We start from the raw sequence: 110,317 nt of genomic DNA, 5'->3' as shown, positions 1-110,317 counted from the left end.
ATGTACTGTAACTTGTTACAAAAAGTTTCAGCTGAATGCAGTGCGGAGTAAGAAAGCTAAAACATAACACATTTTTGGAATGGTCCTTTAAGAGTATCTCAGTGCTTGTGTAACTTTGACATGCTTTACCGTCTAAGTTTGTACTTGAACAACTCAAGTGTTTTAATAATTTACAAAGAAAATACATCAAACAACTTTAGATTAGTATTGAAAAATGTCTTATTTCTGTTTGATTGTTCACCCTTACAAGGTCAAACTAAAATGGGATAAAGGATTGGTTTTAATTTATAATGATGCTTTTCAAGAATTATCATAAGATGAATATGAATAAATAATGATAGTGTTGATCCCTGGAACAAAATCTCAAAAGGAATCCGACAGCTGAAGACACATTGGTAATTTCAGGCTGCACACACACTGGAAGTGTGTTTTCTGGTTCTCATGTCCGTCCATAACTCTTTGAGGTTTTCTTTCAGGCAGAATCCCTCTGATTATCCTCCAAACGCACAGATCAGACAGAGGCAGAACATTTCAGAGAGTGGAACAGAGGGAGAGGAAGAACAAAAGGAGTGAGCGCAAGCAAGCATGAAAATGAATTTATTTGTAATTACAAAGTAGAAGCTGAAGCCCAGCTTTGTTTGGTGTGTACCAAATTTTAATCTACATTTTAGATTTGTTAAAACTCGCTCAGCAGCAGAGCTCTGTGGAGTCAGACAGACTTTTAGGAGAAAGGTGATGATGAGTTTGTTCAAGGCAGCCTCAAATATTTACTAATTACATTTCCAATGAATTGTTCTGATTGCTGAATCGTATTTTACTCTGTAGAAAGTTAAAGTGCTCTGTAAAGGTCCACGGTCAGGGGGTTGAAACGTCTGCTTGAGAGTTTAGTGACCCTGTAGGATACAATATAGCCTGGGACACTGAAACCTCATTGCCACTGCATAGTGAGTTTTGGTATCAGGTACTTTCTTGAATGCCCTTTCCACTGCAAGTAGTACCTTCTTTATGTAATCAGCATTCCTATTCAGTAAAGTTACATACACTCAAACTGCTGTCACAACTTCTTCAACCTGATGCAAAAAGGGAAAAAGCCAGATCATATACACTCAAGGTGTAGTAGAACTTTATATCCCCCCTTTTAGTGGTCATAAGACTAGACAAAGTGTTATATAACAACAGAGCTGGACACACGTCTGTAAATCCATTAATCAGCATTACTTTTTTTAAATAACTACTAACACAGACGTTAATTTAAAAAAATATTCTTGAAATTTCCATTAAATTCAGTTTTATTAGCGGTGCTGGTGGCCTAGCGGTCTAAGCGCCCCACATACAGAGGCTAAAGTCCTTGTTACAGGGGTCGCTGGTTTGATTCCTGGCCGCGACCATTTCCTGCATGTCTTCCCCCACTCTCTACTCCCAACATTTCCTGTCTCTCTTCAGCTGTCCTATCAAATAAAGGTGAAAAAGCCCAAAAATATAACTTAAAATAAAAAACAGTTTTATTCAATTTCATTATTTTCACTTTAGCACTAGCACGGTGGCATCTACACTGAGGTGCTGAGCCCATTTGAGAGCTGAAAGAGCTGGCTCTTTCTCAGCTGGGTCCAATGATCTGGATCACTAAAAAGCGCAGTAATTCTCATCACAAGGAGCATAAATGCTGAGGTTGTTAACCTTAGAAACAAGAAGGATCCAAACCCTGAAGATGGATTGGAGATAACTTGAACAAGAGTGCATGGCCTTTAATCTGTGGATCTTTATGGATATAACATGTCTTGGATCGTGGTGACCCTCTCCATTGCAGCAGTAAGGGGTTGGACTGTCTGACTTTGATCAGGTTTTAATGTTTATGTTAATGCTAACTTAACTGTTCCCACTTCTGATAACTATAGTCCATTTATCATCTGTGTGTCTGAATCACATGTTAGAAAGATATTGTGCAAAATTACTCTCACATATAAACTGTAAACCTAAGTAATAGTTTACAAGTGTTGAAATAAGGGGTACATTTGGTACATTAACCAAATGGTAAAATGGAGTAAAAGCACTGTCTTCAAAAGGTGCTTTTGGTCCAGGAACAAGTTCTGCTCTGCAGAGAAAAGGGCGTCCAAGGAACAGCCTCACAATAAAAGCAAGGGCGAATATAAAGCATACAGCCTTCGTCGTAAATGACTGCTGAGAGAGTTCAAGTTTGTGGCAGGGCCACTGACAGTTTGAGAAAAAGTATGTATTGGCGCCAGAGTGGGTGAGAGAGTGAGAAAATGTTTCTTTAGTGCTTGTGAACTTTGTCATGTTTGAGTGTTTGGTTTGGCATCAGTGCTGTTGAGGTTGTCAAAGTGTTGATGCAAATTGTTGTTACAGTTGTGGATTAAGAGTGTCAAGTTGAATGAATGTGGTTATTGAGTATGTGAGCAGCTGTTGTTGAATTTGTATGTATTTTAATTTGAATCTATCAATGTATTCCTACTGATTAATAGTTTTAATCAGCGAGGGTGATAAAGAGTATCCTGGTTGCTGTTTTACACGTCTAGTTCGTGAGGGATGTCTCACTGTTGAGGATTCTCCCTGACCTGCAGTTTGATTTTTTTTGATTCCTTCTTTTCAAATCTGCTTGGTCTGCTTAAAATCTCCAACTGTTGTTAAAAAAGGCCAACTTTTGGTGAAGAAAAAGAGAAAAGGATCCCAAGCAGGTAAAGTGCAGCTCTTCAGTGAATATAATCGGTTGGTCAAGACTTTCCACAACCAGGGCACATTTTTAGTAGCAGGGCTGCTTTTTTGTAGCTTCAAGGACCCCTAAACAAGTGAGAACCCCGACCCTGGTCCACCATAAAAAATGAACCTTCCCTTTTTCATTTTTATAACAGGATTTGAAACCTGGTTAAAATAGTCTTACTTTCTAGTTTTTTGAATGGAGTTCGACAGAGAAGAGACTGCTCAAAATGCCTGAGCCCACTCCAGGGACTTTGTTCCCAATAGAGGAACCACTGCTCTAGGGGACTTGTTGGTAATGAAAGTTCTACTATCTACTATCTATCTATTTGAGCTTGCACGTACGGACTCTTGGTCTGTTGAATGTGGCAATAGTGTATGGGTTAGGGTCTTAAATTGGGGTGTTCTGTTAGTGGATATGATGGACAGCGGGAGCTGGCATGGAGGGGGGTTGCTCTGGAACGCCAGAGTTAACTGTTTAGCCTTTCCGAAGTGTTGTGGGCCTGACTAAACAAAACATCAGGGAAGGGAGGAGCCCACTTGATAACCCCAGTGATGTGCTGGCTCTTGCTCCCCATCTGTCCTTTATATGTCGGGCTTTGGGGGACATCAGGAGCCATGGGGTAGGCTACTAAATGTATCAGTTAAGGGCATAGTGGGGTGGGTTTCTCTACTGAGCACTCATCCTTTCTTTCAGCACAATTACCTTGTGTTCATCTCAAATTGCAACCTGCATTAACGTCTTTTTTTCATTGGTGACTGTTCTACTAACATGTTTCTTTTGATTAATCAGTTGATTAATGGGTTAATAATAAGTGAAAGTTAATAGAAAATTATCAGTTTAAGATTTCCAAGCCTGAATTGACATCTCTAAGTATCTTGATTTGTCTGACTTTCAAAAACTCACACATTTTTATTCCAGCCCTACGGTTATGAACAGATAATTTCATGACAGACAGGATATAAATAAACAGGAAACAAGGAAATTAATCTGTGTTCCATTTTACACCAAAAATGAGAAAACTGAAGTACAGAGCCTGTTTTTTGTTTTCTTGTTCGTAGTTTAAAACGAAAATATGATAAAAACCAACATTATATCTTTTAATTTACCATAAAAAATGAAATAAAGCAACCTAGGAAAAACAGAATGGAGCTATGAATGGATAGACAAATAGACAGATGAAAGATAGACGGACAGATAGATTGCCTTTCTCTCTGGTTTTACGCTCGTACCCTGACCTTTGGACACTTACTTTGATCAAAATTTGACTTAATGTTGTATTGATTATTTGAATTAGTGAAAAGTATTTTCTTGTTGATTGTTTTTTCGGCAGATTGATGCATCTGTAAAATTCTGACTCTTGTATCCACTCAACAAATTTAACATCTTCAGCCTTCATTATCTTTGTTTCTCTATGTTTATTGTTGTGCCCTGGAAGTTGACTGGACTTTCTGACAAGCTAATGATCAACACATTCACCGTCAGTCTGATTGTTTAGTAAGACTTGGTTCAGCTTGGTTTATGGCAGGCTCACTGCAGTCACAAGAATCCACCACTGGAGGGAGCTGCTGTATTACTTCAGTACTTCACATCACTGTATTGGGGTGTGAGACACCACAATATTTTTCTCTTAGTGCTTCAAATCAATAGAATCTCTCATTGCTGTTGAATATTTAACAAATCACAAAGTCAGATAGGATTGATTTTCGTTCTGCCAGACATATCTGAAGTATTTTGATACAAACTAACCAGACCTGAAGCTTACATCATTTTCATGAATCTGTAAGAACTTCAGCTAATCAAGCTGATGTACAGAGCAGCTGAGACTCTCTCCTACCAGGTGGAGAGCACATGAGAGGGTAAGTTAAAATTAGAAGAAGAGTCATCATTAAAAGTGTACACTGATGTAAAATTCACCTGAAAGACATCAGGTCCATCTGGTAGGCATTATTGCATCAAGATAGTCCATGGAGAGTACAGAATAAGCCCATCAGTTTTGTCTACTGTGATACCTGGGATCAGTCTTGGTCACAAACGCTGAAGTGAGGAATTTAAACTTTTAATTTGGCTGTTAAGGAAAGGGTTAGAAAACCAAGTCTGGATTCAGAATCTTAAACAAGTAATCACTACAAAACAGGAGACATGTGCCTGACCAATCTCCGTAAACACACATCACAAAGAGACACAAACTGGCTTCAAAGAGACCCAAAATGCCAGCTGACACCCAAAAACAACTTCAAAGATATGTCAAACAACCACAGTGAAACACAACACAGCCACAGAGACATAAAACAACCACAGAGAGACACAACACAATGTCAAAGAGACACATACTGGCTTCAAGGAGACAGAAAAAATCAACAGACACCCAAAACAACTTCGAAGATATGTCAAACAACCACAGTGAGACACAACACAATATCAAAGAAACATAAAACAACCACAGAGAGAAAAAACACAATGTCAAAGAAACATAAAACAACCACAGAGAGAAACAACACAATGTTAAAGAAACATAAAACAACCACAGAGAGAAACAACACAATGTCAAAGAGACACATATTGGCTTCAAAGAGACCCAAAATACCAACAGACACCCAAAATAACTTTAGAGAGATGAGACACAGCCACAGAGACACAACACAACCACAAAGACACAAATTATTGACACAGATTATTGTAACCACTGCCCTCCTGTATAGTGCTTACCTACAAATAGCTTTCCTATGTAATTACACACAGTATATGGGATATATTCAGTAAATTGATTACAGAGTTTAATCGATCACACTGTTTGTCTTGAGTTTATGTCTTCATATGTTCTTCATGTGTTATACGGTATAACTTATACTAGGGACTTCGACTGGCCTGCAACCATGACTCTTTCTCTCTGGTTATAATACGGTAACCTCCCTGACATGAAAACAACCTTTTTGTCCCGATCTGTTTCTCAGCTCTAACCTCATTTATCATCCATCCCCCCTTTTCCCGCTCAGCCGCCCCCCTCCACCACCACTCAGCCTTTTCATTGGACTGGTCAGGATCTGATTAAAACAGATTGTTTTCTATTGATCCCTGGGAGGGAAATTGAATTATATTCCCCTTCTTCTTCTCTCTCCATCGTGAGCTTCCCTTTCCGCAGAACCTTTTTTAAAAGACTTCAGACTTTAAATTTACATGAAACCAACATTCATTATTTGTACTTCATCAGTTCACTGTATCTTTAAAATTTAGAAATATCATAGCAGTTAATGCTAAACAAAGCAATGAGCTTCATGGATAGCTTTTTTTTTCTTTTTGTTTGTGTGTGAGTTTTAAAAATCACAATCAACATAATTCCCTAAATGATATATATGTATGGGTTGTAGAAGTATATCGAACCCTTTCGAGAGACAAATGGTCAGTGATGAGACAATGATTGATTGATTGATTGATTGATTGATTGATTGATTGATTGATTGATTGATTGATTGATTGATTGATTGATTGATTGATTGATTGATTGATTGATTGAAAAAAAATGTTTAGATATTGAGTCATATGTATTCCAAAAAAAATAACAGGTTGGCTGAGTGCAGTGCAGCCTTTCTGAGGAAACTGTGTTTTGTTCTGATTATCAGGGCCAGATTGTTCTGAAAAATGCATGCAGATATTAAAAGTAGAGTGTGTGTGACAATGCTTATTAGGGGTTACTGAACATGTCGAATCAGCAACTTATAAACACACATCAGTCGTGCTCTGTTTGAGGCGTGTGATTGTTTGTTTGTGTGAGTGCGTGTGGAGAAAGCTGCTTCTCTGATATGAATGGGATTATGTAGCAGCAGTGTTGTTTGTAATTAGATGAGAGCTCAAGCAGTGCTGTCTGAAGAAAGTGTGAATCGTAGAGGCTCAGCAGACATGATTTCCATAATTGGAGGTCTGTGTTTCAGCATCTTTATCCTCCGTGCTCTGTTCAACACACCTGATTTGTCTAAAGCTTTTATTCAGTTTGTGTGATTGTAATCTGTGCAGGAACAGAGTGCTCTGCAGTTTCAATCTGACCACCAAATCTAACATTATTGTCTCAGAGACGAAGTGATGCAGTGGCAGTTATCTTCATTACTAAGGTGACATTGAATAAGAGTGCAGAATGGGGGGAAACCAAACATTTTGTGTTTAAAAAAGTGATTCTATCAATTAAAATCTGGATTTTTAGGAGAATTAAATTAAAGTTAAGTGATATATCATGGGCTATTTTGGCAAGAGGTGACACCGTCTCTTTTCTGAATTGGTGTGTTGAAAGCAGGATAAATGGGCGAGTATAAGGATACGAGCAACTTTGACAAGGACCAAACGGTGATGGCTTTACATCTGGGTCGGAGCATCTCCAAAAAGTTCAGCTCTTGTGGGGTGTTCCTGGTCTGCAGTGGTCAGTACTTACCAAATGAGGTCCAAGGAAGTCAAACGAGTGACATTTTCATGGGGGGGGGGGGGGGGGGGGGGAGTGAAGGCTAGCCTGTGTGGTCAGATCCAAAAGAAGAGCTACTGGAGCTCAGAGTGCTGAAAAAGTTGTAACGCTGGTTCCGATAGAAAATGTGAGAACCAAGCGGCAACCTTCGGTCTTAAAATATGAAGCCCATGCAGAAGTGCTAGAAACTGCAGTTCATCAAGCGTCTGCTTGAGGCTGGCCGCAGAAACCACATACACACCCATTCAAAAAAGAAGACCTTTACAGCAATAATAAACATGTTTCCAGCCTGGTTCAAAAATGTCTGAATGGCTCATTTTTAGATTAGCACACACTGTACTGGAGATTCATTTTTTTCAATAAAAAAAAAAAAAAGAGAATCTGCTGCAAACGTCTCAGTATCAGATACCACAGCACACCTTCAGAGGTCTAGTGAGTCCATGTCATATCAGTTCAGGACTGTTTCGGCCCTGATCTGATGATAGGTGAGGCTACGTAATGGCAGACAAGAGGTATCACTTTTTCTACAGAAGGCACAAAAAATAGACAAAAAAAAAAAAAGCAGGAGCTTTCTTATTTTAACCCTCATAGAATAATTATATTTTCATTTCACACATCATACAATAGGCGTGGAATGTCTTTGAGTCAAGTTTGAAGTAAACTATGAGATGTGACCCAGTAAAAACACTATCATGTTCCTTAAAATCTCCAATTAGTATGACCTATGATCAGTAACTAAAGGCTACTGTGGGGAGCTTTCATCTGTGTCAGGCTCGGAGACCTTCTCAAACAAATTGGTGTTAGTCATCTCTTTATGCCGGTCCTGTCCGAATGTCTTGTTTACCTCTGTAAGTCATAGAATGATATCACAATTTATTAATTCAGTGTGTTTCATGACCAGTCAGAAACTCCTCTCCAGAGCTTTAATTAAACAATAAACTTTTCTTTAATGACCTTAATATTTCTGTGGTTCTGGCTGTGGCTTTATGGATATGATGTCAATAAATACAGAATAGGAAAGAGGCTCAAATCAAAGGAACTTTATGGACCATTAAATGAAGTATTACCATAAATAAATATGTCATTTGTATATTGTGTGTTTTGTATTTATTCTAAATATGAAATACAACACTCCAGCCTTCAAAGTATGATATTAAATATCTTTCTTTATTCCAGTGTAAAATATCATAACTGCAGGACATCATTGTCATTGAGGAACATGGTGTTTGTTTTCGTAGATGCATTTCCTTAAACTAACCAACAGAGGTCAGAGATTGATTACAAAATGCCGTCATTCCTTTCTCTGAGGCGTGTCATACATATAAAGAACCAAACTGGTACAGAGAGCAACACCAGAATATATATATGAGAGAAGAGGAAAATAGAATTAAAGGGAAGGCGAGAGGAGAGGAGAAGAGACTAGATAGATAGGTGAGCAGTTGAGAGACCATCTGGAGGATTTATTTGGACACATTTGTTCAGCTTGACATTGATGTGATTATATTTAACTGTATTATGATGGTACATATGGTGTGATTTATTTGGATCTATTCAAATGTTATGTATTTCTAAGGGTCAGTATAATAAAAACATTATTGTGAAGTTGTTAAATAGAAAACTGATTTGTATTCATCTGAGCAGAGCTAGCAAATTAAGCACAGCTTGATGTAATTTCCTGTTTCTATAACTACTACTCAGCTGAGTTCCTGCACAGATTTTAAACTGAGTTTGGAAATAATAACGGAATATTTTGACAAAGGATACACATGTAATGTAGCCTAATACTCTTTTGGTGTAGCCTGAGGGTGTCAGACCTCAGATGAAAAGCATCAGGTCTTTTTTCCACAGGGGAAAAAATTTCCTCACACTCTATTTTGAACTGGGCTTTTGAAGTACAACATCAAAATTGTGGAATAAAAAGCTCTGTGGTCTTGAGGATAGGCCTGCTACCTTTCAATTTGATGGTTCAAGGTTCAAATCCCACTAAGGGCTTCCAATGTTAGATGAAAATGAAACACTTTCCTAACAACGTGGTTGAGTTGTGCTTTTTAACAGCTACAACAAAGTGGTGAAATGAAAAGACACAAACAAGCATCAAGGCAGCACTGTGGTGTTGTGGATATGACCACTGCCTTTCAGCATGATGGTAATGGGTTCAAACCCCAATGCATTATGAAAAGGAAACACATTCCTCACGATGTGCTTATGTTGAGTTTTTAAAATATTACAAAAAATGGTGGAATGAAAAGACCCCCCAAAAACATACACTGGCAAGCAGCTCTTAGTCGTGATGTACAGGGCAGCTGCTTTTAAATCTGATGATTCTGGGTTCTAATCCCACTTAGGGCTTCCAATGTGAGTTAAAAATTAGACACTTTCCTCATAATGTCCATGAGCTATGCTTTTAAACTACTACACAAAATTGTGAAATGAAAAGACCTAAAGGGGCAAGCAGTGTGGTGGACAGGGTTGCTGCCCTTCAATCAAAGGGTCCTCGTTTTAAATCCTGGAGAGGGCGGTCCATGAGAGATGAATTTAAAACAATTTTGGCACACTGTAGTTTGAACAGTGCTTTTGAAATACAACATTAAAATGGTTGAATAAAAAAGACCTACAGAAGAAAGCTCATTGAAGAAGACCTGTGGTGTTGATGATACGCCCGCTACCTTTTTATCTGATGGTTCTGGTTTCAAATCCCACTAAGGGTTTCGAATATCGAACTGCAATACCAGTGACATGCAAGACAGCACCCCTGCTAATGTAAGTCATTCTCAAAGATTTTTATGATAATGATTTTTCAGTAGGCATCACCAAAGACATCGGTCCTCAGGGGCTCGGTGACTCATTCAGGGAGCAGAGGACAGTGTTGAGATTGAAACAAAATTCAACATAAAAAAGTGTATCCTTACATGATAGATCAGAGCCTCCATAGATACGCAGACCTCACAATAAGAGCCACTGTCAGAGGACAACACAATACCGCTCTGTTAATTCTGGTCTCATTGGTCATCTCAATGACCACAGGGCAGAGGTCCCCGACTTACTGCATAGCTTAGCAAGTGACCTACTTTCTGTCTGATTAATTCCAGTGTGTGGGTGGCCTTAAAAGCAGCAGTAGTAGTATATGTCCGGTTATGTCATCGTATGGATGACAGACTGCAGCTCATTCCTGCTAAAAAATCCTCCGTCCCGTCAATTGTGGAGGCGACAGAGCCGTTGCCAGGGTGATAATCTCAGCTGTCTCATCTACAAACGCTGTGATCAAAGCATCACAGCACACAGCACATACATGAGGCAGAGCTGCTGGGAAATTGGAGGAGTCAGCTGGGGTCAATGTTTGAATGCATTGAGACTTCATGACTTCATGTGAATGAATGCTTCGACATAAAAAAAACACATGTATTAGAAAGTTATACATAACATTTATATGCATATTGTATATAGATATGGTGTACTTCACTTTACTCCTAACTTTTTTCAGTACCAAATAAGAGATAAAATAACTGATTAATTACACCACAAACCTCCATACAAGAATGATTAAAATGAAAGTGAATGAAACCACGACTCAAAGTATCATATTCTGTCATTGCGGTACTCAAAGATAAAATTATTATAATGGAAATTAATGAATCCACTCAACATGGGGCCTCCTGTAATCTCCTTTACTGACCTGTGACAGTTCCTTGACTCAAATGTGGGAACCACTACAATAAACCTTAAACACACACATAACAAGATACATGACTCTCAAAGTTCACCTTATCGTGGATCTTTATTTCTCTTGAAAGCTTCCAGCAGTCTTTTTCGACAAATGTTGCTCCTTTATTGCTTCTTTGTGCTCCTCTGTCGCGGCATGCTGTGTTATAGGTCATGCTCATCTCCATGGCCTAATGAAAACGATGAAATTCAACATGAAGTGCTAAAGGCTTTTGTTGAGTAGGTGCTGTCTGGCCTTGCCTAATGTCTTCTTTGTTTCCTGTTGCGTGTTGTAGCTGCAACAACAAGAAGTATTTCCTTCTGTGCCAGTTAATCCATCTTATCTTCACTTGTGCACCACAAGCCAACCAAATAACGCCATCCATGAATGAAACTTGAATGAGGAGCAATGTCAATACACCGGACAAGGGCGACCCGATGGGGAACAAACCAGTTTATTTGTATCTCTTACCTACTTTACTGCTACTTTAGACATAAAAGGGGATCATAGCCCTCTTAGTCAGAGTGCAGAGAACAATAGCCACTTGTTGCTATTTAGCTGGAATTACATTGTGTGGCTCACTTCCTCCAAAACAGGCACGGACAGCTAGTGGACTGCAGGGGTGTATGATGAGAACTGCAAAAAGTGTGTTTGATTAGGAATGGACTTTTGGGGACTCACAGATGATGGATGGTAGATAAATGATATGAAGTTACCAAGCAACAACCTCCAGTCTTGAAATATGAAGCCCATGCGGAAGTGCTAAAAACTGCAGTTCATTGAGCGTCCACTTGTAGCTGGCTGCAGAAACTTCATACACTTGGTACTCTGTTCTTTTACACCACTGTATTTATGAAGATATTAAACTTACGAGTTTGGCTAAACAAGGGCATGCCTGAATTATTGACAGGCAGGCACCCTGTAGCTGTAAGTGAAAAGGCTAAAGGCCTGACTCTTTACCTCACACTAGCTTGGACAAAGTTACGTTGTGCTCAGCATTTCCAATATTGCACCTGCCGATGACTGGCTTCAAAACAGCACTTCAGGAACAGATGGGTGACAACACAGATACTACGTCCATTATTATACAGTCTATGACTGAAACTACACTAATTATATGCTGTTGTGGATCTTTTTCTTTACTCACCCAGTGTGAAGGTATATGAAAAGTAAAATGAAGAGGCTATGTTCGTGCTTTTTTTGTCCCTTTCAGCACACCATAGTTAAACTGCTGCTCCTGCTGCTGCCATAATGGTAAATATCACCACTGTGCTGGCACATTTCACTTTAAAATATTCCCAGAAAGCTCAGTTGAGAAGTCAAAAGTGAAACCACATCTAAAAAAAAGCACTATTTGGAGTGTACGAATTACCATAAACCTGTGGCTCAGATATAAGTGAAGTTCCCAGATAGGTATGTTGAAGCCAGTCATATGCCTTACCATGTGGGGAACATTCAAGCATACCAGACCTGTATGAAACAGAGAAAGAACCAAATTGTAGCTCCTGAAAAGCTCAAATGCTGTTGCATTAAACAGGGATCATTTGACTTCAGTGAGTCATCAACATTATTTCAGAATAGCTGCACATTATTGGCACTGATTGGACATTTTGGACTTACACTCCTGCATATTTCTTAATGTGTAACAGTGTTGTCTGTAGCACTTTGAAGCTGTCTCCTACCTCTGAGTCATGGTCTTGGATCACTCTGTTGTAGAAGTGCAGCTTTTATTTAAATAATAACTCTAGAAGCCAAGATCATAAAGTACATTTCATTGCATTCTTTTGTTTGCTAAATCAAGACTCTGGTAATAATTGCTTTCCAATGATGACTTAAAAACTGTTTTGAAAAGGAAAATAATGGAATTTTGAACCTATGATTATTAATGTGATTATCAAAAGATGAAAAGATCCTTTTGACAGCCCTGGGGAAATATAGTCTCAAAATTGTTGCCTTTGTGAGAACAGTAAATGTCAGCATCCCTTATTTCTGTTAAGCTTTTGTAACCCTCAGCACTCAATGCTGTCAAGTGCCTGTAACAATAAAACTGAGTCAAAGCACTTTGTTCTCAATGAAACAAAGTCCTTGAGGGACACAAATCAGACAGAAAAGCTGCTTAGAGAAAACCTTCTGACAACGTCCAGACTCTGTGGACAAGTTAAGTTTTTACAGTTTTTAAAAAGGCAAGAAGTGCAGGAGCTGGAGTTCCAATAAATTCATATTCTCTGGCACATGGACAATGTGATAAATCACGCAGGTGTTGGTCTTAAAAAATGCTGCATGAGCATACTGTACATTTTCAGCATAGAGTTCAAAAGGCTAAACTCTTAGATTTATGGGACTTCAATATCCAGAAATACTGTAAGGTGATGTCATCCTGTGTGGTGGGATGAATGCAGTGAAGGATTCAGTTCTATAGGTAAGTTGTACTTGTTCTCCTCTTAGAACCAAACTTGAACTAAATGATTTTCCCTCACTATGTGACTCAGAAAGACAAAGTGTGGTTAACTTTGACCAGCGCCTCAACCAAAAGAGCTTACAGTGCCAAGTAATCCCACTGTTTGAGGCATGAATGCTCTTCCATTAGAATCAAATATCTTGTCTGTCTTTGCACCAGGTACAATGAAATTGAATGTGCTACTCACCATCAATGCAACATTAAAAGAATAAGAAACTCACACGCAGCTTCTAAAATAATCAGTCTCCCCACAACAAACCTCACAGATTGAACAATGGTACTATTACAGGCATTGCAACCTCAATAGAACAGGACACCACACATCCACTAAACATCTACCTCATCCCACTCCCCTCAGGACTCAGATACAGGGCACCTAGGTGTAGAAGGGCTCACATTGGGAAAAGCCTGATGCCAAAAGTGGACTGTGGAAAAGAATTTCCCCAAGGAGGAAAAAAAGTCTTAAGTCTAAATATCAGCCATGAAAAAAAAAGGAATAGTGAAACGTAAGATCAACAAGGCAAAGAATAAAACTGACCAAGCAATAGAGGTAGTAGAGTCTATACAAATGTGCAGATGTGTGACCATGAAGGCTAATGTACAATGATTAAAGTCAGAGGGCAGAAACAGAAAATCATTCCATAAACAGTTCAATGGTTGTTTTTATGCAAAATGTCCACAATTTAAACAACACTACAAATCACCTGCTGTTTTAAGGAGCAAGAGGAGGACCAGGATGGTTGCTGGGCTATCAACTGCTTCAGACAGGGACAGCTCCACCATGTAAATTGGCTATTTTTTCTAAATAGAGCTTACACTTTCAACAACATGAGTGTTTCTTAAAATGAGTTAGAGTACGTGGCAGAACGTGGCAGAACTGATCTTCTGCAGATGGTTTCCTAACAAAGGGTCCAAGCTGACCGGGGTAATTCACTTACTATTGACAGGTAGGGCTGTGTATTGGCAATAATTTGTCTTTGTTATACATATCCTGATACAGGGATGATGATATGATATAATGGAATATGTTGGTATACTGTAAGCAAGGCAATCTATTGAGTTTGTTTTTCCAAAGTAACCTAAAACTCTCATAGTATAAAGAACACATCATGTCACATGTATATGAATTAAGGAAGAGCAGTTGGACCTGTATTTGGATTTCACAGTCCCCAACTCCGTCTTGAATTCTCTTTCAAAATAAGTAAGGCTACACTCACACCAGGGATCATCAGACCCAAACAACCCACTGTGACCATGACTGTTAGAGGCTTATATTTTCTAGCTCTTCCCCAGTCTGGTCAGAGCTGAAGAGGCCTTTTGAAGGAGAGGTGAAACGTTTTCAAGAATCCCACCAAGTCCAGTTGCCTTTTTGTATCAAAGCTTTGAGTCATTGATTATGGTGATTTTTAAATACACTGATGTCTTCGTACACCCCTTTTGACGAGTACCTTGTGCAACCCAACTTGGGAAAAAAAAGATAGAACTGCCCCTTTAAGATGTGCTATCATGACACCTAAAGTGTCCACCAACACTGCAAACCAAGCCAGAAATATTTGCTTATGCATTCAAAATTTTATTTTACACCACCTGTTCAGCGACAAGCAGCAGACTGATTAATTATGAGCTGGAGCCTTTAGTAGCTTAAAGTCATGAGATTTTCTGAGGCTCTGCCAGAGACCAAATTTGATCTAAAATTCAACTAAATTAGAATGCTACTTTACTGCTGAATGTGTATATTGGCAGCTGTTTAAATGAACAGAACAACTTCATAGGGTGATAATGTGGCAAGAGAAAGAGGTTAATTAACACAGATTTGAAAATCCATCAAAGATTTCATAATACTATCTACAGTATGAGCAAAACATACAAAAACATGTCCTTGCTTTTATCCGTAGTCAGTTAGACTTCAGAAATCTTCACAGGTCTGTCTGAGGATTGGATCAGACAGCTGCAGCTTATTAGAGCGCTCCAGCAGCTTTCTGCAGCTAGTCTGCCCTAAGAGGAAGAATAAAGAACTCGTTATTCTAGCTCACTGATCCTTACACTGGATTTTTGTGTTTCAGGAGATAGATTATTATAGATACTAACATTGGTTTCTAAATCACTTGTATAATCTGCTACATTGCGAAGCGTCCAGTCTTCTTAGATTTCAGGGAACTGGTCTACTTAATGTCCCCAGAGTCAAAACTAAACATAGCGAAGGAGCATTCAATTTTTAAACAGCAGATATCTGGAACAAACTCTAGGAAAAGTGAAGGCCTGCTGTGTTCAAATCTCACTTTAAATCCCTCTGTCTTTAAGATTCTGTCCTGATACCTGTCTTTATCTTATGTACAGCACTTTGAACTACCTTGTTGTTGAAAGGTGCTTCCCTCATACACTCTCCTGCAGTAATATTAGAATGCTACCTTTAGAGAGCTTATTGTTGTCAAGCTTTCTTAACACACCCCTCTCTCTTACAATGTGCATGCACATGATTGCTTCATTGCATTTGGAGGAAACGCTCTCAGACTCCTCTGAGAATCAGGAGATGAGATTTTCTTCCTCTTGTGGGGAGGGTAATGAAATGCTTTTGCTCTGTTTTTGGATCAATTCCAACGCGCCTGATGAATTAACACACACGTTTTTAAGAACACACACACAAAGCAAGAAATTTGTTTATGCAGTGCAGCTAAATGTGTGAGGGAGCCTTGGCTTGGTGTGTGTGTGTGTGTGTGTGTGTGTGTGTGTGTGTGTGTGTGTGTGTGTGTGGCTGCTGTGTGTGTCACGCCTGGCAACACAGGCTGACAAATTAGCCTTCAATAAGGCGAGGTAATGAGCAATTTGAAGCTCTGCCATGATTCTGCAACAGCTTCAGTTTTTCTTATTAGCAGCACATCTGTCTGATCTGCAAAGCAATGTTCTCCTGGATCTGAAATTCAAACAGCAAAATGAACACAGCTCACACAATTACTGCAGCAATGTCTCACCAATATTATATCTAGCCGAGAATAAGTAAACCCTCTGAAATTACAAAGGTAAGGCATCACTTCACTGCATGCACACTGCAGGAGAAATAGCAGAGTCTGCACTTCTGGCCCTGTAAGAGCCGGGTATTGTTATGGAAATGAGAAGCAAATGTGTGTCACTGGCAGAGCAGCAGAGATGAGAATGTATCTCCTTTCCCTCGGGGACAAGAGAGTAAAAGAACAAATGATAATGTAATAACTTATAATGCTGTAATCTGTCTCAAATTTCACTCTAAAACAGTCACAAAGTGTTCTAACATCTCCATAACATTTCTTCACGTCCCATGAGAGGTCCAAGTTGTGTTTGACTCAAATAGTTTCTGGGATCTTGCACGTGTCATACTTAAATGGTAATGCTTACTTATTAGTAGGATTTGTAACATTGTGATGTGAGGTTGATGTAGCTCAGACTATGGACTATTAAAAACGAATCGGACTATTAAAAGTGTAACCAAAGTGAACTTTGAGGTATTTGGGGCGAAGTCAATATAGAGGTGCATTAAACCAACAGGGGGCACCTCTACTGACTGCAAATCAAGATCAATCTTGGAACCCATGGTCAGTTTGACAACAACGTAGTCTCTGGATGTGACAACCAATGAGACAATGCTCTTTGTGTAATCATGAGTTACTCATACAAGAAATTAAAGACCAGGTCAAGACTTCCTTTATTTACTGGTTTGTCAGTGTTAACAGCCCAACCATCAACATGAGACAGAAGAATGATGTAAGAGGTAAGAGATGATGTTTATCCTAAAATCTGGAATAGAGGAAGTAATTTTTAGCCTGTGTACATGAGGTGCACCCCTAAACCGTTAAGCCCAATCCCATTGAATCACACACAGTCCATGTCGTGTCTTAACAGCCCGTGATGTGCAAATGCAGAATGAACTTCGTGTTACTGGCTTGCTCGTATCGTAATCAAGCAAGCCGGATCCTCCCCTGGTGGTGAAGCTTTCAGCAGTGTGTCTGCCCCCTGGTGGCTGGCTGCAGTATAGGTACAAAAATCTGTCTCCCCCATTCATTTGAATGGGGGAGCAGTCAAACTTTAAAAAATAAACACACTTCGTATGAATGTTTCTCACATCCGTATGCTGTGGTGATATGTAGTTAGTATTTGACTGTTTTGTGTCCAAGGCCTCTTTTTCCTGAAAATGTTCTTTGTCGTTAGTTATTAGTGTTTAAAAAACGGGGTTGTACTTCTGGGTTTCCTTCGATTCACAGCCGCTGTAGAGGGAAACTTCAAAAGACACACAGCGTCTTATGACGCTACGCTGTAGGGCGGAGCTTATTACAGTGGCTTCACAGGCTCTGGCTGCACAATGGCGGCGCCCAGGAGCGAGATTTTTTTGGCTTCAGAACCATACAACCGGAAAGGCGGAGCAACCCTGTCCATTTTTATTTACAGTCTATGATCGTAATATGTTTAATTACAACAAACAGTATCAGCATCAGTAACAAACATCGCGACTGCTTGGAGGACGACTGGGCCAGATGAAGTCGCCTCTCCTCTGTCTCCAAAGGCCGTCTTATAAAGGGTGTAGGTGTCGTCACAACACACACATACAGTATATGGACATCTCAAAACCAGTACACCAAAATTTTATTTTGGACTCCAACTCTGAAGGCCTTAAAATGACAACAGTCAAGTGACCATTGGTCAAAGATGCCAACTGTCACAGTCAATCACATTTATGGCGAGATGCTCTTTTCTTAGAAATTCCTGAAGCCTCCTGAAGTTATTTTAAACAACATGTACTAACAACATATACTCAATCTTATGTGGTTAAATATCAGATACTTCATCCACAATGTGCAATTACTGTGCAGCACGGTAGTAACATTAAGCACAATATCTTGGGGTTTCTAATGTAATCCTGCTAGCTACCAGTATGGTAGTTGACCTCTGCTTAAGGTAACATTGATAGTTGTGAGGCACAGACCCACTGCCCTGGACAGGAGCCGAACACTTCCATTGGTCACTTGTTGTTTTGAATCAAGGAATCTTTTCAATCAAATCAGTACTCCATAAGGTTTATCTGCTCAATAGTATAACAACATTTTCTTTAACTGTCATTAAACACATAGATATAGCAGACAAACATTAATGTTGGATTAGAGATGAGGAAGTTATTTTCCACTAATAAGGAATTTAAAATATGATGATAGGTTGTTACTATTCCTGGCTTTTCACATAAAATGACCTAGATGGGTTAGATGATTATTTATCATCATGTTATCCAAGTTATTCACACACATAGACTTCAAGATCATTAACACACTTAAGTCAGGAGAACGACTTCCTAATTCAGGAAATGAACCCATCTGGATGTGCACGCAAATGCACTAAAAGATGCAAGACGAGAAGTGAGGGCGGGGGAAATCCTTGGTTCTGTAACATCAGTCTTGGGCAACATGAGGAGGTAAGGTTTTTTTTATCTCACATGTTTCATTAGAAGACTCTGACAGGGGTACTTTTTGTCCTCTTGCTCTCAACTTCCCCATAAGCCTCCTCTCCTCTTGCTTTTCATCTGCTGGAGGTGCATTCCAGGGATTGAAAGATCTCCAGTAATGGAGGGAGAATAATTTTCAGGTCACTGGAGGCGAGATTATTTGAGGAAGCATTAGTTAGCATAATGAAAGGGGTCTTATGTACGTGTACTGATGTGCACCCACAGGTTCAGCCTCCTTCTACTGGCTGTGGGTGGATAGCTCACCTTCACTGTAGTGAGCAAGACGGCTTGAAGCTTTACTGTGATTAACTAAAGCATCAATACAGTAGTATTTTGTGATGTCAATGCAGTCCCTGTTACCTGCACAATAATTAGACTTTCCTTCTCTCAAACAGTGAGCATGATTTTTAAAATGTTTTGTCTCAAAATCTAAGATAGCCTCCTTTTTGCTTTTCTTGTATTTCCTTCATTTCCGTCTCTGTTTCCTGTAAAACCATTTCTCCTATCAAAGCAGTGACACACAGGGTATGTAATTGGCCTAATTTTGGATCAAAGAGGAAGAAAAATCAAGACTCACTGGTTTAATTCTCATGCCTGTCAGAAAAATGATCAAACAGAAAAGTTTCAAAATGCCTTCTCCTTTTTCGCAGCAAATGAGCTGCATGACTTGAAAGGTAAAAAGGTTTCTGATTAATACAAGAATCCAGTGAATGACACGCTAATTTAAAAGAATACAAATGAGGTGATTGCCCCTCTTAACCCCAGGGGTCACACTGCACTGTGCTGACCCTGGATGACTAACCTACCTGTCACCGGGTTATCAGCCTCCTGGGGACTGCAGGGCACCGGAGCTGCCAACTGCTCTCCAACCAACCACGCTTCTTACCCATTTTCTCATCCCCCATCTCTGCTGAAACTCTGGGAAATATTTAACATTGATTTTCTCTTGAAGGATAAGAGGGACTGGTTCCAGCGCTGCTACAAGGCACCACCTAAAAGACTGTTTCCAGTGATGAGACTCCCACAGAAACACTGCATTTTCACAGCATTTACATGTGTTTGCAGCTAGCCAACGAGGGATTAGAACACCATTACTGTGCTTAATGATTTCACCAGAAGCCTTTTTCTGAGCAAAGGATGGAGAGGGAGGAAACGCAGGACACAGTGATCAGGCAGTAACACTCTGTTTACAGGAGGATGTAGAGAGTACTGTATAAATTCAGCAAGTGAACCGTGTTAATTGTAATTGCTCAACCAGCACATGTTTCAGAGACGTGACACACTCTATAGTGCTCTTCCTCAATCTCCTTTGGCCAAATGCTATAGATTAGCCTACATTATTTTCTATAGCGTGAGCTGAGTTCTCAGGGAATGTACACAGCTATGAATCAGCAACTAACTCAGGCTCTTGGAGACTTTTCTCACACATAATGAAAATGTTACCAATGAAGCAGAACCAGAGTCTTTTTTTATTCCAAGCTATCATCAAGTTTTAAAACCTTGGAGCAAAAATGTAGTGAGTTATAGAAGCTGTCATAGGCTGCAATTCATGGTCACCAGAAAATGATACATTCAAGTGACCAAAATTAACTTACATAAATATTCCCAGGGCTTTATCACCTTTACTTAGACAGGAGAGGACAGGTGATAGAGCAAGGAACTGGGTGAGAGAGTGGGTGATGTCATGTAGCATTCCGCAGGCTGGAATTGAACCAGGGCCAGCAACTATGTGGGCATGCAACTTTGTCATTCGGCCAAACCTGCACCCATACCATGGACTTTCAAGACAGTGCTCATACTCACAAGGGGATAAACCTTTTTTTTTATGTTTACCAACCCAAAGGCTACCACTGGGATAGTCTATAGATTTAAAGGCTGCTTGAAATGGACAAGGGAATATATTCAATGCAAAACAGGAAGCATAATGTCCCAATGTAGGACTGTGGTAATAAATGAACAGGTAACCTCTTTATGCACATTTGTATGCCTCTGATAATTTGGACACTGCACTGCTACACATCATATAAACTTAGGCTGCATAGATTATATTGTGTCGTGAAAAATAAAACAGACTACTTTTAAAATCATATCATGCAGACGTTGAAACTCATTTGTCTTTCTGTTACAGTCTAGATGCTTCTGCCCAAATTAATGTACATCAGAGGGTATGTACAACATATAAGGATAAAGACAAGACGTAATAAGTGCAAAAAACAGCTTCAACTCTTACTAGACACAGCCACTGACTGGCAGTGCACAGAATCAGTGATGTATAAGCATTGCCTCTTTTTGTCTTCTAAATATTTGATGAATGACCACATGATTAACTGAATCAGAGAAACAATAAGGAAACCTTACTTCCATGAGAGTTTACACATCAGATGGTGGTAAATGTGCACAACGTTGCTATCATGCTTAAAATTAGAGTCTGTACGTGTGTGTTTTTATTCACAATAAAGTGTTAATTTGCAAAAACAGTTAACTCACTTTTAAAAAATGTAAAACATGTTTCAAAAAACATACTATTTCTATTACTAGCTTTTGGTATTATCAATCAGCTAAAGTTGGATGGCTTTGACCAAGTCAAAATGCCTTTACTTACTAGATGTATCTTAAAGATGTAATTTCATTAAGAATCTATATAAAAAAGAAATGTGTTTTTTTAACGCTTATAAAAACTAGTTATCTGTTTTTGCAAATGAACTATATATTCAGGGCTAAAGTTAGTGCAACAGGACTTGGGATGAGGAAAAGCCACCTTTAACCTATTTTTTTGTTGTCTTTATTAAATTTGATAGATTACAGCTACCACCAAGAGTATTCACTGCTGACATTTAAATTGATAGCTGCCTGACCTTTCATCATACCCATAGTTGTCACTTAAGTCAGTAGTTAATTATATTGTTGAATTTACCTGTTATATCTTGGCATGTAATGGTTTTGTTTGGTTCTTTCATATGTGCAATAAATAAAAGAATAAGTAATTAAATTAATTCATTAATAAATAAACAACAATCTCTTTTTTCTCAGGACTCTGAAAAAAGAAAAGAAAGAAACTTTTCTAATACAAGTTTTTTTGTCATAAACTTGGGCTGATCAGAGCGCCCCTCTGCTGGTTTTATTTATTTCTATTTGGGAAAATATTGTTGAATAATTTAAATCAATCAATTGTGTTTACAGATGAATGCAACTGTCACATTTTTAACAACACCGACTCCATTTTTGTTCAGAAATAAAAAGTCAGACAAACCAGAAGGGTTATCTATCTCACTATGTGTCTCTCTTATTCAGTGTATTCATTTAAAGCTTGTTCATTTCCTCTGATGGATGTTGGCGTGACAGAAAGAGACCAGATAAGGGACTAGACTGAAAGCTTCTCTGGAAAGCAAATCCCAGGTCAGGTTTCTGATGCTTTAAAGATTATGTCGTCTATTTGACTGGACTACTAAATATCTGCAGTTATAGCTGACTGTGAGGGCAGACAGGAAGTATTTCAATCATATGCCATTAGTGCTGTGATCTCACTAATTGTGGTCAGCCTGTATCAAAGGAGAATCAGAAAAGCATTCAAGTGCTCATGGAAATTATTATGAGATTCAGTCAAATGTGCATCTTCATAGCAACAATCTTTGAATCACATTAAAAGACTCAATCGATGGAGTCAGACATTTTGAGCTTCTAATACACTGAAAAATGTATTCCTGAAAAGTGACAATCACAAATGTGATGGCTTTTGAAGCTAGGGGAGAAAGTGACAAACAGGGAGAGGAGGGAGGATGAAAGAGACGACAGGGTGGAGGTGGTGTGTGTGAAAGAGGTGGGGGTGGTGAATTTGTTGTGTTTGCTTTTGCCTATTGCCTAATCCCGGGCAGCATCACACACCAACACCATCTGTCACCATTCACATTTGGTGTGAGCTACATGGACCTGACTGCTGGGTGTAATGGTGGTCTTCTTGTTAAACAGGCAGGTACTGGTTGGAGATGCTGGAGTGATGGGGGGTTAGGACACCTCCCACAGCCTGTGGTCTGACCAGAGCGTAAGGGGTCTGTCTTTTTCCAGCCTGGGAGGAGGATGAGGGGCGGGGAGGGGGGTTCTGATTTGCCGAGCAGCATCAGCAGCACTCTGATGGTTCGGTGCGCTCAGAGAGAAGGAGCGGGGAGGGCGCAGAGGGAGAGGGAGAGAAGGAGAGAAACACAGTGATGCGGTGACACATGGCTGACTGTACCGCCTGCATGCTCTGACTGCGGCTTCCCCTTTCCATTCATCGGAAAACAGGAGAGGCTGGACACAGGGGGGGATGCTGAGAGACACTTCTGGGAGGCTGGAGGCTGCTGCAACTACCGACCAGGATAAAGCACAGACAAACAAGCTCTGAAGACACCGGGGACAATTCAGACTGCTGCTTGGATAGCGTGCTGATCACACTACCTCTTGGTAAGACTGATTCTGGCTCCACCTGTTATTACCTGCAGTGTTTTAGCTCAGGCTGCTAATATCCAGCAATCATAGAGTAGCAACAATTGTTTCCATTGAGGTATTTCCATCTGCAAGTCACTGTGCTTACTCTACCTTTGTATTTTGTTATTTTAATACCACAGAAACGGAGGTCTCAACAATGAAGCATTTTCAGATGGAATTAAAAATGCTTTGCATATATTTTGATTTTAAAAATTGTGTCATTGTTGGGGCCTGTGTGGAAAGCTAGCATATTCAAGGTGACATTCATTGGTTAAAGTTTGTAACATTTTATATTAAACTTAATCTCTCAGTTAGGATAATAAGCTTTTGCTGTAGAAATTCATTAATAAATTGTTCAAAAGTATAATGAGAGTAAAGTTGTCCTTTTCTTTGATAAAGATTAATGAGGAGCCTACCTAACTCAGATTGTAGTCCAAATATGAGAACCACAATCTTAAAAGTTTAAAAATCATTTTTTTCTTAAATCAGAATTAAAAACATATGGATCAGCCTTGATCAGAAAACTGCAATTAACATATTTTTTTTGTAAATTAGGGTCACAAAATTTAACATGCATGGACTATTTGGCTTCAAAACTAAATCATACATTGTGAAGTCACTTTTTCAAATGACTCTCAGCAGCTATGCTTTACTTAAAGAAAAATTTATCATCCATGAATACTATTATGTAGCCTATTCCTGGAAATTCAGGCTATTTAAAAATATGTCCTGAAATTTCGTGCAAAGGATAATTGCTGAAAATACGCCTACGCATAACGATAGACTTTAAACACTTAAAATTATTGCATATTTATTTTGTTCTCTCCTCCTTTCTTCTAAAACTATTAATTTTTCTTATTTTGTTTTCTTTTGCTTGCTAATGTTGTATTTTCTCCAGTCTATTTTATACAGTCTATGATTTTCTCACACGCGATTTCTTCTCTCAATTGTGATGGCTGTAGACTGGTGCGCGTGAGGGTTTTTGTCCCTTCCGAGCCGCCGTAGCGATGGGAGATAACATGTCCAAGCGACTGAAGCTGATCTCGGCTACTGAGGCAGAGATGGAGGAGCGCACTTTTCCAAACCCGTACCCAGACTGGGACCCAGGAGTCCTCACCTCCAACTCTGGAGCTGATGTAGACTACAATGAGCCATTTGATGCCGACGGAAAGGTGAGCAGTTTCACTTTCACATCATTTTTTAAACTATTTGGGCTCGTGCTAATGAAAACTAGAGATAGCTTTAAACAGAAGTGCACTTTCTGTCGCAGTTACCTGTGGCTGCTTGACGTCTGTTCATCTGTGATGCATTTTACATGCATTCATGATATTTTGGTGGAATCAGTGTAAGTAGGAGAATCTAGCTGAGCCTCGCCGAGTTTAGCAGCGTGCATGCTAAATGTAAACATTGAGGAACTTGTTTTGAGTAATCTCATTAACTGCTGAGAAAGATGACATCATCTGTTCTGTGTGCAGATAAAGTTGCTGAACGTAACTACATATGACTGCACAAGTGTCTTCAACAAATACAAAAAGGCTCAGAGGCACTAGTTTGTGCGTCTAATAGACATGACACCTGTGCTCGTGACGACTTTGATATACACCTGAACGCAGCATTGTGAGGCAGAAACGATGGAAAAGTGCGCACTAGGTTGCCGGATTATACAAGCCAGCGAGCTGGTAAAAGGCACAAAGATGCATTTTGATAGCTGTTTTATTATTACAAAGCTTTGTGAAACTAACTCTGATCGGCAGTGGTGTACTCAGGCTGTTTGAGGGACAGGGGCGAAAAACAGGACACCTCCTCTCAATCCCCTTTCCTCACAGTTTAGGGTGAATTTAAATGTATTGATGCAGCAGTAACAAGATCTGGGGATCCGGGGGTCCCCCCTGCACATTTTGAGCACCTAACTCTTATCCAAAGAGTACTTTTTTATTTTTACAATTTGTAAATTTGAAGGGCATCCAATAAAACGGCACTATAGAAGGCAATTTGTAATGTTTTATCTAATCCAAGAGGGCACTTAAAGGTGCAGTTGGTAGGAATGGGGTAAAAAACGTTACTTTTTTTCTGCTGGGTTCGGGAAAAAAAATCATTATACGCATCGGTGCTCATCAGTAATTGAAGTAATTTGAGATTATGGTGAAATCTCTGTTTTCCAATTCCTTTGTATCAAGCAATGTTATAATTCCCCTCGTTCCCGGTATCATGGACCAATAAGAGCTACTCTCTGACCTTCTGTCCTGATTGGTCGAGCAGAGGCCCCACTACGTCGCCCTGATTGGCTGGGAAGCCGGCACAACATCCTCATAGAACGCGCACGAGAGGTAGGAGAAATCTGGTGGGGAGGAGTAATGGTGACATTCGAAATCTCTCTCCAAACTGATGTTTATGTCACGACTACCAACAGCAGCTTTAAGGGCAGTTTCTATCGGACACAAAGGCACAGTCGCCCCCCGTAAAGAAAAATACATTAGGTTATGCTTTAGGTTTTAGAACATGACTAATAATTATTACAGAAGCTATATTGAGCAGTATTGTTTTATATCAGAATCAGAATCAGAATCAGCTTTATTCGCCAAGTATGCTTGAACACACAAGGAATTTGACTTTAGTAAACTGTGCTCTCTTTGTACAAGGCATAAGAATAGGAATAAGAATAAGAACTACGATAAAAAATAAAATAAAAATATAGTAACAATAACCTTAGCTATAAATACAAGAAACAACAAATAGGCATGACTAATATGTACAGGCTAAAATAATATGATAAAGTGCAGTGGTGAGTTGCAGAGGTAGTTTTACATTATAAAATAGAAGTTAAATAATACAAAAAATAGAAATATGGAATTCTGCTTGAGAATTGTTGCATTGTGTATCTACATACATTTACAGAGAGTATTTATCTGACAGGTATGACACTGTTATGGTTTAGTGTTCATCAGAGTGACAGCCTGGGGGAAGAAGCTGTTCTTATGGCGGGTTGTTTTGGCGCACAGTGATCTGTAGCGCCTGCCGGAGGGGAGGAGTTTGAAGAATTTGTGTCCAGGGTGTGAGGGGTCAGCGGTGATGCTACCTGCCCGTTTCCTGGCCCAAGACAGGTACAAGTCCTGGATGGGGGGCAGGTCGACACCGATGATTTTTTCTGCAGTCCTTATAGTCCGCTGCAGTCTGTGTTTGTCTAGTTTGGTTGCAGATATATTTATATATCATAACATATATTTTTTCAATTTGACCTTTATTTAACCAGGAAATAAAACTATTTGAGATTAAAAATCTCTTTTTTTGAGAGCGTCTTGGCCAAGATAAGTATTAGCACAGTTTACAGAGTTTCTGACAGAGTAGCCACAAATACAAACATAACACAAGACTTTTTGAGGACATTTAAATACATGACAGAATCAGAATCAGAATCCTTATCATTTTTATTGTCACTAAAAAGACATCAAACAAGACAATACAAGCCACAGTTAGTTGGAGCTAAAAAGGTGCAGTAGTTAGTTTAAATAAATGTGCTGTGCTGTAAAATTGATTAAAAAAAAGTGTATTAAAAGAGTACAATAAATGATGGAAGGTGAGGGTGAAGGCAGGGTGGAGGGGCAGTGACCGTAGAGTGTTCAGAGTTCTTACGGCTTGGGGGAAGAAGCTGTTACTCAGTCTGTTTGTTGAAAATGTTTGTTGACTGATAGTATCAAGTATCAAGGGAAAAGCACTCAAAGCAATGGGGATAGGGTTTTTTACCTGTTAGGTCTGTAGAACAAAAATCCAACTAAAGGGCTGAGTTAAATTTTTAAGACATCTATGTAAACTTCATGAAGAAACCAAGCTTCTATAATAAAGACAAACTCAAGGCGTTACAATTTTGTGGTCCTTTCCAAGGCGTGGTTCTGTACGGGTGACGCACCAGTGTATTTGACCGGCTTTTAATCCAGTGGCTTTGTGTATGCTATGCCAACTTTGTAGTCATGCATTTGTACAGTTGTAGGCCAATTTTTTGCGACTTTAGTGACTCTGTTACTTTCTTGCGAACATAAGAGAGAAACAGATTTGTTAAAAAATCTTCTCTAGAGACATTTTATTTGTTTCTACCAAGCGGCAACCTTCGGCTGCATGAAATGAAGCCAATGCAGAAGTGCTAAAAATTGCAGTTCCTTGACTGTCCACTTGAGGCTAGTACTGGAAACCACATACACACCAATCCAAAAAAGTAGAGTTCAGCATTTTCAATATGGCACCCACGGACAATAGGCTTCAGAAACATAAGGGCGACGTCAAATATACAATGTCCATTTATTATACAGTATAGTTTATACCTGAATAAATCATTGTTTATTTTCAATAAATAACTGTCAAACCAAATGATCAATAAAGGTTGCATGGAGTTCATTCTGAATGGTGTTGCTGGCATCCCCAAAAATAACAAGAATAGATCTTTATTATGTTACACCTTTTGAATTTATTTTTTCCTTTCCTTCTTTAACAAAAAAACCCCAAAATAAAATAAATTACAAATGTCAAGAAAAGGACTCAAAACAACTTTTTTCTTTAACCCTTTGGCATATAACCCCTCTTGTGGTGGTCAGCGAAGTAAGGTGTTTAGAGGCAGACACTTTGCAGAGCCTAATCATCATTGATAAACTGCACAGTCAAACCCTATGGATGCATGATTCAACTGGACTGTATTTATGTTGTAGTTAGGGCTAGGTATCACCAGGTCCCTCGCGATATGATACTATCACGATATTTTGCCCACAATAACGATACTATCACAATACAGCAATTCTGCGATAATCGATATATTGCAAGAAATATCATCCACGATACATCACGATATCTGTGTCACTGAAGAAATTCAGAATTTATTGACTGCACTGAATCCATTTCACAGGAATTACAAAACATTGTAAATCAATTTCACATGAACGACAGCCAAGTAAAACAAAGTATCTACTGCACATATGGTCTAAGACAAAGGCCCTCAATAGGCGCCCCTGGGCCGCACCCGGCCCGGCGGCTGCCTGTTTGTGGCCCCCCGAACTGTTATTCCTTCACTATATGTTTTGGTCGGGTCAGCACGTGTATACCACGACTAGTCTCCATGCCAACGATACGCAGACAGCCTGTTACTGGGTCACTTAGAGTTCACTGCCGCTAGTGCAATTTTTAAAATGAAAAAGCATCATGTCTCCGCAAAACCGTCATCGTGTGTCTGAATTCAGATGAAATGGCCTCAGACCACATAGCCTCAGGCTAAATGGAGTCAGGCTAAAAGGAGTCGGACTCAATGGTAAAAGTGTGTCATCTTTTGTAAATGTGTTTTGTCCTTCAGGGCCACTGTAAGGATGGGTAATGTGTGTTGTCATTTAGAAAAGAGGTTGGTGACATTAGCCTTGTGAGCGCATTAATCAGCTGACCAATCAATTGGCCTTTCTCTATATTGGTCTATGTGTTGAATGTGATTGGATCTTATAAATTGATGGTACTTCGAAGCAACTACAACATTAACTCCAAAAGAGCATGGATGACATTGTCCAGCTAACAATTCTGTGGGCCTTTTTCTTCTTCTTCTTCTACTTGTTCTTAAACAACACAATGGTCTTTATGTTGGCAGGGCCTGATTTCCTCAGATACCAGTGAGATGATGGATATAAATGATCCATCATGGCTTGTTTGAGAACTGAATCTATGAAGACAAACTAGTGCTCACGGAAAACAGAATTGTACAAAATGCAGATCAGCTGTTAGCCTAAAGAAGTTCTTCTAAGACACTAAGAATAACAAGTATTAAAGTACTGCATGTATTGTGTGTGTGATCCACCTCTGTAGAGAATAACTGTTTGTCTAATGTATGAACCGTGTCTCTGTTCTGTGCCGCTTCAGGCAGTGCTTTCATTTTTGGTTGTACTCCCATTCTTCTCCTCGGCTTTCTGAATATACCATTGTTATGCTAAACACACACTCACATTCATTCTTGTGAAACAATTCTGTCTGTCACTTTGCTTCTGCTTTGTTCTCTTTCCTTCAATATTGATCCCTCCGTCCATGGATGACTGCAGCAGTGACTCAGAGCCCCGAGATCAGACTGGATTGGTAATAATCCTCTCTGTGTGAGGCTACAGGGCAGCCTCTGGTCATGCTGGCTTCGTTGGCTGTGTGTTCTGTTTGAACTGGACTGGTCTGGAAAATAGAAAGATTTCAAAAGATAACTTGAACAGTGTTACCCAGAGAAGGGGATACAAAAATGTCCCCACATCCCCTTCGATCCTTCAGTTGCTGTGGTTTACATGTTGACAAGACATGTTTTTGTCATAGTTGCACTCTTGCTTGATTAGACTATTTGTCAGTGTTAAAAAATGTTAGAGAATTGGATGCTTGCAGGGTTTTTGTGGACTTCCAATCTTCGTTGGTCGTAGATAAAGTAAAACTGAAGCTCCTCTTTGGATGCTAGCCTAACCAAGACAGCTGATTTTTCTAATCACTGCGTACAACCAGGATGCATAACACCAGAATAAAATCAATCGATCAATCAATCAATCAATCTTTATTCATATAGCATCAAATCATAGCAAACATGATCTCAAGACGCTTTTGCAAGTATAACAGGTATAGACCACTGTATGTTAAATTATTAACAAAGAACCAACATCATAGAACCTCTGTTCCATATTCAAAGTCAGCCAAAACACTGAAATGCACTTCCTCCATAACAAACTCTGAGATTGTATTTAGGTATTTAGTATTCAATGTTCAAAGGTGGAAACTTGAAATCTGAGGTGTTGTAGCCTGACGATTTTCTGGGCCGGTGTAATGACAGATTTTGCATCTGTGTCCAAGTGTGCTCTGTACACATACCACTAGAGACAAGATTAAAAAGTGCAAAAATGTCCCTCTAAACTGATACAGTTGGCCAAACGATTCATCCATTTATTGACCGTTTAAGCAGACCGCTTCACACATACACTCTGATGTTATTCAGTTACTACCCAGAGCAGCTGTTTGTAAGAAATAAGTGACAAAAGCTGCCCTGCTCTTTTTCAATCAGAGTCTGTCTATACTTATATATGTAATGCAAAAAGTTTCACGTTGCTTTTAGTTAATGATTCCTGTTGAAGACGAGGGGATAAAGAAACAGCATCGTTTAGGGTTGTAAGGCAGAGCTAATCAGTCCTTGTATCCTAAGGATTACCTTTTTTATTCCAGCTCAGGATTAGTGATCGGCATTTCAAGCAAAAAATACTATTTGATAGTCACTGCTAAATATTCGCAGATTATTCCAATAGTTCCTGACCCTCCCTGCAGACATAAGGAGAAAGAGACCCTTTCAATGACTGTGCTTAGTTGTTGTAGATATGCTGGTTAGATATTCTACTTTTACCTATAAAGTTTGCACTTCACCTAATTTTTCGTTTCTTTTTTCGTACGAATTCCTCCCAGAACTCTTTAGTGCTATAGAAGTCTGCATTTTTCTCCAGTTCTGTTGTACCCATTATACCAGCAACTGGTGGTGCAGTCATTATGTTATTATGTTGTTATAAAAGTTTATAGTCATTAAACGGCAAAAAGCGAACAGCTTTCAGATGAGATACAATCACAGTCTACCGGTTGTACCGCATTACAACCAGGGGCTAGTAAAATAAAAACAAGAGAAAATTTGAGGTAAACACAAGGTACTTGTGCTGAAAGAAAGGATGAGCACTCAGTGAAGAAACCCACCCCACTATGCCCGTTACTGATAGGTTTAGTAGCCTTCCTCATGGCTCCTGATGTCCCCTGAAGCAGGAGGTAGAAATGACAGATTGACAGCAAGCGCCAGCACATCACTGGGGTCATCAAGTGGGCTCCTCCCTTCACTGATATTTCGTTTAGTTAGGGCCATGACACCCCAAAAATCCCAACTCATCCCGACTCTGAATAGATACTTATCTAACACAGGGGACAAGAAGGCAAGACAAAACCTGCTTTTTATTATTGCTTTGTATTTTAAACATAATAAAAAAGAGACCAGATAATGGGTTTGGTGGTTTATCATTTGCCAGAGGCAAGAGTTGTCACTAAAAGCCCTTAACTAAACATCATGTTTGATCACTCACTAGTGATGGTTACTGTTAGTAACAAGCCTCAGCAGTATACCCAACCTTCAACATCTGTAACATGGAGTCAAATGGTGACTTTAGACAGACTGATTACAGAGTGTGAAAAACAGTCTCCACATGACTAGCTCTCACTAGCAGCAGCAGCACAGATTGGCCGGAGCTGAGAAAGCTATTCTCTAAGTGGTCCTTGTTAATTTATCAGACCAGTGGCTTCAAGTAAACGGGCCTCAAGTCCAACAAATAGCTCCTGCATTCCTTGTGAAATCCCAGACTCCCTTTGGTATTTGTTTGAAGAGATGGCTGGTGAGAGACTCCCAGTGAAATCGAGGCGGCTTTGAACCACAAAGCTCCCCACCTCTCCTTCTGTACAGTTCACACTGTAGGCTGAGTGTGAATGGAGCCCACAGAGAATTAATTAACTCCATATGCATGATCAAACCAGGCTTTGAAGTGCAGTCTGACCTATGCTGTTCCATCTTTAAAGGGTAAATAGAGCCTTGAGCCATGTGGATTAGTACTGCATTAACATATGGTGTTTCCTGAAATGAACCATAAATGACGGAGAGTCTGGGTCATAACCTACTGGCTCATATCGGGGAAATGATGAGGCGCACGGCTGCAACTATGTGACGAGAGGACACCCTTTAAAGGGGTTTTATGACCCCTTTATTTACCACTGCAAAGTCAGACCTGCAGCTCATGTGTTCATGAAAACAATTGAGATGGAACCAGTGTTTGTTGCATATCAGTTGAACTCCTTAGTATCACAATAGTACCAGTTCTGGGTAGCGGTAGTATAATATGGAGGTCAGAGATGTACCGATTGTGAAAATTAAGGTGTTTTTTTTAACAAATGATCTATCAGATTTGATGTGTTTAAACTGTTGCTTGTAGTCCCTCCTTTTGAGTCTCTCTTAAAATATCCCTCTAGAATATGTCTGACAAACAGCTTGCCGCTGATCTTTCCCAGAGACAGGTGCTGTTTTCGAGACAGCTTGCTACATACTACCTACTAATGTAGTATGCAGTATGTACTGCATTTGAAGGTAGTATGTAGTATGACTGTTCTGTTGGATGTGTTCTGCATGATGCTAGACCAGGCGTCGCTGGGTTTCGGGAAGCAGAAGTAATCAACGACCAAGCTGATAGTGAAACTGCTTCATTAGCATCACTTAAAATTTTAAAAGTTAGGAAGTGGTTTATATGGAATTTAATAACTTTTACAGTGCTTAAAAACTGAGTGCCCCTCATCATATACGGGAAAAAGAAAAAGTGGAGCGTTAGTGCTGGGCATTGTGGGAAACCGTACGTGAGGGAGGATTGTCCGCTTCATACTGAGAAATTTCCCCAAATCAGTACGACACCCGGGTAGTTTTGGTATACTGCATATTTTGCTCTTACTACATACTAAATTTTGGCCAAATCAGTACATGCTGCTAGTACAGTAGTAGTTTTTGAAAACAGCCAGAGTGATGCTTCTAGACTGTCAGCCTTTTCTTCCACGTTTGACCATGTAAACAAATCAGAGTTTGTCCAACAGGTGACTTTTTCTGGCCAATATAAAGCACTTTATCTGAATCTGCATTTAGATGTATTAGCTTGTCAACACACGACAGATCAGATACCTACAGCAGTGCATCATCTGTCAACGGGGCAAATATTGTGCAACATCAATGCTCAACGAATACATCAGGCATCCTGGCGCTGCGCATCCTGACTAAGAAAAGAAATGATGGGTTCTTTGTCTTTGTCTTATTTATAGATTTAAATGTCATATGTATTTATTGCACAGCTAGCTAACATACTTGATTCTGATTGGTCAGTGCCTGAAGTCTGCTATTTATCAATATTTGACCTCTGCTCTGCATAACCAACAAATCAAAATATTTTTGAAATCAATATTTTGTCATTAATTGATTCCTCTTAGTAGAATGCATCTAATAAGAAGGGTAATGTACAGCAAGTGGGTTGTTATTGCAGATATAAACCCTGAAAGTATAACGCAGGGTTGTAATATTGAGGTACTGATTCTACCTCGTCATTGGGTCGTTAATAATGGACCTGAGACCATCAGGGGCACATTTCTTACATGCTCTGGGACTTTTTTATTTTTTTTATTTTGGCAGCAGTAGTATGTGCATTCATAGGTGAATGTTTACAGTACACATCATTCCTGTTGATTTCATAATTAATAACGGTAGAAAAGGGTCTAAAAGCCCTGAGATTACTCATTTGTCAGAACTGAAGTTGCCTCCAAAAAAAACATTTCAAACTGTGAAGGTAGCTGACATTTTCAAAAATGCTGTCTCTCTCTCTCTCTCTCTCTCTCTCTCTTTCTCTTTCTCTTTCTCTTTCTCTTTCTCTCTCTCTCTCTCTCTCTCTCTTTCTCTTTCTCTTTCTCTTTCTCTTTCTCTCTCTCTCTCTCTCTCTCTCTCTCTCTCTCTCTCTCTCTTTCTCTTTCTCTTTCTCTTTCTCTTTCTCTTTCTCTCTCTCTCTCTCTCTCTCTCTCTCTCTCTCTCTCTCTCTCTCTCTCTTTCTCTCTCTCTCTCTCTCCCCCCTCAGGTGAGTGCAGCCTTCCAGAAGAAGGTCGAAAACAAAATTAAAGATCTCCTCACACAGATGGAGGAGGGCCTCAAGACAGCCGACCCCCATGACTTCTCCACCTACACAGGCTGGACGGGTCTGTCTCAGCACTATATAAACTAAACTACACCCACTACATGTTTCAGGCTCAGGGTAGGACCGATCCCTTTGTGCTGTCTTCACTACAGGCATCGCCTTGCTGTACCTGCAGCTGTACCGGGTGACACAGGAGGCCTCCCACCTGCAGAGGGCTCTGGACTACGTGAAGAGGACAATGAGGAGCCTGAATGGACGTAAAGTGACCTTCCTGTGTGGTGATGCAGGCCCGCTGGCTGTGGGAGCAGTGGTCCATCACAAGCTTAACAACTCTGCTGATAGCAAGGACTGTGTGTCCAGGTGAGAGGACGAATCGGTGGGTGTGTGGGTGAATGATTAGATACTGTCACTGAAAGCTAAGTGAGAATGGGCAGATCTATTAAAGTCTGTTCTGTGCTACTCTGTGTTTCATGTGCATGCACTGCAGCTTTAGATGTCATCAGCATGTTATTAGGCCTGTGCATTTTGATAGGAAGAGGGATTTTGGAAGGAGGGATCTTACTACATAGGCTCATCATTTTAGAGGTGTTTCATGCATGTTACACAAACAACTCTGGTGGTAACTTGTAATATGTGCAAACATAATATTTCAAGGGGTGGCAGTAGCACTGCAAAATGAAAAAACAACCAATTTTATATAGCATCTCAAGAATCATCATGCAAAAGAATACAACAAGCCCAACCAATCAAAAACTGACGCAGAAACTAAACACTCAATGTCGTCAGCTGTATTGCAAAGACGCCAGAATCTTCCCAGTGATGATTTGAAAGGGTGAAAAATAACACTGAAAGTTTCTTGGATTCTTCGCTTGGACGAGCAAACCCTGCATATAACTGATCACGATGTTACAGCAACAAGCTTCACCTCAGATTCCTGGAGATCTGACTTTATCCTAGTGTCACTGAGTCTTCAAGGACACTGGTAGGACACAAGTTACACACCACACAGTGCTGTGCTACTCGCTAAAGTCGTTCACACATCAGTGACTCAATTTTGACTACCAGTATCAGGACTTAAAAGTTGGATCAGTGTGTCCCTGTCAAAACACTTTGAGTGGTCTCAAGACTAGAAGAGCCCTGGATAAGAGCCGTCTCTTCACAATTTCACATTTCTGACATTTTTCTGTCACTGAGAGCACATTTTATAACACTGCTGAACTTCTTGCAAATGTCATACAAAGATTTCAGGCTGTGGTAGAGTTTGATGTTTATGTCAGTCCCAGTCAGTGACTCAAAATAGGAACACAATTAGGGAACGACCTGGAGATGGGCAAAATCACTCATCAGCATGCAAAAAAGTGGGAGACAGTTGATCGTTTTCTACAGCAGCATTATGTTTACATTTCACAGGTAATTTTTCTTGTAGTTTGTAGCCATTTATCAGAGTCTTAAGATATGATACTGTTAATCCTTTGACCCTGGTGTAGTATGCTTATGAGGTCTTCAAAGTATAAGGCTGACTTTATGCCAAAGTTTTATTGCTTATAAAAAATACGTGACTGTCTCTGGTAACACAAAGACTCTCCTACTTTCTGTATCTGCAAGTAGCTCATTGGTTTCTACTGAAACTGACTGCGGATTGATTTGACATGACGGGTGATCAGGTTGCTTCTGGTGTGGCTCATGTTAGTGAAAGTTAATAACCGTTGTCAAGAGGTTTCGACCAATCAGAATCAAGCATCTTACACAGCCAGAAGATCACGAAGAGAGCCAGGTAATAAACTGTGTTAATGGTAACCCCAGCCCCATCAGAGATCGTTGAACTGACACCAGGGTGTTTGTGTCCAACAGGCTCCTCCAGCTGCAGCGATCAGTCCTGAGTTCAGACGCCGAGATGCCAGACGAGCTGCTGTACGGCCGGGCCGGCTACCTTTATGCCCTGCTCTACATCAACAAAGAGATTGGACCTGACACTGTGGACGAAGAAACCATTACAAAGGTGAGACATTGAAAGAAGTTCTTCAACCTCATCCTCAATAGCTTTGTTTAGCTGTTGTAATCCCTCTGCTAGAGGATGACCACACTGTGAAGACGTGAGCAAATGTGTGCTACCACAGGGTTCGTTTTTGAGTCAGGTTAGGTCAACTTTTATCCTCAAACCACAGATCACATTTAGCTTCATGTGGCTCTACAATCTCTACAGCAGCATCTATCCTTAGACCTTCACTTCAGATATGAAGAGGAAGATATAAGAGAGCCTTAATAAGAATGACATGGTAACAAAGATATCAGTGTACACAGAGTAATGAAGAAAAAAAACTGATAAACCAGCCTCTTACAGGTTAATCATGAGACTAATATATGCTGGTACGGGAGTTTGTTGTGTCACTGGACTGAAAAATGAATGAACCAAAGGCAGAAGTTTGGTATGACCCTGTCTCTCTTTAATGTTCCTATCTGTTGTTGAAATTGAGTGGGGACAAAAGTGGCGCAGAGGACTCTAACACACCCACTCAACCCCCCCTCCACCCTCACACACAGAGAGGATAATAATCCCTCCACACTCTATTTTGATTATTTATTTAAGCACGCACACACTCACTGCAGAAACTACAGGACCAGCTGTCGCCTTTGGTATAGTGCCAGCCTAAAACACATTTACTGTACACACACACACACTCACACACACACACACACACACACTGGGACAGAAGGGCTGAGAGAGTAGGCAGCAGCAGTGGGCTCAGAGGCTCGGAAGTGTTGGATAGCCATATCATTCTGATTAAAGAAGGAATAAAAACATGATGCTTAAAGATCCAGTTTCCTGCAAAGCTGCTCTGCTGTTCATCTCGGCATCATTCGTGCCCGTATACCTGTCACCGCCGCACACAGCAGAGCAGCACTCTGCACTTTACCAAGCAGTGACGGTGCTCCAGGGTGCTGTTAAAAGAAGTTTTTCTCTATATCCTAACATAGTGTTGTTCTCACTGAAGCCCTCGGAGACGTTTCTCTTTCATAGCAAGATTTTCTCTGCAGCTTTTTTTTTGTTCTCCTACTCTCCAGGCTATTTTTGTGTTGGTGTGTGTGTTTGTGTGTAGAAACTTTTAAGGATAGTTTTCTGCTTGGTTTATTTTTGAGCTTCAGTTTTTCCACTGTGATTGACAGCTTGCATAATGGAGAATTGAGAGTCATGTTTTGAAGAGTTTGTGTTATAACACCTAAATGGTCAAGATAATTGGTCTTAACCATAGAATGTAAAAAAAAAATGGACAGCGTTGCTCTGCCTTTTCCCATTGTACGGTTTTAAAGCCAAATAACCCTGTTCGAATGTGCAGCCATTTCGCAGCCAAAGTCTGCGCAGTGGAGAATTTTTGTGTTGCCACCATGGTTGCAACGGTAATTTATGTTTCCATGGTAACAAGCTCTGCCCTACAGCGTACCGTCACAAGATCCTATGGAGTTTCTCTCTACGGCAGCTGTCAATCAAAGTGAATCTGGAAGTAAAAACCCCGTTTTTTAAACTCTAATAACAAACGGAAAAGAAACTTTTCAGAAAAAAGAGGCCTTGAACACAAAACAGTCAAATAGTAACTACATATCACCACAGCATACGGATGTGAGAAACATTCGTATGACGTGTATTTATTTTTAAAAGTTTGACGCAACCCCATTCAAATGAATGGGGGAGACAGTTTTTGACCTATACTGCAGCCAGCCACTAGGGGGAGCAGTTTTTGTGGAAACCGAGCAAGCTGCACCCCTGGTCTTAACACCCATTCACCTGTTCGATTAGCTCACCATGATTATTTGTGGGACTATCAAGAAGCTTGGGCCTTTTTTAAAAACATATGGGTCCGAGTCCTATTGTATCATGCAATATCGTATTGTGCTGTATCGTGATGTAGTGTATTATATCCAACCGCATCATGACATATCATATCGTGTATTGTATCTTAAGGTATCATGCAATATTGTTTCGTGACAAATCGTATTGTGCTGTATCGTATTGTGCTGTATCGTATTGTGCTGTATCGCATTGTGCGTTTTCACATTGTGCCGTACTGCATCATGCCCAAGCGGCAACCTCCGGTCTAAAAATATGAATCAATGCGAAAGTGTTATAAATTGCAATACATCGAGAATCCGCTAGAGGCTGGCTCCAGAAGTCACATACACATGAATGGCGATCTTTGCAGCAGAAATAAACATGTTTACAGCCTGGTTCAAAAGACGAGTGTAGTCTGAATAGCTCATTTCTAGATTTTCTAGAATTTTTTTCTAATGAGTTTCGAAGATATTGAGATTACCAGTCTTCCAATGAGAGGCACAGCTGCCTGCAGAAACGCTGCAGCTGTTGGCTAGGAGGCTCAAACTCCGCCCCTTTACGTCACACTGGCTCAACAGAAGCAATATGGCTGCCGCTGCCGATTGACTTCAAAACAGTGCTTCAGAAACAGATGGGTGACGTCACGGATACTACGTCCATATTTTATACAGTCTATGATCATGCCGTATCGCTTAATGTTGCACCATGCCGTATTTTATCATATTGTATACAATACGTATCGTATCAAGCCATATCGTATTGCATCATGCAGTATTATATGGTATCATGCCATATCGCATCATGCCGTATCGTATGGTATCTTATGGTATGGTTTCATACCATGGAACATTGATCACATGGTATTGTCCTTGCCGACACCCAGCCCTTAGGGTTAGTGTATATGTCATCACATATCAGCAGGCCGCTTTGTAGGCACCATTGACTGCTTATGTCAGTGTAAACTGTCACAGTCTCTCTTTCTCTGTCAGCCTTGTCTTTGCTCTCACATTTTGCCTTGAAGCTGCATCCTCCTCCACATACAAATGTATACGTTTAACACTTAGGATGGTTTAAGGACTGGACAGTGTTTTCCAGAGTGCTTGAATTAGATTTTGCTCTTTCAATCTTCTCTGTGAGGAATCCCACGGGTTCAGTTTGTTTGCAGTGATTAATTCATGCTCCAAATAGATTAATTCCCCCTAAATTACATTTTCTCCCTTCTACAGAGAGGCTTGATTGCTTATTGGATTGCTTATTTAGACTTCTGTGTGCGCCTGTGTGTTTGTGTGTGTGCGCCTGTGTGTGAGTAAGAGAGAAGGAACTATATAGAGGTTTGGTAGGTAGTCCCTGCCTCAACTAACTTTAGGAATGATGCCAATTGAAGATGTTCCCATGTACTGTATCTTCATGTGTGATGAGATTAAAATGCTGTATCATTGATACCACACAAAATAAGCTTAATTCCTTCACATTAAAGTGTACACTGAGAAAAAAAAAACGGGTCAATCAAGGTAAAGCGAGGCATGGGTGGCAGCATATTTAAGTATAGATGTGTAGGAGTTAAGGGACGTGTAAATGAATAAGCTGACTGTAAATCTGCTCTGTCATGAGAGAGGTATTGCTGCTGTTGCAGAACTGGTTTTCTTTCTTTTTCACTCACTCTGTCTTGCAAGGGGACTGAATAAACTGCTGACTCAGAACCTCCAGTTCCTAGATGTACACACTCCCACACACACTTATATGCATGCATACACTGAATATAATCTTACCTATCCAGCTTTTTAGCAGTGGGGACAAAAACTCACAGCTTGTAAAATCATCCTCAGCAGGACACTGAAATGTGATCACAGGACGTACCACCAAACAAAAACATCTTTCATTATGATTTAAATATAAACTCTGAACCGCATTCAGATATATCTTGGTATAACCATTTTATTTTTGAGCTGTGTAGATGTGATTCTTCTCTTTTCCTTTAAAATGTCTTTATTTCATTTATTTTCCTGCAATCCTGGATGACAAACATCTCTGAACAGCTTAACTAAAAGTTAACAGTTACATATTTAAGCATATAATTATCATTCCTGGCACAAACATAATCCACACAAAGTGCAGGGCTTTAACCGTGGTCTCCAGTGGTGTAGCCTTCTGCGTGTAACACCCACAATTACCTGATTACTAACACTGAGCTGCCGTAGACGTCCTCTTGCTGCGGACGATCTGGACTCCAGCTGATACGGACGTGCTGGACTCCAGCGGCAACAACTTCTACTACTCGTCTCTTCACTATCACCTCTCTCTCTTACTCCCCTCTATCTGTCTTTCCAGACCCAACTCAGTCGAGGCATCATGGCTGTCTAACATGAGTCTGGTTCTGCCTGAGGTTTCTGCCTGTTAAAAGGAAGTTTTTCCTCGCCACTGTAACTAGCTAAATACTGCGATGTGCAATGCTCATGATGGATTAAGGTGGGGTCAGACTGAGTCTTACCCTGTCTTGAAGTTGGGTCTCTGTTCATAATTTGACATAGAGTGGTCTAGACCTTATATGTTTGTAAAAGCGTCTTGAGATAACGTTTGTTGTGATTTGGCGATATACAAATAAAGAGTGATTGATTGATTGATTGATTGATTGATTGATTGATTGATTGATTGATTGATTGATTGATTGATTGACTGTGCAACTACAACAATGTGAGTTATAAGAAAACCTCTCCCAAATTACCAGGAGACGGATTGTTATTAATGTGGCATTTTTACTGGGATAGGTGAAGTCAGTATTTCACTGTCATCATCCAGTGGTGATAATGTCAAAGCTCCTCAGCTTTGCTCATTAACCTCCTAATGTTACTATAAATATAAACTTTAAAGCTTTCCTCAAGCGGCAAAACTTCGTACACGAGAAATGAAGCCAATGCAGAAGTGCTGAAAACTACAGTTCCTTGAGTGTCCACTTGAGGCTGGCTCTGGAAGTACTGGAAACCATATACACACAAATTCAAAAAAGTAGATCTTTACAAAAAAAATTAAACATGTTTACAGTTTGATACAAAAAAATTATTTTAGTCTGTATAGCTCAGAGTCTTATAAGGGAACACTGTAGCTGTTGTTGAGGAGGCTCAAAGCCCGCCTCTTTACCTCACACTAGCTGGACAGAAGTTTGGTTGAGTTCAACATTTCCAATTTGGCACCCGCCAATGATCAGCTTCAAAACAGTGCTTCAGAAACAGATGGGTGACATCACGGATACTACGTCCATTAATTAAACAGTCTATGGTGTTACTATGTCAAAAACGAAAAAAAAATCTTTCTTTTCCATAAATCTTATTTTATCCACAGCAACACAAAAAATATACCTAACGGTATTGAATAGCTATGGACCGGGCGCTGGTGGCCTAGCGGTCTAAGCGACCCACGTATAGAGGCTATAGTCCTTGTCGCAGAAGTGTCCGGTTCGACTTCCGGCCGGTCGACCATTTACTGCATGTCTTCCCCCTCTCTTTGCTCCCCATATTTCCTTTCTCTTCAGCTGTCCTATCCAATAAAGGCAAAAAAGCCCCAAAATATAACTATACATTTCTGCAGACATATATAGTCATATAAGGCTCAAACTTATACATGTGGATTTGCTGCAACAAGAGATCTCTCATTGTCCAGTTTCCTGCCTACTCGTTCTTGTTGAGACAAATAAGCAGGTCCATGTGGTCAGGTGTAAGTCGGGAGTGCAACCGAGTCACAATCAGTCCACAACCAAGCCCTAAAATAAAGTAACAGTTAAGCTTGTGACAGATAGATCAATATTCCACATTCTAATCTTCCATCCATGTCATCTCTATAAATCCTCACAAGCACTCATCTTGCTTGTTCTATGCTTGATCTTACATAAGAATGTGTCCACACGGTGTAGTGAGATAAGCCACGAATCTCCTCCAAAATGCTGTCAGAGCTTTCATTTAATATCCAACCCAGCCTCAATAGTTAATCAGGAAAGGAAAAATCACTGATGCTTGTTCTTGATTCAATTGGAAGGTATTTTTTCAGTGGGATTGAAAGTTGTTGTTACAAATTGAGGATATTGCAGATTTGAAGAGGATTCAGGCCACAGACAGCCTCCCAACAATAGTTACGAATTATTAGAGCTTGTTCTGCTTCAGATCTCAAGCATTGTATTAAACCCAGGACAAACTAAATAGAAACCATGTCCATACCTATATCTTTTAGGTCAAACTGGATAAATCTAGCTGGTACAGTCTGAACTAAACCAGACTAAAAGTTTTACTTATGCTAAAGCTAACACTGGGCATTCACTATGTACTTGCTAAAGATGTCACTACCAGTCAGAAAAGGCAACCGTTCTTTAAACTGGACATATAATTTATCAAACCTGAAGCTGAACTCAACATAAAGGCTCAGACTAAACCTTTTACCTGATACTCCACAGCTCTAAGTCTCAGAACTCAGTGAGTTAAAGAAAATACATTGATATATTGATAGAGAACTTTAGTTTGTCCAGAGAACAATTGGATTTCAAACTTCACTGTTATTGAGTTTATCTGTTGACCTTCTGATATTAGTTGCTCCTCTCAGCCTCTCAGGGCTTACTTGACCTTCTGTTATTTTCCTTCCTATCGGCCTTCACACTATATGAGACAGTGATGTATGTTTGCAGGGCTCAGATAGCCTTAAACGGATCTCAAAGGTCAGTAGAGGCAACCGTGTCCTGTGGAAGCCTTTATATCACCGAGCTAAAGGATGAGAAAAAAACGCAGTGGAATGTCATATGTCCAGAAAATCTCCCCTGATATGAAGCTTCAAATGTTTCAGGGGCGGTTGTATGTCATCGTCATCCTGTTTAAGTTACATAAGGCTTTGGTTTATCATGGCAAGTCTGGAAGCTTTAGTTGTATAGTGAGAAGAAACAGACACAAAGCAGTCTTAAGATGCTGATCCTCGACTCATCACAAGGTATTTTGTCTTTTTATGATTTTTTCTTTTAATGCTGTGCTTCTAAGGATTAAAGTTCTTACGATGCCAAAAAAGACGAGTGCAAAAATGACAAAAATACAAGAGTGAGAGGGAGCAAAGGAGAGAACAGTGTTGAAAACTGAACACAGATCCAGAGAAGTTCCAGGACTTGTAGTTGGTGCCAGAATATGAGCTGAAAGGAGATTATTTCAAACTCGTGGAACAAACGTTCACGCACGATACAAGACCTTTAAACCCTCTCAAGGAGGAGAAGTTTCATTTCTGCACAGTTAGACATACAGAGAGGGTATTATGCTACTGTCAGTTTAAAAACATATTTATAAGTCAGTAATTTAATTTCAGGATTAAATAAACATCACCATCTAAAATCTCTTTGGTGTGATGATTGAAGGTATACTGAAGGGAATATTTAGAGGTGTTAAAATGTTACATAATCATGCCTAAAGGAAAAAATGAATGAATACTTTTATTTTAGGATATAAGGACATTGTAAAGTATGATTAGGATGTTAAGTCATTTGTTCGTACTGCCTGTCAGATGATAAAATGTGGCTCATTGGTGTATTTAATGAGAAAACTGCCGATGGTCCCTAAAAGGACATTTTTTACAATACATTTTATTTCCTCATTTATGGCGAGATAAAGGATTAATTCACTGTTTTTTTCAAGATCGCCACTTACTTTTCTTGTTATCTCAAGAAAACAAGCCTTTTTTTGCTTGAGATAACGAGAAAAATAAGACGAGAAAACGGATAAATCAAAATGTACTTAATCCTGTTCTTTAAGGGCTTCCGTACTTAACATAACAAGAGCACATTTATACACATGGTAACCACTTCAGGTAATAAGAAGGGCCTGTTATGAGTTTCTTTTATTATTTTATTTATTTATTTATTTTCACAAACATTGTTCAGAACATTTTTCCTCAGTAAAGGATAAAAAGACATTTTGTTATGAGACATTTATCTTACAGGTTGAACATCAAAAACTAAAAAAAAGGGTCTTTGTTCTGTGGATAAATGAGATGCAGTATCTCACAAAAGTGAGTACACCCTTCACAATTCTGCAAATATTTAATCGTATCTTTTCATGGGGTAACACTGAAGAAATGACACTATGATACAATGTAAAGTAGTCAGTGTACAGCTTGTATAACAGTGTAAATTTACTGTCCGCTCAAAATAACTCAACACACAGCTATTAATATCTAAACCATCGGCAACAAAAGTGAGTACACCCCTAAGTGAAAATGTTCAAATTGGGCCCAAAGTGTCAATATTTTGTGTAGCCACCATTATTTCCCAGCGCTGCCTTAACCCTCTTGGGCATGGAGTTCACCAGAGCTTCACAGGTTGCCACTGGAGTCCTCTTCCACTCCTCCATGACTTCATCAAGTAGGTGATGGATGTTAGAGACCTTGCACTCCTCCACCTTCCGTTTGAGGATGCCCCACAGATGCTCAATAGGGTTTAGATCTGGAGACATGCTTGGCCACTCCATCACCTTCACCCTCAGCTTCTTTAGCAAGGCAGTGGCCGTCTTGGAGGTGTGTTTGGGGTCGTTATCATGTTGGAGTACTGCCCTGTGGCCCAGTTTCTGAGGGGAGGGGATCATGCTCTGCTTCAGTATGTCACAGTACATGTTGGCATTCATGGTTCCCTCAATGAACTGTAGCTCCCCAGTGCCGGCAGGACCCATGCAGCCCCAGACATGACACTCCCACCACCATGCTTGACTGTAGGCAAGACACACTTGTCTTTGTACTCCTCATCTGGTTGCCGCCACACACGCTTGACACCATCTGAACCAAACAAGTTTATCTTGGTCTCATCAGACCGTCTCATCAGAAGTCATGGTTCCAGTAATCCATGTCCTTAGTCTGCTGTCTTTAGCAAATTGTTTACGGACTTTCTTGTGCATCATCTTTAGAAGAAATGTGAGGGGTGTACTCACTTTTGTGAGATACTGTAAATAATCCCATTATCATGAGAAAAATTATTTGAGGTCTCAAGATAAAAAGCTTCATTTTGTAATGACAAAATCATCTTGTTATCTTGAGAAAAAGGAGAAAATAAAATGTGTTAAAATCATGTCCTTTTAGGGCTTCCATAGCTGGCAGATTTCCTGTTCTAAAGTTTTCTCATCATCAAGACTGGTGTGTGTTAGAAATTACAAACATTTTATCCACACAGCTCTTAAAAATAAAATCCATTGCTGAAGTCTGCCATGCTAATATTTACTTCCAAGGTGAGAAGCAGAGAATAGTAGTCATCTTGTAACTGTGGTGTTGTCCACAGTGTGAAGTTGTCATGTTGCATCATTACAGAAGCAAAGCTAGGTGAGACGCAGCATGTTGGTTCTCTTTCTGCCTCAGCAGCGTTTACTCATCATGAACTGTTCTGTGAAGGGAGATGGCAGTTTAATGCACACGCTTAAATGTTTCAGAACAGCTACGGTATCATCTTTTCTTCTTCTGAACGCACTCACCACACTAACACAAGACAATAAAGATGAAACCAAAGGAGGGGTCTGTGTTCTCTATTTTAGGAACTATGAAGTAACACTACTAAGATTCAGCCCTATGGTACAGATGTAAGTCTGGAAAATGTAGTATTTCTAAAGACTCCTACTTGCCAAGGTGATGTCTAACAGCCAGGTAGCAGCAGCAGCCTTTCGTTGAAGGTGTCCACATCTTTTTTTGCATCACATTAAGCACTAATGTAATAAGTGTGTTTTTAATTCTCTCACCGCATAGTTGTCATGAATATAGAAAGTAATTACACAGACAGAAACTGATTTACAGAAGCCTGTCCACATGATGTAATGTCTGGGCTCTGCAGGTGACTCACTCTTGGTTGCAGCCTCTAGTGGCCTTTAGAGGAGCTGCAGATTTTTTTGCCACTTAAAGAAAAAAAAAATATATATATATATATATATGATTTATTTATAGAGGGACCATATACAATGTTGAACATAATTGTTACCATCTGATGCATTGCACCAGAGTTAGCTTTAAGCTAATTTACACCTGCAGTCCCTTAAATTTTAGCTTTATTTAAAACCCCAGGATGTTGTTGCATAGCTTGTTTTCAAGCTGTCATTTTAGGTTATCATTATTTATCAGACCACTGCCATACATTATGTTCTTTATACTTCCTCTTTTTGGAAACAACTTTTTAATTTGTTTTTTAAAGATAAACAGAAACAGCACTCTGACAAGTGTAAAGGCACAATGCAATCAAAAATAGAGAAAAAGAAAAGGGACAGAGAGAAAAAATAAAACAAAACAAACAAACAAATAAAACTCTTTCAGGACATGAAAGACCATGTTTTAATAAGAAATGCAAATGAAAATAATGATTACAGCAATTCCTTGATCTTATCTGCCATCGTTTGCCAAGCTAGAATAGTATCAGCTCCAGCACTGTGTATTCTTGCCACTGAATTCATTATGTTCTTTATACTTCCTCACTGAAATATAGCAACAACAACAAAAGCATAATCAAAAAGTTTTTATCTCTTATTATAAGCAAATGTCAAAATCCAAACCCAGTTACATTTGAAAAGTTAAACCTAACAATTAGGTGTAAAAAAAATACCGATTTGTTTCAAAGATATGATTCTGGCAAGAGATGTTTCCCACATGTGGACAAATTATTTTATTCAATAATTAAAATACTTCCAGGGTTCAGGCCAACCACTCCTTTACCTTCTCCATCTCATCCTCTCTTTTTAATCTTCAGGTGGTGACAGTCATCCTGGAGTCGGGGAAAAACATGTCAGCAGAACAGAAGAAGACGGATCGCTGTCCTCTGCTCTATGAATGGCACAAGAAGCAGTACATCGGTGCTGCACATGGCCTGGCTGGTATATATTACATGCTCATGCAGGTAAGAAGCTGAACAATCCACTGGGCACCTGTTTGACTCGAGATGTAATATTGTGATCTTATATTTGAATGTGGTCATTTTTAACACAGTTTGAGTTCTATTTATGTCACACAATAAGCTGATAATCAATAAGCTGTATGCTTCTTATTCCCTCCTTCCAATAAAACAGAGTCAGACACAAAACTCACTGTATGCTATCTCACAAATCCCAACCTGACCTGTGCTGTGTCAACAGTGGCATTTCAGAGTATATCCGTATTAGTAAGACTCCACGGTCTGTTTCTCTTTTCTATGAGCAGCTACCCGATAATAGCCTGTTCAGGACTTTTTCCCCCTCTGTAATTACTTGCGGCACATGTATTGCAAATTGCATTTGTGTTATCCTCCCTGACGGGTGATGATGTTTTTACTTGTCAGCATGTTGCGGCTGCACTTGTTGTGGTTCTGTTCTTTAAGACATGGGAGATAGCAAGCTGCTGACTGCTGTTTCAGAATGTGTGGTGCTTGTGAGTAAGTGAAAGCAATGTTTCTATTGGATAAAATTATATCATCCGACAAATGAGAAATTATATAATATCCCCATTATGATCCATCAGCTTAACACACATCAAACACCCCTGCTTATAAGGATAATTCAAAACCAGACTCTCTGAAGTAGGAAAACACCAAAGACAGATATATTGTGTCTTAAAGACAGGATGCATCCAGATGTCCAGTCCCTCCTGCTCTTGCAGACTTGCGTACTTAACTAGTCTCTGCTTCACAAGTCAGCAAGTGCTAAGGTCTCTTCAGACCCACAATTCCCTTAGCCTTCAAGTGAAATCCCTTAGGCTGAAAAATAAAACAGGGACTTACTGTGAATGTATCAAAATGCACTTAAATACAACTTTACTAATATGATGCAGGTCAGAAATAAAGGGGACAGGATGATAACTGTAGCCTTCATGTCTTTTCATCAGAGTCATGCAGTCTTCCTCCCTCGTAGACTTGATATTACAGTCAACACGTCTGCATTGAAGCTCTTATCTTGAAGCCTTCTTGTCTGACCTGCCATGCTTGTTCTGTGTTTGTCACCCCTGAAGCCTCAACAAACACCCGATGGGTCCCAAATGTACATCTTACAATTCGGAGATAACTACTCATAGATTCAATAAACCAACATGCAGTACAATTAAAACAATGCTTAAGACGTTTAAGATTTATAGATGCTTAAAAGTAACACCCCTTCAATCATGAGCTCTGCAGTGACTCAGTAAAAGACACATTTTTTCATTCGTGGACTCATGCCAGTACACAGTGCAGCAGGAAACATTCATCAGCAGATCAGTGCTTGGATGTCGGTCTGCTGTCTGATGTAGAGTTTCACTGTCCCAGGGCGAGAGCCAGCGGAGGAGCTGATAACTCCTACATCCACACATCACATTAGTGTTGCTGGCAGAGTGACTAAATCAGTTCTTTGGTGAGATTTGATCAAACTGTGGCGTGCAAATCAGCGTGATGTGGATATATCAGTGTGCTGCAGACTGTGAGGCAGCTGCAAAGTCAAGTGAAGCTGTGTTACGTCTTTAAATGTGAGCTCAGATGAGCAGCCAAACGTGACGCAGCATCTTTGTTTTTTTAGAGAAGTAAATATACTCCCAGTTTTTTTTCTTTTGAATTTAAGCGTTTATGTTTTCTCTTTTTAAAGTATTTTAGAGTTGTAGATGAAGAGTAGTAGATTGTTTAAAGTGCGGGTTTGAATGCTCTGCGTCTCTGTGTTTGTTCACAGATGTTCTCATTAACACACTGAACATCTTGCTAGAAATAAATAATTCAGTCCTACATCAGTCGAGTGTGTGTGTGTATGCGTGTGTGCGTGTGGAGTCCATTAAGACCAGTAGCAAAATCTGAGTTGTTTTTGTAAGGTCTTCCCCCAACTTAAAGGGATAGCTCAAGGTTATTGAATTGGAGTCGTATGAGGTACTAATCAATAGTGAGTGAGTTCACCATGCACAGGACATTACTGTCTGCACTATGAAGGCTGTCAGTTCCTACTCAGGAGCAAAGCTGTGAACCTCTGTGGGCAGGGTATACATGTAAAATACATCAGCTACATTTTAAACAGTTCTGAACTGTATGTATGTATGTATTTGGTGTGACCAGCACACACTGATATCACATCTCTTTTCCCTGATGTTATAACAGATGGTGCTTACTTGTGTTTTTACAGCCTTTTCAGAGCAAAGTGTGCCCTGCTCACGTTCTAGATGTTGAGTGATAAAGGCCTCAGAAAGCCATGGCTCGCTCTAATGAGTGTAGACACCAACGCTGGACTCCCAGGACTCTTCCACATCAGCAATGATTATTTTTCTGGAGAGGATTTGCGAAACCAATCCCAACTAATCCAGCCAGACTCTTGCTAAAGTTCCCTGTTGTACAACATCCAATGTTGAAATGAAGCAGAGGCAGAAACGCTTAAAACTTGAATAGCCCATGTCTGTATTCAAACACTCTGTAGTGGGATGAATTTTGTCTTATAACTCATGCATTTTGAAGATATTAAGGGTATGGATTTTACTGAACTCTGCATAATTAGAGGCTCCTAAATCCCTCTTTCCAACACCAGCTTGGTCGAGGCAGATTGCTGTCAACTATGAGTCTGGTTCTGCTCAAGGTTTTTGCCTGTTAAAGGAAGTCTTTCCTTGCCACTGTAACTTGCTAAATAAGTGCTCTACTCATGGTCGATAACGTTGCCCCCCCCAATCACTTACTTTAACCCCTCCTGTCCCAAAGTTAATAACCATATACATTTCTGGAGTCCCTGAGCTCTCTTGTCTCGTAGGTTTGCTCTGGCCTCCTGCTGTGGACGTGCCAGACTCCAGAGGCAACAGCTACTATTATCTGTCTCATCACCATCATCTCTCTCTCTCTCCTATTCTACTCTATCCCTCTTTCCAACCCAAACTTGGTCGAGGCAGATGGCTGTCTGTAATGAGTCTGGTTCTGCTCGAGGTTTCTGCCTGTTAAAGGAAGTTTGTCCTTGCCGCTGTAACTAGCTAAGTACTGCAAAGTGCTCTACTCATGGTGGATTAAGATGAAAATCAGACTGAGTCCTGTCTGTAAGATAGGACTGGATCGTATCCTGTCTTGATGTTGGGTCTTTGTTAATAACACAACATGGAGTACAGTCTAGACCTACTCTGTCTGTAAAAGCGTCTTTAGATAACTTTGTTGTGATTTGGCGCTATATAAATAAAGATTGATTGATTGATTGATTGATTGATTGATTGACAGGTGTGCAATTTGTAGCTGTTAGCGATGAGCCTAAAGGCCGGGCTAAACGCCGCCCCTTTACCTCTTGCTAGGTTGACTTAAATTTAGGTTGTCAGTATTTGGAGACCTCCATCAGAACTCTGCTTCACTGAGACTACATCTAGGTTTTATACTGTCTTATGTACCCAACCCTTAGAAAGTGAGCGTAATTGCAACTTGTCGGTTGTTGATAAATAGTAAATACACATTTTTGGGGTATTTGCTGAAGGCATATTTTAGTTTTGTTTACTAAGACCGTGCAAGAGGCTTGGTATGATTTTTTTATTCCTGGGAGTTGAAGAGTTCACTCTGTGCTCAATACAGCCCCCCGGCTCCTCACTGACACACACCGTAACTGATCACAGGTAACCACTGTATGAGTTCAACGCACAAAACTGATCACAGATTTTTTTAAATGATCAATAAATACAACTTTAAAAATTTTATCTCAGTATATTTTGAGGTGATTTGTTGTTGTGACACTGTCCTGAAACCAAGTTTCAGTAACCGACATGAAGGGCTACCTATGCTGTGTGTGTTGCACTCCTGTTTTTGTGTGGACCTTGGGTTTACACTATCTTTAATTCTGTGCTGAACTGGTTCAGTACCCTCCTGGACTGAACCCAAAGTGCTGCACAGTTCAGTACAAATACATGTACCTTTACACCCCTACTCTCTGTGTGTCCGCTGTAAATCCCCACACTTTATTAATCCACACACTGAGAGAGAGAGACTCTCCAACACAGATAATTAATCTCTAGCCAGAAAGGTGTGCTGGTTATTGGTTTATTAATGAAATGTTCTTCCTCGGAGTTAGCACCTAAAGTTCAGCTCATTAATACGTTTCTGCACTCAGAGGCAAAAGTGCATTCATTATGTCTGTGCTCCTTTTATGTATTGTTTTTCTTCTGTGCTAATTAGCAACAGAAAGGACTGATAGTTGCTTTGATTCAGAATCACTCCTGCTGCTCACTTTTTAGTCTCTAGAAAAAAGTTGAACTGATCCAGTAATAATGTTTCTGCAGGAAGTTTCTGCATCACCTTCTACACTCCTCCTTAATTCATTTGTATGTCTTCCAGCATTAAATGGACAACACATGCAGAGACAGCTTTTTACCTGTAAGAAATGTCATTAAACTCTGTCTCTGTTTCTCTGCAGCCTGCAGCGAAGGTGAATCCAGACATGCTGTCAGAGCTGATCCGTCCCTGCATCGACTACGTTCGCCACAAGAAGTTTCGCTCTGGGAACTTCCCATCATCTCTGAGCAACGAGAGCGACCGGTTGGTTCACTGGTGCCACGGATCCCCCGGTGTCATCCACATGCTCATCATGGCTCATAAGGTGAGATCAGCTTAGTCTGAGTGACAGCAGTCAGACATCAGTGACTGACGGGGGGTGGTTGCATAAAGGAACAGCCTTAACGTCTGGTCAGTTCAGTCACAGAACAAACACATGAACAACACTGGCACCTTGTGGCATGACTCTGGACTGCATGGACTGCACTGTGTATGTTGTGTCACATACTGCAGTGTACATTATGTTGCCATATTCAAGAAAGGTGGATCCCCTTTTCTGACTACCCTCGTCATGTTTGTACTTGTTAAAAGGTCGTGACAAAGACAGGAAAAGTCGACTTCCCTCCAGATGAAACACCAGCTGGTAAAAAAGCCTGGCTGTACACACACACACACACATACATACGCATACGCACACGCGCACACACACACACACACACACACACACACACACACACACACACACACACACACACACACACACACACACATACTGCAGTAATGCATTGGAGGCTAATTTTTTCTTTTCTTGGCCCATTAGGGAGCCACTTGGCAGCTAATGTGCTGTTATTCTGGCATTCACATTCCTCTCTGTAATGCGGAGCCTCTTTGGCACCACACAGAGAACAAAGCACAATGGGACACATGATTGCTTATCTCTGTCTCACTATTAACAGAGCAGACAAACACATCTTCCATTTGTTGTCGCAGTCGGAGCGTTTCAGTGGCTGGCTGTTTTTTGTAATGGATCATTTCAGGTCTGCTGTTGCAGCTGTAATGTCTGTATGCTCCATTAAAAAACTGCTGCACACCAAACATTGATTTACTGTAAGCTGGAGGCTGTGGAGGATTTCAAAGGATGATTAATATTAACATGCTTTAATTGATCAGTAAGTATTTTATTTTGGAGATAAGTTGCAAAGTGTTAAAGCAGGTTATTGCCTTCATCACTCTTAGAGATCATCAAAATACCAGTTATGTGAAGACTTCAAATGTTTCATGAAATGTTGATAGAGGTCAGTGAGGAGTCATTCTTTTTCTTCTCATCTTCCCACCAGTTATGATATTTATTCATGGAGTCAAACTAAGACCATGTTTTTCATAAAATAACCTTATCAAGGCGCAGCGGTATCCCATGACATCACTGCATGCAGACAACCCAAAACATTCACATACATTACAGAGTGACATTATTACACATTATTACAAGACATCTTGAGTCTCAGTGCTTTTTAAATTGTTCTTATAGGAGAGAGTTTTTTATGCAGCAGATGAAAACCTCTGAACCTTTTAAAAATAGCTGGTGTCTATCATTTTTTGTGTATACATAAAGTTTGGGTGGGGTTAGTTGCCTAGAAAAAGCAGGTGTAGCTTGCTGTGGATGTTGTCAACTGTGTCTACCTATGATGGAATTAGAATAGCGAAAAACGTACAACACCAGAAACCACATACACACCAATTCAAAAAAGATGAACTTTGCAAATTGCAGTAATAATAAACATGTTTACAACCTGGTTTAGGTCTGAAAAGCTCATTTCTCCATCGGCACACATTGTACAGGGGTGGATTTTTTTATAACTTGTTATTTTTGAAGATATTAAACCCAACCTATGCATAGGTCTATTACCCCTGCCAATTTCATAGTGCGTTTTGAAACTTGTTCCTGTGAGCCACCTGTTCTCGGCACTTACTGTATATTTGAAAAAAACTAATTTAAAAAAAGTAGCACAAATAAGGACATGGCTGACTTGATTGACAGGCAGGCGCCCTGTAGCTGTTAGCGAAAAGGCTAAAGGTCCTCCTCTTTACCTCACACTAGCTGGGATGAAGGTTGGTTGAGTACAGCATTTCAATATGGCACCCGCTGACAATTGGCTTCAAAACAGCCCCTCTGAACAGATTGGTGACGTCATGGATACTACGTCCATTTTTTATACAGTCTATGGCTAGCATTTGTCAGATGGAGTGGTGAAAACAGGGGCGCCTTTAAGTTAATATGTACAAAGTCAAAGCGCCCACCTCTGTTGGTGCTCGTAATGAAAGAACAATGTGAGGATAGAAGTCTAGATCAGTGGTTCCCAAAGTGGGGGTTGATATCCCCTGGGGGGTCGCAATGCCAAAAAAGTGGTTCCTTTAAAGACAGATTTTCTTATACATTCAAAGTGGTTAAAATTGATACAAAACCATTACAATCAGAGTCCTAGATTTTCTACTATGAAACCAACAGGAATATAACTTGCATGCTGCTTTTAACCCTGTTAAATTTACAATAAGATCAAATTGAGGTTTTTCAGCTGTTGTTTTTTTTGTGTGTTTTCTTTTGTGTTTTCTAACGTCTGTTTTTAGATTGGCCTTTCAGTGCTTACCCACGGCTGTCAGCACCATTTAACCACCCCAAGTAAAGGTGTTGTTCGCAAGTCTCTGGTATCGTTATTTTGGAGCTCGAGGGCTCATAAGTTTTCGAACCCCTGGTCTAGATCAGGGGTTCCCAAAGTCGGGGACGAGACCCCCTGGGGTGGTCGCGAGACACAAATGGGGGGTCGTGAGATGGCTTTCAGAACGTATTTTCCCGAAGTTATCTAAAAATAGTACATTTTACAAGTTATAGTAAAAACATGGACAAAAATAGCAGCTTAACTTTAAATAAAACCTTAAACATAGAAAATGTAATGAGTTTTCTGCCTTTCTTTTTGCCAGATGACTCCTAAGTTTAGGGTTAGTGAAGAGTTAATGATGAAAAGCATCAGTAGCAGTACAGGAAACACAGCCACATGCTCATGTAGGTAGGCAAATGTTTTGCAGACCAGCCAAATGAAGCCACATTAAATCACTTCAAGGGACAGTGGGGGTCACAAGTCTTTGGCATCTATATTTTGGGGGTCGAGGGCTCAAAAGTTTTCAAACCCCTGCTCTAGGTGATAGAATCAAGGGGATGGTCCTCATTCATACAATTGAGTTCAGGATTTTGTCATATTAAAAGCAATACAACATTGCATATAAAGAAGGACTCAGTGTTCCAGTAGTTACAACAAATCCAGAGTGGATCGATTTGTGTCGAGCTCTCTCATTTAAACGTACCTTTAATAACTCATCAATGATCCAAGCTAGAAGTAACAGCTGTTCTTCATTTTTATTTACTCATCACATCAAGCACTGTAACACAGTCAACAGTCAATATGTCAATCCTCCTGGTCTGGTCTTTAAGACCATTACTAAAATTCCAAATTGATAAATGTTGAACATGTTTGGTATTTTTTGTGCTAATAAACATATTAAAAGATAATGATTCATTATAGAATAGCTGAGATTGAAGTAATTAAAGTGATGGTAAGGACTGTTAAAAGTGCGACACAGTGTAACAAGTTGGACACAGCAGGTCAGTCATTTCGCTGCAACAAATGAGCTTTTAATAACTGAATTAAAAGCTCAGGCACAATCAGACAGACTTAATTTAATCACTACATTGACATGCACAAGCTACACTACACAGCAGCTCCATAACCTGCTTCTACTCCCGCCAGCGCTTCCTTCCTCTCCCCATCTGGGAGCTGGTTCTGCAGAGGGAGGCTGGCTCTTCTAATCTCACCTAATCAGACGAACTGTCAGAGTTCCACTTTGTTCACACTCCGTCTCAGTTTGTGTTGTTGGCTTCATGTGTGTCTGACAGGTCATCCGTCAGCTGGTATGAAATGTAGTAGCATGGCTCTACTCTGGATAGGATTCATTACCTACTAATGAGGTCTGGGCATGTGGGAACGTCTCATCCTTTATGTGGGCGCTACTCTTATCCCGTCTCCAGGGAAAGACAGAACACAGCTACCAGCCTGTCAGGAGGATGATTTTACGAGTTGTGGCTCTTGCTGGTTGTTTTGGGTCAGAGCTGATGTTTTATATGTGGCATTTTCTGCTGACATTTAGTACTTTGAAGTTTTCAGATTTATGCCAAAATATAGAAGTCATTATTGTCACCCTGAGATCTTTTTTTTTCTTCATGCCGAGAATATAAAGAAACAACCTTGTCAGCAGATGAAGCAAATACTTATTCCAAGATTGACACAATAATAAAACATAAAAGTTAAGTTATTCCGCAGCAGTGAAGGTTTTCAGAATGCAGACGTCTGACAGGAATTTTAACTGCAAAGGTGTCAAGTTTGAATAATGTTTTGAGCTCCTCCTTTGTCTTAAGTTTTATATTTTACATGTCTTCATCCCTCTGCAGGTGTTCAAAGAGGACAAGTATCTGAAGGACGCTGTGGAATGTTCTGAGGTGATATGGCAGCGAGGCCTGCTCAGAAAAGGCTACGGTATCTGCCACGGTACTGCTGGGAACGGTTACGCCTTCCTGTCCCTTTACAAGGTCACCAAGGAGAAGAAATACCTGTACCGTGCATGCAAGGTAAGAGTCAAAAATCAATCTTATTAATACTATCCAGACACTGTGAAATCACCATTGCATTGTGGGATACTGTTTGTAAGCCTGAATCTCACATTTGGGGTGGCGGTCTTAGTTTCTTTGGTTACTTTAAAGGCTGATTTATACTTCTGCGTCGTATCGCTGACATAGCCTACGCCGGGGGTCAGCCTAGCTCCTGTACCTACGCAGAGGCCTACGTATGTAGCTGATGTGCACCTCCTCCAAAATGTAACTACCTGTAGAATCGACGCAGACCGCAAGCCCATTGATTGGTTCACTCGTCTGCTTGTATTTCACGCATTTTACGGGATCCCGCACATTGGCCGTGTATTTAATCTCCTCCTCTCTATTCTTCTCTGTAATCATGTCTGTATGATAAACAGCAACATGTATCAGCTGTAGATTAACATAACACGCTCTGAATCTCTGTGGAAAAGTAAACAGAGATCGTAGCGGGGCCAGAAGCAGGCGGCCAGCTATCAGAGAGACCACACTGTCAAGTGTTTCAGCGAGGAATTGCTGCGCTACAAGGACAGATCGACGCACAAGTATGTGGTGCTCATGTCCGCGTCAGCCCCTGCTGCGTAGGGGAGACGCAGAAGTATAAATCAGCCTTAAGCCGTAAGGGGGAGGGTCCAAAGAGTAGATCCACATTAGAGAAAGGGGTGAGCAAATTCTGATAATTATGATGCTAGTTTTGGTTAGCAAATACCAAGCTTAAACAAACACATTTAGTCTTCATATGACTCAGGGACTTCAAGTGAAACCAAGTGTTGACCAAGACTTTTATTCTGTCACCATGGTTTCCACTTGTCTTTCAACATATCCTGCTTTTTTCATCCATTTACCTAAAAATAGGATCATAATTTAAAAAATAAAGATCATGCAAAATAAAAAAAAAAGGCTCTAAACTCATTATTGAGGCCATGACTTCTTTAGGATTTATTTTCTAAGAGGTATGATTATTTTTACATATATTCTTGTATAATTGGGCTCTCTGGGTATCTGTTGGCGTCACTTCGTGTGGGAAAACAAATCTTTAAGAGTTTATTTTTGAGGCCTGAAGGCTACTTCCACTTCTTATATACAGTCTACAGTGAGGAACAAAACAACCATGGTAATACAGAGGACAGAAACATGAAAAGGAAATAAAAAAAGTCATAAAAAGAGAATGATAAACTTGGTTCATGAGTCACTGTGATGACTGGTGCTCATTAGGCGCTTCGGGTACTGTGACATCTGTATGCTGTTGAGTGGAACAAGCCTGGAACAAATCTTTTCCTGTCTTCAAGGAATATTGTCTTATGAATGAATCATATTTGTCTTTTTATCCTCTGTAAAGAAAATATTGAAAGTTCCATATGATGCTTTAATCAGGTGATTAATTAAATGTGTTTTATAATGTCATCGTCTTCCACCAGTTTGCCGAGTGGTGTTTGGCCTACGGAACCCACGGCTGTCGCATCCCAGATCGACCTTACTCTCTTTTTGAAGGTACCAAATATTCGTCATTCACAAGTTTAACTAATTACTGCTTTGACATTTTCTTCCATTACTGGAGTAACCATCTTTTGCAGCAGTGAAATAGCCGGCCCTTTATTTTGCATTGCAGACAACACGCCTCCTTCCATCAATATCCAATTAAACTGCCTCCTGTGTAATTCTGTACAGAAAGTTCTACTTGTACCTTTTAAAATAATGCTTAATAAAAACAGACTTTTTGGACAAATTAAAAGGTACTAGTTTTCAGAAAATTAATGATGTTCCAGCAGACTGGATACAACTGCTTTTTTACCCTGGCTTATGTTGATTCAACTCCACTCAGTTCTACACAAGAAAATATGTGTCTTTAGAAACAACCCTCTCAACAGTTGGTCAAGTATGAGAGTATGTGCTGGTCTCATTTCATATCAACATATGAAACTGGAGTAACTTTTTTCTTCTACACCCTATTAATATTATAGTCATTATCAGAATAACACTTAGTACAAAGATATGAAAAGTTTCAGAATTTCTGTATTTTAATTATTTTTTTGTGAAATCTGAGCTGGCCTACAAGCCTGAACTGTGGATACTGCACTTAAGACAATGTATAAAAAATCAGTAAGTTCCTATTAGAGGAAAATACATTTTATATGTTCTGTTTGTTCCTTTATTGTGCAGAAAATGTACCAAACTGAGACTTCAGAACCGAGAACCGTACTAAAACTTAACTTACAATTTTGCTACTGATTAACCCCCTCTGGCTAGCTAGCTGGTTACTGAGTCTTCTTCTGCTGCTTCCTTTTCGTCTCCACCCGTTTTATGGTAACTAGCTTAAAGAACCACTACCGCCCCCTACTATGAACCAATTAGTTACACGGTAGTACCTCATTTTTAGCATAATATCCATATTTAGTTTATTTTAAAAGACGATTAAAGCTGCTGTTGGTAGTCGAGATATCAGAGATATCAGTTCAAAGAGAGATTTCAAATGTCAACACTACCCCTCCCCTCTCTGCTGTCGTAACCCCGCCCATAAAAGATTGTTGTGCGTGTTTTATGAGGAAGTAGCGGCTACCCAGCCAATCAGGGCGACGTAGTGGGGCCGCCACTCAACCCAAACAGGACAGAGGGTTGGGGAGTAGCTCTGATTGGTCCGTGATAACGGGAACGAGTGGAATAATACCATTGCTTGATACAAAGGCCTTGGAAACACAGAGATTTCGACATAATCTCAAATTACTTCACTTACCGATGAGTACCAATGGGTATTATGACCTTTTCTCCAAACCCAGCAGAAAAAAAAGTAACGTTTTTTACACCATTCCTACCACCACCAGCTTTAATCTTTGATACCAGCATATTGCGACAGTCCTTGTTAGATCAGCAGGTTTGATGATCCAACAACAGCTGTTAATCTGATATAAAAAAATAATAATAACTGAGCAGTCACTGGTAGAATATTTACGTCAGTGTTTCTATTGGGTTATAATGGTGATATTAGCTGTTGTTTAGCAATAGCTAATTGGTGATCATAAATCTAGTTTGACCTTCAAACACTACTCTATGTCTCTCTGTGTCCCTGTATTTTGTATTTTAAGAAATTGCCTACAATTTGTCAGATATCCTATGTATATATTGCACCCTGCTGTATCACATCGTTCTTTGGATAACAACACTTCAGAGGAAAACAACCTTGAAGTGGGGATTGAAATGTTTAAAAGCGGGTAGTAACGAATGTGTTTCTCCTCTCAGGTATGGCAGGGGCCATCTACTACTTATCGGAGATAGCGCAGCCTGAAGCTTGCTGCTTCCCTGCATTTGAACTTTGACCTGCCAGCTGATGGGACTGAGGATGATGAAGGGAAAGGATGCATTTTTGTTGCAGCGTTCAGCCTTGGTTTTCAGGATCAGTCCAAATACGGCTTATACAGAGGAATGAGTGCAATTGTGTTTTGAGGTAATCACACATGTTGTTTGGTTGTATAAAATTTAGAATATGTACAAAAATAAAAGGGGGGTTATTTTAAGACCGGTTGAATGTTATGAATCTGGAGGAAAGAAGTCTAATTGAAGAAGATGGTGTGAATGGATGTTTCTCCTCTTGAATATGGACACTTACATCCTGTAGTACATGTCAGAGGAATAATGTCAAATGTTATTAAACCTTCACCTCTGAGGTCCCTCCTCATCCTCTACGTGTGTTGGGCTGAAGACTTGGACCCTGGTTCTTCTTTTTGCTTACACAAGTGATAGCCTGCTGGCTTGGACACAGAAGAACACACTCACCACCCTCAGCCTTACCGTAGCACCTAGGCCAAGAAAGAGGGTGTGTGCGTGTGGATGTTTGTGAGTGTATGTGCGTTTGTATAAGTGAACTAAAGCTGTTTTGGTATTTCAATACCTCTGCATGCTCACTCTAACGGCTCTCGGTGCCTCATATCCTGTCAATGTAGTGATTTCCTCTTCCTGTATTTGTAAGTGTGGCAGTTCAGTTCTCCGGGTATTTATCACATTGTGGGGAAAGATTCTCTGTGGTCCTCATTTAACCAGATTTTAGTATTGTTTATTTGATCGCCAGACTATTTTAAAGCTTATGTTTGATTTCTTTATTTCTTGTGTTAACTAAAAACTATAAGATGCTATGTTGCACTTCTTTCTAAAGAGGAGAAGGTTAGATTGGAAAGCCTTGGAAGGCTAAATAAGAGCGTTTGAGTCCTCTTTTTAAAAAAAGTCTGCTTAGTGTTATTGAAGCTAATGTACCAACTATGTTTTATCGAAGCCCTTTGCTCTCTGTAGCTCAATATTTGGCTTTTTGGAGGGCCTTTATGCTTTTTTATGCTTTTTTAAAATAGCTTTGCTAACTAATATTCTAACGGATTTCTGCTTAATTGAAGAGATACTTTTTCTTTTTCTTATTTAGTTATTTTGTAATAATTTTTGACTAGTTAGGTGCACAAGTCAGAACTAATGCTAAAGATTGTATGTATTCTTAGCAAAAAACATGTGCAGTGTTTAGTGTTTTACTGTAAAAAAAAATAAGTTGCATTTTAAAATATACTTTTTAATACATTTTTTTTTTAGGCTCCTTGTTTGAAACAAAATCAAAAAAAGTTAGCGTGGCGATTAGCTTCTTTAGCTAGTCAGCAACGTTTTATCCTGGTTAAAAAAAAAAAGACAATTTTCCCCACAATGTGTCAAGTGTCAAATCATTTGGAGTAAAAGTGTATTGTGCTGAAGAGGTTTAAAAATTTGGTCTTTTTGTTTCAAGCTACAAAAGCTAATTTTGTATTTATAGCATTTCTGCTAAAGTCACACCAAGCTAGCTTGTTAGCTTGCATCTAACAGCATGTATTGGCCTTCAGCTCAATAGTAAAACATTTTAAAATATATATTTAATTTGGATATGGCCTCAAATTGATTCGGGTACACTACATATGTGGCACATGATGCTTTGAATAACGTGGGTGATGGTTGGAGAAGGCCAAGGAATCTGTTTTTTTACTTAACTGTCTGAACTTGTTAACTTAATATCACAGGTGTTTGTACTGGCCTTAACTTTGCCCTCCAGAGATACTACTCATGCTCACCTCCCAGTTCTCACTTTGTTTACTCACTTTACCTTTAATGTACTGATATACAAACAGCCATGAACTTAGACATCTCTCTTGTGTGCATTCATGAGGTTTTGAGAAATGGAACCAAACATGTCAGCCTCTGTATCATTTCATGTAGACTCACAGGTTTGTGGATCAGACACCTGACAGTGAGAGTGATTCATAACTGATCATCTCATAAGGTCACATACTTGTATTCTGGATGTATTATGTCTACGATGCTTTGTGGAAATTGAAGCCCATAGCTCAATAAAATATGTCTGAAATCATGCCAAATGGATCAAGGTTTGCAGCATCTAATCCTTATTAAACAATATTTTAAGTTTTTATTTTAAGCTTCTGTGAGGAGCCAACTATTGAATTGAATTTAGTGCCCCTAGTGGACAATGCGGTTGTCTTATCTCTCTGCTGATGGTCTCCTGTAAATGCATAGGTCCTATCTTCTAAGAGGAAATCTCTTCCTCCCGTCTTAACCATCAGTTGTATCACTCATCAAATCTCTGCCTTAGAAAAGGTCAACAAAGTCTGTTTCTACACAAGCTGTAACTCACTCTGCCTGGCGGCAGTGGAATCAAGCCTAAAAATTGACCATGTTAGACCATGTCCAATGATCTCGCTAGATTTTGTAGCTCACATAGATGCATCAATTTTTGTTTCAGTCTGTTTCACAACTAGCTAAAATCTCCACTATGTCCATGAATTCAGACGGCCCATGAATGCACATAAAATGCCTAATTCTCTTGCAGAGGTCTGTTATGAATGTCTTTGCATGAGGATGATTTCACAGAAAGAAATGTGTGTGTTAAGAGTGTCTTCCTGACTGGTCCTAATGTGTTCGGTGGTGATTTGTATTGGAGTGTTTGACCTTTGTCCCAGTCTGTGTATTTGATTTGCTGTCGGCCTAATTGATGTCAAATATGAATGTTTGTGTGTTTATTTTCCACATTAAACTCCTGAGCTTCAGTGACAGCAGCAGCAGTGAAAATCTAGATTTCTTTATTGTTTTTTTTACGTTGTTTTTTTGTATAGTCAGTGATGACGAATTACAATAAGCTATAGTGCCAAAAGTATTCACGCACCCATCCAAATAACTGAAATCAGGTGTTCCAATAACTTCCATGGCCAAGCAGCTGCATCCAAGCCATACATCACTAAGTGCAACGCAAAGCATCGGATGCAGTGGTCTAAAGTCTGCCGCCACTGGACTCTAGAGCAGTGGAGACACGTTCTCTGGAGTGATGAATCGCACTTCACCATCTGGCGATCTGATGGAACAGTCTGGGTCAAGCGGCAACCTCCAGTCTCAAACTATGAAGCCCATGCGGAAGTGTTATAAACTGCAATACATAGCTTGAGGCTTGCTGCAGAAACACCAAAACCACGTAGACATGAATGGGAAAAAGATGATCTTTGCAGCATTAATAAACATGTTTACAGCCTGGTTTAAAAAACGTCTTGGCCCTACGTAGCTAATCTCTCTATCGGCACACACTGTACGGGGGGTGAATTTTTTTTTCTAACGTGGCGGGTGTGGGTTTTTCAGGATCTGGGCTTGGCCCCTTAGTTCCCGGGAAGCTGGTCCGTGGGGGATGCTCCAAATATTCTGGCTTCACAGTCCATCAACACTTGTGGCATTTATATTAATATACAGTCAATGCAGATAACCCACAGACTAAATGAGTCATGGGTTGACTTGGAGCAGTGGGGAGGTCAAGTGCTTCATTGACATTTAGGCAGATGATCAGATTAATCAAAGGTTTGACACCGCTCACAAAAATACAGGAGTTTATGCTAACTACCTCATCTACTACTTCTTCTGGTTCTTGTACAGCGCATTTGAGTGGTCTGGCCAGTCAAGTTTATAGTTCAAGTGAACACCCAGGTACTTCACAATCTAAATGTCCGTTCTCTGGATGTTCAATGGTGTGGGAGGAGGGGGCTTGCGTCTTCTGAAATCCACCACCAGCTCTTTGGTCTTTCCTGCGTTGAGCTGGATATGGTTTCTCTGGCACAAGACTGCAGAATCCTGCATCAGTTCTCTGTACTCCCTGTCGTCCACATTGGTGATTAGGCCAACAATGGCGGAGTTGTCCGAGACTAATCTACAAGATATAAGACCACTCCTTTGGTCCCTACTTTGTGTCAAGTGCCATTAAGCAAATGTTATCATGCTTGCATATAAAACTGTATGGTGTCTGTGTAAAACATTTCTTAATGTCTGCCTTCAGCACATAGCCGTCAATGTAGGAGCTTAAATTAAGGTTTATAATGTGACGTTTTTATTTAAAATAGATATTGATTCACATTTATGTTTATTTCTAAGGTCTAAGTGGCGGTATTGAACTGGACAGCACACTGTTTAGGTCTTTCCAATATTCTGCTCTACTCAAGCTGTGTTTAAATGGCGAGGTAAAAACAAATATTTATGCCTCTCGGTGTATTGCACTTCACTGCTTTCCCCTGCATTAAGTCTGTGAAACAAGTCTATTGATTCTGTAGTCCAATATCCCTGTGAACAAAAAACAATGAACCCATTAGTCAGTTTCTCATTTTCTCAGAAGTGAAGTTTATTTACATATATACATCATATAATAGTACTTTTTCTTGAGGAGAGGAGGAGAGGTAAACAATGACAGGATGAAACAGCAGAGAGAACACAGGGTTAAGATGCTCAAACATTTCCAGTGGTTGCATAGTTTGATATGATTTAACAGAAAAGCTTCTCTAATATATTGTGCTGTGTGTTTTTTAATATCCACCATCCTGAGACCGAGAGACTTAGTTGCTGCACGGAGATCTGTGCTTGGTTTAAAACCTGCATCTGGCTTCCTGGAGGAGACCAGTGATCAGATCAGGGCTTAGATGATTGCCAAAGTAGCCTTTTAGTAAGTCTTCAGAGGTGTGTATTGTATCTCAAGAGCATGATGGACAAGAACAGGAGTCTGAAACTGCTAAAATGTGAAAACCAGCTATAAACCACTGTATCTTAAAAAAAGAGAAAGAGCAGATATAAACTAGTGAGCTTAGTTTATCATCAGGAAACTGGGCGCTGGGTAAAAACAGCCAGCCTGGCATTATCTGAAGGTACGACAACGCACTAACAGCACATCTAAAGATCAATACTAAACAGCTGTGCATGTTTATTTATTTTTTCTGGACAGAGACCAAGTTTAAATATGTCACAGGATTTGATCAGGGGTTGTGCCAGGTATATTCTAGAGCAGGGGTTCCCAAAGTGTGGGTCAAGACCTCCTAGGGGGTCACGTGACACTAATAGGGGGGTTCCGAGATGTCTTCCAAAATGTTTTTCCTGTAATCTAAAATTGCATATTTTAGCCATAATTGTAAAAATATCCACAAAAATAGTAGTTAAATTTGCAAATACATTTTTTCTTTTGTTACCAAATGACTCCGAATGTTAGGGTTAGCGTTAGTTAACAGTTAATTAAAAACAGCATTAGCAGCAGCAGGTTAATTCATGAAAGCACAGGAAACAGCCACATGTGCATACAGATAGGCTAATTTTCTGCAGACCAGCTAAATGAAGTATGAAGTAACAACAATATGAGGGACAGTGGGGGTCGCGGGTCTTTGGCACCTTTACTTTGGGGATCGAGGGACGAAAAGTTTGGGAAACCCTGCTCTAGAGAGGCCAAGATGTTACCAATTATTGCCAGGACACAGAAAGCAAATACAAAATATTGTAGTTACCTTTTGGCATAATTCATGACTGCTCCCTGTCTTGTCAGTCTGTATTTCATTGTCTCTAAAACACATTTTGGGAACAGGTTGGGCAAATAAAATAAAGAAAGTCAGAGAGATCGCTGTAACATGTAGGCCTGTTTATTGTGCTGGATCTACTGAAGCAATATCACATGAGAGGGAGTGATGTTGTTCTAAACGCCAGCACTGCCATGATTCAATCACAGGCTGAGGCCACAGATTGAGTGTCAAATACAGTAACAGCCTGTAAACTCAACATGTTGACCTCAGGTGTGATATCTCTCATACAAAAGTCCCAAGAGCTGCATGATGTGTTACAAAAAGAACAAGAAGTAACACGAGTAAGTTTTGTTAATTATTCATTTTCCTCCACCAAGAGAACTAGTTCCAGAATTCAATTTGAACTGAACCAAGCAACATAAACATTTTTCTACACCTTTAACAGCCACTCTTCTTTCATTAACTAGATGTTTCTGCATGTTTCTATTTATCGCTTTAGAGTCCTACAGTTACTTAAGTGTCCTGTGATCCTGAGGCACCAAGTTGATCAATCTAGACAAGCAGTCTGCTGTACTGTAGATCAACTGTGTTCAATCAATTATTCAATCAATCAAGCAATCAATCAATCAATCTTTATTTATACAGCGCCATTTCATAACAAATCTTATCTCAAGATGCTTTACAAAAAGAGCAGGTCTTGAAGGAGAGCACCTGGCTGAGGCGGAGTGATACAGAGTGAAAAGTCCCAATGATGTTATTCCAAGTATCAGTACTCATAGAATGCCTCGTCCAATCAGATTACACGGTCAGAACTCACTGTCAAATAATCGAAGCTTGCAGAACACTTGTTTGTTCATCACAAGCATAAAACATGTCCAGTGCAGAGGTTTATATCAAATCTGTGATGACTACAGCTTCTGTACCTGCTGCCTTGGCCAACCTCCTGCTGAGAGCACCGTCTGAGAAACATAACTACATATTTCTCCCTCTGATGCAATCACACCCAGCAGACTGAGATACTGAATTATTCAAAGCGAAGGTGTGTGCAGTTTATTTCAACCATTAAGTAGAGGTAAGAGTATGTTCATAGTACATGCACAACAGCAGGGGGAAGGATGTAAATAAATAACCTGGACATAAATATAGAAAAAGGTCTGTATCTGTGTGTTTACTGAAGTCTTGGGTGTATGTGCTTGCAGAGAGTTAGACAAGAGTCAATCAAATGTCTTTGCAATACAGAGCTGACATCAGGAAACAGCTTGGTTTTGGCATGACTGCTTTAAATAAGTAAACAAATACAGCTTCAACAACCACAGTTAATATGTTGTATCTCTTTTGCTTGATCTGAACACCATAAGACATTTTTCATGGCCCAATTTTTTCCCTCACAGATGTTCGCTCTTTTTCAAGACTACACTATACTTTGCTTCCTGCTCAATTTCAGCTTGTTATCAGAAGTGTGAAAAAGCATATTTCCCAAAATGTTAAACCTGAGAAATTGAAATGAGAAGCACTTCGTCTCCAATCTCAGAGATGCAATGAAAAGCTGCAGGGACACTATGTACTTCTATTATCACCACATTTGCTGCTAAAATGTGGATGGCTGTTTTCTCTCTGGCATATTGAGTTAAAAACAGATTTCTCAGTCAGTCCAGTTTGGCTTTTTATTATTTATCTTAAAGCTCCTGTGAAGAACTTTGTTTGTCAAAGTATTTTGAATAATCTCATAATTATCTCAGAGGTTACAGACATCAAACCATAGACTGTATGAATAATGGATGTAGTATCCGTGATGTCATCCATCTGTTTCTGAAGCGCTGTTTTGAATCCAATCGTCGGCGGGAGCCATATTGGAAATGCTGAACTCAACCTAACTGCTGTCCAGCTAGTGTGAGGTAAAGAGGCGGGCTTTGAGCCTTCTAGCCAACCGCTACAATGTTCCCGCCTGTCAATCAAGTCAGCTGTGCCTCTTATTAATAAAAACTTGTAATCTCTGCGTTATGAAAAAATTCACCCTCCGCACAGTGTGTTCCGATCGAGAAATGAGCTATCTGAACTACACTTGTTTTTTCAGGCTGTAAACATGTTTATTTCTGCTGTAAAGATCTGCTGTTTTGAATTAGTGTGTAAGTGGTTTACGGTATTTCCGTAGCCAGCCTCAAGTGGATACTTGAGAAACTGCAGGTTTTAACACTTGCGCAGTGGCTCAATTCTCGTGGCCGGATGTTGCTGCTTGCATCAAACATTTAAATATAGACCTTATCAGTCTTGTTGCAGATTCTCTTGTTTGCTCTTTTCCGTCATAAAGAGACATCATTGTTTATATCAGTCTCTTTTATAATTCTCACAGGAGCTTTAACCAGATATGTATAAACAGCTGCATCCAAAAAAACTGCTTTCATTGTAGTTTCCTTAAAAATGCAAACACTTTCACTCTGATAACTACTTATTTCTCCTGGGCAGTGACAAATAACCTCATTCAATTTGTTTGCTGCAGCAACCTTAAATTGCAAGGAGTAAAATATAAGGTTTAATCCAGTCAGATGAACGACTACACATACGCATCAATTCTCCAGAAGCTGTTTTTTTTTCCCTTGGTTTCCAATTCACTTGATTCTCTCTGGAGAGAGGATGTATGTCATGATTTCCTAAAGTTGCTCTGAGCTGTAGGAGAAGCAGCTCGATGCATGAGGCTGATGGCGCAGAGTGATAAAGCAGGAATGTCAGGTGAATGACATCCCTGCTGCAGCTCCTACACAGCACAATAACCCAACCAGAACATCGTCAGTCAGAGAGCAGAACTTATTTTCTTCCATCAACTATACTAATTAAAAACTGGCATGGAAATATGATCTTTCAACTACGTTGGCATTAACTGAGATTAAACCAACATTTTTTTTTCCATACAGTGAGCCTACAGTGCAATGTCACATGTCAGTATTCATGCAGCAATGAAACTGATATTTCGGTCAGACAACTCAAGTTAACTTAAGATAAAGTTTTTTGCTGCATACTGTATTGTGTTTGGCGTATGGGCTCCGAACCTCTTTACTCCTCGTAGATTATTTAAATGCAGACATTTAGATGACGTGTCAGTATGAATCAGCGCAGCTCGAGTTGTCTGCCTGAATTAGCTTGCAGGCGGCGCTCCATTAGATACAGTAAAATGCTGAGTTGTCATGTTTTTTTTTTAACTTGGTTAGCATGTCACCTCTGTAACCTGGCTCCTTTTAAACTCATGTGTATGGGCTAATGTCAGATAATACTCTCCATCTGCATTTTCAGGCTCTCCCTTTCATGTACATATAAGAACCATAGTAGCTAATTTAGCCAGATCCTCCCAGGCCAACTTGTCGTTAGCTAAGTTGACTTAGTACAACTGTCTTTTACAACATTGTGGTTCTATAAGAAAGGCTGCATCATGACAACACAAGAAGACAACACTAGTCAGCTAACTAGAGCTATAATAGCTCCTGTACTTTGTCTCTATTTTCTTCCCAACTGGTCCATCAATACTCCTCCGCTGGTAGTTTTTATACAGCTTCACACTTTTTTGTTTGATCAATTTGAAGAGTAAAATTACAGCGTTTAAAAATAATGCTAATGGGAAACTAGCAAACTTGTGAGAACTACTCCTCTTTGCTAGAGGACTTTTCTCAAAGGGTTGATATGCAGAGCTAAAATGAATGAAGCTAACAAGCTGAGCTTGGGTCCTATCACTTGAGTTGATTATGTACCTAAACCCTGTAAGCAAATCTAGTATTTCTCATTAGCCTATTTTGCATTTCTTCATGGAATGAACTGCATTAGCTTCAACATTTGAAGACTTTAAATGAAGGTCTGACCACGCCTATTGATATATCACATGTTTATCATGTATTGTCTTGTGCTGTTTGTTGTTTTGATGTTAAAAGGAGGCTGACTCACTGCAAACAAAATCTACCTACGGGTACAAATAAAAGTAACCTTGAACCTTGATATCATGCACCACATGCACAAAGGCCATAGTCCTCAAAACAGGTGACTTGGGTTCAAATCCAGGCTGCGCTGCATGTAATTCCCAAAGCTCTCTTCCCAGTTTCCTGTTAATATATCCACTGTCTTTTCCTACAAGGCATCAAAAGCCCAAATCCAGTGTTTTTATAAAAGGTTTGTATATTGCTGGCATCAATTATAAAACGTTCTCAAAGGCTAAATTTGCCATGCTGGCTGACCAGGACGAAGAAGACGAAGACAATGAGGCCATTCACTGAGTTACCCACCAGGAAACATCATTGAGGTGAGGCTACCCTCCTGTATAAGATAAAAGCTTTAACTACCTGTTCCACAGAATCTAAAATATGAAAAGTAGCACAAGTCAGCAGGACGGCAAGCTATTTTCACATCCATTAAGTCACTTTGAAAGCAGCAGCACACCAATCATCAAATGAAGCACCACTAAGACTCGGCATGTTTTATTAAAACTTGATTGGCATAGAATCAGCCTCGGCTCCATCTCTGCGTCACTCAGTTCATCAGTTCTGACTCATCTTGTGGCGAACATTGCTCCTAACAGGAGAACAAGCCTGTGACTACTGGTACAGCTCATTTTGCCATTACATAACTGGACTACACATACTGTCGTAAAAAATTCATCAAGAACTCATCATTTAGTTAAGAGCTCATCTTGCAGTAAAATGCTGGATAGAAAAGAAGTCAGTGTTATCCTTACTATTACTTTTGCGAACTATTATTACGTAGAATGATCTATTCCAAATCTATCTTCATCATGATGTTTTTCACTTCTTTCAGCCATGTGGTTAATAATTATTGAAAAACTGTCCTAAGACAATCAATGCCCAGCATTTTATTCCATGATGACTTTGAGTTCCTGTTCTGTTCTGCACATTTACAGTCTTAGTTACATTGGGAGGGGTGGAGGAAACAGGTGACAGTGCGTGAATCTGAATCCTCCAACTGAACAGGTCCATTCTCTCAAGTTAGATCAACACTGATCACTGGCACAGTCACTGTACATATGAATCCACATAAATGAAGAGTAAAGAAACACTTTAGATGAAGCAGTGTGTGAGTGAATGAGGGGTATTTCTGTGCATCTTGATTCTGGTTACTGTGTCTTTTGGTCTTTTCCACAGGATAAGGAATTGTGTTTTGAAAGTCTTATATCCACAAACAGTTTACTCGTAAAGACCCGCCAGGTTTTCCTCCTCCTTGTCTTCATCTGAGCTTTCTGACAATTCACCCTCCATTTGCCTTCTTTCTTCCCTTCTTTCCACATCAAGTTCCATTTTGTAAGTTTCCTGCATATATTACTTCTTGTCACTGTTTTGAAATATTTGTTCATAGGATGGAGGTGGATAGTTGCAGTATGACGGAGGCGGAGGATAGGATGCCATCATCATATGTGCAGAGCCAGGCTGTGCTGGGTATGCAGGGTGTGTCATGGTGACTCCTGGGTCCCCTGTCATGCCATTGACCCCGAAGCCCTGCATACTTCCTGGCTGCTGGGAAACTGGAGAGAAAAGAACAAATTCAATTTAGTATCAACTTATTTTCGCTTCATCCTTCCCTCACAACTCATGTTTAAGTTGGGGTATCAGTTCTTATGCAGATGATACTCAACTCTACATAACAGCTTCATCTTATGACTATATTTCCCAACATTTTCTCAATAAGTGCTTTAACAAATGAATGAATGAATGACTACCCCTGAAGGCACAAAGAGGAACTTTCATGTTGTGTTGATTGTGGTGACCCCTTTGTATGAAATAATGAGTGTTTTTCTGGGATGTACGACTGCAATTCCCATGAACACCATCATCCACTATGGTAAAGATGTGGCTTTTGTCGAAGCAAATGCATGGAATACAGGTCTTCCCCTTAAGACTTTTTGCAAGCAAAGAGACCGACAACACTTTGTAAACTCAGATGTATTACTGTTACATTACAAAAGGTGATGCACCAGTTTAAAGTTACCTGTCACAGCCCTGGGGCCTCATGTACAAAGGGTGCGTACGCACAAAAACGTGGCATACGCTCTTTTTCAAGGCAAAGTTCAGATGTATCAAGAGTAAAATGACCGTGGAAATGTGCGGTGCCTCATGCCAACTTCATGGCTGGCGTACACAAGTTTCTACAGCTGTTGATCCTTGGGCACAGATTCATACATCTGGATATTTTTGTGCGTACAACGTTTTCTGGATTTGAGCGTACGCCATGTTTCAGTAGGAAATTCATGCAAGTCTTTGTACATGAGGCCCCTGGTGTCTTGATGTGTGCTCCAGTGTCCAAATAATGTGCATTATCAGCCATAAGTATGAAACATCATGTAGAAAGAAAAATATCTAAAGAATAAAACTTCTCCTGTTTATGAACATACATCTCACCAGCTGAGTTCTAAACATAGTCCCCTCCATGAGAAGGAATCAGTGTAAGAGTGTGACTATTTCAAAATCAGTTAAATACTCCCCTCAGTGCCTTGAAAACACCCCTTAAAAAACATACAAGTCTAGAATCCCTGCAAGAAATCTCACTGTTATCATAAAGTCTGACCAACACTTCAGATTTTTTATCAAGTTAGTCTACTACCCTCCTTAGATCATAGTGAGACTGTTGTAATGAGATCTTCTCAGATCTCATTAAGAATTTAATCAAACAGCTGCAGCTCATCCAGAACACTGCTGCCAGAGTCCTCACAGACACCGACAAGGTAGAGAACATTGATGGTTTTAGAATATGTTTTAAAAGGATAGATTTAAAAATACTTTCAATTATCTATAAAGCCTTTTTTGGTCTTGATCCTAAAAACGTGTCTGATTTACTGATGACTGGAAACCATTCAGGTCAACCCGGTCAGGTTTAAGTAGTATTAAGATTGTACAGTTGGTGTATTTGTGTGTCCTTGTAAAGCCCTTTTCTTTGCAATGTGTCTGAATGACGCAATGAAGTGAGCTTCCCTTGCCTTGACAAGTTATTTGAAGCTGTAAACTTTAATATTTTGGTCCTACTCCAATTCCCCACCAAATGTATTCTTTTTTATAAATATATCTAATTCATACTGTATATGTATATAATTATTCTGGCCAGTCCTCAAGAACTGCAACAGAAGAATAACATGAGTATCTAACTGTGCCCCTTAACCCTAATTCAGTAGGGACATGACAAATCCATGTCAACATGACAAATTGAAAACTATTGATTTTCTCTCAAAGACTTAGCTTTACTGAAATTCCAGATCTGCTTGAGGTCAAGGCTTTGTTGGGCCTGTAATGTGTGTGTGGGATCATTGTCTTGTTAGAAAACCAAAATCTGTCCAAGATCTTATGTCAAGCTGATAGTTAGATGTTGCACAAGTTTCATCACTTTCATTTCTTGTTAAGCTATCTCTGTAAGGGTTAGTTTTTTGGCAACAACCCAAGCCCAAAAAGAACTCTAATAAAACCCTTTCATATTCTCAGAGCAAACTCTCAGCAATGATTACAGCCAGCAGCCTTTGAAAGGGACTTTATTTTGGAGTGTAACAGAGAGAGAAAGCAGTCAGACCTCCTCTGAGGCACCTCTCTGGTATTCAGTCTTCCTGCAGAATTTAGTCTCACATGGCGGTTATTATTGGAGCGCTTCATTTTCTGCTTGGCTGACCCACAGAATAAAATCCCATTCATTTTATATTATCAGCTGCTCTACTTTTCTACAGAGTCCCAAGATTTAAATGAAGCATCCCATATACAATGTGGATCACAATGAGCAGGATGAGATTAGTGTGGGGAATTACTCTGTTCCAAAAAATAGAGTTTAACTCTGACTAGATTCACCCAGTGTGTTTAATATTCCATACCTAGAGGTAATGTCTTTTCAGTAACTCAGCATAATCACTTGTATTCATAAACACATCATATATTTCATCATGAGAAATTCTACATTACTATAAGTAGCCTCTGCCCAAAAAAGTCTAGCTCCACCCCAATAAACCCAAAGGCTTATACATGGTGTTAAAACTGGTCTAACCCATAAAACCTAAATCTACTTCATGCGTCATTCTGTTTGCCACCTTTTCAAACGTCTATTTTCTGTGAGCTACTGTACCCGGTGAGGTGGCAGGGTGCCTAGTGAAGGAGACGTTGAAGGCTGGCTCGTCTCTCAGAGGGGACGGATACATCCTTCTGCGGATTAAGAAGCCAGCACCGCAGCAGAACAACACTCCCATCATCAGCAGCACCCTGAGTGAAAAACAGAGGACATGTCAGACCTTCTACTATGTTGTTTTGAGATCAGTTCCACAGCAGTGTGGGTTTGATGTGTGAATGTAGAAACTTTTAAAGCTGTATTATTATGTAAGTTTTTCCCAATAAACATGAACTTTTCCCAACAAGGACCCCTAAACTGAAAAATGACTGTCACAGAACTACATCTGAGAATCATGTCAGGTACTTTTATTACAGAAAATGAATGAAAACATGACCAATAGATATTGTTTGCACTTTTTGTGGGCATGGCCTTCTGATGCATCCAGATGGTGAAAGCAAGGGGCTTCTGTTGGGTCACCAATGACCGGCTTAACCCACGTCTACTTTGCTTCCCATTGCTTGTTGTTGCTGCAAAGTTTTTTTCTTTTCTGCTGGTTTATCCATATTTTTTCCACACTTGTGCGCCAGAAGCCAACAGAACACCATCCACAGGGAAAGCTTATTTCAGCTGTGTTTGGCTATTTTGATAGGTTTATCTGACGTCCTGGCTAATACAAGACAGTTGGCAGTGCTACGACATTATCATGACACCTGTTTAGGTCCAGCAGGAAAAGAAAGACCCAAATGAAGACAGGGAATAGGGCTCTGTCTTGGATTTTGACTCCATTTCAGGGTCTAATGCTAATCTTAACACATTGTAAGTGTTATCTGTAACACGGCAGGCAGACGCAGAGGTACCACCATGACCTGTCACAACACAGTCACACCTGGTTGCACACAGCGGCAAGGCAGGAGACTATTAGGTCAGATATACTATAAATCCCTCATTCCTGCAGCTCAATGACAACTGTGTTCCCTGAGGTGTCAACGCACAGTTCCATTTTATTATCTTTTAAAAACGGGATTGGCTCCAATTTTCTTGCACATTTTTGTTTATCTGCTCTTCTTTTTTTTGTTTCAATACAACACAGCACAGTTGCCACATTGATTCATTTTCATAATGTTGGTGGAGGTTTTCAGTCATTCAGTTCATGGTAATTCAAAGCTTAATGAGGAGGGCAATTAAAAAACTTAAACCAAATCCATGCAGGTACTTGTGAGAGCAACTGCTGCTGCAGTTTGGTGTTCATACCAAAAGAAGGAATAATACCCCTGAGTTACTTGCACATGTTTAGCTGCAGGATCATCCCTGTTTATTTCAATTGACTTTTGCTGTCTGGGTTAATAATATCAATTGGAGGAGGGCACAGCTTGATGAATAACACTGCCTCCTCTAGGACCAGGTTACAACCAACTCTTCCTGTTGCATTAAAGTTACTAACCATGGACCTTTCTTGAGTCTCTGAGCTCCCTTGTCTCGTAGGTTCGTCTGAGCCACTGCCGTAGACGGCCTGCTGCATGGATGTTACAGACTTCAGCTGCTACAACTACCACTATCATTCTCACCACTATCATCTTTCTCTCTTTTCATCTCCTCTGTCCCTCTTTCCAAACCCAACTCGGTCCAGGCAGATGTGTGTCTAACATGAGTCTGGTTCTGCTCGAGGTTTCTGCCTGTTAAAAGGACACAAAAAGGGCTCTACTCATGGTGGATTAAGATGAGATGGGACAGGATCTTATCCTGTCTTGATGTTGGGTCATTGTTAATAATTTGGTATAGAGTATGGTCTAGACCTGCTATGTTTTTAAAGAGACTTGAGATAGCAATTGTTGTGGTGCAGCGCTATGTAAATAAAGATTGAATACTGATTAAATGTCTTGTTCAATGGCCTGTTTGTTAAGGTAGATGCCAAATGTCTCAGATGGGCATCAACTCCTGATATGCACGCACCTGTCCATTTCTCTCTGATGAATGAGATTTAACCATCTTGTGTAGTGGTTCCCAAACATTTTCTGCAGCACCCCCTTTTGGTAGTTAATCATTTCCAAGCCCCCCTTCTATCCCTCACCATTCAAACTGACAGGCAAACAGTATATATATATACGTATTAACTATAACACGCTACTGGATATGTTCTTTGCTAACAAATCTGTTTGTCTCCAGAGCTAATTAGACACATCCTCTGCAAAATAATCCAGAATTGCAACTTCAATGTGTGACTTCATCCTAAAAATTAAACCCAATCAGCCATTTTTTCAAAGAAAGCAATTAAATGTGACACTCCAACATGAAACTTCCACATTTTTAATGTGTGAGTGGATCTCTGTTGGTGGAGGTGAAGCTGAGGGTGAGATATAACTCTTGGCTCTTCTTGGATTTCTTGTACTTTTGCAGTCATTCATTGTCAGCCTTAAATCCTCTTCAGCCACAGAGATACTTGCTGTGAAGCCTTGACTTCATGTACGCTTCTGGCCGGGTCATGAGCTTTATTGTACCATTACATTAATGTGCACTACGTGTGTTATATGAGGAGACCTCCAGAGGGCAAGCCATAAAGCTCGGGCCTTACACAGCTATTTTTAGTTTGATGTCACACATTGTGGGATGTAGACAACAGACTTGACATCACTAGGAGGTTCTACTGCTGAGATCAAGGCAACAACAGCAGTGGCAACATAGGTTGTACATATAAGTATTTTACTGTTATCTTCAAGCTTTTCACCATTTTGCTGCTGCTGTTTACCCTGTCACATCTACTCTGCCTCTACACTGCCCCTGCTGTTAATAACCATACTGTACCTAGCATCCCTGTTTCATGAATTGTTGAGGACATGCACAGTGCATGCACCAAAACAACGCTGGGGAAGTGTGGCAGCAATCATGCGTTTGCATCAAGCAACAACCTCCTGTCTTAAAATATGAACCCCATGCGTAAGTGCTAAAAGGTGATGTTCATCCTGCATCCACTTTAGGCTGGCTGCAGAAACCACATACACACCCATTCAAAAAAGACGATCTTTGCAGCAATAATAAACATGTTTACACCTGTAAGCATGTAATTGTTTTGTTGCTCTACCTCTTGGGAAAAATAGTTTTGGGAAAGGGACACAAAAATGACAAAAAGAAAAAGTTGCTCAAAAGAAATATAGGTAAATGAATAACTGGGTAGCGGCATCTCTATATACTGTAGTGGATAATCTATTAAAGAAAAAACTTTCACTTCTTCCAAAGATGATTTTTTTCTTTCTCCATTCTTAGTTTATATTTCAGAGGATTATAAATTTGAATCTTAAAGTGGGAGACAAAAACTTACCACCTGTATTTATTTTTTTCTTTAAAAACCCAAGATAAATGCGATTTCTTTATACAATTTGCATTTTTCTTTGTGTTCATTTCATTCAACTTACAGTTAGTAACTTCAAAACTTTTCTTCATGTTTGATTTTGGGTGAATTTTTTTATAACTCGATATATTCGAAGACATTAAACTTACGTGTTTTGTTTAAATAAGGACATGGCTGACTTGATTGACAGGCAAGCACCCTGTAGCTGTTAGTGGAAAGGCTAAAGGCCTGCCTCTTTACCTCACACTAGCTTGGACGAAGTTTGGTTGAGTTCAGCATTTCCAATATGGCACCCGCTGACGACTGGCTTCAAAAAAGGGCTTCAGGAACAGATGGGTGATGTCACGGGTACTACGTCCATTTATTATACAGTCTTTTGTTGCATACATGTAGTTAAAAGCAAGTACCTCTCCAGCCTAACATGTTTGTACTACACTTTATAGCTTTATATTTCCTCCATGTTTTGGTCATGTGATGTCATGTACTTTGTATTATTGCATGATCAACACAGGTCTAGTGAAAGTGAGTTATTCAAGTTATCTGTTTACACATGGTGGTTACCAATGATGAGGTATATTTACTTGAATATTTCCAAAAGTTTTGGGGTTGTTTTCGGGGTTTGAAGCACTCTATGAAAGTCTCTTTGGATGAAAGGATTACCAAAGTAAAGGTAATTTTATGTAAATCACCCAAGAGAAATGCAGCAAAGTTGTCATAGCTTACTTAGCTATATGTATATTAAGCAAATGTGTAGCTGAAACACACGCCATGTGGCTTAAAAGATAATGAATTCTGTGACCGTGTCTGTTAAGAAACAAAGTATAATGCTGTTTTATCCAAGACCAACAGTCTACAGATGGAAATTTCTCCCACAATCATATCAAACCTCATCTCTCTGGTTGTGAAATTGAAAGCTAATTAATGCAATCTCTGCTAACCAGTAGGGATTCTGCTTCAAGTGTTATGATTCCTGCTGATTGCACAGCTGAAGGCACCAAATTCATTTTAAGTTCCAAATCTGCTAAGAGCCAATCCGATTTGATTAATACCACCACACATGTGCCTGACTCTCACGATAACGTCTATTGTCCATTCACAGACCAAGCTAATTTGCTGGCAATGCGACATGCAGCAAGCAACTGAAAAGTTCTTGAGCAAGGAAAGGTTTTTTTTCATCTCTGAGCACAAATTGGTTATAGGAGGAGACAGCACAGTAGAGATAACGCATTAATAACTCAGAGACCTGCTCAGGGATCACGGAGAATAGCGTTAGCATGTCCCCGCTGAGTACTGTCTTCGTGCGTTGCTCACCAACTACATAAGATTTCATTCATTTTTTGGAGAAGCAACTGCGTCATCTAACTCCCTGAACTACAAAGTTAACAAGGTCTGGTCTGTATGGACTGTCAGTAGAGCGGTTTGGTCTGTCCATTTCAGTAAGAGGGGACAAGAGACAAAGCCCTGACTGTGACTCACCAGAAGTACCATAGTCTCTGAATGGACAGGGCTCTCACACAGCAGCGAGTCCCACAGCAGTCCTCATAGGAGCGACATCTGCAATAAAAAGTCACACAACAAGGCACCAACACAATAAGACAGAAAAATACATAGCTTAACACATCGTGCTGTTAGCTGAGCACTTAAGACTTCATCCAGCCTTGTCTCGGCTGTACCTCTTCTGTTTTCATTAAGCAAGTTTGTGAGTTTCGCTTTCAATGGTTTTTTTACGCACAGAGAAATAGTGCTCACAGTTTCTCCAAGGACAAATGTGGAGGCACCTGCAGTTGTCAGCCTCCTTTTCATATGTATGGTAGCACTTAACAGAAGTGTCAGAGTGAAAAAAAATACAAGACAAACAAATGTACCAAAAATAGACTTGGAAAAAGTCACAAAGGTATGTAAGGAAGGTGATGAAAATACAACATTAAGACCACTGTTATCTATTCACACAGACTCATGCAAAGACTCTCAACTAATTCCACTAAAATGAACCATTGCTATATTCCCACCCTAATCTTAACTACTTACTTAAATTGTAATTTTATGTTTTTGACAGCACATTTGACCTAATGTTTCCATTTTGACATTAAAGTGTCATAGAGTTGCTTTAAACATGCTTTAGGGTAGTTGAACAAGGCATTCTCTTGTCCAAAAAAACCCAACACAATTTCATCTTATTACCAGTCTTTCTTACTAATCACCTGGCTATGTTAAATACTTGATTCTTATTGGTCATAACTCCATAACAATGGCAATTATATCTGAATAGCAAGCGTGACAACAGGGACATCCAAATCACACACGTCACATATAATAAAGTTGCAGAAAGGAGTCTGGCACATTCATATAGTTTATGATTTCAACTCTTCCTGTTGAAAATGTGGCAAAAACACAAGTGTCTGATAGCATCGTCAGACAACATGGAGGACATTTTCAATACTACTCTCAATTTATTTGAGGAGCACAAAACTTTAGATTAGTGGTTAATGGCTAACAAGTCACCTTAATCCTAACAGTGGAAAAACAGCACAGAAACTAGCGATGGATGTGAAAACAAAAGATGGAGTAATGTATAGTGAGCAGGTGATTATGCTTTGCTTGCTTTTATGCTGCTTTGGTACTTGAACCCCTTTTTGGTTCACCAAATGTATCAACACTTTGGCTGCTTTTAAGTGCTGAGACAGAGGTAGACATTGGGCCCTATCGCACAGCCTGCTAACAGTGCAAGAATTAATGTTATTTTATACCCAACGCATTGTCTTTACACCCTGCACCAACAAAGTATAAATAGAAAATTAACCTGAACAGTCAGTGGCACAATGAGTTGTGTTTGAGGATCTTAAAAATAGCTTGTGTGAGTGTTAGACTGTTTCTGCATGTATTCAAGAGAGCCCACATCAAAGGGAGCGTGCATGATGGAGAGCTTGATGACGGTCTTGGTCGGGAGTTTTTGGACCGTGCAGGGCTGAGGTGAAGCAAGTATGTGAGGAGATAATGGGAACGTTGTCACTGTCTTCTGCATCTTAAGATCTGCCCCATATGAAGAGCAGTATCATGATCCACTGAGAAGAGGGCAAAAAAATACTCTTGATTCCCTCTCTCCCAATAAAAAGTGAATTTCATCGTATCAGCAGAAACACTGCTATTTCATTAGGAATGGGGGTGCTGCTGAGTGTCTCTGTTTGTGTGTAAAAAGCAGAGGACTGCATGTTGTGAACTCTTATGCCCATCTTGCTGTCTCACTAATGAGCCCTCTCAGAAGCAAGAAAGTACTGCACCACTGAGTTAAGACTTTAGACCAGGTTTTTGTTGGTCTGAGGGGCAGACGCTTTCTTTTTTGCGCCTAACAACAACCCATCTTAAGAGCAACACACCCACTGCCGCAAGTTAACACTCTGCTTGCACAATGTGGATGCTGGGTGTTAAAGTGATGAGTGCATTGGGTATAAAATAACACTGACACTTTGACACTTTGTGGTGAGTGTATAATAAGGCCCAATGTCAACCCCAGGTGTTAGACAGGTCCTTAAAACTCGGTGCAGAGCTGCAGATGAACTGCCCATTAGTGATGACTTTTGGTGGGTCACTTTTATTGACTCCTTTCACATAGTACACAACAGTTTGATCCTTTGTATATATTAATATTATCAAGCTTTTAGCCATCCAGAAATGAACAGTTTCCTCACCAGTTGCAAAGCATTGTGGTTTTTTTTTTTACTGTTTACAATTTTATTGCAGGACAGAGAGCCTCATTATAGTGCTCTGACATTTCTTTCACTATAACAAGCCTGGAGGCAGCACCAGGTGTATTGTAATGCTGCCATTAATCCTGATTTCTGCTACGTAAACAAAAAATTTGTTTAAATGGCAGCCTGAGAGCCAGGTGCTCAGAAAAGAGGCCAACTGTGATTGATCAGTCCATGGAGAGCGGCAGGAAGCTGCATTAATACAGAGGAAATAATAACAGGGTGCGAGTGTGTGTGTGTGTGTGTGTGTGTGTGTCTGTGTTGTGTGATAGATGACTGTGGAGAGCCAGCATGACAGTGCATACCTCAGACTCCCAGTCCTGCCTGGCATTTCAAAACCAAATCAGGGATGAGCAAGCATTGTCTCTGGAGGCCCAGGGGTGTGCTGTATGAAAACCAGGAGAGGCTCTTCACTGTTCCACACTGTGCCAATCCCAGCAGTCATCCCAGTCTGCTTGCATTCATTAATAGTCTCTATACTGAAGGCATGGCAGGGAATATAATATACATTAAGAACAGTCTGATTTGTGGGCCTCATAACTTTGCAATAGGGAAGTCAAGCTTCTAAGATACTGCCTAAATTTTTGTTCTGTTCTTGTGAACACAACTTGCCCCTATTCTGAGCCTCCGACCTGTCAAGCCAAATAAAACATTGTTTATAACATGAAGAAAACATTTCTTATCTATCATAAAACTCTTCTTTGTCTCACTCAGATTGGAGAGGGATCAGCCTCAAGTTTTAGAACAACTGTTCATGCTGCTCTTGGCAATGTTTGAATCAAAGCATTATATTTGTGTGAAGTTAGTTACACTGAGGGTTAGGACTTAAGCCATCCAGCCTGCTGCCACAGCTATATGCAAGTCCTCTTTATAGTACGCATGCCAAGTCCACGCATGGAGATACATGGAGACAAGCAGTTCAATATTGAATTGAGTCGATCTTTTGTTTCACAACAGAAGTAACTTTCTTTGGTTTGCTTAGTTTGGCTTCAATTGCCAAAACAACCAGGATACATAACTGTCCTCTCCTAGAGCAAGAACTGCTAAATGTGCAGTTTCTCTTTTTTTAAAAACGAAAGAAGATGCTACTGTAAGTTATTCAATCAGTCATAAGAATTACTAAGTGAACAGTTAATCCATTGATTCTGTTCAAAATGAACGGATGGTTTGGCGTTGTTGGACTGGCGGTTTAAGCATGCGCCCAATGTACAGAGGCTATAGTCTTTGGCAGGTGCAGTGGTCACTGGTTCAACTCCCCAACCCTTTGCTGCATGTCTTCCCCTTTTTAGAATAAAAAAATGCAACCCATCACATGATAACGATAAAGATCCATAAATTACTTCAAATCTACAGTTTGTTTTCAGGTTGTTTGCTCTTGCTTAAGTTGTCTGCAAAACATTGTACATGTAAGAGCAGTCCCAGGTGAACTTCTCAGCATTGATGTTCCTAGTGACGGGAATTCCTGCTATGATCCAGCAGCCTGTTGCACCAGCAGTGCGCAAGTTGTGTCCTAAGTTAAAGTGTAAATTCATCACTAAACCAAACGTTGAAACTAGTTAGTTTGTAACTTAAGTTGTGTCATTGTTGTTGTTAACTAGTAGGCCGTAACGTCCAAACTAACCAGAACATTGTCGCAGATATGACGTTGACACTTCCAGCAGCCAATCACAGGAAAGCACCAATTTTGATGCAGGGATTATATGTGTTATTTTTCATGCCTAATCTTCTCGGAACTGACCGACAGCTGAATCAAACTAAAGCTAAGTGATAACTATACCTCTGTACCGACTTTACACCTACTAGGAGCCAAGGGTAAGAATTAAGTTGTAACTTAGGTTTATGTTGGAACTATCTCAGTTGGTGCAATGCCCAAAACGTTAGTAGAGTGTAAACTCCATCCTAAATGAGAAATTACATTCAAACTAGGCTACATCTGAGTTTACGCACAGCTGGTGCAACAGGCTGCTGATCATGTGGCTCAGAAAAAAAACACTCTTGACTCCGTCTCCTGCCGCAGTGTTTCCTTCCTGCAGTGATGTCAGGCAAAATGACAACGGTCAAGAAATTGAATAAAGTCAAAGGTTTTGATAATAGTTTTTCCAATCAACGTCCATGATAGAAGTTAATTTTTAAAAAAGCAACACAGATGATTAACAATTACTGAATTAATGGACATGTTCCCAGCTCTGGTACAGACAGACTGTTCAGTCTATACTAGAAACTGGTATGTTAATTAAAAGGGCAGATTGGACATTACTCTGTGAACAGCCCACCTATTCTTCAGAATGAGTGCTGAATTGTAGCGCTGCTCATTGTTTAGATTAGGGTTCATAGGTTATTTTCTCTGGAGATACTCGCCAGTAACCTCCAGAGAATCTACCTGCCTAAAAGTCTCTCAGAAGACTCGATGAAGGATGATGCCTTTGTCTATTTTATGACAGGATCTGAAAGAACAAGGTCAGTATCACACACAATCCGGGCGTTGATTGAACGCTTCAGAAGGTCAGTCTTGTATTTGTTGGTTGTATTTGGGTCTCTTGATTCTGAAATGATCCTCTAGCAAAATATGTTGTTTAGAAGGCCAAGGGGGTTTCAAGTCTGCTACAGCCAATTGAATGATTCTTTGTACAGAGAAGCGCAAGTATAAATCAAAGTCATCATAAACTTTAAAGGATTTAATTAGTCACATGCTCCCTGCTCTTGTGTGTTTCCCTCCACATTGATTACCCTAATTAGTTTCACCTGTGTCCTCTGCCCACACCTGTGGCTTGTTAAATAGAGTGTATAAGTCTCTGTGTTCCCCCCTTGTGTTGTTGGATCATTATGTAGTCTCTTATGGTTTCTGTTGGACAGTTTAAGTACGTTTTTGTTTGTACATTTTGCCCTTGAATTAATTAAGTGAAATTTTTTTGTTGTCCGCACGTGGGTCTTCTCGTTTCCATGACACGCGACAGAGAGCTGAACCAGCAATCGCTGCAACATGGACTAACACCTCTGCAGACAGGGCACACGCTTTGACCACCAAGCTGAATCTGAGCCCTGCTTTGTCACTCTTAAGACTGTTACACCATCAAAGAGGTTTCTTACAGGTTTATGCATTATGGTTTTACCCCAGATATAAGGTTAGTGTCTCTCATCCTGTCAAATCTGAGTTTTGACCCAGTATTGTCCATTCGTTTGTCCATAGTTATGAAGGTATTTTGTCCTCATAAGGGCAGATAAACAGGCCCATAAAAGTAGACACACTGGGAGAAAAAGACGGAGGAATGAGGGGGCTGAGGAGTTTTCTCTCTTGAGACGTAAACATGAAGGCCTTAAATCCTCCATTCCGCTGCAGGCAAATAAACGCAGCTCCATGGAAGAGACCGAGGTTGAGGAGGCGATACGTTAAGAGTCTTACTGTGTGAACCCAGCGAAAAGCCTGTGGATAAATGTGTCTACTGTTTGAAATTGAGATGAGCCCAGGTCCTTTCAGTGTCACTTTTTAGTGGAAAATATGACTGCTACAGTTTAAAGAGTCAAGTTCAGGGCAATGGAGGGGGATCAAAGTGTTTATGCATTGGTGATGTGTTTTATAATTTCTCTGTAATTATCACACTAAATTTCATGACACTTTTCCAAGTCTTACTACCACATAAAATATTTTGTCATTTTCAGCACCACATTTTAGCATTACTCCAGGGGGAGTAACAGCTGCGTGCGATCCTTTCCCGGCGTGAAACCACCACAAACAAAAAGGATAAACAAAGAGGCAGGACACGATCAAGAAGAGGAAAAGACAGCTAAACGGAGTAATGTCAATATATGACGTTTCAAAGAAAACTGGAAACTTGACAACACTGTTACTAATTCAAATCTAATAAGGAAAGATTTTTTTAATTGGGCCGGTGAAAAATATTTTTGGCCAATAAATTTTTGGAGGTCACTAGCCAATGGCAGATGAGGTAAAAAGCAAATTTTACGCCCTGCATGCAACAGTGGATTCAACTGACCCTCTCCAACTGAAGCTGCCATCTTCATTGTTTATGAAAAGGCTGACACTCCTGTAACATCATCTTATAGAACCTGTCCCATTTCTAAAGAAAGGAGTACGATTGGTCCGGTGGATCTGAGATTGGTGGAGTATGGTTTACAAAGATATGAAATGCCAGACCCACCTGCCAGTGAAAATGAATAAGAGCTGGCTGATGGGTCTGGTGAAGCCAGGGTAACTGTATGTAGTAAGCAGTGCTGATCAGCTCACATTTTAAATTTTGTTTGTTTTATTATGTGCTGTATGCTTGTTTTGTATAAGTCAGGGTAAGGCATAAAGGACGGTGGCTATATACAGACACCACGCAACTCTCTGAATAGATCATCAAACCTCTCTGAAATAAGCCTGGTGATTAGACATGTCTGGAAAACATGACAATACAAAACAAAATTAAAAAAGTATAACCGTCTAATGTCCATCAATCCTCCATCTTCCATCTGTCATCTGTCATCCAGCTTTTCTCTCTGTTCAGTCGTTGTTTTTTTAACAGCACACAGCGTTAATATAGAGAACAAAGACTGTCAGCTGATGAACAACACTTAAGCTTTTATTCCAGGGTTCTTTTAAGCTGTAAAAGTGAGTTGTTTTGCTCTAGACTTTATTATAACGCTTAAAGCTGCTGTTGGTAGTAATGGAGTAAACATCTTTTCAGAGAAGGACTTTGAATGTCAACACTACCCCTCCCAACCAGATTTCCTCCTGGCCCCCCCACACAAATCGGCATGCGCAATCATGATAGTGCCGGACTCATAACCAATCAGGGGACGTAGTAGGGGCTGCCCCTTAACCAACCAGAACTAAGGATTGAAGATTAGCTATGATTCGTCCATCATAACGGGAACGAGGGGAATAATAACATTGCTTGATACAAAGGCATTGGAAAATGCAGAGATTTCGCAATAGTCTCAAATTACTTCACTTACTGATAAGTACAGATGGGTATTATGACCAATTATGAAAAAGTAACTTTTTTACACCATTTCTACCAACAGCAGTTTTAAACATTGTTCAACATAAATACACATCTGCCCTTTATTGAGTTCATTCTGATGTCTTCATGGGACAGAAAGGCAGACAGCAAACCTCATCATTTCAGTAAAACCGTTTACATTCAGTTTCACTTTGTGAAAAAAACAGCTGCTTTGGTATTTTTGATTCACTCTTTTCAATTGTGTTCAATTGTTGTATGCAGAGGGAAAAAAAATCTGTAAAGTAACTGCATTTTGTAATAAACCAGAAACTAAGAGGGGGAAAACAACCATTGCACACAGGTGGGTGTTCTGATGAGGATACTGGACTGAAAGCATTATAGACTGAGGGATAAGAGGATGAGTAGAAAGGAAAAAAGACAGATAGATGGATAGACAGACATGGAGACAGTTCTTTTTCCCTGAGTTGTTCTACATTCACTATTGCTCTGTCTTCCTTACATCCTCCCACTCATCACCACTTTAAAACTCAATGGACAGAAGAGGAGACCGTGGGAGAAGCCTCTCCTCTCTCTGACTCACTCCAACAAAACTCCACCTTCCCAAAGCTGAGAGAGGAAGCATACAAAACTGTTTGGGTATTTGAAGAAGTCTTCTTTCGACTTCAAATTTTAATATGAATTTTAGGAAATTTCTACAGACATAAAGTGCCCTGCAGTGTATAATATCATTGTGGTACTTACATGAAGTAGATGGGGTATCCACCTTCAAAATACCAGCAGTACTTTTTAGCCTCTACACACTGTAAAAGAGAGAGAGAGAGAGAGAGAGAGAGAGAGAGAGAGAGAGAGAGAGAGAGAGAGATTGAGGTCATTATTTAAAACTGCAATCATTCACACATACACCCCACAAAAAAATATTTAAAAAAAGCTAAGTATGGATGTCAGTACTGGTCATATACACATCATATACAATATAATGTACCAACCCATCTTGTTGTTTTTTCAAACCTTACTTTCGCTTCTGAAACCTGATCAAAAATCCGCCTCACACAAGTCTTTATTGTGATCATGGCTGTTTTTGGATCAGTTCAGGATTCTCAAAGAATAAAAAAACACCCTGGCCCTACGGTAGACCAGATGACAGATAATAGACACAACTGTTCATGATCAAGTATGGAAGCAAGATCCACCCAGAAAAGTAATAAGTGAATTTTACTCTCTTCGTGGATTTATTTTGGGGGTAAAGAAACCGTCAGCCTACACTATCTGCTTCTACTTGCAGAGGTGTGTCCAGAGGGGTGGCATGGGCCCCTACTTGAAACCTGAATAAACACTCCTAGTTTCACAAAAATATCCTAAACTTTGATTGGCTATTTGTCTTCTCAGAGGCGGGACTTGTGTTAAAATTCGCTATTTGAGCTCTGCTGCAAAAGGCTGCTGAAAGCTCTCTTTCCAATACTGCGGTATTTTAAATCGTGACTTTGGACAAAAAATTACTTTTTGAGTCCTTGAAGAATTAAGCTGAGATTTATGTATCAAAACTTTGTTGTGTTACTTTATAAAGCTAAAATATATATATATATATATAGGAATATATTAAATGAAACGTTAATGTTAGCCGTAAATGTAGATATAAATTAATGGAAACACTGCATAAAAACCTCCAATCTTACCAAGAGTATTTGTTTAATTAGTCACAGTATTTCAGCACACTTAAAGCTCCAGTAAGAAACTTTCTGTTTGTGTCTATTTAGGCGTCCACTGTGGACAAACTGTCCTGTGTAGTTTGCTTAAGGACCACAAAACCTCTCTGGCAGTTTTGTGTCTTTATAATAAAGTAGTTTTGCTGTAGTTGGGCATGTCTTTACCCCAGTCTTTTTTTTGTTCTCTTGTCTCTGTAGTGGTTTAGGTCCTGCCTTATCTTTGTAAAGCTTTGTTTTGTGAAAGGAGTCTCTTTATGTTGACCTTTTTTTGTTTTGTTTTTTTCCCTCCAGTTGATCATTTGCGGTTCTAGTGATTATTCCAAGAAATAACTTTGAGAACCTCTGTGGTCTGTATCTGTGTCCCACACCACCTCATCCTGACACTTTATTGCTTTTGCAGGTAAAAGGGAGGTGTCACTGTTAACTTCAGTCTGTTTAATAATTAGCTGAAAACTTGAATATTAACCTGACAAGTCCAGATATGAATCATATTTCAAGATATTACAGACCATAACTTAGGACAAAAAAATGTCTTTAAAAGCTTTTGGAAAAAAGCTACACATCTTGTTTTAAAAATATAATGCAGGAAACTTTACTGATATTATAATCGCTTGTATTGAGTGTAATTCGATAAATACACTTGGTTAGACTTTAATTTTTGTAGTGGAAAGAAAAGGGTAACTAAATGCTTTCATTTACTTGTGTGCTTAAGTTCTTAATGCCCCCCTGCACACTTCAAAGCCACCCCAAAGTCTGGACACACCCCTGCTCACTTGGAGCAGCTGCTACTACAGCTGAGTAAATAAATCAACCTCAAAACCCTTTGCATTGCACCACCAAAACAAGTTTTTTATTAATTTAAAAGTCCAATTAACATACTTTTCACAGTAGTTAAATAAAGCACACTGTGATTTCATGATTTATTAGTTTTAATTGGCACAACTTATTATGGATGAATTCCACAGTGTAACTCAAAAACTGACTAAAGAATGAGACTTGATATATTCAGATGTCCTCCAATCAAGGAAGAAACTCTCCACACATGCAGAGCAGCACACTCGAGGAGGATCCCCTGTATCCTTCTTTTACATTTCTTTCTTCAGCTCTCAATGCACAGAGCACTGACGCTGGGGCACTGGCGACTGAAGAGCGCCTTTAATTAACTGCCTTTGAAATGATCTCCTTCTGTGAAAATACAGCTCGCTTTGTAGTGCCACACAGAGGATTTTTCAGCTTTATCACTCCGCGCCCTGCAAAGCAGCAGTACGGGATGGGCTGGGCTTGTTGAGAAGACAGTGAGAGGGAAGGTGAGATAGCAGAGAAATGAAGGCGGATAGAGGAGAGCGTGTTAAATGAAGTGTATCATACTGCAGGGACATGCCTTGCCTCAGGGTGGCAGGCAGCATACATAGCATCACTTTCTATTGAAGTGGGGACATTTTCTGAAAGATTAGTTGAGCTGGAGACTCAATGCAAATGAAAACATGCAGCTCTTAGATATGGTTCTGAAATGGATACGGCATCCACTCATGCCATGTTGGTGCTAACTGAACTCTATTAACTCCTGCTGGATTCAAAAGAAAAGACTCACTACTTTAATTAAAAGAAGTGAAGTGAAATCGTCGCACTTTTCAAGGGCACATTTCATCTGCAGCAGTCAGTTGTTCCTCTATTTCATGATCAAACACCTGGGATGAAAGAAAAAACGTAACACCAGGTTAGTTAGTCAGTCATATGAGATTTGTTTACCTTACTTTCTTTCACTCTGACTGGTGCAGTGCAGGTTGCCTAGTTGGCTTATCAAAGCTACTTTTGGCATGTTCTCCAATAAAGTTGCTTTGAGAAATAGTTTTTGGCAGCTTATTTTATTTTAAAGCCAAAAGGTGGTGAATCTTATTACCACACTTTCCTTACTCCCTATACGATGTCTCCTGTCTCCCTCTCTTCTGTGCTCAGCTGCAAAAGTGCCTTAAAAATCCCTTATTAAGGGCTCCTTCTTAACCTGGTTGTTCATCTCTCCTGGCCACAGTGGTGCTGTGAATCTGATCACAACAATAAGCATAAGCTACATGTCTCATTAGTTTACAAAAAAGGTAGAAAAGTTAGGTAGCATACAGACCAGCATCAGACATGTTTCAGCAAATAAGAGCCTTCCTCAGCATTGCAAAAAAATCTGCCATGTTTTTTGTATTAATAATGACGTCCTGATTACACTGTATTTGATCCCTACACTTTAATGACAGGGGCTTTATTCAGAGGGTGTGGGAGTGAGTAAGGGCCTGTACTCTGACTCCTTCTCTAACACTGCTGGTTAAATCTTTCATCCAGTTAAATATGTCAGCATTCATCACAGAAATTGGATGACTTGGCCATAATTCCAGTAAAGATAAAACCTCTTTTGATTTTTATGTCACTTTAATACTTTGTTGATTTCAATATGCATCCCAATTACTGATCATTGTATACATTTTATACATCTGTATACACAAGCCTTCATATAACTTCCTGGCTAACCTCTACTGTTGTCTGTTTATTGCTTTGTTTGTCTGATTATTTCCGCACATGTATTTTGATTTTATTTTGTTTGTTTTTCTTGTTTTCTTGTTTTGTGCCTGTAAAGCACTTTGTAACTGAGCGTTTCAAAAGTGCTATATAAATAAACTTTGACTTTCTTTCTTACTTAGTTACATTTTATCTGCATGCAAGCAAGTTAACATGCTAATCTTAACATTTAGCTCAAAGCAGCTCTGTCCCTGGGTACAGACTGTATAATTAATGGACTTAATATCTGTTACTTCACCAATCTGTTTCTGAAGCGCTGTTTTGAAGCCAATTTTTAACCTAAGTCAACCTAACTGCTGTTGAGCTAGTGTGAGGTAAAGAGGCGGGCTTTGAGCCTCCTCGCCAACAGCTAGTGTTCCCACCTGTCATTCAAGTCAGCTGTGCCTCTCATAATGGAAAACTCTTAATCATAATATCTTTGAAACTGCCGCCTTATGATAAATTTCACCCCCGTACAGTGTGTGATGAAAGAGAAATAAGCTATTCAGACTGCACTAGTTTTTTCTATCAGGCTGTAAACATGTTTATTTCTGCTGTAAAGATAGGCTTTTTTCAATTGGTGTGTATGTGGTTTCTGGGACTATCGGAGCCAGCCTCAAGTGGACACTTGAGGAACTGCAGTTTTTAACACTTCCGCATTGGCTTCAATTCTCGCGGCTGGAGGTTGCTGCTTGGAACAGACTCACAGATCTACTGTGGGTTTGCATTTTCATATTACTGTGTTAGGCTCTTCTTGTATTTTCTCATTACATTATATCTTTATATAAACATGATTGACTCAATGCTGTTAAGCAGCTGGGCCAGCTGTCTTCTTATTTCAGTTTTTACTTGGTGCTGCAGTTTTGTGTTAATGTGTTCTTTCACGATGTCTGCTGAGACCACAGTGATTAGTGCCTCTTAGTTTTACTTAACTTTGTCATTTTAAATGAGAAAACTTTGGTAATAAGCATGACCTCAAGCTGTCTATGGCTACCATCCAATAATCTAAGAGCATGAGGATGCACACAAACACAATGCATCCTTGACTGCTTGATGGCTGATATGTTAGCCGTCACAGAACAGCATAATGAACTGATGATGATTTTGACAGCAGCCTTTTCTTTACATGCTCTTAAACGGTGATTTATCACAAAGATCCTGTCACATTTGAGTACTGCACAATAATTCACTGTAGGTGGACTGAAGCGCTGAGAGATAATATAAAGCCACGACAAAAGTGGGAACTGAAGACCAGAAACTCACGAAAGAAAGAGATCTGGAGGCAAGGAAAAAAGGAGAGATGACATAAGAAAAGCTGACAGCAAGGCATGAAGGGCTGAGTGAAAAAGAGGGAAAGAGTCTGAAAGAGGGACTGAAATAGAAACAGATGGAGGGAGTGATAGAAGGGGAAGAACACTTTTACTCTAAATAACATATTTTTTGTCAATTTCTTTTGTCTAGCTCTGATAGCATCGGGGTCACAGTAGGACTGTCTTTTATTCTGTCTCACTCCATAAAAGCTCTGTCAGATTCACAGGCAGGTGTGGTGGAGGTAAAGCCAGTGTAGTCACGCTACAAATGAATCTCAAAGTGTACAAAGAAAGGTGAAGGGGTCAATATTCTTGATTAATTCTGAAAAGAAAATACATATTTCTAATTTTTTTAACTTCTTAATTAACCCTGATGTACGCTTGATGTTTAAATTATTCATAACCCTCATTAGTGTTTTAATCCCTGAGAAATAAAAGTGCTAATTTGATAAACTTCTCAGTCCCTACACAGCGAAATGGCCTTTGTTCCCACTATGTGTTGCACTCTGATCCCAGCTCATTGCTCTCTTTGATTAAAAGAAACACAGCTAGTTTGGTCAAATGATATAGTGGGTTTTGTTTAAACGCTACATGAAAACCTTTTAAATTGATTATGTAGATTCAAGGTTCACTTTACTGTCATTCAATAATGTTAAAAACTTGATGGAACGTAAAAACTTTACTCATGTCCAGCAGCGTATAAAATAGAGCTAAAGATAGACCCTAGAAATAAATAAATACATAACTTAAAGCTAATCATAAATGTGAAAAACTGTAGAAGTAAATGTGAATGCCACTTTTTTTTTAATGACAAATAGGAAATTATTTCTAGTTGTTTAAGATTACATAGTACATAAAATGTTTTTGAACAAGTTGATCAATATATGGACAAGACCTTATCCGATGATTTTATATTATTGTAGATTTTAAAGCTACTGTCAGGATTTTTTCGTGGGAAATGAAACAGGCTGAAATTACTCATGACTGGATACTACTTTCAAAAGCAAAAGAGGTCATCAACAAAAACTGTTCTTAATTCAATGTACTATTTCAACTGCGTCTAAATACTGCTAGGGGGTAGGTGTCAGGCCATGCCAAAGAATCTTTAATTTACATTTTCCAAAGCAAAGATTCTTTGGCATGGGTGATAGGTCTGATAGTTTAAAAAAGGACAAGATCAAAAAAGGGATAAATCTTCCCTCTTTTTTTTCCACAGGGAGTGCCAAAGTCAACACGACCCAAAATTCCCTTACTGGAGCTTTAATTAAGTTTATTTAAGTTCACCAGGGTTTCTATTCTACAGTATTTCAACCAAAGAGCCCTTCAAGTGTTGCATTGTCATATGTGTTGTATTATCAGACTGGTTTCAAACTTGTATATTAATAGTGGCTTTCAAATAATGTAATATAGTTCTATTTCCGTCCTTATCTCAGCCCAGCTCACAGCAGCAGCCCGGATTAGTCTCACAGAAACGTTGGTGCAGCCTCTCTTAAGTGTAGTTAGGGTTGTGTGAGGTGATGCTTTACAGAGAAAGTGCAGCTCATGGCCTGAATTATTCAAAATTCTATGATTTAGACCGTACGCTGTAATGCTACAATTTAGACTTGTTCCAGCCCAGACTGAGCAGTGTGTGTGTCTTTGACACAGACTATAAAGCAGCTCCATCTTCCTGTCCTCACAGAGAAGAGTGTTCTCTGAGATCTGCCCTATAAGGATCATGCTATTATCAAAGCATGAGGATCCGATCTGATCTAGACTAACACAGATATTTCACATAGCAGCACTGTTAGCATACAAACCCCCAGTCGCCAGCCCCCAGGCCAGTATGGTCCAACTGGAAAACATGACAGGCAGCTGTTTGATAGTCACTTCGTCTTGAGACTACTGGTTAATGTTTTGAAACTGAAGTTGTGTAACAGAGATCTGTCTTGAGAACTTTGGAGAGGTCCTATCACATGCCAAGGACAGAGGGCTGGTCATGTTTGGCAGGAAGATAGGACAGGTCTGAGACGAACTATGACATACAGCCATAAAGGTATAAATGACACTTTATATGTACCTCTTGTTTTCTGCTGTTCTGTTGTTACTCAGTGAACCTAGAGGCCTCTGTGTTGGGGAGCATCAAGTTCTGGAGATATTTCAGATATGTTTGTATTTTGAAAACTAAATAAATAACTTGACACAGAGGAAGAAAGAATACCCTCTACTCGTGTTTCTTCAAAGCCATAAAACCACTGGAAGTTGTTGGAAAAAATAGTCCGCTCATCTTCAGAAGTAGAAGTAGTATTTTCCTCAGACAACTTCATTTTTAATAAATCTAAGCATATTAGTCACTCATACGATATTGACTTATGGTGGTTTTAATACTGGAGTTGATTAACCTTGTTTTGATGTAAGTAATGTCTTATTCATCTATTGACTATTAATAAAGGTAAGGGTTGCTTACTTGAAAACAAAGCTTTTATTTTTTAAATATTTATTCACGTATAAAGTTGTCATGGGTAGAATAAGGTTTGTGGATAAAAAAAAACCTGTAGACTATTTGGACTTGTGAAAATAGCCTATTGGTAGGGGGAACATGAACCTTTTTGTAGCCTGCAGACAGACAACACTTATATGACTTTACAATAGTCTTAATTTCAGGCATCCAGTAACCATCCAACCCACTTATTATCCCATCATTGTCACAAGAAGTCCTGAGGATTTGTCTCCGTTCTGTGCCCCTTTTTCTCGGCGCCGTTACATGTTGCAGGGACACCCTAAAGCTCCCTGCTGGAGTAATCTTTTACCAGAAAGAATTTCAAAAATAGTTTCTCGGTAGGGGCTAGGAGTATCCTCTATCATATTATATTTGTAGCATTATGAGAAATACAGGCCCAAAAGGACTCAACAATATCAGACCCCATCTGTGTGCTGTGTGTAGAGAGCAGAGCAGCAGGGTGGCATGCCAGGTCGAGCTGTTTCGCTGGTTCACAACATGGCAACACAATAGGTTATTTGTCAGGCTTCTGGGGGAGGATGGGGCCATACTGTGACACTTGGGCAGGGAGGAAATGCCAGGAACACTCACACAGGGAGAAGGACAGAGAGAAAGATGGCAGGGGAGATGTTCAAGTAGAACCGCAGGATAGCATACACAATCCCCCTCTCAAAAAAGACAAATGGAGTACAACCACTCCACATTTGTTTCTGCCATCACTGTGGTCACTAGTGGGAAATCGTATCCTCACAGCAAGTGTATAATCAAGATAAACTGTCTTTGGACGGAGTCAATCTTTTTTTCTTACTTATTATTTTTTCAGAAAACAGATTTATTTCCCAATTATTGTATCACTGACTCAAGGTCCATAAAAATCACTAGGGCTCCTCCTCTTCTGAGGAACATTTACACACAAAATGACACACATTAATGAGCTCTTGTTTGTTGCAAACTAAAACGTTTAAGATCCTCTGAGGTTTTCTCTGGCAACAAAGAGGGTTTCAGAGTCTTCACTACTCATCCTCTGGAGTCCATGAACATCTGTACAGAGTTTCTTGAAAATGGGGCGCTGGTGGCCTAGTGGTCTAAGCGCCCCACATACAAAGGCGACAGTCCTCGTCGCAGGGGTCGCCAGTTCGATTCCCAGCCAGTTAACCATTTCCTGCATGTCTTCCCCCGCTCTCTACTCCCCACATTTCCTGTCTCTCTTCAGCTGAACTATAAAAAATAAAGGCAAAAAGGCAAAAAAATATAACTTAAAAAAAAAAAAGAATTTCTTGAAAATTGATTGAGTTATTTTCAAAATGTTAAAAATCTAAAATGTTAATGTTGTGGTGAAGCATAAGGACATGTTAGGAGATTTTTTACAATCTTCTGGGGGCCTTGAATATATGTACTAATTATAATAATAATCATTGGACAGCTATTGGGAAATTTCATTTAGGCCCAATATGGCGAACAAACCAAACAGCACCCATTAAAATAACAATGGTTAATCTTCAGGGAAACATGTTAACTATATTTTCTAATTTTTCTTTGTCACAAGTATCTTTTGATATCATTAAAATCTACTTAAAACATACTTTGTGTCAGTCTAATATAGGGATGTAATGTTGTCAGACTCTGCCAGAGGAATAAGATGTAGCACTGAATATATTACCAGCTCAAACAAGCAGAGTACATCTCAATCACCATGGGAAGGTGGACTTCACGAGATACTCAGAGCTGTATTACTATCACAGAACATTATGACAGTTGAAAGGGAAATGAAAGGGTCTTTCCTACAAACATGGACTCTCTTTTAGTCACTCACCCAATCCAACATAGGCGAGGTGTTACAATCCACTGTTAAATAGGTGTGATATTGTGAGTATGACATGTTTTGTTTACAAGATACAGCTAATGTAATTATATCGTTATTTAAAAGGGACTTTGAACATTGAGACAGGGTCCAACAACCTAAATCATTATTTAAAGCCTTCTTTTTTCTTCTTCTATGTCGTGGTTCTGGTTCTGTTCGAGGTTTCTGCCTGTTAAAAGGACGTTTTTTCCTTGCCGCTGTAACTTGCTAAATACTGCAAGGTGCAATGCTCATGGTGGATTAAGATCAGAGATCAGACGGAGTCCTGTCTTAAGACGGGACTAGATCTTATCCTGTCTTGATGTTGGGTCTTTGTTAATAATTTAACAGAATACGGTCTAGACCTGCTCTGTTTGTAAAAGCATCTTGAGATAACATTTGCTGTGATTTGGCGCTATACAAATAAAGATTGATTGATGATAAATATCGCATCTTGGACATGTTACCATGATATTATTGTACCATGAGGTGTAGATATTGTTAAATTCCTAGTTGAGTATGATTAAATAAGGGAAGATCATCAGGGTTCATCTTCAGGAGACCATGAATATCAACAGAAAATGTATAAATGAGCACTCTTAGTTGGACATATTCACTACCACCACAACTGGGTCTCTTCTGGACCATGAATTTATATCAAGCTGGTGCTACAAACAAAGCTTGAGAGAGGATGCACCACCAACCTCATGCAAGTACCATCCACGTACTTGTCTCCCTCTCTGCATCAGTGTGTCCCCTCTTCTGGCTGCAGTTCCTGGCCTCAGTGCTGCTGAAGCAGATCCTATGAACAGTGCCGCCTCTTGGTTTTCCCATCCTTGATCTTCCCTCTCAATCCTCCTCAAAATCTAATAGCTTTTGCCCTCTTATCACACAATAGTCAAGCCGGCATTAGCCTTTATATGACTCAGTTAACAATGTCACCTCTGGCAGAATGGATTTGAGTGTGGGTGAGATAAATGGAGACTTTTTCATGTGCATGCCTTTTACAGAAACGGTGTAAAACTTCAATGCTGATATAGAATTTCAATAACGTACTTCTGATGTATAAAAACTATCGACAGAGCTTTAATTTGAAAATCCAGTTCCTCTCCATCTACATTTGTTGGACCTAATCGTTATCAAGTTTCAGACCCTCTCCCTGCTATGGTCACCATCCAGCTCTGTTCATTGTCTTTCTCTAATTGGAACTCAGTGAAAGCGCTGACAGCAGAGTAAAATGTCCCTCTGTGCTCCTGCGGGACAAAAATGACCGTTACGTAACCAGAGAATTGTGTTTTCCCTGCTTTAAAAGCAGCTCACATGGGTTTTGGCTAGAGGACATTCAGGGGGATGAATAGTTCAAAAGGTTTTACATCACCCATTAAAGCTTTTAAAGCAGGAGTAAATGTGTGTGTGTGTGGTGATCAGTATGTGTTTGAAGCTGCTGGATGCTGTAGATGAGAATATGAAAGTAGATGGGTCAATAAAGAAGCTGCCTGTGAGAAGTCAGACAAAACTGAACACAACTTCACTCCAATTTGAGCCTTCATATTAACTCAGATTGATGATTTTCAATTTACTGCACAAGGAGGGTGAACAATTCCAGTATATTACCCTTGATATTAAAGCAGTCTCAGGTCTAGTTATGGTCTAAGTTGTGTCAAACTTAAATTTGACACATTTCTATCAACCACTTCCTGTATGTTTTCTTTTATCCACTTGATTTCAACACTGTTTCACTTCCTCTCCTCCTCTATAATTCATTCCTTTCTTCCTTTCCTCCCAATTCCCATCGAACGTCCTCCCCCTCTGCTTCCTGTCTTATTGATCTCTGCTGACCGCACAGCTACCTCTGCCATTAGTAAGCAGTAACCGACCCACAAGCATCATTTGATTGTCAGTGTGTGTTAGGCCTGAGGTGGAGAAAGCAATTAGGAGGCAGACGAGCTTGAGGATGCCTGTACTTCTCTTGTCATGTAAAGCAAGTACATGTGTTAATCTACTGCTCTGCTTTTGTGTATTAGGGGACTGTTCTTAGTGTTTCTCCTCTGGTAGCATGGGTAATATTATCAACTAGATATTGTTTACAGTGCGTTAAAGTTACACTAAGTTATGACTCCATATGGAAATGGTGAAATTAATATTAAATGAAATTAAATGGGATTTTTTAGCTCAGAACCGTACAACAGGAAGAGGCGGAGTAACGCTGTCCATTTTTATTTACAGTCTATGGTTAAAAACAACTCGATAGAAATAGCAACTCTCCTTGTTGAAGCTCATGTTTGCTTCTTTAGGTCATACAGAGACATCAATATTAGTTTCAGTCTGTGTCGCAACCGGCTAAAATTTCTCACTGGAGCTTTAACCTCTGTGTTCAAGTTTTAGGCATAGACTTGTATAAACTGCTTCCTTGTCACTCCACAGCCAGTAGCCCCAACCTTACAGTCTTATCTTTCTCAAAATACTAGTAACAGGCTTGCAGTCTACAAACCAATGAGTGACATCATGGTGGCTACCTCCATATTTCCAGTGCACCTGACATATCAACCCTCTCAACACAAAGCCTCCTATAAATAATAAATACATTTAACTACAAAATATTTGTAGTGTAAAATAAAATAACACAAAAAATAATAAAATGTCTTATATACATTGATCATTTTCCCTATGCATGTGTTTAGTGTTAGCCATAGAGGATCAGCCATAACTAGATGTCTAGAATAAATGATTGCTTTCATGGTGAGATCAATTTTCCATGCCACACAAAAATCAAATCATAACATATTCATATGAATAGATGTATTACATTTAATTGTTTTTACAGTAGAGGCAGCGTGAACCTACCATTATTAAACACAAAGCACTGCCGTTATGTGTCACATAGATGTAGGAGGGCTCTTTGGAAACACAACGTTGATGTCACAATGAAAAACAATACAATTAAATGATCTGATCATGAGGTTGGGAAATAATTGGCAGGGTTTAGTTTGATGAATCAGAAGTAAACCTGGCTGCAGACTTCTATTTTTACAATAAGCAATGTTCTGGATATTAAAGTCTAATATTTTGTGTCATGCCTTGGTGTACTTGTATTTGCAGTACAGACTTAGAGCAGAAGCACCATTTTTGACATCAGCAATCAGTTGTTGAGAGTATTAAGTAGCTAACTTCAGCTTGCTTTATTTACCCCTTTGTGTCACAGCCACTGGTGCAGCTCTAACTGCTGCTGGGTTGATGACTGGATCAATTCAGAGGGCCAAACTACGTAACAAACCTTCAGTTATTTTTAGAACATGAATCTGTCCCATTCACCTCGCGCAGCATCAGGTCTGCAGTCTGCCGTACAAAGTCTTCACATCTCTATAGCACGGCCGTGGTGCTCTCTGAATGTTTTAAAGCAGATGTACTTTTTTAACTGAGTTCATCTATGGTTGAAATTTTGTGTCTGCGTTGTATTAGGTGGAAAATACGCCTTTTACCATCACTCTCAGTCTGATTCTCATTCCACTGGTTTCGTTAAAGCTTTACTTGCTAAAAGATTTAAAACTCTTTGATTGTAGCAAAGTCAAACAAGTAAGCAGTTGTCAACACTCAGAATAACAGCCCTCATTAACGCAACACTCTAGCTTATTTTGACATTTTCTTGATATTTCACATTGTCTGATTCATTTCCAGGAAGTGTTTATAAGCCGCAGCTATTTATTCTTTGAAAAATAACATCACTTTGTACTGATGTAAACTTTTATTTTCATGTTTTTTGTAGAAAAACTGTCTCTCTGATTTCCCTCTGTTTCTCTGCCTGAACTCTCTGAGTTACAGAGTTTCCTGATGGACAAATTGATTACATGTTGCCAATAGCTTTGATGCCATTTAATGCTGTTAGTGAGATAGCTCAGCAAGTACCAAAGATTAGAGGCTATAAAAACACTAGAGGCGTATTGATCATTATTGGCACAGAAAATTGTACTGCTAAAGATTTCAAGATTTTCAAGACAAGAGCAGAGGGTCAGTGTGACAACCCAACCGAGATACTGGCAGAGAAGTGGTGGCGAAATAATTACTGGAGCCTGACAAGTGTTAGTGAAACCACATTTAGACTCACAGAGACCAGGTAAATGGAATAGAATAGGGAGTGCCCTGACAAAGATTGTGACTCCAGAAGGATTAAGACTTGTTGAGTTCAAGCTGAGAAAAGAGAGGAGCTAGAGGGAGATTTGACTCCAGTCAGGTCTGATCTAGAGGCCTGAGTGTAAGGTGCAGCGGGGCCAGCCCCAAAGAAGTAACTTGGAAGAAGTCCAACCGTGTGCTGTACAAGTTAGCTACCACAGTTTATGTTTTAAAGTAACTAATGTTTAAGCCATAAAAGGTTGGAATGGCAATGTGGCTGCCAGAGTGGTTGGTCACTTCTAATTAGGTGAGATCAGAGGGAACTCATTTCTTAGTCATTGAAACAGATGCTTAAATTCCTTAGTAGGAATTGTAATTCCTGCTTCTGCATTTTCTGCATAAGAAAACAGTCAAATGTCAATGTCAGACATGTCCAATTGGTTTGCTGTGAGTGGCTACCATTAGCAGAGCTAGCACCACCAGCCTTTGGTCTGCCTTGCAGGTTAGCGTCCCCATGCCTGAGCTGGTTACACACTGCTTCTGTCGAGTGGTTACATACCAGTTTAACCAGACCTACAACTTTATCTCCATTTTCTAGATCAAAATACCGTCAAACTTTGATATGCTACAAGATGTTATCTGTCACCTATGCTTGTTTACAGCGGGGTAGTACAGTATTTATGCATTGTGGCAGCAACAATTAACCGGCGCTACAGCCCTGGCAAGTAAAGGCTGACTGTGCCACAGCTGAAACACAACATAGGACTGGTAATTCAGGCCTACAGTAATACAAATACTATCAATTGGTCTAGCTAACTTTTAATCATTGTGCTGACTAGAGAGGTTAACAATGTTTTATAATTTAGTCGACCAAACCCAAATATCCCTACTTAGAATCACACCCCTGCCTTTGTCTAAGAAAGTACTTCCACCAAAAGTGGAGTAGGCCCTTTATGCTTCACTTCCATAGACTGGGATCCACAAAACATGGATGTCGTCTCAGTGACTTCAATCACTGGTTTCTGAAGAGGTGCTATGAGGTCCAAAGATGGCACGCAGCCACCATATTGGAAATGCCAACATCAGCTGAGTTAGCTAAGCTGGAAGAAGGCAAAGAGTTGAGACCATGATAGCCTATCCACAAGCCAAAGCTGGGATGGAAACACAACAGAGTAACTAACAAAATCATAAGAATGAGAAAAATCTGCATTTCAAAATTGGTCTAATGAGGTGTGCTTGGCTTTTGGAGACAGCCTCAAGTGGACACTCCAGGAACTGCAGATTTTGCACTCCTGCATTGGCTTCAATTTTTAGAGGTTGCTCACTTCACAAAAGCAGTTTCTTCTTTATCCACCCATGACTCCTGGGTCATGTCATCTTTTATAAGTTATATGTCCATTCTTTAAGCTCAGTTTAAGAAGATGTTTCAATGCCTTTAAAAGTGAAAATCATTTTTTCTCTTGTTTGTTTGTTTTGTTTTTGTGTACTGTAGTCTATACTTGATAACATTTGGTTATTGCTCTCAAGATCTACTGTATGTTTTTTCTTTTATGTTCTGTTCAATGTCAAGCATTTGCATATCTTTGCACTGTTGCATATAAAAGAAAAGAAAAAAAGAAGAAAATCATAATTTGTCACTTTGATCTTATTTGTCTAGAGAAGGCTTATTCTAGCAAACATATGACAAAATGAACAGTAGGGTTAGGTTTTCCTTGCTAAAAATAATAATGCTATTTTAACAGAGGTTTGTCAACATCTAGAACAAAATCCAGATTTGTGATACACATTATATGCATTCTTTAAACTCTGATTTGAAAAACATCAGTTCATATCATACAAAATATGAAATTCAGGACTGAAGGTATTTGTTGTTACTTCATTTCAAAGCCTATGAGAAATAAACAGGAGAGGAGACAAACACTAGAGACCAAACCTTGATCATGTGACTGTGTGATAATGCAATTATGTTTTAATCACAGCCTCAGCAGAGAGTCTTGAAAGCCTGGAAATCTTCTTATTACCTGGATGACTGCACACTACAAGCATGCTCTAGCATAAGGAGGAATATGGTGGCCTAGAGAGGTCAAAACTAGATCTGAGTTCTATTTGAAGCTGACAAAAAGGAACAGAAGCATGTTAAGAAGCTGTGGAACATCCAAGGTTGGAACCAGGCAGGGAAGGAGAGCGGTGAAGCCAATGACATGAAGATCTAGCAGCCACCAGTACCAATGAAATGGCTCTAAATCAGCTCATCAGTCTTTACGTTCTTCCATTTGGAAAGAATCAGGTTCTAAGATTTGAAACAACCATTCATATTGTGATTTAGAGAAAAGAACACTAAGTATGACCTTGCCCTAACACAATGGGCTGTCACACTACGCCTCTGTCACAATTCAAAACATGTTGAATTAACTCCTTTGCTTATTGCATTGCAACAGTGGATATACTTTCAATTGTCACTGCATTTACTCTAACACTGAAACACTCTCATGATGCTTCTCACTTTGACAGTCCTAGATAACTCCGAGCATGCCCCTGTCACACTTATTCTATTTGTATCTTCTGTGTGTTGTCACTGAGTCATAACTCAAATATACAGAGTGATTTCTGACACACATTCCAGCTGAGGTGTAGTTTACTTAACCTTACTTTCATTAATCATCCCTATAAGCTGTGTTTGGTAGCCACTTCTGCTCCTCTGACTGCTGCTGAACTGGCTTTTAAGTTGGCTGGATTAGAGTCTAGCTCCTGCAAACAGGAGGCTGCAGTAGTCCAAGCTGCACAATAAACCTGCACAGCCCAATACACCAATAAATTCATGCATATTATCATTTCTGAAATGTCTATTTTTTATACCATTTAACACACAAGGGTTGTGCAAAATTGAAGATGTCCCTATTTGTATTATTTATTATAATGTTTGGCGCGCTGAAAATGTACTGTGCATTTACTTGGACGGCACACCTCCATCTTCTCCCATTGAAAGAAGTGAAACCAAAATACTATCTAAATTCTGTGCCGAGAAATTGCACTGGCAACGTAATTTGGAGGCAAAAACTGCACTGAAGCGATCTAGCAGGTGGAGAAACAGGATTGATGTCACACCTTTATCGCTAACAATCGCACACATTTAACTTACTGATAAAAGTTCATACCCGTGAATCTGTTCTGCTGTGAACTGTACTGACCTGAAGGATCTCTGCAAAGTTCAATGACCTTATGTTAAGTGTCCATTATATTTTCTCTCGCCATTCCTTCTATTTTGCTGAACCGTTCAAGAACATTGCAGGCAGTGGTCGAGTCAATCAATCAATCTTTATTTGTATAGCGCCAAATCACAACAAACATTATCTCAAGACACTTTTACAAACAGAGCCGGTCTAGACCATACTCAATGTTAAATTATTCACAAAGACCCAACACCAAGACAGGATACAATCCAGTCCCCTCTTACAGACAGGACTCGGTCTGATCTCATGTTAATCCACCGTGAGCATTGCACCTCGCAGTTTTTATCAAGTTACAGTGGCAAGGAAAAACTTCCTTTAGCAGGCAGAAACCTTGAGCAGAACCAGACTCATGTTAGACAGATATCTGCCTCGACCGGGTTGGGGTTGGATAGAGGAGATGAAGAGAGAGAGAGAGTGATGATAGTGATGAGACGAAGATGGTAGCAGTAGTAGTAGCATACAGACTCCATTACTATACTAACATCAAAACACCCCCTGAGTTTGAAACACATCATTGAGTATTTATGTTGCATTTTCTCTGTATTTTTTCTGTAACAGGCAAAGGCATGACCTGCCTTACTCCGTCTCTAATTGGCTAGTACCTGTTATTGCCTTTGTTGGTTGGTTGGATAAGGATCAATCACAGAAGGAGTAGGGCGAGTCAGACTCTCCCAATGTCTCCTGTGAAAACATGTTGTTAGCAAATTTTCTTGTTTGACCCATGAGGCGGAATATATGAGGTATATCACAGCCAGACACCAGGGGGAGCTCGAAAAGTTTTGGCTTCACATCTGGAGCTGTTGTGCTGTCTGTGTTTTTAGACAGTCTACGGCAGGGGTTCCCAAAGTGGGGGTTGGGACGCCCTGGAGGGTTGCCAGACACTAAATTGGGGTGGCGAGATGATTTGAGATGTATTCTAAAGTGTTATATATTGTCCATTATTGCTATACATGTTTTTAAAGTAATTCATTACAAATAAAACCTTACAAATTATTTTTTTTACATTCTTTTTCTGCCTTTCTTTGTTGCAAGATGAGTCCTGAGGTTCGGGTTAGTAAACAGTTCACTAACAAAAGCATCAGTAGCAGCAGGGTAATTCATAACAGCACAGCCACATGTGCATGTAGGTGGCTAATTTTCTGCAGACGAGCTAGATTAAGTATGAGGCTTCATTTAATCACTTCGAGGGACAGTGGGGGTCGCGAGTCTTTGGCACAGATATTTTGGGGGTCGTTGGCTGAAAAGTTTGGGAACCCCTGTTCTACGGTATATGACTGTCTTTAAGTTAATTTGTGTGTTCATTACTTAACACTACTACCACTTAACACTATTGCCAAAAGCAAACAATCCCTAAAGATGAACTTGTTCTTGTATCGTACATCTGTGGTCCAAACAACTGACGGTTATTTGTAGAACATGAACCTGATCCTCTTTGTGAACCCTGAGATTATAACAATCTGTGAAGGGGCGTGACATTATGTACATGTCAGAGTAAAACATTGATCGCTCAGGGGAAACCTTCTCAGGGCACCTTTATGCCTGTGTGTGTGATATGTTTATTTACCATGGCTTCAGGCATGCAAACAGCTCAACCCTCAGAAAACAACGAACCCTGCAACTACCATCGACCCTTATAACAGTGTTTACAGTCAAGCTAGAATCAGTGCGTCAACTAACTATGGTCTTGGGATAGAGACCAGTTTAAGTACTCTCATTCACAATGCAAAAATAGTCACAAACAAACTGAGAGAGAGAGAAAATAAAACTTGTAGCTGCTCAAAGGCGTGACACTTAATTATGGTGATATAAATCTTAAGCTGCAAGGAATGCAACAACAGACATGAAGAATGTGCCTCTAATCTGTGCTTTCACCAGACTTGGTATAAATTCTGCCAACAAAGAGTTAGCCTTCCTCTTGATATCCCTGAGGTTTGCATCCTTTAGGCTGAAATATTATCAATATTCTGAGCTGAATTCAACACAATACCTTGTTTTAATTTCAGTGTTATGTCAGAGGCAAACTTTTGTTGGTCAAAGCTGCTGAAAATGAAAATGTCTTCATCTAAACATAGACAGTTTGTCATGAGCACTTATCAAAGTGAGCACAGCAGCAGCACCAAGACGTGGTCTAAGGGCTTCATTCCCTCTAGGCTGCATGCTCACATTCAAAATGGATGTGCTCACTAAGTCAGCTGAATGAAATAAAATAATAATGATCAGACTTAATAATACATGAATAGACATGAGTGTCAGCGGTACAGGACTGACAGAGAGAGTGGGGATCGTGACCACTTTGTTCTACCTTCAGAGGCCTATAAGATGAAATTAGGACACATTGTCATGCCCTTCTCCTAAAATCATCCTTAAATGTCTGACATGTAGAAAAAAGAAAAAAAAAACATGACTGAAAAATATACTGCTTATTTTGAAAGTGCATGTGTTTAGGAAAGAGGGACATTTTGGTGGTACCAACTTCGCTTTGCAGAGAAGAATGCATCAAAAAAAGGTCAATCTGGGATGGGACAACACTTGAAAATGAGAGATCCCAAGGTGAAACATAATAAAGTGATCAAAATAAGTCCCACTTTAAGATTCAACCTCTTGCCCTCTGTATATATATCCTGTGTGATGGTGTTTGTCCGACAGGCCCAGTAACCCACTGAGTAGTTATGGGGGTCTGGGCACAAGGACAAAGGATGAGACAATCACAGGTAGCTCAGTTGGTTTTCACAAAAAACATTTTGAGGGTTTAGTCATTAAAAAGGGGATTGTTGTAGTCTTTAGTCCTCCATTCAGCCTTCATATGATGCAATCAGCATCACATCCCTTATCTCCTCTCATTGTATTTCCATCACAATGGATAAGGTGGAGAGATACAGAATCAACCAATCAAGTTAAGATTGTATGATATGCAGTGTTTCTTTGTGGAATACTTGCAAGCCGAAGTTATTGCAAGATGACATGCATATGATACAAAATATCAATGTATTATATGAACAGTGTGAAATTTGGATGTTGAGCAAATTAATATTGACTTGTTGTAGTTTTGAATGGGATTTGGCGAACGACGCTCAAAACAATAGCAAGCGGCACATCTCTGAGCTCCATCACAGGCAGCCTGCTGCCAGTGAAACCTCTAAAACACAACGACTTACTGTCTTTACATAGCAGCCGAAATACACTCACAGTGCAGCACTGTGCTGTCAAACAGAAGCGAGTGTCCATCAAAGCTGTTCATGTCTGGTGGTAATAATAGAAGGCATCGCTCACCTCTAGAAATAGCCAGAATGTCAGCGCGTAACCGGCCACAGGATTCCTCATCTCTCCGCCGGCAGGAGGAGAGCCGAGCTCCGCTTCTGGAGGAGAAAAAGGACGAGGAGGAGGAGGAGGAGGAGATGCTCCTTTTATCACTGTGTCGGTTTCATCCCCCTGCTAGAGAGACTCCCAGAGATCAGGTCCGACACGCAGTCCTCAGGGTGACGGGATGGATGTAGGCAACCTGGGTGACGATCAGACGGTCCACAGACGGAGATTAATGGCATGGAGGGAAGCTGCATTAGCCTGTGATGTTGGCTTATTCCACGCCCCTTTCCGACCCCCCGCCCGCCTGCATGCCACACACACACACACACACACGCATACACACACTTACACATACACACACATTGTGTATTACACTGAGGAGGAATTCCAGTTCCTATTGTTCAGATAAACAGCAAAATAGTGAATACATTTATATCTGTTCCCTACGTTTGTGTTAGCAGTCTGAGGGATGCGCACTGTATGTTTTCCAGTCAGCTACAAACAAGTCCAACATCCAAAACTCGTTTTATAGTTGTACACATAATAAGCCAAATAAATAATTGTGTGTAAAAAGTGAGTACATTTGTATTTATTTTACCTTTATTTTACCAGATAAGTCAATTGACAACCAATTCTCATTTACAATAGCGACCTGGGCAAAAAGCAAACACAGGTGGCATGACAATGAATAAAAACAAAACAAAAAACAGAGAGGACATACAGAGAAACATAGAAACAGAACAATACAATACAAAAATATGACAGGAGTGAACAACTTAAAAGCAAGTGCAGTGATGTTGAGTTATGGGGTGTAATACGTTTTTGAAAGTGGCGAGTGGAATGAGAGGGATCAGGTTTAGGGATTGTTGCAGGGGAGTCCAGTCATTAGCAGCAGAAAACTGGAAGGAGGTGTAGGATGTTGCTAAGGTTTGACCTTAAGTCGCCTATTATGGCCCTTTTCCACCCGCCCGTCTTAGCCCTACTCTAAGCGACTTGACTCGACTCTACTCGGTTTGTGTTGGTATCTCACATGAGGTGGCGCGGTACCTTGTGTGAGCTACCAGTTTTTTGTACCTGCTCTGCTCTGGTTCCAAGCGAGCTGAGCCGATACTAAAAGGTGACGTCGACGGACTGCCGGCCACTGATTGGTCAGACAATTTCGTCACCTAAGAGTCATGAGCGCGACGCCCAATACAGGTATCAAACCCGCCATTTAAAAAAAAACCCGCCCACCGTGAGTTGGTACTCGGGCTGGTGGAAAAGAAACCCAAACCGAGTAGAGTCGAGTTGAGTCGAGTAGGGCTGGAACTGTGTAGTGGAAAAGGGCCATTAGAGTTCAAACTATGTAAATTAGCAAGGGCTAGCAGTTAGCTAACGCCTCAGTGTATGTTTGCTAGCCGCTAGCCATATTCCTACACAAACAACAAGCACAATCATCTGGAAATATGTCTTTAAAGAACTAATGACATTGTAAACGGTTCTATGAGAAGAATTAAACCGGTAACAGAAACACCACAACTTACTAAAAGAATGTGTATGTTAGTTTGTCCGTCATGTGCTACTGTAGAAACATGGTGGTGCATGATCAAGCGGTAACCTCCGGTCTCAAACGATGAAGCCCATGCAGAAGTGATATAAACTGCAATTCATCAAGAATCCACTTGAAGCTGGCTGCAGAAACACCGGAAACCACGCAGACATGAATGGGAAAGAAGACGATCTTTGCAGCATTAATAAACATGTTTACAGCCTGGTTCAAAAAACGGCTTGGCCCTACAAAGCTAATCTCTCTATCGGCACACACTGTTTCTAACGCAACGGTTCAGAAGATATAGCTGTTGGCTAGGAGGCTCGAACCTCGCCTCTTTACGTCACACTATGCCTGGTTGAGTTCCGCATTTCCAATATGGCTGCTGCCGACGGCTTCAAAACAGCGCTCAGGAACAGATGGGTGACGTCACGGATACTACGTCCATTATTTATACAGTCTATGTGCATGATGCTAGCACCATGAAAGAGGACCTGCTCATTATGTAGCTATAGAAGGCTAATTAAGTCAATAAAAAAAAATATATTTCTTATGTTAAGGTGATTAAACACTAATTTAAACATACTTATGATCATTATATTCCAGTCTGTCAGGCTAAATGCTACTAAATACAACACAACACACCTTTGAATAAAATAATTGCAAAAACATGTTAAACTGATCAAAGTTAGCTGTGAAATAAATCAGAAGTACATCGGTCAAATCCTTCAACAGTGCCCTCTAATTTATAGAAATCAAGGCAGCCATCAGTGGGACAGGCAGCTCAATGTGTGGGCCTGTGAGCAAACAGCTGAACAAAACCTGACATTTATTTTAACGTATATAAGAGCTCTGTACATCAAGTCCATTTTCCGTCTGGCATCTATCAGACTAGTCTACTTTGCTAATAGCTTTTAGTGTCAGTCATGGTTTGTTATAAATGGCTCAGAACTATATTCTCCACTGTCTCTCAATGTCTCACTGTACCCACACAGCTGATGAGCATTCTGAAGGCTTCATACAGTTGTGTTGCTTGAGTGGGATGTTTCACATTCAGCACCATGGACAGCAGCTGAGACAAAGAAGACAGCTGGGCAGGAGCTGACAAGACACAACAGATTCTGCAGTGCTGAGATTCTATGGACTGAAACTGGTTTATGTTTTCAGGAGAGTTATTTATTTAGTCTCAAAATGTCTTCTCATCTTTTACTTAATAAACCCAGCAACCATAAAATGTGTAATTGCCACTGCAACTCTTAAGCAAACATTACATTAAAAATGAGCATTTTCCCAAACCTTGTCTTGTTCCATTGACACAATGTAGACCAACTACTATTAGCTTCCTAATTTTGAACACATTGGCCTGTTTTTGTCATGTGTGCTCAGAGTGTTCTGACACTGATGCTCTTTGCCTTGTTATGTTCGCCCCATTGTGCAACATTTTACAACGAAAGCCTCCATTCAAGCATGCAGCTTCTCACTCTTCTGTCAAGGTTACCTTTACAATAAAAGCAGCTTAGTTGGGCTTTTGATATCCTAGAGCTACGAGGCAGCAGTTTCTTTGAGGTCATTTGAGATTAACTCAATAAATCAACCCAGTGTACCCTGATTGTAGCATTTAGCATGCTTCATTATCCAAAACTGTAAAATGACAAACCTGAAATTAGTTAAACCCAACACAGCTTTATTCTTTATTCTTTATTAGGATCTCCATTAGCTTCCACAACATGGTCCCTAGTCTTCCTGGGGTCCACACATAACAATAAAAACAGTAATTTACAATCACAATTCAAAGCATCTTAAAAGATATAATAAAATATTGCTGAACATGAACAGCTGCAGTTATAAAATGCAGGAAAGGCAAAAATAGATGTCTCGTTTCGATTCCTTTTTTAATTGGCATGTTACAAATTTAGGCTTAACATTTTTTACCTCAAACCTTGGTAGTATGACAGTGACCTTGGTCTCTGAACACCCTTGAATTCCACACTCTCGCAACCTACACAACAAGCTCTGTGCCGGCTCTAACTCTGCAAATATCACTCTTTACAAGGAATTAATGGTCAGTGTAGATCATAGACTGTATAAATAATGGACGTAGTATCCGTAACGTCACCCATCTGTTCCTGAGCGCTGTTTTGAAGCCGTCTACGGCGGCAGCCATATTGGAAATGTGGAACTCAACCAGGCAGAGTGTGATGTAAAGAGATTGGGTTTGAGCCTCCTAGCCAACAGCTATGTGGTCCCGTCTGGGAGTCAAGTCAGTCATGTCCTTATTTGGGAAAAAACTAGGAACAAATTCACCCTCAATAAAGTGTGTGCCGATAGAGGAATTAGCTACGTAGACTCAAGCTTTTTTTTTAACCAGGCTGTAACATGTTTATTAATGCTGCAAAGATCGTCTTTTTGAATTGGTGTTTATGTTATGTTTAAGTACTGAACTGTACCTGAACATGTTACATCCATAATATGAAACTGTAAAACTACACATTCTGCTACAAAACATCAGGCATATGGTGACTTTACTTGTAAGCCAACACCATATTTTCACACGTGTACACACACACAGTAAACTGCTGATGATCTGCTCTTTGCTCATCACCTGTACAAACACCTGCTGCTGCAGCTCTTATTAGAGTGTGTTGTCTAGTATTAAAACCTTGGCCATTACACCAGTGTCACGCTTCATGTGTTTGTGTATTCACTATTGATTTTAATCTACCCGAACCAGGCAGCTTCAATTAACCTCCCATTATGTGGGAGATGAGCCTTTAATACTTTGCTGTGTTTCCATTCAGCTGACTTACACACAGATCCTGTTTGTGTTGCAGAGAAGCAGAGAACAAAGACTGTCAGGCTGGAAAAATGGACGGCACTCACAGCTGCTCTGTAGCGCTCCCTGGGAAAGGAACCAGAGTGTGTGATGAAGTGACTGAACGAGTGAAAGTGATGCATCTTAAACAGTACAGAAAATCAAAATGACAACTTTGTGATTTAAAAGGCAGCTGATGAGGTTTTATAGAGCTCACAAAAACTTCTGTATGAACATAAAATGCTCCCGTCTCTTTCTGATCTTTATGTTGTAAAGCTGTTTTCTTTTCTAATTTACAGCAGAGCTGCGAATCACAGCATTAGCTCTACATGTTCAAAGTACCATCCAATTTAAGCAGTCAAACTTGATCACTGATAGAAGTCCTACAGCTGACACTACAGTAATTGAGTTCATCACAATTTCACACTCAACTGCTTTCAAGAACTGTGCAAGAGGATCAGTGTCAGTCTCATTTCTGCATGTAAAATACAAAACTAGCCATTCTTCAGTCTTTCATTGTGTCCCTGTCTTTTCATCCCACTAAGTGTTTCAAACCTTCAAGCATCTTGAACCTAAACTTTATCTGTGTAAATCTTCCTCCTGATCCAACCTTTCTAGATGGTCTTCAGATCCCCTAAGGACCAGTCTTAAGTTTTGACACTCAGTTTAAAAGGTGCACCAGGGTCGTCAACAACCCTTTTGTTAAAGTGATACAACAATTAAGCCTCTGAATGCAGCAGACTTTATCTGTGGGCTACCAGTGAACCATGATGTTGCTGTTGCGTATCAGTGCATATACTGCAAGACATCCCTGCTGCATCATATGCCAAAAGTACTCGGTTCAGTTTCAGTTTCTGTGGTTGGGTGATCCACT

The 110,317-nt window shown here is 39.8% G+C and overlaps 2 protein-coding genes across 2 annotated transcripts; one reads left to right on the top strand and one right to left on the bottom strand.

Moving 5' to 3' along the window:
• Positions 1-24,208: 24,208 nt before the first annotated feature.
• lancl2 (LanC lantibiotic synthetase component C-like 2 (bacterial)) lies at positions 24,209-61,739 on the top strand. The gene is made up of 9 exons (XM_034706680.1): positions 24,209-24,412; positions 33,896-34,013; positions 34,105-34,312; positions 35,804-35,951; positions 46,504-46,650; positions 51,101-51,283; positions 55,457-55,633; positions 57,073-57,145; positions 58,889-61,739. The coding sequence occupies exons 1-9, from the start codon at positions 24,248-24,250 to the stop codon at positions 58,963-58,965; spliced, it is 1,296 nt and encodes a 431-aa protein (XP_034562571.1). The 5' UTR covers positions 24,209-24,247; the 3' UTR covers positions 58,966-61,739.
• Positions 61,740-68,911: 7,172 nt separating this feature from the next.
• On the bottom strand, positions 68,912-105,374 carry vopp1 (VOPP1 WW domain binding protein). The gene is made up of 5 exons (XM_034706598.1): positions 105,071-105,374; positions 85,332-85,390; positions 77,357-77,434; positions 72,556-72,689; positions 68,912-69,985 (listed from the first exon to the last, which is right to left on the bottom strand). The coding sequence occupies exons 1-5, from the start codon at positions 105,119-105,121 to the stop codon at positions 69,783-69,785; spliced, it is 525 nt and encodes a 174-aa protein (XP_034562489.1). The 5' UTR covers positions 105,122-105,374; the 3' UTR covers positions 68,912-69,782.
• Positions 105,375-110,317: the final 4,943 nt, after the last annotated feature.

Source organism: Notolabrus celidotus, chromosome 17, assembly GCF_009762535.1.
Source record: "Notolabrus celidotus isolate fNotCel1 chromosome 17, fNotCel1.pri, whole genome shotgun sequence".
Lineage (NCBI taxonomy): Eukaryota > Metazoa > Chordata > Actinopteri > Labriformes > Labridae > Notolabrus > Notolabrus celidotus.
Note: the sequence above shows the minus strand (reverse complement) of the source record. Positions and strands in the feature narration are given on the sequence as shown.

What these genes read in the sequence shown, in the direction of transcription:
- vopp1 (XM_034706598.1), bottom strand. Translation starts at nt 105,121, where the DNA reads ATGAGGAATCCTGTGGCCGGTTACGCGCTGACATTCTGGCTATTTCTA. An exon ending in CATTCTGGCTATTTCTAGAG is followed by an intron (nt 85,391 to 105,070) that starts GTGAGCGATGCC and finishes TCTCTTTTACAG; the next exon opens with TGTGTAGAGGCTAAAAAGTA. An exon ending in GGATACCCCATCTACTTCAT is followed by an intron (nt 77,435 to 85,331) that starts GTAAGTACCACA and finishes TTTTTATTGCAG; the next exon opens with ATGTCGCTCCTATGAGGACT.
- lancl2 (XM_034706680.1), top strand. Translation starts at nt 24,248, where the DNA reads ATGGGAGATAACATGTCCAAGCGACTGAAGCTGATCTCGGCTACTGAG. An exon ending in TATATTACATGCTCATGCAG is followed by an intron (nt 46,651 to 51,100) that starts GTAAGAAGCTGA and finishes GTTTCTCTGCAG; the next exon opens with CCTGCAGCGAAGGTGAATCC. An exon ending in TGCTCATCATGGCTCATAAG is followed by an intron (nt 51,284 to 55,456) that starts GTGAGATCAGCT and finishes ATCCCTCTGCAG; the next exon opens with GTGTTCAAAGAGGACAAGTA.